The 144,179-nt window shown below is 37.1% G+C and overlaps 1 protein-coding gene across 1 annotated transcript; it reads left to right on the top strand.

The window, feature by feature from the left end:
* Positions 1 to 35,898: 35,898 nt before the first annotated feature.
* On the top strand, positions 35,899 to 102,562 carry TFEC (transcription factor EC; the record flags this gene model as incomplete). The annotated part of the gene is given in 10 exon segments (XM_082279577.1): positions 35,899 to 35,925; positions 35,927 to 35,954; positions 35,957 to 35,991; positions 67,055 to 67,306; positions 69,475 to 69,570; positions 87,652 to 87,766; positions 88,644 to 88,700; positions 92,881 to 92,956; positions 101,124 to 101,271; positions 102,182 to 102,562. Coding segments are annotated over 10 exon segments (1,215 nt in total).
* Positions 102,563 to 144,179: the final 41,617 nt, after the last annotated feature.

Below are 144,179 nucleotides of genomic sequence, written 5' to 3'. Positions count from 1 at the left end.
AAATTGACAACAGTTTTTACTCCTGGTAAACGATTGCTCCTGTGAAAGAAATAGGTATTAAAATCATGATTTCTAACCCTCTGTTTCAAAGGTTTCTAACAGCAACAATGAGTACAAATGTATGTAAAATAATGTTCATGAATCTGTACTATGGTTAATAATTTGGCTAAAATTTGACTTACCTATTCATTAAAACAGAAAATGCTGTGTAACAGGCCTTTCTATTTTTAGACTGATTGGTATGATGATATTATGAGTAATAAAATTTCATTTGGAAAAGCATCAGCAACAGTGATATAAAGCTAGTGTAGATGGTATTGCATGTGCCACAGAAATTTTATTTTCATCCTTTTGTTGTATGTCCTTTTAAATTTATAGTCACTATGTCAAGAGAATTAAGGGTAACATAAACCATAATGTACAACACCTCTCTTTTCTTTTTCCACTAAATAAAGAGGGAAAACAAATTTGGTAGCTGTCTTCTGTAATCAGAAAGGAAATTTCTATCATAACAATTTCTCTCAGTTTTTTCCAGAGCACTAGTAAATGTCCACCTAATGAGGCATGTAATTCTAACCTGGAGATTGAAAGTCTACAAAAATCCCATATATCTGTTAGTTAACAAACCATTCAAAAATACATTCTAGTGATAAATATTTATTTTTATGCCAATAATCTTACAGCTTCAAATATTAATTATTGCCTGTTCATTGCAATCTGCAACATTGTCACATGAATCAGTTTACTTAAGCATTGATTTTATATTCTGTGGTATTGTTTTCTTCTCCTTCATGTGGGGTACTAAATAGGCAGTTGGAAATATTTTAGTTGTCTGTTTCATATCTAAAAAAATTCCTGATGCAAATTTTTTCCCCAAAGGCTAAAAAGTTTGTTGGTTTTCAGTTTAAACCTTTAATCCTATTTGAATGGATTGATGTCTTTTTCCTTGATTTACCAGATTCTTCTGTCAGTGATTAGGGCCTGGGAGTTTGGGCTAATCTGAGATTTTGCCTCTTTTTTTATGGTCATTCTAGTGCCCATTATTCTTGTCTTTCTTTTTCCCTTTCCAAGAATACCACTGTATTCTATTCAATAACCACTGCTCACTGAAAGAAGATGCCTTAGATAGCCAATTAGCTGTTATGCATAGAGATTTTAACCAGCATGGTAGCAGTATTTGTTACAGGACTGTAAGCAAAGCATTGAAAAATAAATGTTTAAAAAGAGAGGGGAGGAAAAGGTGATTCTGAAATTCTGAATTTTGCTTTCAATTATCCCAAACTACATCTAGAGCAGTAATGACAAGTGTAAGTTTTGCGAATCAACATGATAGGAGAAAAGACTCTTTGATTCAGTGAATAAGCTGTGATGTAGAAATCCTGGAGCAGTTTGACTAGTAAGTATGCTTTTATAATTAGAGTATCAATGATTCTCTGACTAAAGCAAAAGTGTTGTAGGGTTCTTTGATAGCAAATGTGGGCAGCTCTTGGAAACTTTCATATAACTGTCATAAAACAAGACTACTGAATGTTTCTGAACTGAATGCCATTAAATCCAATTATTAACTTCTTTGACTGCAGCCGATGTCTAACTTCTTCTTGAGACATAAAGATGTAAGTTTTGAAAAAGCCCCCTACATTTAGAGACAGTTATAAAATAAAGGGGTATAATCTAGGAAAAATGGTATATATCTGTTTTTTGTAATCAGAGCTTAAACTACCAGTTTTCTGTTAAAATGGATTTTTGGTAAAGAAAACAAACAAAATACACAACAACAAACAAAACACACGACAATGTGCAAAACAAGTATTTTAGGTTTTTTTTGTTTACATAAAGTGATGTTCTTCATTGAATGGCAAATAAGTATCTTCAAAATGAAATGATCCATAAACTAAAATATCTGTAAGATTATAGAAGCATCATGGTATATGTGTATAACATTATGTGACATTAGTTGAGTATCTATTTGTATTGCCATTAGTGACTCTTAATAGGTTTATGGTTTTCATGCCTATATTTTATCTTTGTAATCAAAATGTATGAAAAGTAGTTTGATTTGAGCATCTTCAAAAATATTTGATTTGCTTACATAAACATATTGCTTAAAAGTTTTAGAAATATTTTGTAAAATTTATATATTTCTATAACTCTTCTGAAATTTTATCAAATATCAATTGTACAGAAAATAATGATCATATCAAAATTATTTTTGCAACTTTAATATAGTTTTGGTTCTCAGTGTGAACTTTTTTTTGTAAACAAAAGTCTGCAATATTTTTGAAGCAGACTTATGTGCTATTTTGGGCAAGGTATTACAGCAGATATTGAAAAGAGGTCAATCCCTATAACACAGAAAAGGTTTCTCAGGACTTTTCTATTATAGAACATGATGTTTTAACACAGAATTTTCTATTTAGAAGCTATTCTAAATGTCTATTGGTACTAAAGGAAATATCTGTTGGTACTGAAGTAGCTGCACGTGTTTTAATATTGCTGGGTTAAACCCAGTACATCTTGTTGGATTTTTCCTTAAAATGTTAACTCAGTGATAACAGAACATTCCAGTGAGCTACACCTGATGGGTTCTTGGCAAGAAGATGTATACATCTGTATATCGTTGTGCACTGCATTAGTATGCTGTGCATGCTTTATGATCTTGTCAGGACTTAAGAAGGTTATTTAATGAGTGTGAGACATACAGAGGGACAGTCTAGGTGCTGTACACCACTGTGGAAATATTTGAATCAAATAATTAGCTGATTATGTAATAAAGTACCACTGTTGCCATAGGGAACTGTGGGATGTTTTACATTGCTGAGTTATTCTTTGAATGAAACGAACCCTAACGTTGGGTTTCGTTGCAATCATCACAGATTCCATGGCAGTTTTAGCAGGAATGCTGAACTATGTCCTAACCAAATTCTAGATGCATTTGTTAGCTTGAACACATCCATGGGGTTTCTCACTTCATAACCCATTGCACAGTGCTTTTTTTATCTTTTAAAAAGGTGCTATGTGTCATCGGTTCCAACCTTCTTAGAAGGAAATTCTTTCAAGGAAAACTTAAATGGGAGAGGTCACTTATAAATGTGTTTACATGAAAAGCACATTAGTAATGGGTATCTTGAGACAGGTGAACAGGAAGGATCCTAAATCATAGGATTCTGAAAAAGGTAGCAGCTGTAATTAATATAGAATAATTCTCAAGAACTCAGTAACTGGTATTTTTTCCAGCAGTGTGCTTATATATATATATGAAACCAGATGTTTATTTATATGACAACAGTGTATATGTAATCAATCACTTAATCAGGCCCAAGGTTTCTAGAGTGCCAGGACAGGAGCACTGATCTCTGCTTCTGTCAGCAGAGAACGGTTGGGATGGCGTTTAGTGTTCCCTTGAGAGTAATTCTTCTTGTCCTCAGGCCTCTCTGTGCATTCCTTCCATGCAGCCCTGCAGGTTCATGCTCAAAGACTGAAAGGTGAAAGAGAAGACGAGAAAATCTTTCAGAAATCTCACAGAAGCAACCTAATAGACAGTCACAGTGTAGTGAGGCAAGGGCAGCACATTGCTTGAAGGGGCCCTGATATGTGAAGGTAAATGGCCTTATCATTAAGATCCAGTAATTTAGGAGGCCAAACCTCCATTTTGTGGCAGTCATGAGAAAAAAAAACTGTATCCCAGAAGAAGAACAAGAAGGGAACTGCCTGAGTAAAAAGTATTGGCCTGTTATCCCTGCAGGTCCAGCACAGAAAAATATTACTCAGGGAGGAGAAGTGAGAAGAGACAGACCCGAAGGAAGGGCAAATAGTGAGACATAAAGAATGCACAAGATTCTTATAACTGATATTATTAGCCTGATGCTGCCAATTTCATACTCAAACCGGTAGCTTAAATGTAGTAACTATACATCTGTAGTGGCATTTATTAAAGATTAATCAAGGAGATTTAAAATCCTAATTTTAGGACTCAGGACTTATATCAATATTATAACTATGGGTAGGCAGAAGCTTTGATCCTTTTCTCTAGCACTTTAAGTCTCACTTCATGATTGCTGATGAGTTTAGAGAAGTTCTACCTGGTGCCATGCACATACCACATCAAGAACCCAGTACAAGAAGTTAGGTGATTTTTTGCTTATATTTCTTTCCAATCTGCAAGATATTTTTCCTACTTACACTAGAAAAAAAAGGTTTCAGACATTATTCTGTTTCACTTCCTCTCAGACATGCAGACACATACTCTGGTTTTAAATTGGGATGCATGTAAAACCTTGTTGTGAATACGAATAATAAGAAACTATGTATGGTATCCCCAATCCCTAAGTCTTTTCAGCTCCAAGGAGATATGCATTTCTATTCATATGCCATGAGTCTTCTAGAATTGAGAAGGTGAAAATAAAGCATGTGAAACAGGAAAAAGGCAAAACTACCGGGTTTTTCTCCTTCTAAAGCAGTTTTCTGTAGTTACAGAATGGTATTTTACAATCATGTCCAGGTTAAAGTTTGACAGTTTTGCAGGTATTATAACTATCTAGCAAGGAAACTACACAATTGCATATATAATTTTTACAGCATCATAGTTTGAAAGAGAATTATGAGAGACCAGTTGTCCTGAGAAGTGAGCTCTGAATGCAGGAAGTATATATCAGCATTTACTTGATAACAACTCAGAACTGAGACTATCCATCCATGTCCTTCACCATACCAGCACCTACGATGAGGGAAAGCAGATCTGGAGCAAGCAAGCAAGACATGACAAGTAAATATATTTGTGAGTACAGGGCACCCTTAAAGAGTGATGCTCAAGGACTGAAGTTATTAATTAGAATAAAAATTATCCTGAAACCTACAGGAGGGACTACTTGGGCTGCATTAAAAGATTTTTAAAAATATCTGTGAACCTGACATAAAAATATTCTGGTGAACATTACAGAAGTATCTGTTGTTTAGACTGTCTAAACTTGTTAACCATATGATTGTTTCTGAACTATTTTTGTTGAAAAGTTCTCATTCCTGGACATGGCCCCAGGCAAATTTCTGTGTGCATGCTTCTGTATAGAAAGCATCTCTGAGAGCAAGTCTTATCAATGTAAAACATGATGATAATAATAGACATCATCATCATATCATATTATTATATTCAATAGTTGTAGATTACATGTAATTTCTTGGGATTACTTAAACTATAGCAACAAATCTCTTGTATCATTTTGAGCATTGCTGCAGCATATATTTTCAGAGATTGAGAAAAAATTTTTGCACAGCTGATCTTTTGCCTGCCAAAGGTCAAAAAAGGAAGATCAAAGAGATGCTTCATCTCCATTTCCAGGACTCCCCCTTGGTACAGAGACAGGGAGATGGAGAAGAACACAAAAGCAGGAAAGTCTCCTATTGAAAAGCTGAGAAATATCAGGAACTTAAAACTGGCCAGCAGGTATTCACACTATCTGTGAATACTTGCGTCTTCAGGCTGTGGAGGAATTTTTGTGCTCTTCATCTGATTTAATATGTAGCAACTGTGCTTCTGGTAACAAGTCTGCTGCACGAAATGAATGCATGAAATTAATGGTTTCATAACACAATTTTAAATCTATTTTGCATAAGGAGAGACTGTCAAACTTATCTGATCTGAATTTGCATTTCGTATAGGATACAATGTATTTTCATTGGAGGGTCCATGGAAATTGAATTTGTTCTTCATTCGTCTGAAAGACGAATATTCTATCAAAGGTCATGGAGAACCTTGCATTGCACTGCCTAGGAGGTACAAAGGCTCTTACTGAGGGGACTGCAGAAGGCCCAGTTTGGGTCAGGAAGTAGCCTGAGGCAGGTGCTGAAGTTTCTGGGTGGAAGTGGGAAGGAGTGTACCAGAGTTGTGCCTTTTGACCGTAATGAGATGCCTCTGTGCTTGTGTCACTGTGCTTGCAGTACACCTAGTTTTGATCAGGATGCCTTCAGACTGTCAGCAGAGGGGTCTACCTTGTGAGTTGAGCTCTGGGAATGAAGATGGAGAGGGCTGTATGGAATCTTCCTCAACATCTCTAGTCTCTATACAGTCCCAGGCATTTGATTTGAACTAATCCTGCTGCTTCACTGAGACAGGAGCTTCATGATGTGGTGGCACAAATGTAGTGTGACAAAGAGAGGTTAGTTCTTCCATCTGTTTGGGCTGGACAGGATTCTCATGTCTTGGTAGTATCAAGTGTACCAATCAAAGGACTTTGTGTTTATTTCTTTATTGTTGGTGGTGAAAAGTAGTAATTTCTTTTATGGAGTTACACAGTTCTTCAAGCATGTATCCTTATAGGGTGTATTATAAATGTTTGTGCTTTTATCTTTTTGAACACAATTTGTTGTATTGATTAGTGAGTTATCTAAATGGAATGAAACAACCCCACCTAAGTGACAAAATTACATTGTTCATCTTGACTCCAGCTTCCTGATGAAATTTGATTCCTTCATATCCGTAAGGAGCCTCTTCCCCAGGGCTGAACTGCCCAGCACAGTGGGATCATCTGCTCCCAGAAGCCCTCATATAGAAGACTTGCCTTTGTACTGGTAATTACCAGATCTGGTTTTGGCTCTATGAGCTGGAAACCTATATATCAGCATATAAACAAAGTTGTCCCAAGCTGAAAAGGAACTTTTCAAATCAAATTACACATTCTGTGTCAACATCCAGACTGATCATTCACAGCTGATGTATTATTTTTGAAAAGATGCCTATACATAATATTCATAGTCCCTAATGTTTTCATTAACAAAATTGACAGTACTAATCAGCATTTGAATATACTAATTGGCCATGTGCTGTTCTAATTTCCACTTTGAGTGCTGTAAGGCAATGTATTGTAGTTATGAACTGTGGATTGTTGCTAATTTGTAGGATACGAGGAGTGATTAATCAAATTATTGCAAAAACACCATATATGCAGATATACTATTGAAAAAAAATAGAGAAAGTAATATTTTTTTAAAAAAAGAAAATATTGACAATTTAGTATGTTTTCCAGGATAAGAAATTATCTTTCTTTGATTTAAAAAACCAGAAACTTCCTTTTTTTGGCAGTCTGGTGAATGGATTTATGTTAAGGACCCTAGGACAAACACGGTAAGGAACACCCTCCAGACAGGAAAGCACTGTGACAGCTGAGGGCTTCTAGAGTTGGTGATTCAAGGTTCTCTGTTAATTGTATTATAGTCTCTGGTGTCTTTTATTGTGTTAAAATATTAATTTAATGAATTATTGGGATTTTATGTCCTGTATTCCTGAATCTGCCTTTGATGCTGAAGGCAGGAAGATGCACTGAAGCGGAATTTTCAAACCCCCTTGCTAACTGAAGAGCACATGCCCTTCCAAAAGGCCATGGGACCTCTGTTACATAAACACTCTCCTTAGAATTGCACCACAAGAATATATTAACCAATAAATTTAGATTGTAAACTAATGGCAGCTCTTAGGCATTTTAGTTTGGGTAGAAGATTTGGGTATTTAACTGAGTGAGCATGTACACGTTCAAAAAGCACAGCAGAAGTAAAAAACAGTATCATAAAATACAAGTGGGTAGAGGCTATTTCTCATTAAGATAATGCTAAAAACCTGACAGTATCTAGTTGTTATACATTGGAAAAAAAGAAAAAATAGCTGCTACCTTGCAGAAGACTATTACTTTATCCTGTGTACTCTTTTCCTTGTTTTTTCTCCAGAGATGCACTTCTCTGTTTCCTCATATGAGTGTAATAATTGACCTCAGGTGAAGCTGACAGCAAATCATAGGGCTTTCTCTTCAGATTCAGGAGGCAAAATAGGATGCTACATGCACAGACACCCCCACTTCTGTAGGTCATTAGCTGGAGACTTACTGATGCTGCCCTTTCTGTCTTTTGGCACCTGGGCATTACGCTGGACACTTGTGCAGAAGGTCAGCACGACACACAACCTTAATGGAGGTGTAAGCAGTAACATTTAGCTGTCCCATTCACACGCTGTAAGCCTGACCCCCAACACAGTTGAACACACTTCTGACCTAGAGTGGAGGTAGGAACTCCAGGGATGATGGTCAGACTGTGTTTGCAACAGACCCAGGCCACAACGGATCTTAATAACCAGCGGTTACTGTTGTGTGCCAACACCTCCTGCTTTCATTGCAAGAAACCCTAATTGTCACCAGGGTCACCACGTTTTTCCTGAACATCGTCAAATGAAATAACTTTCTTTGGTTCTAGGTTATTTCTCAAACATCACTTTCTAATACTTTTGATTGCTAAAGAAAGACTGGAAATATCATAGGCAGCAATACAACTCTTGGTAGGAGCTTTTCTTCACAAACTTGTTTCTGTGGGAATGTTAATCAGGAAAAAAATTTGTGCATGAAATCCTGCTACTGCCTTACCTTTGAGACTTGCATTTTCAAAAAGTTGATGGCAGGGGCCTGCACGTTTTCTTTTGCTGCTACTCCAGCCTGGTCCCTCTGCAGTAGTGACCTCTACACTTATTTTGCTTTTCAATGTCTTAAAATTTAGTTTTCTGTGCAGTCATTCACATTGAACCCTGAAAAGAAGATACATATATATTTATAACAATAAAAGAGAAAGAATTTCTTGACTTTTATGGGCTTCTGATATTTTATTAGCCAGTCTACCTTCACCCTCACCCTTACTGGTCTCCCTGTGGTAGCTCTAGCTTTGCTGATCTTGTAGACAAATGATGGAAGCATCTGACTTAGAGCCTTTTAGAATCAAAGAAGATTGAGAGGGAAAAGACCTGCTAGGTCATTTTGTCCATCCCCTGCCAATACAGGATCATGACCTACTGTACAATAACTTCACTAATGTTTTGCCAAGTCTCAATTTAAACAAATCAAGTGGCGGGGATTATATCACTTTTTTTTGCGGGGGGGGAACAATATATCCCCATTTTTTTCAGATTTTCTATGAAGAATTGTTGTGATATTCTACTTAATACTCTTTATATCACCATAATTACAAGGATAACTTATTTTCTTCTTGTCATAGTTGTTGCTCTCTTGACATGCTTGTTTTTAATATATATTTTGTCAGAAGCACTGTATTTATCATGTAATTCTTTCCAGCTTTCTTCATAGCTCAGATCCTAAATCCCTTATTAATGTTTACTGTTTACTTTCATTTAATTTCCTTCCACTTTATTAATCTGTCTGGTATAGGCTGCTCAAAAAGATATGTATTGCTCATTATATTATCCTAGGTGTGATTCTCAGGTGTTAGTGTTCTACAGCAGGGCTTTTGTCTGAGTCATAATGTGATGCGTCTGGATGCTTATTTCCAAATCTCCTTAGTGTCCCGCTTTATAACTTAATGCAGCTGTCTGACCAGTTCTCATTCCTGTCTTTTATTGCACCAATTTATCTTTTCCACACTGCGGAAATTCTATTTTAGTGAATTATCTTTTCAGTTCTCAAGTAAGCCAGTTTGTTTATTATCTTCATCTTCATTAATATTTGAACTCATCCTACTTATGCCTATGCACTTTTGTAGAGTGTAAAATTTTTCTTTTTCAGAATTTCCCTATCTTATATTTAATTCAAACTGGAAATTAAAAAAGAAAAAAGCAGCCAGAATTTGCATTACGTAAAGTGTGTTTATCTTTTAAACATCAATTTTATTTTTACTGGAGTGGCAAGGACTAAACTGCTACCAACAGAAATATATGTTTATTGCTTGCCATTGCTACAGATCAGAGTTAACGGATTATATTTGAATATTTTCAAAACAGTATATATTTACCTTTCACTTGAAACTAACCTTCATGCAAAATTCTTATGATATTTTTTACTTTGAAATAACATATGCATTGTTTTAATAGAACTTTCAAAATTTTTTGTTTCCATTGGCATTCTTTGACTTGATGGTATGACAAGAAAATTTTGAAAGCCCAAAAATTATAAAGAATAAAAGAAAAAGATACTTCATGATTTTTAAAGAATTTGCTGATACTACTTGAACACTTCTGAAGAAAGTAAATTGTATTTCAAATTACTGTAGAAATTAATAGGATTTACTTTGGCTATTTGTAAGATATTGTGCAAACCATGTACGTTAAGTTGGATTTCAGTTTCAGAACATGGATTTAACTTACTTTTTATTTTTTAATTGCAAAATTGCTCAGATAAATGAATGTTTTATAAATGGAAGTATGTTTGAAGTTTCTATATGTCTTTTATACTTAACATTTATGTATGTAACTGTCCTCCTTTTCCCCCAATAATATAACTAAAAGATCATAAGTATGTATTCCTTAATAAACACATGTTCCTTCACTGTCAAAAGCAGCTCCAGGCAAAATGTTGTCAAGTAAAGAGTTAACGAAAAGGTCAATGAAATGTGAAGACATTTGGTCCTCAATGTGTACAAAAATAATATTTGTGGTTTTTAGATTTCTTTTATGTTTCTATCGTGCAAAAATAGATTTTTTTTGATTGAACATTTTCAGCCTTCCATTGACTGAAAAAGATGACTGCCTTAGGGCATTTTTGAAAGGGAAAACTAAAAGGAAAATGACTAAATTCTTTTGTTCAGAACTGCTGCTCTGCATATCCAGAAAATTTTTTAATACAAAGACATATCAGTCAATGGGGAGTTTAGTTTGCAAAAAGACTGCAGGATTAGGTTTTTAGTATGCAAGTGTGACCACCAAACAGGCATGATAAGACTGCGGTGACCAGGAAGGGGCAGGTACAGCCACCTTCTCATTTTTCATATTTCAGGACTTTACAGGTTTTCACATCGAAGTAGTCTGTCCTAATGAATGAGGGCCAGGGAGGCAAAGAAGAGAAACCATTTACACTGCAGTACAGCTGGGAAGCAACACCAGCTAGTCCCATGGTTAAGGCAGCCTGATGCTCAGGCACAAGAGCAAAGAGACCTTCTGGGCAGATGGGAAGATTTCAGTTTTTGCTGAGCTTTAGTCTGGTGCTGACTGTGCACATTTACCTGTAGAGCAGGTAAATAATGCAGGCACAATGGATCAAAGCCTGTGTACAAAAGAACTCTCTGTGGCTAAGGAACAACATCAGCAGTTAGGAGATACAGCACTTTATTTCATTTTATTTTTGAATCAGCACAGGTGTGTTAGCTAGACTGTTCCTCAGCTTTCCCTCTTACTTGTATCTATTAGAAGAGGCTTCTGTGAGAAGCAGTGCTGTAGTTTTTGTAATGTATGTAACATCAGAGCCTTAACTGAAGGTGCTCTGAAAGAAAAAAGCCAGATCCTTGTCCTGACATTTATTCTAGGCTCTCAAGCAGTGCTTTATGGGGTCAAATTTCAGGGGTCAAAATTACTGTAATAAGCTTCAGAGCTGATGTTTATTTTGTGAACAAAAAGAAGATGGAATGTTAGAGTGTTAAAACTTGCATTTTTATGCTATTACAGTTATCCCCTCTTTAGCTCATATTATCTGTTAAGAAATACATTGACAAAACCTTGGTCAAAAGGAAAAATATCGCAAGACTTTCTTCTTTTTCTTCATTGCTGTTGCTGGCACAACTAATAATGTTTTAAATTTTTTTTATTTTCTTGGACATCTTAATGCATGACAGTTTTTTAATGGTTGTTGTAGTTTAACAGGTCCATAAAATTTTTGAAAAGACCCTAAGCAGGCATTTGCATAAGTGGGGAAGGAATTCTATGCATCAGAAACATAATGCACATTTTAAAAGGTCTTGTTGATATACACTGAAACATTGGCTATATTAATAAAGTCTATTTGAATAGAAAAGAATAGTTCAGTTGGAAGGGATCTACAATGATCATCTAGTCCAACTGCAGGGCCACTTCAGACCTGAAAGCAGTGGGCATTTTTATTTTTGTCATTGACTCTGAAGAAGGTCATGAATTTTTTCTACAGATAGATCAACAGCGAAATGAAGACTAAAGAAATAGAAAAATCATGCACAATCAAGCTGATAGGTTTCTATAGTGAGATGATGAGCTGGTACCTTGACTTTCATAAAGCTTTTGAAGCTGTCTCCTACAGCATCATAGACAAACTGACAAATTTTTAACTAGACAGTAAATGGTGAAGTAAATTGAAAACTGGCTGAACTGCTGAGCTTAAAGTGCTGTGATCAGCATTGCAAAGGCTGCCTGGAGACCAGTAACTAGTGGTGCTCCTCAGGGCTCAGTACTGAGTCCAATATTACTTAAAATCTACATTCATAAGCTAGATGGTCTGACAGAGTTCAATTTTGCAGACAACAGAGAATCAGGAGGACTGGTTGCTATAACAGATGACTGTGCTGCTCTTCAGAGAGACTATCTAGAGAAATGGGGTGACAGAAATCTCAAGAAATTCAATAAAATTAAATGTCAAATTGTGCTCCTGGGGAGGAATAACTGCATGAACTAGTGCAGGCTGGGCTGGCTATCTGGGAAGCAGCTATGCAGGGAAGGCCCTGGAGACTGGTGGACTATGAGCCCACAGCACACCCTTTCAACAAGAAAGTGCAACAGCCTCTCCTTGGGTACATGAGAAACCACACCACATAACTGCATTGAGGGTGATCCTTTTCCTCTCCTCAGCACTGGAGAGGCTGCAGCTGGAGTGCTGGGTCTGGTTCTGAACTGCCTAACATGAAAGGGACCTGGATGTACTGGAGTCAGTCCAGCAAGGGGCCACAAAGACGCTGAAGGGCTGGGAATTTGTGAGTTATGAGAGGGTGAGAGAGCTACCACTGTTCAGCCTGGAGAACAGAAGGCTCAGGATGACCTTCATGTGTAGAAACACCTACTGGATGGGGAGGAAAAAAGGTGAAGCTGGCATCTGAGTAGTGCCTAATGGTAGCCCAAGAGGCAATAGGCACAAACTGAAATGGGAGAAATTTTAATTCCTCATAAGAAAATTATTTTTTTAGTGTATGCATGATCAAACACTGGAATAGTTTGCTTGGGGAGGTTGTGTAATCTCTGTCCTTGATGATATTTAAAAATCAAAATGGCCCTGAGCAACATAGCTGATCCTGCTTTGAGCTGGGCAGTTGGACTAGATGATCCCCAGAGGTCTTTCCAAACTCACCCATGAAGGAGTTCTGTGGTTCACCATAATAAACTCTGCTGCAGTCATTAGAGATTTTAGAATACTTCTTTACTTCTTTTTTTTCTTTTTCTTTTCAACTCCAGGGTAAATCATGTCATCAATAAACAAAAGACTGCTCACACTGTGGTGTACCACTTCCCTCATTTTGCTTTCTGTTTATCTAATAGTGCTTTCTGTCAGGGCTTGGGCCAAGGAACAGGAGATCTAATATCTCGTGCTGTTCATATTACATAAAATGTTCACACTGCAGGGAATCAGTGATTGTGTTCAGGACTCTTGTTTCCTGGGGGCAAAGGCAATATACACGACTATAAATGTGCTTTTATTTTAAAGGGTTGGAGGTTGATCCTACAAACACTTTCTAGTGTGAGCAATTCTGATATAAGGTTTTCTTCTCCAGAGCTACTCACTTTTGAAAGGGTGACTCTTTGCAGGAACCAGCCCTTGTGTTGTATGTGGCAGTTCAGAAACTGGACTGTGAAAATATTTCTTCTTCTAAACACACAACAATAATGTCGATGGTTGTTAGCAACACAATTCCTCCAGCAAATGGGAATGGTTACTGCATACAAAATCAGTTTTGCTTTCATTACTTTTCAAGCAATTACTTATATATATATAGATATAGCATCTGCTATAGAGCAAGTAGGAAACAGAATGGAGAAAAATGAAGGCTTCTCATTTCAATTGTGGTCCTTTTTTTAACTGGCAGTTGTTCCTGTTTTCAAGTGTTTGTTTCTACTTTAATGAGGATACCAACTTTCATCCAGTGAGATGTGTGGGTCACTTTGTTAGCGCACTTGCACACACCAAGGCAACACACCAGCTGGAAATTTTGACTTTTAGCTGAATTATTTTTCCCCAGCAAATGGCTTTCCTTTTGACATATTTTAATGTACTTGCACACTGAGAGGAAGAGTGGGTGAACAGAAAACAGACTGTTTTATTAACCCAGCAGTCACCTTTGAGATTCATACGTGTCCACTTTTTTCTTGCCTTTGTACCTAATCCCAAGAGCCTGGTACCTGGCTTCCCTTGGAATAACAAAGTCAGTCACAAACCTCCAAACATGATTGTTAACTGAATGCCAACTGTTTCTTCTCATCTTTTTTTTTTTTTTCTTGGTACTATGTTAGGGATTGTGTCCTTATGGGTGCCCTATAACCATAATATTAATTTGGATTTATACTGAAGTTTTGTTTTGTTTTTTTTAATGGTAGAGGTACATTGTTCAAGAAATTAAATTGCTGCTTCTATTTTGTGTGTGTGTTTTATAGTGATTCTTTCAGCTCTGCGAATAGTGGGAAGGGAAGAAATAAAGCAATGCTGCAGGCACTTACTGGACTACAGTTTCAGCTCAGAGGAAAGCTACAGGATCAAAAGTGGCCAGACAAGCACCCTCGAGAAGAAGCCCATGCACATTATTCACAGTGTCATATGCCAGTTTCACAGTATCCTGCGTTCAATGGATTTTTTCCAATGGGATCACAGTTTTCATCAGACAAAGCTCCAGCAATCTCAGAGGTACGAATATTACCAACAGATATTTACAAAGCAGATTTCAGAATGCTGTGTTTTCTGCTGAAAAATACTCTTAATTGTAACACAGTTAGCTCATTTGGGAGTGCAGCTAAATGAAATCAAGAGAGAGGTGAGGATGAAGCTGCTGGAACTAACACGTTCTAAAAAATAAATAGGGCTCAAGCAAGCAAATACCAAGGTATTAAACTAACTAGGTCTAGTCCCTGTGCTGCCTCAAAACATGTTCTTTGAATCATTAATCTTTGGATCAACTCTCTAATGGTCCAGGGCTGACAATTCACACTCTATCTTCCTTTTGGATAGAGGGATATCTCTGGAGTTTTCTTTCCACAACAAAATGTATTTCCAGGAAGCAGCCAGCCTAAGGTCCAGCCAGAGGGCAGTGAGTACAGGGCTCAGCAGCTCTGTGTTTGCTTTCTTGCCCTGTGTCAGAGCAGGCAGCCTCTTATGACAGGGGGAGAGAGGATGCTGCAACCTGGTAAATCTGTGCCTGGCAGAAAAGGTTTTGGCACCAGCTATTTGGGAATACACTTTTTTATGCACTGTTTTTGACAGCCTGGGGCAGTTCTGGACTGTGGTCTGGTCCCCCATCTCCAAGGATGAATGATGGGCAAGTGGTTTGTCAGGTGGCTGTGGTGTCCAGGACAGTTTTGCAGAGGCTATCTACTCGTTGGCCTTAGCAGAGTGTATGCAGAGGTGCAGAGTTGCCCCTCAGCCACATCACCTCTTATGAGCTGTGAGTTACCAAGTGGATGCTTAAAACTCGTCACTGAACAGGTGAGATGATGCCACCATATTTCTTTCTATTTGGAAGTAACTGTGGTATTTCAAATACCACATGGTGGCAGCTGTTGATAAAGGCTGGTACTAGTTTGTTTTTCATTTTTAAAACTGAGGGATGATAAATTTCAATAAGTGGAGCAGCCAGATTTCAGACATTTCAAACATATTACATCAGGAATGTTCTGATAACTTGGTATCTGATGCACTGAACCTTTCTTTCCTATTTAACAGTGGAACCAAAAAAAATTATAAATAGAGATTCAGCTACTATCCAAACTCTGAATCCAACAATGAATATTTTAAACCTTTCTTTGACTGCTAATAAACTTTCCCTCCAGTTCTCACCACTCCCTTTCTCTTCTGGGCTCTCTCCACTCTCCTGTTCCTCCAGTATTCCTCACTGTAGCCTGGGGAAAAGAAGTTTTAGAAAAATAATAAAGTTTTTATTTATTCCTTACAGATTTTCTGCCCCTGTGGGCATTTGCCTGCCTGTCTGGCTAATGTGCTGTAATGAATCTGCTCTCTGCCATACACACACGTATCATCCTATCAATCAGGGAGAGGAAATGCTGAGTATGGTGTGCACTAACAAGCACTCGGAGGGGTCAGTACACCAGTGCACTAGAGTGGCATGCTACTTACCCTACAGGCTGCTTTAATTGGGGGAACATGAATGAGGCATCATGTGCCTGGCACCATGTCTTCTTGCCAGTCTCTCTGCTTTGGCAAACTGACCCTCTCTGTTTCCCCTTTCAGGGCAGTGCTAACCCTCTGGCTCCTGCTGCAAGGCAAGTCCCTCTCAACCTCTTTGGAGTCTCTGGGTCAACTGGAGCAGGTGGAACTTCTGGAGGAGCTTGCTTGCAGAGGCTAGAGGGTGATCAAAGGGTGATGAAGAGCCTGTGGGGATAGCACTTCTTTGCAGGTTGGAAATCACAATGCAAACAGAAGTGGGAAAAGGTGGAGAAAAGGGGGCTGAAGAAAGTTAAAGCAAGGGAGAATAGAAGAGAGAAATGGTGAAAGACATAGGAGGTAGAAACTGGAAGGGCTGAGAAAAAGTGGTGAGAAAACAAATAAGATGAGAGAAAGAGATAAGGAAATAAAAGTAAAGAAGATCTGGAAAGTCATATATTACTGAAGAGAAAGACTAGAAGAAAAAAAAAGAGAAATCCAAAATTATTCCTGTGCCTAAATTGCGGGCGAAAAGGAAGCAATATCTCCAGAAGATCTCAAAGATCAGGAGACTGGCGGAATTTTTTATGGCAGGTTTAAGGATTTAGACAAGAAATTGTGCTCAATCCATAATTAAGTAGAAGTGTTTCAGGTTATATACCTATAGATAGGTTGACTTCTAGACATGATTCCTTTTCACCTTTGTGGGGTGCCAGTATGCCGTTAAGGATGCAGCGTCATCACCCTATAGCAAGATTTACTATTGAGTAAATTTTCTGCTGGAGGTTTCTCAGAAAAGCCTTTGCTGGCTGTCTGGAAGGAGAAGAAAGATTTGTTGAGAAGAATGGAGGAATTATAAATCTCTGAGGGGCAAAAACATGTAAAGTGACATGTTGGGGTTAACAGCAGGTAAGGATGGAGTCTTATATCTTTCAGCAAGTCTCAAATTTTCTTGGCACAGGAGTTCTGGTGTTCCCAGATGTAGCATGTTTGCATGGCAGTCAAGTGATAAAAACATCTTAAAGTTGTTTTTCATTTCCCAGAGTGAGTACTAACGGGGAATCCATCTTGAGTGAATGGTGTTACCACAGAATGCCATTGAGAACACTGAGATCAAGGATTTGGGAAGTAGCAAGAAAGGTTAGTTTGATACTTTAGAAAAAAAACACCCGAACAAAACTGCAGCAAAGGCCCAACAAAGAGTTTGAAGTCTGAGACCTCTTTTTGAGACACAAAATCTTAATTCAGATTAATTTCTGTGCTGATCAAGGGAAGTTACCTATGCTCTCCAGGAAGGCAGGTTAGCCTGTGGAAATATCCAAGGCAGTAAAAGAGCTACCAGATTTTCCCATGCAGTATTTGTAAGCTCTATAAAGTAAGAAGCTTGGGCTTTAGCAAACATCCTGATTGAAGATTTTGAAAGAAAACCCAGATGAAAGTAGGATGCCATTTGTAACTCGAAAAGTGTGACTTCAGCTCTTGAACAAATGACTGATAAGGTGAAGGGCAACATGTTATGAGGAATGCCATCCATCAGTCACTGGGCAAAGGCCAGGTTCCTCTTCTCTCTGTTTACACCCTGCTGCCCTTTTCTCAGGAGTGTTCCAGTATATTAGTGAAAGTTCAGCTTAAATACTGACTAGAAACACTCTTTGAAGGAAAATTTATTTTCTCTAGGGGTGGTTTTTGTCAAATATTAGTTTTGGTGGAAATTTTAGTATCTTTTATTCTTGAAGCAATCAGTTAAAACAAACGAACAAGATAGAATAAAATGGAACATAATAGAACAGTTTAGGTTGGAAAAGACCTTAAAGAACATCAACTCCACAGGGAACCTAACGCTGCCAAGTCCACCACTAAACCCTGCACCTAAGTGCTACATCTACATCCTTTTTAGACACCTCCAGGAATGGTGACTGCCCCTTCCCTGGGCAGTCTGTTGCAGTGCTTGAGAACACTTTCTGCAAACAAATTTGTCCTGATACCCAATCTAAATCTCCCCTGGAGCAACTTGAGGACATTTCCTCTTTTCTTCTTGTGACTCTTTATGATGGAAACCTGTAAGTTTGTCAAAGACATGAGTCAGAGACCTTGATCAATTGGAAGAGAGAAAAATCACAGCAAAATAATAAATCAAATTTCTATATTGAAAATGCATATAAATAAATAAATAATCATCGAGGAGGACTAGGGATACTGATTTAGCTGTGTATTTGGGGCTGGTCTGACCATTGTGTCCTTTCATACCACCACAGATCCAGTAGGAAACTGGTGGGAAGGTGAGGACTAACCAGAGAGCAGTAAATCATTAAAGTATAAATAAGATCTAAATTACCATGAAAGATTTGGGGAGCATTAGCTATTTAACTAGTGCAAAATGAAATTTAAAGGCAACCTGAAGAAAAATTCCTCAACAGCTAAGAGACACCAAAACACTGAGAAGGTGTTCTCCAACAAACACAGCGAAGGATTGCTGTGGGCAGTTAGTGGAAGCTGATTTCAGGCGCCTGAGTAACGAGTAGTTACATAAGAGTAATGCATGACTCCATATCCTGGGAAATGCTCTGCTTAAGAGCTTCCTGTTAACCACTTTAAAATCCCCACTCTACTATGATTTTCTGTATGAGTGGCTAGGAAGAATGATATTGTTGCAGCAACCTGGGACACTAAGGAAGCTTGAAGATAAGCTTCTCACAAACATGTCTGTCTATAAATGGCTATATTTCTTTTGGAAATAATTTGTTTTATGCTGCTGGGACTTAATTTTAATACTTTCTCTTTTGAAATCTTTCTGTGGGCAAATTTTTATTTAAAGACAGAACAGGTTCTGTACAGACATTGCTAGGAGGGAAGTCATGGCTTTTTAAAATCATTCTGAAAATTACAAATACCTGTAATGTCCTGGGCTGCCTGCCTTATATCTCCCAAAAAGGGAGTCTCATTTACGCAGTGTCTGCTACACTGGCATCTTTCCAGTTTCTTTTTTAGATGTCCTTTGTTGATTGCAGCAACTCCCAAGCTTCCTACAACAATGCAAACACTTTCTTAAGCTGATATGTTTTTTGGTGGATTGGCAAATAATTTGATGGATTTTTGACAGATTAGGAGACAGTGTGAAAGGGTAAACAGAATGGCAGTGTCTTAGTGCTGCTGCAAAAACATATCGTTTAAAAGCACGAAAATGCACTCTCTGTCCAAGAAGAACCCTTTCAGCACCACGTATATATTCCATCTGCCTCTATAGGCTCTCTAATACCATTAAAGGGCTTTGCTCCAGAACACAACTGCTGTGTAAATGACATAGCAGCAGCACACAGAAACACAAGAATACTTAAGCTAGAATAGATCAGCTGTCCATAAAGCTTAATAATATGTTTCATAATACCTTCACTGGGCTCTCCCCTATCTCTGAAACAGGTGTCTGCATCTGAACTAGATGCCTTAGCAATTTTTGTAGCCAATGGGGCAAGCAGATCCATTTAAGATCCAATTTACCTGGCTTATCCTGGGCATGTACTTTAAGTAAGATGGATTTCACCCTCAAAGTGATATTTTTCTCCCTGTTGACTGTAAAAAAAAGTCTAGATAATTAGCTTGGATGTAGGCATCTGCATTTTGACATAAAAACACTCAAATAAATTCCACCTCTATGTTTTTTGCTTCACAGAAAGTATAGGATTCTCAAAGCTTCTTGATTCTGCTTCAAATTAGCTTATGAGATGATGCTTGAGAGTTAAAATTTAATTTTATGTTAAATTACCATATGTAAAGTAGTTGAGGTTATGCTTTAAGTCTTCCTATGCTGTTTGCTGAAGCAGGTTGTAGCAGCAGGGCTGCCTGTATCTGCAGATTGTTTCATGGCAGTCACTTAAAATACTTTACTTTTTAGTTGTATGCACTATAATATTTTTATTTTTTAACATAATACTTATTAATATTAAGAAAATACTTGGATTTTGTATTAGTATTACTATCATGAGAAGAAGTATATAGAAAAGAGGAACGGTGGAAAATTACGTGAAGGGGTTCATAAATAAGAGGGAAAAGGGAAGTGGGAAAGAGAGCAAAATACATTTTGGAATATCTGGAAAGACAAGGAGCAGAATGGAGACCAAAAGATATGAGTACCTGGGAAATAAATAGAGAGAGATTTGTGTAAGATCCTCAGGCTCACTCATTATTTTGTAGACTTTTATATATCTTCTTTTCTTCTCTTTTCCAGACTTAACAGACTTCATCTTTTTAAACTTACAGTGTCTTAAGTCCACAGTCTCTATTCTTTTCCCATACATCTCATCTTTTTTTTTTTTTCATTTTTTTAGGCATTTTTATTTTTGCTATGTCTATTCTTGCACAAACCTCTACACATCAGAGCACAGCTGTTGACCTACTTCTGTGTGATAATTCCCATGGTATGGAAAACACTGATGTCACTGCTACTCAAGGAGTAAGCTCAGCAGGTCCATGGCCTTCAGTAGTTGAAGAGAGCATTGATGCTGAATCAAAATTTGATTTTTGTCTCAAAATTAGAATCACAGCTAACGATCTTTTAAAGACTTGAAGCTGTCTGCTGTAAGGGTGGTTCATTTTAAAGTCTACTGTGATTCTTGATATGAAGGAGGCAAACTGTGGAAGAAGAAAACCAGTCTCTATGATGGTTTAATCATAGGATGTCCTGATTTCTTCCCATGTATTCTCAGCTCAGAACTCTGAGCAGTAGTGAGCTGTTTATCCACACTTGTACATTTAACTTTGTCTAGGACATATCCAGGCAGTCATACTGTTAGGACAGTTCCTGGCAGTGTTTTAGCCTATGCCTATGAGTGCTGTCCCTCACTGAGGCTTGGAAGTTACAGGGTTCTGGGACAATTCATAATCAGCATTTTGCAAACAGCTGCATTCCTCTAGTTGTTGAAGGCTTCAATGATGAAAACGTGAACTCTTCCACGACATCTGGGCTCAGTGTCCAACACCATTCCTAAGCATATCAATTTTATGAACAAAATTATAGCTTGAGAGGGTCCTGTAAAACTTGTCTTTTTACAACCATGTGCTGCTCAATGCGTATTTCAAAATGGGTGGTGCAAATGGGGGAGGAACCCGTTAGCAAGAGATAAGTTTTTTTTTCCCATGAAGAATATGAACAGCTCCCAAACAGAATTAACAAAGACTTTACAGTTGTAGAGAACAATAGTGCAAGGACTGCTGTCTCTACCTTGAGGGTGTTCAGGCTTTTCCAGTGCTAATGAAAGGAGACTCTCTTTCTTGTCTCCAGCAGCAGAGAGAAGCTCCACAGACTTGCAAAGAAGATCAGCATTTTTTAAAATGCTGGTCCTGGATTAAAAGCATAACAGGATTCCCAGCTTCCTACTGACTTCAGTGGAAAGGTGAGGACCATGATGGGAGTTAGGATTCCAGTATAAATCTACACTTGACTTGACAGTCATACTATTCCTGAACTGACAAATGGCAGCCAAAGAAGAAGTAGTCATGGTAAAGGGTCACCAGGGAAAAAAGGAGCTTTGAAAGAGCAGTTCTAGTCTCTATGACAAGTGCTATAGTAATTGAATTTTGAAGAGACCTGACTGTTGAGATATTAAGTATTATACACTACGTTAGTAATTACATAACAGATAATGTTAATGATTCTTATACAAGTGTTTGTTAAATCAGTAATTCAGATTTAATGAATAACCAATGGCCTTTTTTATAAGAGGGAATCCCATGCTTAATTTCTGAGATTAATCTTATTTAAAGCAAAAAATTCTCTCTCTGAATAGCTGGTAGTATTCAGTTTAAATTATCATCTGCTGAAGTGAGCAGTTGAGCTTCATCTGACATTTATTAGGACAAATGCATAAAGGCTGTGCTGTGGCAATACTATTTAATTTTCAAGGCAATTAGTTGCCACTTTGGATATCAGAATTGTCACAGAGTTAAAAAATAAGGGAAGAAGACATGGCAGAAATAGTTTCCTTTTTAAATGGAAATTGCGTCTGAATTTTATATTAGTCATAGAAGTGAGAATCTGATGGCATAGATCAGACCTGGACATAACAGGGGAAAAGTTATAATTTTAAAAACAGTTGATCTACTTGTGGCTTCAAACCAACTCTGAATTTTATAAAAAATTATGTAAATCATTGGATGCTAGGCTAAAATTCCCTGTAATGTTTATGGTTCCCTTACCTCCCTAGAAAAATCAGGATTATTTGTTTTGTTTTCAGCAATATGAAGATACTAAAAATGAAAAAACCCCTCATGCACTATTCTGTGACCTTTACTTCATTTGCTCTGAAATGTGTGTAGATCTTCTTAAGCAAATCATATGTGCATGAGTCTTATCTTTTACTATCAGTTTTCTTAGTTTGAAAAGGATTCATGTAGTTATATTCTTTCAATATACAAGTAAAATGGCCACTGCATGTGAGAGTCCTCTTCAACTCTGCTCATTATTCTTTTTGTTCTCAAATGTTTTCTAGAGAAATTTGAAATCAGTTTTGCATTTCTGCCATGTAATGTTAACTGAGTAAAGCCAGAAAAATACAGTGTAGAAATGGGAGTTCATTTTGCTCAAGGCTCTGATGAAAAGTGCAGTGTCTGGAAGCCCACACCCTGGCAGCTTGTACAACGGCTGGCCTTTGGATTAATATAGGAATGCAAAGTTACAAGTCCTTAATCTTCATAAAGAATGACAACCATCTCTAAATGACTAGAGCCTGTGCGTTCATCCCATCTTTCTCTGCTCCTCACCAAAGTGCAATTTACTGGTTTCAATTCTGTCCAGCTCAACTTCTACAGTCCATATTTTTCATGTGTTGGCCATTTCTGTATCTGGACAGATCAGAAAAGGATATTAGGTGATTCTCTGCTTTATAAAGAGGAAATTAGGGACATTTTAAATCAAACTCTAAGAAGAATTTAGTGAGATTTTTATTTTGGGTATGCTGGAGACCTCTGGGCTATGTTGTGATCCATCTGTGTAGAGGGAGAATTTTGCTAATCTCAGCTGCCATTTACTAGCCCTGCAATGGTCCCAGTGCATCTCATGCATTTTTTCAAGACCGTTCCCAGCCATCTCCCAAAGTTCACTGTATTTTTACCATGAGGCAGATGATCCTATTTTCTGAGCAGTACCAAACAAGATTAGGTTAATTAATAACTATACTCTAAGCGAATTAGCTTCTATACATTATTTCTTTCTGAGTGCTGGTGGAGACCAGCACTTCAAAACTTGAGAAAGTAATATTTTTTCAGAGGCAAGACATTAAAAATTTGAGCTACAAGTTAAATATTGAATCCTTAAAATGTGTAGATCAGTTGATTTTGGGTTAAGTTCTTCTGTTGGAGTGAGAGGCAAACGTATTGAAGTGAAGGGAAGCTCCATATAGCAGGTTTTTGAAATTAAACCGAAATATGATTGTAATAGTGTCAAGATGTCACGATTTATCTGTGATAGATCCTGCAAGTCCAGTAAAACAAGAGAGGCTGACACCAATAGGTTTTAAGAGATCTCACACTTTTTCCATCATGGTGCTTCTGCTTCTTTCACTGTCAGACTTCTTCTAAACACTTGGTAATCTCTGTTGTGATCTTGACTACACTGTCTTTCCTCATAATGAAGCAATGCCTCTATATCCACTCCCAGGAAAATTTTTTCTTAGTGAACTTAAATATAAAGCAAACCTCCTTTGTGATCAGCTTTACGCAAGAAGGTACTACTCTTCCTTTTCTTTTTTTGTTATCAGTCATAATATTAGGGCCAGATTTTTGAAATGTGCAAAAACTGATGCTAATTTCCAGATCTCTGTGGCATCTTCCTCTACTATTTTGAGAAAGGGCCCTTAGTCATTCTCTGATATTTGCTGAAGTGCATTTTTCCAGAAATGAAGCACATTGTCAACAGAAGTTATTGTCAACAGAAACCTGTGGTCAACTTTGGTCTTGATTTCTCCACTAGCTGGAAGGAAATAAAAAACTAAACTTGTCACTTCCATCTGTACTGACTCACAGCTGGTTCTGTATTGGTTTAGTTACACTTCAGATGTTCTGCTATATGAGCTTTGATCAGTAAAACATGATTAAGTATCTCATATTTTCCTCTGAGAAAAGAATACAAACAGCTCTTTATAACTGATGTCAGCATTTTTTGATTTGACAAGGAACTTTAGGATATTACAATTTTTTTTTCAGAAGTCAAAGGTACACCTTAAAACAGAGTCATCCTCAGTTTGGGCCATTGTATCATACAATGTAGAGGCAGTTACTCAAAATGCAGGGAAAATGAAGTCATTCATTGCTCATCAAATGCAAATACGAAATAAACCACAAACAACTCAGCATGAGTAAAGAGACACAAGAATTATCTTCCACAAATTCAGTTGCATGCTCTTCACTTCTGTAGTATAGAAACACTTTGGTCCACCTAGCACTTTTTACCTAATATTTTATCCTTTCTCAGGAGACAGCTATTTGAATGCAATAATTTGCATCTGTGAGATTGCTTAAAACTCACAAAGCTGAGAACCATAGAAATTGGTAATGGAGAAAAGTGTGATAAACAGAATAGCTTTGGTGCTCTACAAAGGAGACTACCTGTTCTGAATGGCAGCAACTTTCTAGGGTCCATAAACATTAGGACTAAAAGGTACTCTTATTCTACAGCCATGATAGTTTTCAAAGAAATGCTACCTGCAGAGGTTGTCAAGGGAGCAGAAAAAACACAATAACCCCCACATCTCTAGCATTCCACATTCCACTTATTTCACCCAAGGCTGCATATTTATTTTGAGATTAATTTGGTACATGTGTACATTTGCCAAGTTTTTTTTTTTTTTGCTATTTAAATCTTCAATTCCAAAGCTATGTATTAATCCTATTACTGCTAATTGAGAGAAGTCTGCAGTCTTTTTGAGTTAGGTGAAGTTCAAGTTGTAATTGGTATCAAAGAAAGGCACAGTGCAAGAACTGAATATTAATATTTAACTCTTGCCATTTTATTATTTCCACTTGAAAATCACAGCTGTGGTTAAAAGACCTTTTCATGAGTTCATGAGGGTACTGAATTGGAGACTATGGGATGAGATTTTTCATTCATGCAGCAAGATTGACAAAAATTGCTTTGTAGAAACACAAATGAAATATTATACTGGGGCCCAGTAGTACTGGTTATAGCTACAGGTCTCTCAGTATTCCCATTATGAAATTTTCCTTGTAGGTTAAGTACCTGCACTGTAAAATTTTGCTCAAGGCTAATACAGCATACAAGATTCTAACCCAGGAGCTATTTTGTTCCAAATCTTCCATTTAGCCTTTTGCAGATAACTGCAATTTTAGATGATGTTTTCAATTTGAGTACTTTTTAAATTGCTGTGCTTTTAAAGCAGAATATCTCATAAGATATGCACACAATGATGGACTAATTGCTTATGACGGAAAATAAGGGCAAAGACCACCCAGGACAAAGACCACCCCTTTGATATCAGATCCCTAATCAAGTACATTTACTTGTACATTTGTTCAAAGACACAAAAGGTAAATTTTTTTCAAAGGTCAAAGAAATTAAAAGAAAAATGGCCACTGACTTGGTGGCTTTGGAAATAATTTTTACCCCTGACTAAAAAGTGTGTGGAATACCAGTTAATGGAGAATTTCTCCAAGTTTTATTTTGTCTATTTTTCTGAGTTTCATGCATTGGGAATTAGAGGCTCTGGCTTTAATCACACCCATAGAGTATGTTCACTATTATACCCTTGGAACTGCTATAATCAGTCATTTGAGATCAAACTGGGTGGAGACCAGAACGCAGGAATAATTTCAGAACTGTACCTTGTTGAAATATCACAAAAACCATGGAAAAAAGGTGCTTGAGAGGAAGAAAAATGATGAGGTAATGTAGGAAGTCAGAGTAAACAAGCAAAGAGATCAAAACATAGAAAGAAAGCAAAGAAGTGATGAAAAATTAGGGAGAAAAACACTGAAAGCATCAGAGCAAAGCAGACGCATCTTGAAATACAGCATTTCCACCACTCACTTTACGTTAGAGGTGACAAAATATGATAACAATTGATTATTTTTTCTATTGAAAGGGTTTTTCATCATATGAATATTGAAGATAGTCTAAACAGGCCATTTGGCCAAAATGTATAACTAGCAATGGTAGCAAAATCTGGTTCCAAAGTGAGATATTTGATTCTAAACACTTGCTCTGTATGCTATGATTTCAGACAAATGCACAGATTATCAAATCTTTATTTATTTGCAAATTTTTCCCTTAATGTTTTATATTAATTTTCTTCAGAGTTTGTTGCATTCAAAAGCCTTGAAAGTTCAGAACAAAAGTGGATCCATGAAGGCCTGGTAACTTTGTGAGGCTCATTGACACAATTGTAGTTGTAGCCAATTTATGCAGAAGAAAACTCAATTGCTTTCTGAAGAAAACAAAAGGGTTCTTTTTTTTTTTTTTTTTTTTTTTTTTTTTTTTTTTTTTTTTCCCCAAAAGATTATTAAACTAATACTGGGTTGGAACTACATGATAAATATAAGCTTATAACTTTTATTAGTGCTGTTACAAATCATAGATGTACTTCTAAAGAGCAACTTCCACATTTTGTTCATATCTGGACCATAAAAAATTGAACTGTGTCCTGCCTGTTTAGTATTGAAAGAGGCAGACTACAGTTACAGAATAAAGGGTGTGAATAATTAAAAAGTAGATTGCATTAGGTCTGGAGATAAGCTATGGTATCTAACACTTAGAGGATGAAAAAAACCTGTTGCTACTACAACCTCCAACTGGCTTAGAGAAAATTTTGCCTTGAAAAATTCAATGGAACTGAAAACAGATAAGCAATGTCATCCACTTTGTACTACTAAAAAATGTGATTTTTCACTTAAGTGATAATATTGATAATTAAAATATATTTCGTACTTAGTACTTGAAGTATCATCTAGTTCATTCAAACTCCAAGATTACTTCCCTCTCTAGACTTTTTTCTTTAGTTAGTAAAGATGCCAACAAGATTTGAATACAAGCATTCAGTTCATGCATTTTGGGGGTTGGTGGTCATTGATTCCAGGATCCTCTTCTATATATTTATGTTAAGCAATTTTCTGGCCTCCACTGACATTTTGATGTTATCATATAAATTTTAACGTTTCACCCCCCACAGTCCCACTGTGAGGAAGGGTGTCACATGTTGCAGGTAAAAATTTAACATGCAGACACACAATTTCCTCATAGTATAAGGTTTAGCTTCCATAAATGCCTGCATGGATCCAACTTTTTAGTCATGTAAATAATAGGCATCTAATTAAAGTTAGTTGCCCATGTCTCCTTCTGTGGTGAACCATAAAAGAGGAGCACGTCCAGAGGAATGAAAAGAATAAGAAAAAAAAGTCCTGCTTTTGTATGAAGTCTCTCAGGGGTATCTGAAAGTGATTCCCTTTCTGGAGGTTCTTTCTCTTGCTATTGTCCAAAAGACAGACTTTTTCATAATGTAGACTAGAAAATTACCTCTTAGAGATGAATGTCGCTTGTGATGAATGCTCAAAATTATCCAGGGACTCAAGTTCAGGTAGGAAATTGCACCTGAGTCTTTAATGTCTTTGTGTAACAGGTAACCACTGAGCTATTCTTCTTGCAATCCAGATGATCTTCCTCTAGAGACTGAGTCCACTTCTCTTATAGCCAAGTGAAGCATGAAGTCTTTTCTCCCCTTCAAGTCAGTAATGTGCATTTGATCCTTTCACAGCAGGATCAGCACCTATTACAACATATACTGCTCTGACTGTGAGATGCCAAAGCTTATTTTAGGATAGTGATATAGACAACTTTATGACCTGCCTGAATTTGTGCTTGCCTTACAGCCTTCTGCTCCTCTCACGCTGACCACTGGTAGGACAAGATGAACTGTTAATGTGATGTCTCCTGATATCTAACACAAAATATTTCATGTTAGATGTTGTGTGTTAACTGTCTGGAATATCCACAATGTAAACATTTTCTACAGTAGTTGTGCAGTAAAACAAGTATCACTTCCCTGCAGGCTGGTTAAGGATTGCCACCTGCAAGTCTAAAGAGCTGGGACCAATTTCAAAGCCCACTGATGGCTGTTTGACTTTATTGAGCTTTACTTTCAGTCTACAAAAACAGCATTTTAAGGGTTACATGAAGAATCATTCTATGTTCAAATAGAAAAATAGCTGTGAAAACATTTTGAAAGCATTCCAGCTAGTGATACTTTCAAGAGACTTGGTCTGACCAGACACTCCACTGATTTTTACTTAAAACATTATTAAAAAAACATGCTATGAAAGGTATTATTTTAGACCAGATGCAAGAAAACTTAAGGACAATCCAGCTCTTTTGAGCCCTGTCTTTGTGAATAAAATTGAACACACATAAAGGGAAAAACCCCCCCAAAAATACACAAACATTTTCTGTGCTCTTATTTGAAATCTTTATATCAAGTCAGGCTTTATATCAAGTGTACAGGGCTATTTTAAGCACAGTTTCTACCGAAAGAACTGCTGATGACATTTCAGAAGTGATTCCCTCACTGCTGTGCTCTGGTAAATGGGCTACTCTTGTGATAGCAGCAGTGTTGCTTCTGAAAATGTGATGATCTGCCACAGATTGAAAGATCTTTTTCTGCATTATGCCCATTGATTCAAAAAAACAATGCTAAAAACCATATCTATGGAACATAGACTTGGAGGAAATGAGGACTTTATTCTCAAAAATAGCAATAAGAGAATTCACTAGAAGGCGTAGGCTCCTTTTAACCCTTTTTTTCCCTGATAATTTGGTATACTTTATGTATAAATATATGTATGACTCCCTGCAAGCATAGGTATACCTGCTTAAAAGACATTCTACATGTATGTTGGAAGTGTACATAAAGGTCAAAAGCTGTGAGGAGTGGTCCACTGTCACTCCATTGAATACAACACCATAAATATGCATATGAGCAGTGTACTTGTGGTCCCAAATGCCTACTACCTAAGAGTCCAATCTCTTGTTATTCACAATGGATCAACAGTTTCATTACAGAAATAAGCATCAAGCAGACAAGCAGCGTATGATTGCTGTTGAGGTAGTTGTGATACATTGTTTACTACATTTGCACTGTTACTTAAAAAAAGAAAGCTAGTGACTATAATTGACCCACTGGTGACAGTTTTAGAAAACAGACACTAAAAATTAAGCTCTTAGATAAGATGTGCTTAGATCAGGTGCTTAGATGAGGCACATTAAGCCCATATTCCCAAAAACCCCTTCATGACTAGGAAATGCAGCCTCCATTATTTCAGTTAATTAGTGAGTGCCTAATTATATAGCAAACAGGTGAATATATAATTTCTATTTTTCATCAGTAATACCTAAACTCTCCAAAGTGAGAGACACAATATTCATCTACTTAATCTGAAGTACACTACCAATTATTTTTTCTACAATTACTTTTTTCACAGTTGGAAGATGAATGTGGATTTTCTTTATAGCTCCATGGTGTTCCTCCAAATATAAGCATATTCTGTCTTTTATGCAGCTGCCTTGCTGCCAGTGTTGGCTGTATGCAGTGATTCAGTTCACTGGATTACTCTGTGGCTCTTAAGTTCATAATGTGTGTTAGTTCTTTCAGAAAGTATTTCTAAAATACTCACTGAAAAAGGAATATTTCCAGGTGAAATATTAAATGGTGCTCTTCAAGGCTTCAACAAACATAATATACATTTTTAATTCAATCTCTTTCAGTATGCAAGTCACTGTAATTTCAGTTATTAGATGTTAGTCAGCAACTAGATCATACAAGACACTGATGGTATAATTTGAGAAAATCCTAAGACTTCAGAAACTTAAAAGAAAGATTGGAGCTCCTGTTCACCTGCTTGAAATCTGCTTTAGTGTAGACTGATTCAGGTCTGATTTTCAAAAGGTTTTAAATTTTTTCCCCCCTCCAGTATTTTTCATATCAGTTTTACTGTATCAGATTTTTTCTCTTGTACATGCCCTTGCCTAAATCCTTTTCTACCTTCAGTGTGTGCTATTTACTACATAGTAAACCCAATGAAATTATATTCCCTATCATATCTTTTTTTACCTTTCAGTCAATATTAAAATTGGAGAGTTGTTTCACAAGAGTTCTTCACATTATGAGAAAGTATAATATTTTTTTAAAATAATATTTGCTGAAAGAGCAGGAGCATTATTCCTTCTGTATTGTCTCATCTTCATATTGTTGTAGATGCGAGGTCTTGTAGCTTTTCCGGGATTCAAAGGATACCATTGTGACTTTGTAACTTCTCTGAAATCAGTTGAGAGTTCTGGATTTTGGGTAAAACCTCCTAAAATTCCTGTAAACTCAGATTCAATAACTGTATTTGATTTTTGTTTTAATAAGGAGGTATACTATGGAAATCCAGATTTTCTTGTTGTCTCCCATAGGGTGAGTGCTTCTTTAGGTTGTTCCGTATTCAATAAATAAAAACCTTTTGAATATGCCTCAGAGTGAAGCAGTGTTCCAGGAGGTTCACAGTGACATCCATTGCTTCCCCAAAGCAGCAATATTTGATCATTTTTAGCATAACTTCCTAAAGAAATGTGGCATGCTTTGATAGCAGTTGCCATCTGTTTGCTCCTCATAAACCTTTCTTTCCTTCCATCTCAATGTTTTTGATCCTGCAGGCCAGTTTCAACAGAACTGCCTTGAGGTGTCCTGGAAATCCACGAGCAGATAGGGAAAAAAACGTAAACTGTGCAATGGGAAAGCTCTTAATGAGTCTGCTGGGTAATGAGCAAGGGCAGCAGATGAGCGGCGATGCTCAGGTTCATGTGGGCTCAGGAGCCCGTGTGCTGAAACGTCCCTTCCCTGGCAGGAGAAGTGATCATCTCTTGGAAGGTACAGTTCAGTGATCATGAAAAACAATCCAAAATGGGGTAACTTGAAGTCTTGGGAGAAAGAGCTTCAAGGGAAATTTAACAGAAATCTACAGGAAACAGTGTATTGGTTTCACTATTCATAGAAGAGCTTGCTCCTATGAACATTCAAATTATATTGTGTATATGTAAAATCTCATGACAGGAGACACTACTGCTATATTTTATTTATCATATTTCTTCAGCTCACACTCATTTCAAGGCTGATCCTCTGTGTCTATCTTCGTACCACAGGTTTTTAAGGTAGTGTAACAAATCAATGCTTTTGACTGGTGTGTTGAATTTTGAACCAGGTTTTGTATTTTGTAGCTATGCTTACAATGTTCCACATCTGAAAATAGATACCCTTTTCCTCTGAACACTTGAGGTCCCTTATCTACTTCATTGAAGTCCTGTGCAGTGCAGAAAGTTCATGGAAAATGTATCATATTAATGATGATGATGATGATAACGATGATTATCATCATCATTCCTGTACTTATTATTCAGGCAAAGTTCCTAATTAATACCAATAATTTAAAATGAGAACAATAGGCTGCTTCTACTCTTTAAATAAGATATCCTGCTTACTAGAAAAGAGAGAGGATCTAAAAGAAGATGCAATTCCCAAGGGAAAAGCTCAATTTTTGAATTGTATTACTGAAACTAGAAAGATGAATTAATATGACAAATTTAAGAATCAATATTGCGGTATTTAACACACAGCTGACTTTGGACTGCAGCATTTTAAATGAAATTAAGAAGTAGTTTGATAGAACCCTTTATGTATTTTATTTATCATATTGCTGACAAGGGATCTAACTTGTTTCCACTTCGAAAAAACAGGTGTTTTTCAGCTTAATGATGTTCAGTTCTTACAGGGTTCAGATGCTCAGGTTTAAGTCTGCCAGGGCAATATATTTCACATAGAGTTAGGAATTTAGCTGAGAATAACTAATTTTTCTCTGAGCAGTTTTGTTGCTGTTTGTACTCTTTTTCAAGCTCAAATCAATTTTTCTTGTAGGCAATCAACCCCTATTTTTGTTCCCTGCTGTATTCCACATCTAGTTCAAGTTCAGCTTATGTCATGGTTCTTGGTGGCCTTTTATTATCGTGTTCTGATGTAGGAGTTGAATATTAATCTGTAAGCTGTAATAATATGAGTTCCTGTTCCTCCTGATACTCAGGAAGAAAATAATTTACATTTCATACTGTTTTATAAATAGAGAAAGGAATCTGGAAGACTTCCAAACTTAGCTACCACACATGAGTTGAGACTTCTGACAGACCTTTGCACAGGACTGCTCCTGTGGATATTTTAAGGAATTTATATTGACCTCAGCAACAGAACATTTTCAGAAGCCTCTACTGTGACTGAAACAGGTTGTAGTCAGAAGTTATTGGATAATATTGGTTTGTTCAACCAGATCAGTACCCCAGTGTGCAAAACATTATACAGACATAGCGAACCACTTCCTTAAGGACCTTACAGCTTTAAAGGACTTTATTGACAGAAAGCACATCTTAAACTTTAAAAGTTTCAATGTCAAATCCAGCAATATAGAAAAAAGTAGAAAATATAGCAGTAACCATTCAATGCAGATAATGAAGTTGTATGTTTGTTTAAATACTGTTGCTCATATTTTACTTTTCTGCATTAAAAAAAATAGTTGGAGCTACATCTGAAAACAGAAAGTTGTCTGTTCTCTGAAATAAAGAGCCAGTCTTGGCTCTGGGGATCACTTAAATGAGTGGGGCTGGGGGTTCTGGAAAGTCCTGAAATATTCCTGTAAAAATGAAATCTACCTTAAAGATTAGGACTGTGTACAAAATAAATTTTATTGGCTTCTTCACTGTGGAAAAGCAATACTTAGAATTTAGAATACTGACACACAGAAATTGTCTGGTGCACCAAAACTGCAAATTCTCCACTATCTTGCCTAGAATGGGTTATTCCATCTCTAGTTTAAATGCTGTAATGGGTTCCTGGAGAGTGAGGTGTCAACTTGTGTGGTCAGATGCCCCTGCAAATATTGCCTCAGTTTAACAGCATTGTAAGCAATAATGCCGGCTGCATTCTTCAAGTGAGAGAGGAGAAGCTAGTGGGAGAGAGCAGTCACATGCTGGAATGTGTCTAGTCTTCTGTGAGCAACATTCTGAGGTAAGATCCCAGAGGACCAGAGGTCTTCCTACCTTCCTCTGCCGGGTGAAAGCGCTCCTCAGCACAGCTCCTGGTAACACAATATATGGTGACTCCCCCATTTATGTGATATTTTCGGCATTATCAAGGGATTCAGAATTTGGAGGCTGGATTTTACACCACCAATTTTGGTAGTCTATGGATTTAGCACAAACGTCTCTTTTAAGGAATGATTATTTGGGAATGTTTTAGCCTGTCGAATTTTTGACTATAGTATTACAAGCCCAACTTTGCGGCACTGATGTAAAGTACTCATATGCTTTAGGTTAACATTCTCCTATTTGTACAAACAATCTTAATTTTCAGATGTTAAAAAATTATGATTTTTTGAAGAGAAATTAAGTGATACCTGGTTTACCTGAATTTCATATTAATGAGACAAAACCTTATGTTCAGGCTATATTTAATGAGAAAAAAGTCAAGTCATGGACTGTGAATGTTCCATATATTCTGCATGGACACAACTATGAAAAATAAATTACTTTACAGCCTCTCTGGTTTTTAGTTTTGTTGCTAACAGAGCTAATGAAAACCAAGTTTAAACTGAAGGCTTAATAAATATGAATTCATGGATGATGAGTTTTGCATTAGTCCAGTCAACAGGTCAGTCTATGATGCCTGGTCAGAGATTGTATTTTGTTTAGACTAACAGAAATATTTTGTGCACCGTTCTCCTGAAGATGGAGCTTGAGGGGTTCTGAATATATATGCAAAGTATAACTTGTGTCACAGAACTGTGTTTAATTACTTTCTCTTTGGACTTTGTAGAGGGGAAGAGTCACCATCTTAAGCTTATTTAGATTCTTGTGGTAGAAAAATGAAATCTATAAACAAACTTTCTTTCTTTAATCTTCCTAAACTACCCTATGCTCCTGGGTGTTTTACAGATTCTAATGTAAGACTCCTGTAATTATTGAACTGTTCTTTTGACCTGGTTGCTTGAAGGATATTGGATTTCTCTTATCTGCAAATGGAGATTAGTGATCAGATCACCTGAAGTGCTGAAACACTGTTAATTTTTTTAAAACAGAATTATTACAAAACCTTATTTTTTCTCTATACCTTGGACTTCAGCTTTCATATTTAACTCATTGTATTATCTGTTCAGGGTAATTTGAGGATGACATTCCTGGGATGAATTTTTAGTAAGCACTATAAGGTCTCCAGTACAATGTTATAGGCTAACTGGTATCTCTGAAAAAGAATAATTACATAGTTGGATAATTAGGTACTGCTAATAATAATTGAAAATAATTAGAGCATGTTCTCCATGGCTGCTGTTTTCTGGTTATTTCGCTGACTGCTTTTTTAAAGGACCTCTTGCCTGTGCATACTTCATCTCACAGTACTCTCTCAGGACCTAGTTTTACCTCTTTTCTTTACATTCCAACTTTTCAGGTAAAGTCATTGATTACACAGTTCCCAGACATATGGAAGTGTCTTTGAGGACCTAAAATTGCCTACAGTGTAACTACATAAAAAATAGGGTATATCTAATTGGTCCTAACCCTGCCCCTTCTGATTTGTGCCCCCAAACTATAGTCCCAGCTTACCAATTTTCTAGGGTTGTAGGAGCAGGAATGCAGGTATCTGTAGCAGCAGAACAACAAACATATAATGAGTGGCAAAACCCAGAAAATGGGCATAATCTTTCCCATTTTGGGTGAAAACAAAGAGTCCTAAGTGTGCATTTTCTGGAATTTGTAGCCTATCAACAGTTCTGAGTTTGTGAACGGGAGCCTGGGCTTTTGACCTCACAGAACAGAAGCTTTTATTTCCCTGTTTTGTATTCTCATTATTAAAATTCATTCCTTCTTTGTTACAAAATTTTGTACATGGAAATATTCCTAGCACTAATATCAACAATGAAATGAGGTATTTTCCTTTTGTTAATTAGAAGACTATTCTCCTAGAAACAGTCTCTTATCACTTGTTTAAAATGATATCTACTTCTCAATTCAACAAAGATCGGTTCTGATAAAAGTGAAGAGTGGGTAAGGGCAGGGAAAAAACGAAAATGAAAATGAAATATTGTAAAATAAGTCTCATTTCTACAAATGCAAAAGGAGTACTAGACACCATGCCTGTAAATAAAGCAACAGGCATATGGGGAGGAAAACAGGGTCACTAGGGCCAGCGATCTCCGTAAAGAATGAAGAAGACAGTGGCAAAATATTATCTGTCTAGTTCACAAGCCTTCTTCAGTCTCTGTTTACAAGCCTGAGAAAAACATATTAAAGCAAAGCTTTAAAAGAACCTGGAGGACTGTACAAAAATGCCAAGAATTGGATTAATTGGCATAATGCAAGGTGGCTGGGCACAGCTGGGGAAAGTGTCAGTGTAGGGAGAATCCCCACCAAGTAAGACTGTCTGTGCAATTAGCTATCTGAACTCTAACCCTTCCAGAATAATTAATGAATAACAGAGGGGATCAAGACAAAGACACAAAGTGATTTGGTGGGTGCTAGCAAGTAATACATCAAAGAATGCTGGTAATTGGCCCTGTGGCTTTCATTCTTTGCCCTATTTCTTTCAATCCATTGACTCAAAATAATGGGTTCAGGTTCATTATCAACAGGTTTTAGCTGCAAGAGCACAACACTTCAACAAAGCTATGATTGTAGCAGTGCTGGTGGCTAAGCAAAAGTTGTAGAGTGTATCACACTCCCTTGAAAGGGAAAGTAGCAGCGCATTCACAGGCTGTGTCTTACATGAAACAGTTTGTATTCACGAATTTGCTCTGAGTTTTCTAAGACTTGGTGTTCACTGAGGTTACAATGCTGGAATACAGTTGGTATGGGCAGGTATGTATAACTCTGCTTCAAATGCTATTAGAGTAGCAGCACATATATTCTGTTCCTTCAGCTGTAAGAAATGAAATAGAATTCCTGACATCATGTGTCACATGTACATGACATTATTTGCATACTGATGGTGACAGTTTAGAGACTTTTCTCTCCCTGTTTTGGTGGCAGTGCAGTAAAGGGAAAATTTATTATTTTGAATCCATAAAAATATCTTTCTGGTCTGCAAAATTTTACTTGAGGGTTTGAGGTTGTTTCGGTTTTTTTCTGAAATCAGAAATGGAATCTCCATTGTTCTGTTTGTTTCTAGTGTAAATGCTGTTGTAAAATGTTGGTAAAACTGATGAGGAGGTATTTAATTAATTAGAATGGCTTTTGATAAAGAAAAGAAGAAGAAGAAGAAGCAGAATATTACAACAGTCATCTTCAAAGAGTGAATGATGTGTATCTTTGCTCTACTGTCATTTTGCCATGGTCATTTCTCCCTAGTGAATGTTGTTATTTTCTAACAATCATAGTAAATACAGTTGCATTTATAGTTGAAATCTGTGACACTAGAGCTAAAGCCTGCCCTTTTAATATATTATTTGAAAAATGTGAGAAGTGGTTTAAATTTATAAGCTTGCTCGTAAGCACAAATGGATGTAAAATTATTTTTCTTCTTGGTTAAAGATGTTACTCTGAATTTGGGTTCCTAGCAAATACACAAAATGGTTTAAGTGTTTTAAATAGCAAATTGTGCTCCTTATTCTTATAGACAGCAATATTAAAACTTCCCTTTTCCTTTGACAGTCTGTGAGGAGGTAGCTGCTGGTGAAACTATTTTCTAAGTCTTGCAGATCAGCTTCTGATTTCCATTATACCACTGTTGATCTGAAAGAGCTTGAACAAACTTCATGCGGAATTTCATTTCAAGAGGACTATGTTTTATAATTGTGAAATCATACAGTAGAATAATGAGTGATAATAAAATTACATAAAAAATTTCTGATACAACTTGTGGTACTTAATTTTCATTTTAGTCATATTTCAGAGAACAGCAATTTGCTATTAAATATTCAAATACATATATGAATTACCAGTGTAAAAATACAGCTATAAATGCAAATATGTGACCATGACCAACAGCATCAACCCAGCCCTTTAAGTGCAGTCATACTGTTTGAAATAATGATGTCACTGATTTGTGCGTAGTTCTTTATTGTTGTCTTCTATGACACAGGTTCCTCCATTAGAACATGTGCCTTATCAATAGTTTTGCTTGTGCTATAGAAAAAAGTACTACAGCTTTGGAAAAGCTTTATTAGCAGATATTCTAAATTGAATAGTTGGTTTTTGATAATTCTAAGCAATGCTTCTTAGATTTAAAAAAAAAAAAAAATCTAATTTTTATATTAAAACACTGCTTAGCACTGGGACCAGTGGTCCAAGCCTAGTGTGACAAAGCTGTTAGTCAGAATGTTTGCTCTCACTCTTTGTGATTCCAAGTGGTTTTGGTAGAGATTTCTTGTGAAAATCTCAGCATGGCTTAGATGATGTATGAAACACTTTGAGAGTATTTCAGAATCGTTAAGTTCAAACTGTAGTTCTTTTGGAGGCTTTTTGTAGCACTGAGGAAGTCTTTTCCATCTCTTCACACAAGGACATGAATGCCATGAATATCTAGATATATTTTCACAATAATAACTTTTAAGGATGGCAAAGAAAGAGGCAACTGTTGTTTTTAGTCTTGCCTCTGCTATATGTTGTTAAAATAAATATGTAAAAACTACCTGCATTGTGAAGATCCATGCTACAAGTGCCTTCTGTCACACATATAGTTCAAGATCCTTAGTTGACAAAATACTGATTGATCCTATCCCAGAGGTTCTTACACTTTTTCAGAAAGTTGCTCCTCTTTTTGTATAATTTTGCCTTCAAGTGAATAACAAGACTTTGGGGGAGAAGGAAAATCATTATTAAAAATACACGGACTTGATCAAAATAACTTTGATGGCTAGAATGATAAGAGCAGTCATTCTCTTCCTTTGACAGATTTTTTTTTTTGTCTGAGATTTGAAGGCATCAATATTGATTTAGAAAGTTCTGTCGCTCAATTTTAAATGAAATGTAAAACTTTTCCATTTTCTCACCTATCAACCTCCATAAAAGAGGAGATGCTTTTGCAGGGAAAAGTGATATTCTCACTTTGGATATCATAATGTATTTATGATATGGGGCTTACCTAAACAGCTCCCCTTTATGTGACTAGGAAAGAAAGGCTATCTTTATTTGGGGTTGGAGTTTTGACTGTAGCAGCTGGATACAGTTGGGATCCTAGGCCGGACTGTGGGACCTGGACCCTCTCGAGGGCATCCTTTCCATCAGGTACCCTCTGCTTTTCTTTTCTCTGCTGGAAGTGACAACAGTAGAAGCCTATTCCCTGCTCTCCCTCTCCTGCGAGTAGCTGCACCCCAGAGAAGCAGCAGAAAGCTGCATGTGACTGTAGGCAGCAACCTGGATCTTTTCGGACCATAGAAAGCTTCCCTGAAACACACAGGGATCTCATATTTTTAACTTCTGATTATCAGAATAACTCTTATGCACTAAAAATGGATTTGGTTTGGTAGCAGAACTAAATGTAAGTGGGAAATGCAGAGGAAGAGGAGCTGAGGGACAGTTGTGACTCTCAAACATACTCAGTTCCTTTAGTGAGAACAGGAACAACTCCAGAGTTTTAAGGACGTTTAGCAGATGAGAATTAAAATATAACTCATTGCATTGCTTTCTAATAGAAAGTGCAAAAAGCCTGCAAAAGAGAAGGGAGTCTTGGTTGCTGAAGGTCAGTTCATGTTTCAAAGGCTGACCTCCTTTGAAAAGGGTCTCTCTGCCTGGTGCTCCCCTAGGAAGGGACCTAGGGGCTGGATTCATGCTGGCCTGCAGTCAGGGAAGTGCTGAGCTTCCGTTCAAATCACTGTTCCCTGAAAAAGCATTTCAGCATACCCTTAGGTGTCTGTGACTAAGAAGCGGATGCTTTCTGAAGCAGGGTCTTCATTTGGCTCATATTATGTGCTTGAAAATCTCAAAGGCTGTAAACTTCTCAAAATCTGGATTCTCCTTTGCTGTAAAATTTTTATCTTAACTTGGTATGGCTTCACTTGGCCTGATATCCGCTGCACAATGCCTTACAGGAACTGTTAGCAAAATATGGGCTGAATCGATCCTGGAGAGAAAATAGTATTTTTTTTCTCAAATTTTTAGGTGCTATAAAGGGAAAAGCATAGGATGGCAGTAATTAGACGCAGGGACTACAATATATTTCTAAGCTTTATTTCTAAAATTTCATATACCAAATTTATTATCAAGTCTTCCAAAGATAACAATATTCACCATGACAAAGCCGCCTGAGATTATTAGGCAAAAGGTTTATATAGCAGGAAAATATTACAATAATGGCATTTAAATTTAATTATTTCTCTAACAGTGATTAAAGGAAATGTTCATAGCTTTGGAAGGGAGTTGTCCTCTGTACTCAATAATGTTTGTACTTTCTTGCAAAGTGTGTTGCTTATACAAATAAATAAGAAATCATGTCTGGATCTCAGGGAAAAGGGTGGCAGGAAGTGGAAGGGCGCAAGGATGGCAAAAAAAAGAATCCTGACCAGCCACTTCTCATGGAAATTACTGAGGTGGAAGACAGAAACAGGGAAAATTTGAGGACAATGTTTTAGATATTATATCTGCTAATGTGTCTTGCCCAACTATGAGGAGTGTGACTAGCCCATGTCTCCTCTCTTCCATAGGGCCAGGCCTTCAATTTTTTGTGCCTTTTGCCTCCTGGTCTCTTCCATGACAGTTTTTATATCACTTGCCAGGATTTTTTCTGGCTGGAGGATCAAATGAGTTTTCTCATGAAAAAAAAATAAACTTCTGTGAATGTTGTCTTGTTTTTAGACCTGTGAATCCATCTAAGATTTTCAAGGGCCCCTGGGGAGCTAGGCTATCCCTGTCAAGAGTAGAGCTCTGGGGAAGGCAAGTGCATGTCCTATTATCTCTTTTTAAGTTCTGCAATGCTGTGAGGATAGCAATGTCATCTTCAGCACTTAAGATAGCAGCTCTGTTTCAGTGTCCGAGTGTTTTATCTGGCTGAAGTTTTTGTCCATGAACAACTTTTGGTACATTGGATCTTTTCCTTGCTTGTTGACATCAGAAGCGCTATAGACTTCTCCCAGTGTTGCTAAAAGTTGTGAGCTGCTGTTTGAACCTCAGCCTCCTTGAATTTGGTTTTGTGCAATACAGTAAAAACTTGTTTGTGAGAACTTTCAAAGTACTTTTGTAGCTTTCAAGTAAAGAACAGTTAAACCAGGAAAATGCCATGCTAATTGTAGCTCATTTGTCATTACTGGTCCTCCAATATTTGCCTCTCATGAAGGGTTAGATAAATCATTTAATATTACACAGAGAATCATACAGTGTGAGAGAAAGTGCATGTTCCCTGAACAGGACTTGTGGATGTAACTCCCACGTTTAAAAGTATTTGAATGTGAAAATTCAAATATGCCCATAACACTTATAGCAGTATTAAAAACTAGGCTTTAAAGAGGCAAAATTGCCTCCCAGAAGGCTCTAGTATGTAAGTGCTACTGTAAGAATAAAAAAAAGCTTAGCGGTCTTAGCATGATTTCTCGTTATTCTTAATTTGGAGGAAATAATTGGATTATATGATTCTATCCTGATCACAGAATTTTTTAATCTCAATCCAAGGTAAACATGTCTTCAACATCTCATAGACCTGAGTTGTCCTATTAAATACAGAAAGCCTTGATCCTTATTCAAGTTCTTTTCTTGAGTCTCCCTGCTGTGATGAAAGTGTCATCTCATCTAGTATTAATTTAGTCTCAATATGTATATATTATGAATATTATTATGCTATAGTTTTTGGGGAAGGTTTTCTCATATATTTTTGAGAATTTTAAACTATTAAAATAGTTCAAAAAACCGTGTTTGTTTGTGAGAAGAAGGTGGTGTTATGCAAACTTTGCACTGTCTATGAGAGACATTGAAAGTCAAATACAGAAGACAATTTAGTAGTTCCTTAAAAAGCAAACTTTGTCCCCACCCTTCATGGGAAGGGAAACAGAAGCTGTGAAACCCCTGTGCTTGCTTCTCTTGGCATTACTGACCTCCAGCTGCATGGTCATGTCTGCCACTTGTGGTATGCCTGAGGAACTAGGGTGAGTACCGGGACCGGCAACTACCTGCTTCTAGGGATTATTCTGCTTCTTGGTAGTGGGAACAACCAGCTGGCAGGAACTAAGCTGGGTTCCAGGACTGCAGGAGAGAATGCAGGACCTTGCAGTGGTGGTGGCAGCTCTGGCAAGAGCCCAAGAACCCCTCCAAGGCTGGCAGGCAGCGCCCACCTCTCGAGTGAGTGTGTGTGAGAGCAGCAACTGCACAACTGGGCTCTTGTGTAGCTATTAAGAATCGATTTTAATGCTTGTATCTTAACTGCCATTGAGGTTGCAGTGTATTTTTGTGGGAGGAACTGGTTGATTAAAAAGATGTTTTCAATGCCTTCTGGATTTAGACCACATTACAATTAAACTATTGTACTTGTATAGCCATAGCATTGCACCATAGCTAATGGGGTTTAAGTTAGACCATTAACTTAACAAACTGCTTTCTGAGGAGACAAGAAGATTTAATTTCACTGTTCTATAAAATTAAATTTTTTGTGCTACAAAAAAGAGTACATGCTTTTTACTGCTTATTTATATGGAGCTTCTGTGGAGTTCGGTGGAAGTTTTGCTGATGAATTCAGAGCAAGCCTCTATTCAAATAATATTGACATGACAGTACACTTTTTCATTGTGTAGTTTACTGCTTTCACTGATCCATTTAATATTTTATTATTAAATAATTTTTAGAACTATAGTGACTTTACTGATCATGTATGTACAGATGTTAAGTCCATGTAGATGTATAGACAGCTATACTCATTCACAACTAAACTCTCCACCATAAAAGCTTGATTTTAAATATAGGCAATTTTTTCCCAAGGGAAAGGAAAATAAAACCCACTGATCTAAAAAAAAAAAAAAAAAAAACCTAAAAAGACCCCTCTGTCCCCCAAACCTGTAAGTACAATTTGGTATCTAAAGAATTTAATGACACTTGGTCTTTTTGCCTCCACAGCCATGGATAAATTACTCAAATTTGGATGTCCAAAATGTAAATGAATATTCAAAGCCTGAAGGTGATTTAAGATCATGGTCTACAATAAGACCAGTGGAGACTGGCATTCTTTAGTCACTTTTGTGGCTCTCACAAGAATATCCTGAATGTATACTTTCACATCTAAATCAATATGCTCCCTGCAATGCTGAGCAGATCAATTGGCTTTTGGAGAGCTATACATACAGGTATTCTGGCGCTACTGTGGCAACTGACAGGACTGAGCACTAATTTAGATGCCTAATTTAAAATCAAGATTAATTTTAAAAATCCACAGTTTTTTATCCCAAATAATATAATAAAGCTGCTTCTAGTTAGCTCATCTTATCTGTGTCGTTCTAAAAGTTTGACATGTGGGCTGAGACAGTCATTGTGGAGAAGCAAGATCTAACACAGAGCAATTCACCTGCCTCTTTTAGATATAATCAGGGCACAACTCTGTAATTTATTTTAAGATCCAAAACTTGCATTTGGAACTGACATGAATTTGTATGAAAGAAACACAGCAAAAAAAAAAGGAAATTTAAAAAAATGGTAACAATGTCATATTTGAAACCATTCTTTTCTCTTCATGTTGACCTGCTACACGTTCCCCAAGGTCAGGAGCACCCAAACGTGGGAAATGACAAATGTGACCAGGAGCTGTGAGGAATAACACCTTCTTACTAGAAACACACTCCATAATCTCTCCAGGGTAGCTGGTCATGTTGGAGGAATGCAGGTGTGAGGGTGTACATAGCTGTAAATATAATGCGTTTAAGAAAACAAAGGTGCAAATTAGAAGTTTCTAAACTAGGTTGGTAAAAGGCAAAATTTGCCTTGAGCTGTGTGTTGTCCTGGTGTGCTCTGTTTTAATCCACCACTCTAAGCTGCTTCTGATAGAGTTGTATTGCCAGTGGACAAGACTGTGAGCTTTCCCAAACAGTTGTTTTCCCTGCACCAAAAGCTACAGGAATGCTGTGAGGATCCTTCGGCAAAAAGGCATAGGAGGGTCGTGCTGTGAAGATACCTTGAAGCAGTGAGGAACGAGTGAGCAGGGGACCAGGCTTTGTTTCACAGTCATTCTTTTACCTTGGGAGGCTTCCTGGAACCAGTGTGTTGCCCATCTAGATGATTGGTGAGAAGGGCTGGTCAATACTGTGGTTACATCTGCCTGAAACTGGCCTTCTTCCAATGGGACAGACTCTGCTGAGCTATGAAAGCACAGGGCTGCAGGCTGTTGTCAGCACAAGGCTGGGAACTGAACAAACTCTTTTCTGCAAGCGATAATTATACCACGGTTCAGTAAAGGAGCACTTGCAAACCCCAGCAGAGTGAAGCACAAAATAACCTTGCTGATCAAGCAGCCATACCCATTGGGATCTATTAACTTTTCATCTTGGCAGAGACTATATAGGTATGTTCAAAACCTGTTGGTTTGATGTTTATTTCAGGAAAAATTAAGTTAGGATAGGGGAATCTGCTTCTCAAGTCTCAGGCGAGCCATCTTGTAGGCAGTACTTATAGTTTTCCTCAGTTTCACATGATGTTTCAAAGCCTCCCTTCTTCAGAGGCTGCTCAATCTGGCTGCCTGCCTTTGCATAAGTGGGATCCCCCTCTTCAACTCTCTGCAATGGCTGGATGTGCTACAAAAGCTTTAGGGGATGAAGTGATATATAGCAGTGCAAAATAATTTCCCCCTTTTTTGGGTGTTTAATGAATTGTGACTTTGAAATGAAGAGTAATTCTGATCAATTAAAATAAGTGCAACCAAGCTCAGATAAAACGTTACTTTGAGATTTATTAAGTCTAAATGGCTACCAAACTGTGTTAGAGGTACTTCATCTGCCAGAAGGATCCAGTCCCTCAGTCGTTGCAAGGGAATACACCCTTGCTGTCCTGAGATAAAATTCTTCACCATACATCTTGGATCAATTTTAATCGAGTGTGTGGTATTGATTTTGTCATACTCCTCTGAACTTCCTTGTTAAGTCAGAGTCTTAAGCAACAGCTGAAAGTTTGGGGTGGGGAAGGGGAAAACAAAGCATGAGAGACTTGTCAGGCTTTTCGGCATATTCTGGAAAAGGAAGTGCTGGAGGTTTTGCAAGATAATCAGGCCCTCAAAAAATAAAAAGTTCAGTGTGTTTCACAACCAGTTTCAGAGACAGTTTAAGGCATGCAGTGAGCCAAAACCAATTCCACTGCAAACCAGTTCAGCAACAGATTTTACTACATATGCTCTAAGTTGTACTGATTTGAAAATGGACAAATAAACAAGAAAATTTGGGTTTTTCTGATTATTATATGAACTGATCATGACAGTGCTGTAAGTGGAAATTCACAATCTATACCACATAATTTATGAACTGGAAATATGGAAATACCTTTCAGATAACTTTGCTTCTTCTCTTCACAACTTCCATTCTGTTGACGACATAACTTCCATTTCTCTTCACAAATTCTGTAAATGTAATCAGTATGTCTGAGAACCATTCTTCTATCATTTCTGCTGTTTTTTGCAGAAATGCAATTGCTTTAGTTGCATCATATATGATATGCAAAGGTAAATCCAAGCCATCAGTGGACTATACTGACAGTATTCAACATGAGATATGTTTCACGCTGGGGGAGAAAAGGAGGGAATGTAGAAATAACATGAGAATAGTTTGAAAACCAGGCAGTTCACCACCCTACAGAAACGTGGATGAGATGGCAGACTTAAAAGATGAGAACTAGGAATGATGCGGTGAATGAAATAAAAAACAAAGATCTTAATAAAATTCAAAAACTTCTATAGTCCAGACGTTTACTTACACCAAATTTAACCTGTGGATCAAGTAAATGTTTCCTCCCTGTTCTAAGGTGAATCTTCTAATAAAAAAAAGTCAATCTTCTTTTTCATCTCAGTGTTCCTAAGTCTTCAGTCTCTGGGCTTCACATCTACTTAAAAAAAAGGACTAAAAATAGAAAAGTGAAGTGTAATGACTTTGAGCAATAATGGCATGACTCAGATTACTTTTTCTTAGAGTCCACTGTTAACTCAAACTAAAGATGGCCTCTGTTCAGTTTTAATTTTAATACTAGGCTATTTTTCTTGCAGAACTTCAGTAAAGACAGCTCAAATTTTTGTTGTATAAATTATGATGCCATAGAAACTTCAACTACTATATCTCATTATTTAATGAAATTACTAAAATAAGTCATATCAGACAGTGTGACCAACACACAAAATAAGGATGGTCATTTACCTTTCTCATATGAGATAACTACAGAACGATATCATTGACAGCACCTGTAGCTCATCAGCATTAATATATTTAATTATGATAAAACAAAACCTTTCTACTGCAGTGTGAGAAATTTTCAGGTTCTGTTTACAGAAATGTTTTGGGGTAACATAATTCCTGCTGCTGGTATCTGGCTGCTTAAGACCCCACTCAAGTAGTAATGTCTTGAGGTGGATGAAGCTGGTACATAGTGAGAGTTTCCTGTTCTCTTTAGAGAGCTACAAGCAACTGAGATTGACTCTGCCACATGCCTGTCTAATGTCTCTGGGGTGCTTTCTGCTCCCCCTCAGAGTGGATGGTCGGGTTGCTGCTCAGGGCACCCATGAACTGTTTAACTGCTGGAAAAAAAGTTACTCTTTCTGAAAATAAGCCCTGAGAAAACACAGAACCAAAATAATCTCCTTCTCCTTCCTGGAGCAAATAATTCTGAGAGAGCCTGTGCTCCCAGAGGTAAAAGGAGTGTATGTGTTACCTCAGTGCCTGCAGATGCTTGATCAGGTCTGCAGCTTCTCTTCCTTTATAGTGAAGTCTTTGAAAAAAGATATCCAGCCAGTTATAAATACCAACAAGAATGTAGTTTATCTTTATAGTGACTAACATGATAGCAAGTTGAAATACTGCTACTTTTAAGCCAAACTGAATTAATCAAATTTATCTTTTTTTTTTTTGATGCACATGAATCCTGTTCATTCTGCAAAATGCTCAAAGGGTAAAATTAAAGATGAAATAGAACACAGACACATGCAGGAGAACCTCCCCCTCCTTCAAATCATATTTAAATGATAAAAAGCCTTTCTACAGGGTTAAAGTCAAACTGTAGATTTCCTGTTATATTTAATAATGTAGCTTCATACATAATGATAAAATTTTATTCTTATAAATTCAATTTTTTGGAATTAGCATAATTACTTATGTCAGAAAGTAATTGAAAAAATTTATTTTCTGTTTGTTTGAATATCATTTAAGCTGACTATTTTTAATGCACAAACATTTTTCTATCAGTTTTTTCCAAAGGACTTTATGTTTAAAGGTCTTCTTTCAAGTTAATTCCATTGGTTCATTATTTTTCTCCACATTGCTATTTCTGAATTCATACCATTTCAGTTAGGTTTTATTTTAAGCTATGTTGCATTTGTATATTAGTGAACTGTGCCAGAAACTGCCAAAAAAACTGTCAGTGAGGACAATCATGATGTCATATCTGTAAAATGTCAACAAATTTATGAAATGAAATTTAATAAGATAGATTCAAAGATATACATTTTTAGCAGCTACTGAAAATCTGGGTGCACCATTGTTTTGCTCTTTTTTGTCAAACAGTACAAGGAAAAGCACCAAGAAATTAAAAATATAGTATAAATATTGTTATTCAAGGGTTTTGCGCATAACTTAATATGCCTACAGATGTGCAGAATTTGTGCAAGTGAGGAATATTCATAAGTGAATGTTATGGAACATTAAAGTAAAATGAGTTCAGAGAACTCTTATTTAGAACTTCCTATTTTACCACTACTAACTTTCGGTTAGAATAAAAAATTTAAATGAAATATTTGAATGCTCTAAATGTCTGTCTGTCTTTGCTCTGTGCTCAGGGACAGAGCTCTCATTTGGAAGGGAGGATGGTGAGGGAAAGGAGTAACAGATGTCTTCAGGTTAGGCACTGCCTGATCAGCTGCAAGACAAGTACATCCATTTATGTATACAAATTCAGAGTTCCCTCATCTGAAAGTGAAAATCACTACTTGCAGGGAAAGTAGGATTGCTAGAGACAGATTTTTTTTCATAAACAGCAACTTATCCACTCTGTTTTTTCTAGAAGAGAGGGAGCCACACTTAAGTAGCAGTCCTTATGTTTGTATGTTTACCATACCTCTTAGATACATTTAGAAATCGTAAGCCTGTTGATTCCCTGTTTTGGGAATGCAAAACTTTACATAAAATTTTGAATTTGAACTAGGCCATAAATGGACAACGTAAGTTTTTTTGGTCACAACCTTATTGAGTTCTATTGTTTCAACATTCCTGCATTGAAAGATGCAGGTCTACAAACGTGCTGTAGTTTTGAAAAATTATCTACCTATGTTAATCATTATCCACTTAATCCTGCTGTGCAAAGCTGCATAAGGTTGTGGGGATTGCAGAGGTCAGCCCCGGTAATTGAATAACTGGTGTTCCAGGTGGTGGAGCCTCAGGTGGGATGCAAGTGTTGTGGTGTCTGCCTGACTTCTTCCTATATCTGTTTCACTTTCATGAGCAAAACAATTTGCACACAGTTATTTTTTTCTGTTAGGAAAGTTGAACAGTTGGTGCAAGCCTTCATACTAACTGGCTATTATAATGCCTTCTTTTTTTTCATTAACAAAAGCTCTCTGAATATTCTAAAAAATTTGACATTATTTCATTAGCTGTTGCAGGTCAATGAGTAAGCCTACTGACAAGAATATCATGTTCTCTGTTGGATGTCTCCATGAATGTTTCTAAAACATGACTTCCCACAAGCACGAAGAACCATGTAGCAAGGCAATTAATAGGCAAAGAATGTGTATTCCTAGTCTGTTTCTGTTCTCTTGTTAGTTCAGAGTTGCATTTATTATTGCATCTTTTGTAAATGTGTAAGGCCCCAATCAAGCACTCCAAAAGACAGAAATGGGTGTTTGTTAAATTTGTCATCCCTTTTGAGTTCCTCAGTTTTAACAAAGAGGCCTTCACATATTGGATTTTTACCAGCATTACAGAAACAAGTTTCAGGATTTATTCCAAAATCAGAATTTCACTATAGGAGCCCCAAAAATTCCAGTGTATTCAAAAAGCAGGAAATCTTACACATTGTATTACCACCACACAGTGGTTATAACTATTGGCTGATTATGCCTCCTGAGCAACCTGCGACGTGGGACAGAGCCTGAAATTCTCTCCCAAGTTTGCAAAATGTATAGTGTGAAGGGTTTCTGACATCACAGGATTTTAGGAGTAACATGGCTACTGAGGACTGCAGCTATATGGATCAAGGAGGTGGCAGGTACTGGACTGCCAAGATGGCCAAAAGTAGGTAAAAGTGGTGTGATGGGTTGGTACCCCATTTCATTCCTTTCATGTGCTCCACTACTGTTTTGTGCTGCTATAAGGCAATACATAAATAATAATGAGCTCTGATGGACAGATTTGGCCTGCTGATATTTTGAAGTAGTATAAATGGGTAGAGAACTTATGATGAGCTAGGACGTGCAAAAAATAATCTTGTATTGGGCTAAAATACGGCCTAACTGTGTCACATCCTATAATGAAAAAGAGTGCCCATATTAAAAGCAAAGAAAAATGACACAGTGAAGATGAATCATTAGATTTTTTTTTTAAATTCTGTACTTTGCAGTCAAACTGCAGCAGTTGAGGTTTGTGATTTCCAAGTCCCTATGCTAATTTTTATCCACTGCTTTTCACCTCCACGTGGACTAGCATCTGCCTGTGAACTTTCAGCCTATAGATCTGTAGAATATGCTGTAAGAGCTGCAAATCAATAGAAATCAGCTGCTTAGCTGTAGGGTACCTACAGCACCCTACCCAGAGCAACACACTCATGGCACATCAGTTGGGGGTCAAGCAGGCATGCAGAGGGAATATAGTGATGGTGAACATTTGTTAGCTATTCCTGGTTCTTCTTGGCCAGGGTTCATGGATCCTAGAAAACATAACTGCAGTAATAATGACCCAGCAGGAAAAATTTGCAACAACTAGACCTAGAGCATTTTTTTACATGGACATAAGCTAAATGGACAAGTTTCTTATTAAGGAAATTATTTGTTCTCATGCCTCCCTGTATATTGTCTTGCTGCTATGAAGGTCAGGCTTACTCCTAAATTCTTGGTATGACACTGTGACTAAGATTAGGCTTTTAAAAAATATATATGAATACATACATACATATATATATGTATGTATGTATACACAAATGCACACACATATATCAGAACTAGGCTTTAATCTCAGCTGTATCTGAACTAGCTGTGTAGGAACTCTTAGGTATTTTGGTTGTAAAACTTGTGAATGTTTATTATCCATCAGTGCACTAAGCATTTTTGTATAGGAATGGCAGCATGAGTGAGATATTAGGAGCAGTTGAAGGACTTGCTGGGACCAAAAGTTGTGGTGTTGGGTTCTGGGCTTTTCTGCGACTTGAAGCTGACTACTACTGCAGGGACTGGGAGCAGAGCCATGTCTTCCTGGGGTAGATTCATAAGCTGTATTTTTTCCTACAGCAGGCTGCAAAACACATGAATTTGAAAACAACAGGCATCTGTGCTCCACACAGAGGTTAGGGGTCAAGGTGAGACTGTAATTTAGTTGTGGAGTTTATCATGTGGTGGTGCTTCTTGCATAAACAAAGCTTCTAAATTTAAGTTTTAGGGTAAAATAGGAAAAAAGGAACAACATTTCCTTAATAAGTGAAGCCAACTTGGAGACTCCTGAAACCTTTTTGGGAAACAATTGACAGAAAGGTAGTTTGTGGACATGCTCCACCATTTCATAACAGACTTGTTCTGAGCTACTAGAACTACCTGCACTTATTCATTAGGCCAAGTCCCAGAACTTTTTTATGCAGCTCTCATATAGGTACAAAAGGGAAAGGGAATAAAAAGCCCAAAATACATTTTGTGTGTGTGTTGAAGGCAGTGGGTTTGAAAAATATAAAAGTGTAACTTGTCATCGAGTGTAAGTGGGCTTGGCTGCCTGTGGCTTCACTGTAGCTGCATTAAATGACATAACCTAGAGACCCACGTAAAAATATTTTTTTTCTCTCATAGTTTTTAAAGCAAAACCACTGATCAACTCTTTCTTTTAAAACAAAGAATGCATGTAAATATGTCCTCTATATTCGTCAGACATACTGTTGAATTTGATAGACCTATCATTTGTACGCTATCTATATTGTTGCTTTAATGCATTCCCTCACTACTTTGATAAAAGCCTTAAGATGTTGCCACTAGTCCTTTGATGTTTCCTTCTGATGTTACAGTACCTCTTTTTTTCTTCTTTTCCAAAAAATCTGTTTTGCATAAACATGAGCAGACAAGACATTTCTAGTTAAGGATAGAAACATCAAGTTCTATCAATAAAAGGACAAAACGAGAAACCATATCCAGAGTGTTATATACTCTTTTGAAGCCCTTATAGATGAAAATATTGTAAATATTTTAGAGAAAATATGATAATGTTTCATTAGTTAAAAAAGAAAAAATAATCTTGGCTGATGTGAATTTTCTTGTGACCCAACAATTAATTTTCTAATAAACTGGAAGAATAAATCTTACAAGGGCAAGAAAATATTTGCATGTCTGTTCTTGTCTATAAACTAACAATTTCTTAACAGGGATTTATAGGTTATCATACAAGAGAAAAGACTGAATTATTTTATTTAGTCTCAAAGCCTTATGTTGTATTTCGAAAAATAAACTTTCTTAATCTGTTCTTTTTTTACTGCAAATAAGTAAGGTATTATTATTATTATTGGTAGTGGTGGTAGTAGTAGTAATAGTAGTAGAAGAAGAAAAAGATGTTTCCACTCAAGATCCCAGTGAAGAGGTGGTGACCTTGTCCCAAGGGGACTGGAATAATCCCTGCCCTCAGAATCTTCCCAAATGAAAAAGATATACTAATAGTCATAAATAGATACTGTTATTGAAATTTATCAAGGAAAATAGGTTAAAAGTTTTGCTCAAGGTTGTATAGGGAAAATGTAGCAAGGGCAGGGAATACACAGCACTCCTGAGTGCCAATCCACCGTAATTTAAATTACTGGCAACTGTTGTGGAAAGAGTGATTTTCCTGTGAATGGCATGACTGTTTTGCTGCATTCAAGAAGAACCTAGTGTAGTGGAGCCACATCATGGTCTGGTGATTAAAAAATGCTAACTTAAGCCAAGAAATACCAGTTTGTCTTCTTACTTCTCCCAAGACATGCATATCCTTTGGCTATTCAAAGTTTTATGATCAATTCTCAGCAGTGTAAAGAGGCATAGAATATTACTTCTTTTTCACACAGCTGAAATGTGGTACAGTTCTTAAAGGCTTTTTTCATAGCTCACTAATGCAGGATGCACTTGACAATTACTGATTAAAGCTCCAGTCATACAAACAATTGTCCATGTGACTATTTCCCTGAAATTAGTGAAAGCTCTTCACAGGATACAATGGAAAACTCTAGGTAGTTGCAGGATCAGGGCCTAGAAAGGTATTAGCAAGGATAAGAATATCTAGCACCTATAAGCAATGATAAAACAGAAACCAATGCTTTTACCATCCCACCTCCAATGAGATGGATGGAAGTGGAGGTAAAGTAAGCTGCTACTAAATGGGGAATTTGGGAATTGGAAATAAGTAGGTAAAACCCCTCCTATTTATCTGTGGAATAAAAAAATATGCAATTATAAAAAGTTCCAGAGGAACAGAAAAACAGAAGGAATTATTGAGAATTAATATTTATTAAATGCATTTATTTCTTACCCTTCTTCAAATCACATACTGCTTTTGTGTCCACCTTCTGTGTTTACTGTGTTGCTAAAGCTATTGAGTTAAGACTTAGGAGGATGGAGACATGGCTTGTGGCCTTCAACATCTACTGATCACTAGTAGAGATCCCCTAATCCCCCCCAGTTTTCTTCTGCAATACTCTATACACTCTATTTTAATACTGGTTGATTTTATTGTTGAGCTATAAAAATGTTAACTGTGGAATTTTCTTTGACTCTTAATGAGTCCTCAGCCAAAAAATATGTTCCCAGGTCCCTTACTGGTCAGTATTTGAAGAATGGTTAGTAAATTAGTTGCTGCCCAGGACTTCTCTTCCATGAGACACTATTCCCCTCCCAGCCACAGCAGTTTTTACACAATGGACACCTTTCACACTTTGACATAAAATCTCTTTCAAATAAGTTTCTGTGTGCATCCTCTTAACAGTGAAACCATGCTGCTGGTAGTGTCTTCTTGTTTGTGAGGAAGAGAGGCTGAAATTTGCTTTAATGAAGCAATAAAAGTTTTAAATTATTTGCCTGCCTATCCTTTGTCTGTCCAAAATTTACCACCTTGAAGAAAACCTTAGCAATAAAACAACCACATATTGTTTGGATCCATAAGATGATCAAAACCCCTGCTGGGAGTATGACTGTTTCTTGTTTTGCTGGTAGTCTTTTGTATGATTCCCAGCTCATGCTGGCAAAGAACTTTCTGGCTGATGTACTCCTGTGGTGCCTTGAGCTTCATGTCCAACATCAGGGCCCTTTGTTCTGTACAAATACACAGAAGTCTTCTCTTCTCCAGTTTTCCTTTTATTCTGTTAAGGCTGTTTAGTTTTCATTGTGATGACAGACTAATCTTTCTTTTCCTTTGCAGTTGGTGTGGTTTAACCTCAGCAGGCAATGAAATACCATGCAACTGTTTGCTCACTTCCCCTTCCCCTGCCACCCAGTGATGGGAAGGGAAGGAAAATCAGGAAAGGAAAGAAAACACAAATCATGGGTTGAGTTAAAGAAAGTTTAATAATTGAAAGAAATAAAAGATAATAACCACAACAAGAACAACAAGAATAACAACACTACTTCTAATAATTGTAGTAGAAAAGAGAGGGAGAGAGGGAAATAAAACCCAAGACAAGTGATGCACAATACAGTTGCTCACCACCTGCTGAATGATGCTAAGCCTGTCTGAGCCACAACTGGCTCTCCTCTGCAGGTAAATCTCCCCAGTTTATATACTGGGCATGGTGTTTAGTGGTGTGGAATATTCTTTTGGCCATTTCATGTCAGCTGTCCTTGCTATGCTCCCTCCCAGCTTCTTGTGCAGCTCCTCACTGGCAGAGCACGAGTCACCGAATAGTCCCTGACTCAGAGTAGATACTACTTAGCAACATCTAGAACATCCTTGTATGATCAACATTAATCTCATTCTTAATCCAAAACACAGCTACTGAGAAGAAAATTATCTCAGCTGCAGCCAGGACATTAGTTATATTTCACTTATTTTCTTTTCAAGGTCTTTATTTTTGCTTTCAAGTATTATGGTTAGGTATAGAGGGAGACCCCAAATACCTTCTAAGTAAAAAGTGATAATGTTTTTTTCTATTGCTTTGTATTCTGATAGCTTTTTTGACAAAAAGCCTATTTTTTTCAACTTACATCATCTGCTAAATCTAGATGGTTGATGTAAATCTTGCTTTTTTAATTAGTCATAGTGTTCTCCTCTTTTGTAATTGTATTAAACCCAGTTCTTGTTTTGAGTCTACTCATCCTGAGTCAGCGTATCCTGCTCATCCAGCTACTCTGAACATTGCCTCAAAGCATTCCAGTAAATAGCAGGATAATGCCATCTGCAAATCTCAGGTGACTTGAGTATTCTTCATTGATACTGCTATGCTTAGTTTCTTATTCAAGGTTTACATGACCTTACAGGAGAAAAGAGTGTTGCTCACATAATTGAAAAGGACCTTTTCATTTACCTTGTTAAATGTAAATTTCCACTGAACTGCACTATAAATGTTTTTGGAGAGAGAAAATCTACAATAATGTAAAATGTATTTTTGGATGTGAATATGAAATTTTAGTAGTCTACATGAAAATCTTGCTTCAAGAATTGAAAATGCGAGTTAAATTAGCTGGGCTGGAGACTCATGGATTAATGTGACAAGCTAAATTCTTCTGCTGGAAATCCAGCCGTGAGGAGGGACAGCCGCAATTTTACACTTCAAGTAGTTTCATAATCTTTAGATAAGGATACTCCTGCCTAATAAAGAGATCATCCTGACTGTAACTGTGGGCTGTGCAGTCATGCATGTGTGGTCAAAGAAGAAGTAAAAATGAAAAAAATCTCAGAGACCAGAACAGCTACAGTCTGAGGCCATGTTTACCTATGCTGTATTTTGTGTCAGCTTTCTGTAAGAAAGCCTTCCTCACTCTGACAAGCACTTATCCATCTGTTAATTCAGTGGGTTGCTCCTGAGGCCCACTAATGTAAGGATAAAATCTGGACTTGAGTGAGAAAAATAAAAGTATTACCAAAATTTAACTGTCTTACATATATGCTCTGCATCCAGCTAAGAAAAATGTGATGAACCCGAGTAAATCTCCGTGAATTGTATTAAACTACTTTGAGATAATGCTGAACAAACCGTGATTGTGAATTGGGTTGAGAATAACCCTAGTGTTAGATGTTGAAGATAATTATCTCATTCCAGATTTCAATAATAAAAAAAGACTACAATAGGAAGAGTTCTGTGTCACAAAGCATTTAGGCTTTGTGGGCTTTTGAATGGCAACAGTGATAACATAATGACAAAAATGATTGATGGAAACTGCTACCACAGCCATACTGTTATGCTATTGACTTCTTCCAGCATATATTCTACAGTAAATAATTAATTTAAGATACAGATAGGAAGTTTCTTACCTTAAAAGTTCTGTATCATTTCTCCTTTAACTGAAATTCCAGCCAGAGTTAAGGAAATGCCCTTATGAACCATTTCTCCTTTCTTTCCCTCAAACTGACTGGATATACACAGACATACATTATTCATGGCCAGATTTCTACTAGTCTTTTCTCGTTTGCCGTTCTGTGTTTGGGTACCCAGGCTCTGGGGCGATGCTGTTGTGGAGAGGTGATAAAACTGATAGAAGTCCCAGGCTCTGCAGATAGGTAATGATGCTGGCAAATCAATGTGTCTGTACTTTTAGCTTTCTGATGAAAATCAGGGTAATTGATTCATACTTTATTTTGTGTGTGTGATGGAATCACAGTTTTATCTGCCAGCCTCTTAGCCAGACCAAAGAGAGTAGCATTTGCCTTCTCTCTGTAACATGGCCTACTGGTTATGCTGCAAAATGCTAATTAACTGCCTTGAATATTAAATAAATTTTTTAATACTAATAAACTCACTTACTAAATCTTAGCATTAACATTCACAGCACACTACTTTGTTGCAGTGCAAACACTGTGACGTTTTCCTGCTGAAATTTCTGTGGCAAAATAGTAAGGACTCTTTAAAACAGCTATCATTATTAAATATTCTTACTTTCAAGTAAAAATATTTCACACAGATACATAAATATCACAATAATTTTTCTAGGCAACTCTAACAACTTCTTTTTAAGTTGTACATTCCTTTCAACATTAGGATCATTTAATTTGAAAGACTTATTCTGTACAATACAGCTTATAAATAATGCTCTTAATAATGGCTTACCAGTACTAAGCTTTAATTCCATATTCACACAGAATTCTCATTTAACTAAGTGGGAGTTTCTCTCGATTAATCCCAGTAAAATCAATCATCTTTTGTTAATTAACGATTTTATTTAGTGGCTATTAGTTGGAAACTGTTAAGTAGTATGAGCTTAGCCCAATATCACTCTTCCAGCTCCAATTCTATAGGGTCTACTAAGTGCACAAAGGTTTGTTGTACCTAAATTGAAATGGAAATGCTATAGGGTACAACTCAAACACTGAAGTATGTGTAAACTATGTGTTTCTGCTAGGCGACTTTTGATTCTATTTATGGTGTTTTTACAGCAGTTCTTGTTCTAAGATTTTTTAAAGGCTGATTTCAGAACATAAAGGCACTGATTTTGGATCTGTTGTATATTATAAACGGTATTAACATTTTATCTTTTGTTTTTTTTTGTTTTTTTTTTTTTTTGCTAATTGAGCTAGTGTTGAATGGAACATATTGTGATCTAAGATTAGTTTAAACACACATCAAAAGGCAAGACTGCCTTCTCAGTTCAGTACTGAAAGTACCAATTATGCTATTTTTGTGAGATTTCCTGTCAACTGCAGAGTACAGCAAAACTTAAGTGTTTGGAGCTTTGCATGCTGTAAGTGTTCCTTGAATAAATTTTTGATTCCCTCGTATTCAGCAGATGCTCTTCAGTGTTAGTCTGAAATGCATGTTTTCCAACTCAAACATACAAAATTATAGTTCAGAAAATATTCCTCAAAATAAAATTTTTTAAGCAAACATTTATATTCATGATCATTTCTGGTAATATTAGGTGTTTATTCACTTACAGCTAGGCTCTTTATTTAACTCTTTTTTTTAAGAATAGTGACAAGCACAAATTTTTTGAAGTTATTAAAATATTTCAAGGGCCACATGCTTAATGCATTGTAAATCCACTGCTACTACTCTCAGTCCATAAGTGGAAGTGTATTGCCAAAAGAGTACACAGATTTCTGGCTGATGTTCAGGTAATGAATGTAATATTTGCTAACCCCATGAACAGCATGACAGCAGCATCCTTAGGGCATGAACACACATTCAGGCTCATTGCTGCTTACAGCCATAAAACATATTTGGACACAAAATTGGCCAGGTAGATTTTTTAAAAATGCTTTTACCAGCTGATATGAGATTTTTTTTTTTTTTTTTTTTTTTTTTTTTTTTTTTTTTTACTTTTTTCTCCTATAGCTATCCTTGAAGCACCATTCCTGTTTTTGACAGAAGCATCACCTACTGCTGTCAGCTAACCCAGTCCGCTCGCTTTGTATGAAAGCACACTCTGTGGCCAGATCCTAAGCTGGCTCAAAATGATGTTGCTGCCTTGACTTCACAAAAATCGTGTTGTGAAGCTGAACCTAAGATGCCTACTTTGAAAGCTTCCTCCCTTGCCCTCTTTATCATTCTGAGACAGAGGAAATAGAAAGCACATTTCTCAGACTGAAGCTAGTTTTGTCTGTGCCTTTACAGAATCTATAACCCTTCACAGGCTTAAAATATCTTGTCCAATAGATCAGCCTCCCTGATGCAACTGTCTCACCAAACCACCTTATGGCACTGGCTTTATTTCCTCTATTCTTGCAGTGCATGGGCTGGGGGGTGCATACCTCTTTACAGTCTGTTTTCAAAATGAGGGAGGACTGAAACACAAAAACAAGGGGTAGTAACAAGCGGTGCTGTCATCTGGTGGTGAAATTGTTACCATTTTTAACAAACTGACCATGCTTTTTAACCAATAGGTTTCTTTTTTTTTTGAGGTTGTTGCTGTAGTCCCCTTGGCATACATTCATAAATCTTTCATATTAGAAACAGGCAAACCCAGTGATTTTATTCAAAATCACTAAACTTTTTAAACTTCGTTTTTGTGGCAGAATAGTACACCAGAGGTAGGTTTACTGTGCTCAGGCTTGGAAGTTTTCTTCAGCTTGTGCTGCCAAAACATGACAATGTTATTGCAGTGTGAATTATAAATGTTATTCTTTGTGTGCCAACAACAATGGAGTAGAACACTAATGGTCCAAAGGAATGGAGAAGTAAGGACAAAAGCACTTATCCTTCCCTCAGATATATACTCAAATGTGAAAATACTATTTCCTACTCTTACTGTTTTATCATCAGTACTTTTCTGCCGCATTATAATTGATGTCCCTATCTTTACCTACCAGGAAAATACACCTTTTAGATCTAGCTTCAAGGACTGTTTTGCTGTTTGTAACTGACCAACAGGGATATTACTGCCATCATTTAATCTCAAATGATGCAGTGTCTGCTCACCTGGGGAGCCAGAGAAAGTGTACAGCAAAAAATGTATAAATTGTTACTTCATGAAGCCTTTTCATACTTTTTAAGGCTGACTTCTTTCTGAGTTTTCTTAACCTTTAAAGTGAGACAAAATTGAAAGAAATTATAGTTTCCACATGAAAAGAATTAGAAGTCAAAGAACAAACCAAAGTATTTTGAAACTATTCTTACTTACACATAGATGTAGTACACATACCAACTGGTTTTCTGCAATGTCAGACCTATATTACAAACTTTACAGATGGATAACAAAATAGACCATATGGGTGTTCATAATACAGTAATCTTTTTTCTTCTCTGAGGGTTTTCATTGGAAGTTAAATGGTTAAAAATGCTGAAATTAAAATATAAACTTTTGTGTCTGCAAGAATTTTCCTTATTGTCTATTAGCCTGTGTTATATGAGTCATATATTTTGGAGTAGATTTCTTTTAGATGTATGCCACTTGCCAGAAAATCTGGAACTGCTGAATAAAAAATATCTGGTTATGGATTTCCTATGCATCTATAACTGTAATTTCTATGGGTCTGTGCTAGTCATTGCAGTTGACAAACACAGAACTTTTAATGTTCCTAATTTGTTTCTCCTGCAAGGACTGAACATCCCACACTGATGGAAATTCACTAACATTTTTAACTCAAAAGGAGTTGATTGTGCTTTCTATATTCAAAACTGATTTTCCTTGAATCTGTTTGTGATACGGTCTTCTACATTTAATAGAAACTTATTAGCTGACCCAATTTGAATGACATCTGGAGGCAGGGACAAGTAATTAAATAAAGGTATCAGGACCTAGCTCTTTAAATGTAGCTATCCATAGGAAAAGTTTTTTTACATTCTTGAAATGCGATAGTGAATACACTGTCCTGTAATAACACCAACAATAAAGATGAACTGGAACAGTAAAGATTTTTTATATTCACAGATTTCATGAATCAGTGAGAGCATGGACAGGGTCACTGTGCAGAGTCAAAGTAAGGATATTAGCTGGGGTTTCTTAATTTGATTGTGAACCATTGTTATGCTTGTGTGGCCTGTAGTGGTTAACTGTAGTGGTTGGTTTTATTCACAGTTTAGATTTTCAGCTTAAATTCCAAGTTAAATCAAAGGGATGGTTTTGTAAAAATACTTCCTGTAGTTTGCTTTGCTTAACTTTATAAGCTGTTTTTATAGTGCAATGTTAAAAACTTGATTCTTTTCTGCCAGTGAAGACCACAAAGTCATCGAGACTCATAGTTATTTTAAAACATGACAAGCTGGCCTTAAGACCTTAGGGATCCTTTCTTCAGAAGTCAAGCTGGTGATGGATAAGGAGCCATCAGAGCTGTGTGTATCTTAACTGCAGGAGTTCAATTAAGAAGCCAAGAGTGTCTCAGGTACACCGGTGCAAATGGAAGTGCTTACTTTGATAATGTCTCTGTAGTTGCTCAGTGCAGGTAGTTGGCTTCCCCCAACTCATTTCTGATTGCACAAGGAGGTTAGCACAGAGGAATACCTGAAAGGACTGAGCTCCATCAACGTTCACTGAGTGTTAGAGAATACCACAATGGGAAATGCTATCAAAATCCCAGTGCCTGCACGGGGATTTGTCAGGAAATGGTTAGCTGTAAGATCTAGCTTCTATTAGCTACAGCCCTGAGAGCTCTGCTGCCTTTCTCCTCCTGAGAGAAACACAGTTCTGCCGCCTATGCTGTGCAAAGAAAGTTTTCTTACCCAGCATTGGTTTCTGCAAAGTCTGCTCTGCAGTTGTTTTGCTCCCACATTCCTCTTGCTTTTCATAGTACTTGGAAGTGTGATGGAGAATTTCCAATTGCTTCCACCCTAACCCGCATTTATCAGCTACTTTTAGACAATGAGATACTAAAATATACAAGCAGTAGTCATTGTTGAAGACATGGTCTTTGTCAATGAACTTTTAAATGTTTCTTCTTCAGTCCCTCCACCCTTGGAGTAATATTCACAAGTTCCTGATGAATATGGTGTCAAAGGTTAAATAAGATGAAAAATAGTGCATTAGAGTCACATGAGAATCTTTTCTTAACTTGAAAGCTACTGTAAGTCATCAACTAAACACAGCTGTAAATTTCCAGACTAGATGTCTTTTGTATTCTTTCTTCATGCATATTAATGTGAAGGTCTCATAAACTCAGATCAAAGTTCCTATAGGAAAAATATTCACATTTAAAAATTAATTACTGTGTTTAGCTTAAGTAATTAATTGGCATAATCAAACATGCTTTTATAAACTAAACATTAAAGTGAATAGTTACAGTATTTGGTGATAGTCTTTAGGATAGATGAGAAGTGTGTAATTCCTAAGTTAAATTGAATTTTCATTTTATTATGAAATAATTTTACAAATAGTCTCCTCAAAAAGTTTAATAAAGAGAGCAGGAGAAACAAACAACTGATTTTCATTTGTAATAGATGTTAAAAAGGATTATTTCATAACTAAAAATGCTTTTTTTTTCTACCCCTTAAAATACATTTGAAAGTCCTCAGATATGGAGAAAAAATAGTCTGTGTTGTGACTGTGTTTCTTATCTTAAAATGGAATTAAAATTTCTGGGTACTTACAGAACATTTTAATAATTAAGAGTGGATAATTAAATGCTTATTTTTTAGTACAGTGGCTGAAAAGAACATGAAGTCCCATCACTCATTTGCAGAGAGGTGTTTTGTTCAGGATTGATAATAAATTATGCAATCCTATCAGGGGGAGAACTTTTTTTTCAAAAACTATTAAAAAACTGAAACAAATTAATATCCAGTATAAATGGCAAACTTTAGTGAAGTCTGCTGATTTCTGTCCAGTACACTATGATTATCTTTAAGCATACTATTTTGTAGCAGAAATTTAAACATTTATAAAATTTAGAGTGACTTTTCATCAAAGAAAAGGTTGCTATTAAAATAGCCAGGTCTCAGGTCCAAAATCCCATAAAATCTAAACACAGCAAGGGTTTTTAGGCCCCTCATTCTAATTCCTCTAAAACCACGGGCTTTTGTATTACATTCAGTTATTACCCTACTACACAGCTTTGAGTCCAAGAATATTTTTGATAAAAGTGCATCTTGGATTTGGCTACTCTATCATTCCCAGAAAGTCATCAATTCTTTGTTTGAAGAAAACACTATTTAGAGGACTTCCTTTTGAGTACTTCACTGTTTCTGCAGACAATTTCTGCTGTGCCTCATTTCAACTTTTGGCCAGTGGCTCTTACTCTGCTTTTTGTGCTAGCTTTCACATTCAGCATCTCCCACGAATTTCACAAATTTTTTTTTCACAAACTGACAACAAGAACATAGCTGAGCTTCTTTAAGCATTCATTGAAATACCCTTTTCTCAACCTTCAATTACTTCCATAGTTATTTTTTACATACTTTCTATTTTTTAACAGTGTTTCAAAAATATTTAGGGTAAAAATATTCTTAGGCTTCCATTATTGATCTCTCCTGAGTCATAAATAAAAGCAGAGTAAAGCCAGGCTCCTATTCACTACCTTCTTTATGCCATTTTTCCTTTCTTCCTATAGCATCAGTGGGACACTCCTGCTGAGTTGCTGGCTTGTTATGACCCCAAATTCTTCGCAGACTCATTGCTTGAGGTGTTTTCCTCATTGTTGAATCCTGTATTTCTTCTTCCAGTATATGCAGATTTGTATTACTCTGACTGGAAACACTACTCTAAAAAATATTTATGCTTTTTAGTTGGTTTTATTTGTCATTAGTCCCACATCACTGATGGCAAAATTGAGTAATACAATGCTTAACAGCCCCTCTTTCTGATGCCAAGCCTTTGCTGATCACTTTCTTTTGCATGTTCATTAACCAATGCTTAATCCAGTTAAAACATGCTTTATTGATACTGTGTAGTGCTATATTTTTAATTAGAATATTGAGTGATACTAAGTCAAAAGGCACACAAAAGTTGAAGTGTATTATACCTACATCGTTATCTTTGGCAACCCAACTTAAAATCTCATCAAAGAGCAGAAGTAGATTTGTTTGACAAGGCTTATTTTGCAGAGAACTATGTTGACTAATTTATTATTAATTATATTCCTATCTTTTAATAATTGATTAATTGAATCTCTTTTCAGTTTTCATATTATTTCTCTCGGGAATGATGTTGGGCTGAGCAGCCTGGGAGTACAGATAACACCTGCTTGCTCTTAGTGGAACACCAAAAAAGATGTAGCACTTCTGCTTAATGGAATATCAGTGACATTGCTCATGCCTTCTTTAGGTCTCCCAAATAGGTCTTCTTTCTTAATTTTGACATGCTAGATATTCTTTTACTAGAAGAAGAAAAATTCCATCAGCAAATTGTGAAGTGAAGCAGTTCATGTAAATAAACTGCTGAAAGTCTAGTTATGCCATTGTGCAACATATTAGAAATGAATGCAAACTTAGTGTGAATGTGGGAAAAGATGTTACACAACTGTACTGCAGTGTTACAACATGGTGACGTGCGCTCAAATTAGAAAGAGCAATTAAAGAAGTCTGAATATGCATCTGTAATTCTGAAAGACTCTTATGTTCTTGTTCCCAGAACTGGGTTGTCAGTGAGATATAAAATAGAAATAGGTACAGTCAGTTTCCTGTGCCTTGATATATTTTTTTTGGATTATAAAATCCATCTCAAAGTGTTCATTTCTGTTTCAGCTTTGTGGAACTGGTAGAATTTTAATATTTGCATTTGTGTTGGATGCTTTTGGTTCCCTTCATGCTTGATGTTTCTGGTTCGGAGATGACTTTAAATTCACTATGTTTAGGAAAGCCAGATATTAGACAAAACAGTGCCTAGGAGGGAGTGGATAATCTATTAACTGTTAGATTTTATGCTGTCCTTTTTTCCTCAAATAATCTGGAATAATTAGCATTTAAGGTAAATGGCTACAGCTGCTGCAAGAGAATGTCTGGGAGGAGAACCATTGCTTCATCAGCACAAATCCATCAGCTAGTTACACTTTGCACATGTGATATCAGGAGCACTCGGCAGGAAGGGCCAGATCAGCGACTATGCTAAGGGCTAGAGCAGATGTACCAGGAGAACAACACTAAGTCCTGGGCTGTGTCTGAGGTTTGTCTGAGTCAGGGTCTGGATCATAAGGGGGTCACTGAGCACCTATTTTTTGCTAGGGATTCCTAGAAATCAGGTATACAAACAAGGAAAGTCATCCATCTCATCAAAAAATTGGATGGCAGAGAGACATTTAATAGAAAATATTCTGCGAGAGCTAGAAGATATACTTTATCAAATCACACTGCTTAATTTTTGTCAGACATGAGAACCCAGGCCTCACAGACGTGTCAGATTATTGGATGCTCTATCCTGGAAGCCATTTCAGGGTCTTCCTTTATGCTTTTCAGCTTTAAACAAATGATTAATTATTCATTGACCCACAGAGACAAAATAAAGAAGGTAAATCTATATTCAGACTGTTGTGACAGTAAAAGGTGCATCAGCAAAAACATCTGAACCTTAAAATCCCACATAGACTCTGATAAAATTTTGTCACAGATTATGGGAATTCCTCAAAAGATGCTGAATTGGCAAATCAGTCTCAGCACTGCTGGAGGATACCATACTAGGATTATTGGGAAAAATCAAAATTCTTCTTCCCTGGAAAATCTCTTCTTTTCCCCATATTTTTTGGAAAAAGGTTATGTTTGGTGGATCTAAGAAATGCATGATTAAGATCTCTAAGCAGCGAAGTGCATGTTGATCTTGGTTATTTTACTTGTGAAATTACTTTATGTGGAACTGATATTTCAGTTCTTTTGCTTTTTGCATTAATTTCAGTGAACTTCTAACCTGTCACATCACTTTTTCACCAGACATGATAATGGTTATTCAGAGTTTCTATATGCAGATTATCAATTCAAATTTCCCCATTTTTAGATTTCTTTTGCTTCTTCATGTTCTCAGGGCCTTGTCCAGACAAGTGGTGAAAATCTCTAAGGATGGAGATTCCACAGCCTCTCTGGGCAATGTGTGCCGGTGCTTAACCACTCCTTGTGAATCATTAAAATGAAGCTCAAAATCAAGTCAAACTTTAATGTTTGAAATTTTAGCAATACTTACTTAAAATAGCTTAAATCATCTGCAATATTCAGAAAATCGAAACTGAAACTTACCTTAATACCACTAATAAAAGATAACAGAAGTCATGCAACATCCCAGTGGAGAATAAAACAGTCATACTTGGAATGGGACACTAGAGTATCTGGTTTAATAAAATTATGAGGATTTGAGTTTTTGCTCTTAGTTCACACACATTACATGGACAGTTTTAAAAGTAAGTTCTACATTTTGAGATCTTGACTTGCAATATTAGTATTCCTTTCTCACAGTATGAATTCCCCCCGCCCGCTTTTATTATACGTTAACAATATGATTATAAAAATAGTTTTCCCATTCTGCTTTGTCATTTCATTGTGGTTTGATTATTAAAAGTGCTTTACTTTAGCAGTGAGTACTAAGACTTATTTAGAATATATAAAGACGAAAATCAGGGCACAGATCCATTTTTAGCCTCAAAAGTTCTGCTTTGTAATGACTGTAACTGGCACAGTAAAAGGGTGGAGAGGTTTGCAAAACCATAGCAACATAGATCCCATCAGCAAAGCTTTAATTCTTTTTCTGCTTGTGTAAGTTCAGGACAGGATATAATCACTGAAAGCCTATCATACTAAATAAGCACCTCTGATAAACTAGTTTTTACCTAGTCAGCAGTTAGCTGATTAACTTTCACAGATCTTCCCTTTGCCCCATGGGATGGCCCCGTGGTGGTTCACTAAGAAAACAGGATGCACAGAGATTTTGGTCTGCCACTAGCAATCTGGGGCCCAGAGAAAGAAAAAAAGCAAGCCATTGACTTTTCAGCAGTTTCCGCACAACTCACTTATAAAAATTCCTTATTAAAAACAAATTTAAAACAAGGTAGTGTAGATTTTGGACACTCCAGTTTTCTTATGTTTCCCATTTAATTTGAAGGTATACGATACTCTTTGTTTTATGCTTCAGGTAGGCCCATAGAAATTCTAAGGCAGAAATTAATTGCTCATTACAAAATGTTCGTCAGCTTCATTTAAGACAAAAAATTAGTTGGGGTGAAATGCAGTAAATGCAATTGTAGCCTATGTGTTGATCCCACTCCCATTTACACCACATAAAGAATCTGTGTTTTCAAAGCTCTTGACTGCAGAGTTCTTCACTGCTGGAAAGAGATCTTCATCAGTTTAGGTACTGCAAGCCTCTGGGCAGTGGTCACTTTGCGTGGACTCAGTCTGTGAGTGCAGAGTCCAGCATAATCATGAATTGTCCATGGATGCTTCTGAAAGAGAAACAAAAAACAAAGTTACACACAGAATCCCTGCTACAGACATCCAGTGGTTGTATTGTTTTTGTTTTCCCTTAATTTATTAAATTTTTCCCAAAGATAATACTCTGGTTAAACTGGCATGCAGTAGATTTCATTGGATTATCATTTAAGAAAATGCTTGAGTATCTAATTTTCAATACGAGCTTAAGTATGAAGGAATAAATAGATGCATAAGTATCTGAATTATTTGTTGTGATTTTACATATATCCTTACACATGATAAATCAGAACTTAAACTAAGAGTGCATTATGCACTTTCTAAAACTAACACAAAGATCTAAGTTAAGACAAATAATGATTTAAATAAATCCCAAATACGGCTGTAATTTTTGCAACCTTATGTATGTAAGTATGCACACCTTCCTAACACAAACCAGGGGAAAATCCAAACAGAGTATTTAAGATTTTATATCAATATTTTAATGGAATATTATTTAATAACTTTAGGGCTTACATCAAAATAATTAATCTCATATTCATTACTGCATGGCATAGTCTTTTTTATATGAATGGAAAATTAGTTTAAAGAAACATAAAATTATTCTGTAATGATTAAAAATAAAGTAGGTACTGCAATATTGTACAAAAATATAGCTTCAAATGCAAACTGCTTTTATGGCTATTTATCTCTGCTTATGTATTTTGGGGGAATCAAAAAGTAGTTTGCTTAAATGACTAAATTTTTTTTGAGAAAAAGTCTACAAAACAAGTCTTTCTATTAATAACAAATAATAACAAATATTAATCATGCTTACTACACAGAAGCCACTTGAGAAAAATTTATTACAAGACATTTGTGACCAGTCGTGCCATAGGAAGCAGAGAGAGCCACAGGGCTGAAATGACAGTAAGGTTTATGTATGCAGTGCTCCTCTGGTAGTTAAATTGCAGGAATGTGACATTGATCTGAAATGGGAGCTGTTTGAAGTAGCAACTGTCAATCTCTGTAATCAAAGGATGGCCCAAAGTCTTACTCAATCAGCCATTTTGGCATGACCACTCAGTTTATAAAGCCCTATCCACTAAAAAAGTGATCTGTCCTCAAGAGGCCCTTCAAGAAGTCTGTGCAGTTTGTGGATAGTGAACAGTCATTCAGAACTATGGCTTGGACTCTATTGCAAAAGTACAGCAGTGCTTCATTAAAGTGACTGTACTTATTACAAGGTGAGACAAATGTGGATTGAGGTGTGAATGAATGTCTGCTGTTGTTGATGTTATTTAAAGTTGGTTGGATTATATTTCTCTTTTTGCACTTATTTACTCTATCATGTACAAAAGAGTCAATATTAATTTTAGAGTACTATGCATGTAGATTCGATTGCAGTGATCTCAAGAGAGATCACTTCTAAATGAGAGAAATGTGTAGTATATTTCTGGTCTTTTCTCAGGATCATGGTTACCTTTCCTAATTTTGTTTTTTTTTATAATTTTTCAGTGTTTGTTCAGATGTGTAAGGGAAAATGGTAAATAAAAAATGTGTAAGGGTGTAAAACTGGAAAAAAAAAAAGGTAAACAATTCTATCCAAGTGTTATTAAAGCTGAATAATTGTTTTGAAGTATTTTTTAGTGAGCATATGGATAAATACCAATACAAGCAACTTGAAACTTCAGCAATTATTTCCATTCCTTCCCAGGTACAAACACACTTGGAAAACCAGTCTAGATACCACATACAGCAGAGCCAGAGGCACCAGGTGAAACAATACCTGACCCTTGATACCAAGCTGTCCAGCCAGACGCTCTCCCTGTCCCACTCTCACACAATCCAGCCTGCGGGAGTGACCTCCATTCTAAGAAACGGACACATGCCACCAGTGAGCAGCACTGGCGCTCCGGAAAGCCCTGTCGCCAAGCTGCTGGCCCTTGGAGGAGAACACGAAAATGCGGTAGGGCAGCGCTGGGTGAAGGAAAGGGGAGCTGGGCTTTGTCTACTTCTACAAAAAACTTACATGACCCACCTTGTACTAGAAGTGGGCAAGAGATTACTTTCTCTGCTTTCAAGGAGCCTCTGGTGACAGCAGTTGCTTTCTGCATCGTTTTGAATTATGTGGGTCATTCCCTTGTATGCCTGTGAATAGCTTACTGCAGGATCAAGCTTTTAGACTGCTGCCAGATAAAATGTACTGTTGCATCTTTTTCTATATAAATCATATGTTGCTGTATGTTTGCTGAATATGCACTTTGCAAAGCAAAACTTTTTCGTTCAGATGGGAGTTGTTTCTGTGTAAAGGTATTAACCTAGCTGCATAAAAAAAGTTAAATACTGATTACCTTCAAGATATAACTGAAAAACCCACTCATTCATTTTTCAGTTAGCTGGTATATTTTTATATGGGTTATCTTGGGTAAATTGGCAAAGATATGCTAACTTTAATGTCACCATCGATTTTAATAGAGGTGCAGCTATAATACAATGTCAGATTCTTAGTCAGTGTGAGATGTAGGTCATTATGGCTTTTAATACTTCAATAAATTTCAAAAGAGACTGTTTATTAGGTAAAAGGGGAATTCCTACAGAAATGAGAAATGGAGATGCTGTATCATGTCTTGGACTTTAATAGAACAGAAGAATCTTACAAATACACAGTGACTCATTTGAGCATTTGGATGTTACGTAGCAAAGCATGAGGGAGCCCATAAAGCTTCCTGGAGAGTTCATCTGGGGCCTCTCTATTCCTCCTGCATTAGCAACTGACATTTTAAGTCAGGTTTATGGATTACTGGAGCTACTTTAACATGCTATTTTAAACGGCCTTTGTGGACATCTATGTGACCACCTCCATGCTGTCAAAGTGCAGTGTGCCGGAACAGTTCTCAGGCATTTTGGGTCTGATCAGGAGCCTGCCCTTGTACCACTCTCTGTCGCTTCTGGTGAGAAGAAGACTGCTTGTAAACCTCTCTCAAGACTGCCTGGTGAGGACTGGGAGGATGATGGTCGGCACTGGCCAAGATACTGGCATCTTTGCAATGATTTGAATAATCTTATCTCAGGGGGATGACTGGCACAGTGTAATTTCCTAGTGTGGGTGTGCCCTGTGGTTGAGAGTAGGGTATAATTATATCAGTAAGTAATATAGACCCAACACCCAGTAAACTGCACTCCTTCATGTTGTCTAAGTTCCAGCATTTCTTGGTACCCTTTTGACCCTGGTGGTGCTTTCCTAGATAAGTCTGGGCACAACTCCTGGCACAACACTTCTCTGGTTTTAGAGAGGAGGAGAAATGCATGTATGAGCTGTGCTGGGCCATGTGGCCTAAAAGTCTGTGTTGAAAGGTCTGTGTTGAAATGTCTGTGTGATACTTTCGTTGCATAGGACCATCTACACTTCCTTCAGCAACCAAGAGCTAAAGATAGTAGAGTTAAAAGTGACATGCTCACCATGGGATCTACCCCAAAAATATTTTGTGAATGGAACCAGACCGAAATTATAATTGAAAACTCATGTTGCACTTTGTCCAAATCTATCTATATATATCTCTATAGGCCTGCAAAGTATTCATTGTTTCATCCCAAGTAATTAATGAGCTATTCCATCTGCCTCAATAGTTTATGGCTCAGATTAGATCAAAAGTGGGACCAGAAGGCTGTCTGGAAAAGTATCCACTGTACTGCTAAACAAAAAAACCCTACCTGCTGAAGAGGGCAGCATGTAACACCAAACCTTGAGTGACCCATACAGCTGCAGAACCAGAGGTTCCTTTCAGTCTTCCTGCACCAATGCAGCAATATGACACATTTGATCAACATGACAGGTCACAGTTACAACTTAACCATGCCCTCCTGTCATCTGATCGTGGTGTTGCAATAAGGGGTTAAAATAGGGGCATGGGCTGATGTTTAAGAGGAAAGATGTATCTTGCTAAACCACAACTGGTTTCACAAGAAGTAAAAAATGTGAAGATTGTATAGAAGTGTTTGAATTTTAAGATATGAGCTTCTGAAATTCAGTTTTATTGCTGTAATAGATACTCAAGATTAATTCCTCTGTATTTTTAAAATAACTTTTTTCCATTATTATCTGTAGTGATTTGTCTTAAAATATTATTTTTTCAGATGGAAGAGGTGATTGAAGACATAATCAATATGGAATCAAATTTTAATGATGAAGGGATAGGTTGTTCTGAAACTCCTTTACTAATGCAAAGAACTGTAAGTATTTTGTTGAATTTCATCTTGCTTTTTATACTAGAAAAACTTCTTTGAGTGATTCAAGCGTATCAGAGTTCAGAGACTAAGGAATAGTACCAGTGGACTATTCTCCTTTCCCTTCAGTTGATTGCCTTTTTGTCAATAAATAGTACAGAAAAGGACACAAATGTGGTGAGACAGTTCTTTTAAGTAGTCTGAATAATATTTGTGGTCCTAGATCAGAAAAATGTCTGGTGCATAACCTACTAATTCCTGTTCAGTGCTAAAAATAATAAGGATAAAAAGTGTCTGAATCCTAGAAGGCCTTTTATAGCCTTTCTTAAAGATCCTTCTACCTCAACTAAAAAAAATGTTAAAGTTTCCCCATGTGATAGTTTCTATGGTATGGTGGTTTCTCCAGTGTCTTACGCTGAAGCAAGGCTCTAGTTCTAGATTTTCATGTAGACAAGTGGCATTTAGTTGAGTAATTTGTCAAGGAAAAACAAGAGAAATGTGATTTCTTCACGGGAATTAATGTAACAAACTTCAATTTTATGATGTGTCTGCGAAGAAATGTGAGAGGACTAACAAAGGCTATTTATGTTTCCATATATGTTACATATTTGAAGAGGAGGGATGGCTCTTTTCTGGACACAACAACATATAGAGCATTATTATTTATGAAAGTAATACCTATCAATAACTGTAATGCACTTTACAGAAGGATGTATGTTGTCCTCTCTACCCTAGCTTATGTAGGGAACTGTTTGTCCTCAGGGCTTTAAACTGTACACCAGTAAAGGGGAATTTCACCCTGATGAAGGCAGAAAGATTTTCACAGGCTTTGACAATCTACCAAGTTCACTTCGGAATACAGTCAGGTGCTTGCTCTTAATCGCCCTCTGGAGGAACATCTTTTTCTGACTTGCAGAACTTCACTGGCTACAAAAATACCTTAGGAGACAAAATCTCTACTCTTCTATGTTGCCCACTATAGAGTCCAGCATTAATGCCAATTAACATTTCCATGAACACCTGAAGTTTGCATGCCAACTACAAAACTGATGCAGCTGGACTGATTTATGCATATCTCAGTAGAGAACATAGCAAAGGAGTGGTCCCCAGGGAGTGAATTAATATTTTGGCTCAAATTAAAGTAAGGCAGGGGAGGATTCTGTCAGGTATGATACTGTGGGATGGTGATGAGTGGCATGAATTCTGGGTTTGGGTTGAAGTCATACTCCCTCAAAACCTTTTAAAACTGGATGATGTTAATCTATGCTAATTCCAGGTTCATTAGCCTTTATCTTCAGCCATGAAGGACATTTCTCTCTAAAATTTATTGAATACCCTACTCTTGATGAGGAAGACAATATGCAGTGTCTTTTAGGCCTTGCTGGTATTGTACTTGCAAAGTTTTGGGACTCCTGAAGTGCCTCTGGGACAAGTAATAGTATTTGGATTTTCATTTGTGCTGAGGAAATCAGCAGACTGCTAGGTAAGCCTGGGAGTAGCATGCATTTTCCAATCTCTCTGTTCAATACTATGGCAAAATAAAGCCTGTCTTCAACAAGGCTTGCAAACTGCATCAGTATGAGGAAATTGAGCAGTGCCTTTGCTTCTTTTATCTCTCTTTTAGCATCGTGTCCTCTAAAAATATACAAAAGAATTAGGCATATGGAGACGATGTCATGCATTTAGCTCACGCCACTTGGTTTTATGCCATCTTTCAGGCAACATCCTAAATCTGGCAGCAAAATTTTGGTCATAAGCTGTTCAATAGAGAAAGATAGAGAGACAGGTAGAAATAATATTTTTATATCCAGCTTTTCATTATCACAATAAGAATAATGAAATTTTGTTATCTGGGCTAAAAATGTATGCATTAAAAGAGTACTGGGCTAGGAGACACGATCCAGCAATGGGAGAATATCTAATTTGCCTGAGAAGATGTGCTGGGTTTGTGCTGTACTTCAGCAAGGACCCATTGTAGCTCTGATGTACTTCTGCACAAGATGCCTTAATGTGGTGGCTGACATGATCATGGAGTAAGTGAGATTTCAGGGGAGACTGAGTTGCCTCTGTATCTGGCTGATTTGGCATTTGCTTTTTCGTTAAATTTCTCCAGCATAATGCTTAAGTATTTCTAGAATTTCTTCTTAGAATTTCCTTACTTGGGATTGTCTTGATTTTGCAAACTGGGCAGAGTAGTTTCTCTGAAATTCAGAAATGGGCTGACTTAGTTTTCAGAATGTGGTAAAAGGCTCGGGTGTTTTTTCAGCAAAATCTTTTCTTGAAAAAAAACAAATTCATGATGCCACTTTCCTGTCTCAGTGTTCTCAATGGATAGTGACTGAGTAATTTTTCCACTTTTTACAGTGTAACCTGTTGTGTGATGCATTAGTTTGCATTAGTCAAATGCACCCATGTACCACTTTAATGGCACATTAAATGAAGACATTGAATTCTGTGAGACCACTCGTGAATAATTGCTCAAAGGCTCATTATCTCACCCTGAATTACTGAATTACAGTTATGTATTAGTAGAATCAGGGAAGTGAAAATAAGAACATTCCTCCATCTCTCATTTAAATAATTACAGCTTCTGAAGAGTGGATTATCTGGCTTTTACTGTGTTTCGATCCAAATTTATAATTTCATGAAACTGTCTGGGTTTGGGTGGTCACTTAAGAATTGCTCAAAGTAGGGAATTTTCTGACTGTGTTTCTATTGCTCTTCAGAGTACCCTACTGGCAGAAACCTACATTTTACAACAATTTTTTTTAAAGTTCAGTTAAAATGTAAGACTAGGTTCTCCCTACATGCAAAAGGTCTTGATTCTTCGGAAAGTATTTCCAAACCAAATAATATCTTTGTTCATAAAATATAGCTGAAATAAAACCATAACTACTCTTATGAACTATCATTTAATGACAACTGTTTGTTCATCATGGAGAAGGTAAGATTTAATTTAAAAAGACCCTTGAAGATGACACCAATTTAAAGTAATTTTTTCTTGTTGTAATAATTTAGTTTTATGAAAATCTTAGTAACAGACAGCAGTGTATTTATTTATTATAAGAAATTTTTTTTTTTCTCTGACTATCATATTAGGAGCAACAGGTTTGTTCCTGACCATACAGAAATCATTAAAAAAATAAACAAATAATATGAGTGAGTTTTAGAAGTGAACTACTGTCATGTAGGTCAGATATGTTGGAAGGCATTTGAAAAGTAAATACTTTTAATCAAAAGTTCATTCTTAATCAAAATCCTTACAGTCTATTTAACATTCTGTAGTGAATTTAAAGTATATTAATATTTCCAAATGTTCAGAACACAGGAAGTGTAGATGTTTACATCTGTTAATACAAAGCAAATATTGCACCATCATTAAAAGTTTAGGGCAGGTAGTAGAATCTGTGCTCTACCTTGCTTTTAATATCTGAAAAAGAGAAATTTAAGGAACGCTGTATTAAAACAGATGTGGAGGGCATTAGTCACAGTGAAGAGACACAGGAAAAAGCAGAGTTAAAAAATAGGATCTCTGTGCTTTTCGGGGTGGGATTTAACAGTGTGTGATCTTGTGAACCACTTCTTAATATTAAATGTTTTGTTTTGTTATTATACATATACAGCTCTAAGACTCACCAGTAAACCCAGTAATCGAGCAATCACAGTGGAGATCTGTATGAAAGCAGCTGGCAATTTACCAGTACCTTCATTCAGAAATAACTGTTGCAGTCCAGATGATCACTGTACAACTGTGATAATGTTCTCTACTTGATATGCAGTCCACTAAAACTTATGTCAAAAGCATTAGGAGATTGACTGGCTTGGAATGAGAATGAAGTGAGAGGAAATTAATGTCCTGCAATGGCATGGGCCTCTCTTGCACAGACCTGGGTGGGACCAGCAAGAAAAATAATTTAATCCTGTGAGCATTTTCAAGGATTCTAAGTTGTCTTTTTTTTCTGGTGCACAAGAAAACATGAGCTTTCAGCACTATTATTGAAGAAGCCTGGGGACAGAGGCTCTGTAGCAGTTAGATGGCTGGCAATGAGAGCTAAGAAGTAGTTGCAGAGAAGTGCTTCAGGCAGAGCACTACCATGAAATTGGATTTCAAAAAGTCACCAGGAGAGGCCCAACTGCTTGTATGTTGGATCAGTTCAGCTCCATGTTGCTGGAGTAGTCAATACTGAATGACTAAACTAAATGGAGCAGTTCCTTTCAGATTGCTTGGAAGAAAATTGAAACCTTCTTCATGGAAAGCCTTTTTCCATGTCCAGTAGCAAATAAAACCAAGAAAAAAAGGTTTCCATGTTCATGTAGGAAGAAATTCTTTGCTGTGAGGGTGGTGAGACACTGGCTCAGGTTGCCCAGGGAGGTTGTGAATGCCCCAACCCCAGCATTGTTCAAGGCCAGGCTGATTAAGGCCTTGAGCAATCTGATCTAGTGAGAGGTGTCCCTGCCTATGGCAGGGAGGGTTGGGACTACATGGTCTTTAAGGGCCATACTCACCTCTCAACATTCTATGAGACTATGATTTATTTGTAATATTTAGGAAATGTTTTCTTTAATTATCCCCTTGAATTAGCTTAGCAGCAAGAAGTTGGGAAAAGAAGATTTAAACCACTAACAGAGAAGGGAAGCAAAAGCACCTGGGCATGCTGAAAGTCAGGGGTTGTGCCAGCTGTGAGCTGGGGGAACAGCTGGACAGGGGAAAGGTGGCAATACTCTGCAAAGGTGATGCCTTGCAATGGCACCTCTTGGGGGATCTTCCGAGGCTTCACTTCTTTCCTTTCATGACTTCATTTCATGTATTCATATTTCATTATTTCACTAAGATTGGGAGCTACTGTCTATATCCAGTCTGCTTGGGAGTCAGGTCAGTGGGATTGCTTCACTTCTGCCACTCTTGCAGGAAAAGAGCTTGTGGAGAAAATCCTCAGTTGCTGCATGGCTCGCTTGTATTTGTTTTGCTCCTTTGGCATTTGAAAAAAATCTTGTATGGAGTATGGAGAGGTATGGAGTAGAAGTTAGATCAGGACAGGACAGATAGATGTTTTCCTTCTTTAATTTTTATGATTCTATTAACTACAGCTGGTATAAAGTTCTGATTAAATCTGTTAACTCTGCATTTGATTTTATGGAGACACTATTTATTGGTAAAAGCATAGTTCACTCTGTCTGCAAAATCTCTCTCCTATTACAAGGTCTTTGAGGTCACAGTTTCTCATCATGACATTAATAATTCGTATTTGTATTAATTATTTGTTAAATATTGATGGTGACCATCTGGATGGATTACAAAACCTGCTGTCTGTCCCATTCTCAGAAATCATACAGAAGGAAGAAATTCAAGTAGATATACTCCAAAATATTTTATTCAATAATTGCTGCAGTTATTCAATCATGAAGTAAACCCGGCTTTCCATTAGAGGTGAATATAGCATTGCTGATCTAGGCAGCCCCCTACTGCATAATCATGAGTATTTTTTATTTAGTGAATACTGATGTAATTTGGCAACCCTTGTAAGCTGATAAAATCTGCTAAAGTTCAAAACCATTTTAGAGAAAGGGCCAGAGTAAACATTAACAACCTCATTTGCTTAGGTTGGCTAACTTGAAAAGGCTGCATAACATCAATGAAAATGCTTTGTCAATCACATTCTACACTAGATTAGTCTTAAAGTCCAAGGAAGAATCAAAGTTCATCTAAGTATATAAACTTCTGTCTAGAGCTCTCTAGTATCATTTACAAGTTTAACAAGAAAAATGAAGGAGAAGGAACAGTCGGTAGCTATTGAGGAAATAATAGACACCTCAAAAATGAAACTGGTGAGAAAATATTTTCTTTGTCTTTTTTCAATACTATAAAAGTGTTAGGTAGGAAATTGTGTTTCTCAGTTGCTTCAGTTGCAAAAACTAACTATGAAAAGCACAAATGCAGAACTCCTCAGGCCTGTTTCCTGCGGCTGGAAGTATCTTTTGTTATTACTGCCACTGCTGTTTTGAATGTCATACAAATGTCAGATGAAGGTTTTCTTTTGGTATTTCACGCAATTTAGAAGTTTGAGGTGGAAATGGGCAGTGTACAGCTTTCTTGCCTGCACAATTTACCTCATGCTGTAGCAAAGGTCTTCATAGAATAGAGCATACATTACTTTGGGTAAGGAGAAGAACTGTGGTCTGTTTTTACTTAGCTGCAGCATTCAAAAGCTGTGCAAAATGACCAACAATTTCAGCTCTGTCTCTAGCATGCTAACAGACAAGTGTTTACTAATCCTTCTCTATTTTGGGGGCAGAACTCTCTGGCTTAAAGGGAATGAAAAGATTCAACCTTCATGCAACTGTAGTAAAGTTTCCATAACTCTGAAATTAAGAGAAAATTTTTTTTTTTCTCTTTGGTTTTCTCTTTCTAAAAGGTAAATAGACATAAATGAAAGTATTGTTCTAAAATATACAGTTGTTTGTATCCAAGTACCTTTTAAAAACCTGGTCTTTATCTCAGACCTTAACATTTGTTTAACAGAAGTAAGAGAAAAGGACAGTTAAAACAAACTTCTAATTGTCTTAATGTTCATTCCTTATTAATTCCAAACCCATGTGCAGCAGGATCTGCCAGCAAACTCCTGCTGTTTGGGGACACCAAGAAGATTCTATTGTATCCCAAAGCCTCTGCTGCGTCTTGTGTTGTTGTCTGTATACAGCAATGCAAGGCTTGAAGTCCTTAGGACATGACAGGTCATAAAGAAGATTATGCTAAACTCACTGCTGTCTGCAGCATATAGGTTATGATCCCTTCTTGAGAGAAACTTTATGAATTTCCATCAAAGGCATTTACATAGGTTGAATAAAAGACTTGTGAACTTGGAGGTGACAACAGTGGCCACTTTGTTCTGCAGGAGCAGTCAAGCTTTTTATTGCAAGACAAAACTAGCTTGTGAAAAACACAAAGATTTCTTGAAGTCCATTTTGAGAAATAAACTTCTGAAAGTACAACTGATTCTCTTAGCACTTCCTTCTCCATCAGCTTAGGCCTTCCATGACCTTTAATATATGTGTAAAGTAGTTTATGAAGTAGCTATTTACACTATATTTACATTTATATATATACATATTTATATTCACACTAGAAATAAACATTTGTGAATATATCTGAAACCAAACACTACAGGAAGAATTTTCAACCAAAATTAAATTCTGCATGGTACATCCATGTGAACACACTAGAACACAGAAGCCTTACTGTAATATGTTCAGAGATTTAGGTGTTAGATGAAATCTAAGAGGACATGATATAAAGCATATAATATATAGAGTATATGACATAAATAAATGTAGTTTTCACTTCTTCCTCAGGCTCAATTTTTTACTTTTTTTTGTGCTGACATTTGGTCATTGTTTTCAGAGGAAGAATTTGAATGATTTGATATATGTATTGACATGCGCTATCTAACAAAATTGAATAAGGCAGAACCAGGCATTAGTACATTAACTGGTGTTACTAGTGAAATAATAGTAAAATAGCTAACAGGTATGTCATTTAATTGGCATCTTTGGGTTTCAGAACCTGGGGTTTAGTGGGCAGTACCCCCATGACTTGATTTCTGGCTCCAAGTTGGATGATGACATTATCAGAGCATTGTTCCACTTCTGGACTGCGTCTGTTATGTTAATTTTGTGACCAGAAAAGACAAGAATAGCTAAAAATATACAATTAAAAGATGGTAATTGAAAGAGTGTATACCTCTTGCAAAAGGTTGATTCTCCAGAAAATTCCTTTGCTTGGTCATATTTGATCAGACATTTATCTAGACAATGGACTTCTATGTATATGATCAGGGCAGAAATGTACTATGACTAGAATATGAAGAGAGTTCATTTTTCTCTGATGAATAATGAACCAGCTTGATGATCATTATTGGAAGATAAAAAATGAACCAGTTTTCATGCATAATATATAATATGTAATATAAGACATCTGAACATTAGGTCCCTGGTTGAGGATTGTGTAATTATGAAACATGTTAAAGATAAATATAGAAGGAGATACAATTTGCTCAGATGAAAACAAAACTGAGAAGGATAGTATTTTCTGCTAGTCTCTACACAATAAAAAGATAAACTGGAACATTTTTGAATTGTTATTGCTGACCTTATGTACTCAAATACAAGTATTTTGTATTGCAATTTAAAAAGGACCAAGAAAATTTAGCTGTAAATGGGATCTTGTAGATTCTGAAAACAGTACACTACAACTACTTTGGCAATTGATAGTGCAAACACATCTTTACAAATAAAAGGGTAACACAGCTTATGTTCAACTTTCTTCAAGCAGGACAGCAACTGAAAAAGAAAGCTGAGGCCTAGTCTTTCAGCACAGTGCTTGTATTGACAAGATTGTGCATCCTGTCTGCAAGAAATTTGAACAGATGAAAAGTCAAAATTTATTGAAACACACATTGAAGATACGAGAATTGGCCCAGTTTTCCCCTTGTCAAAACCTGGAAACACCCATTATACCAGGCATTGTTATTTAGCAAAAGGATTTGTTAATTATGTGTTAATATGCATTTATTGATCAACTCATTATTTGGCCAAATTCAGTACACATTTTGATGTCAATCTGTGAACGTAAAGGATTGAGAAAAAGTCAACCTGTCATGAATAAATTGTAAAGGCACGACAAGCAATTAACTATGTTTTCAACTAGGTTGTGTACCCCAGTAACACAAATATAAACTCTTACTTGATAAGCAAAATGAACTGTGGACACAATTCCATAATGAGATTGTTATATTTGGGATGCATATACGGGATGACAACTTAAAAATTTTGCAAAATTCCTAATTTTCTTTTTTTATTTTTTCTTTTTTTCTTTTTTTCTTTTTCTTTTTCTTTTTCTTTTTCTTTTTCTTTTTCTTTTTCTTTTTCTTTTTCTTTTTCTTTTTCTTTTTCTTTTTCTTTTTCTTTTTCTTTTTCTTTTTCTTTCTCTTTTTTTCTTTCTCTTTTTTTCTTTCTCTTTTTCTTTTTAATTAAAATGAATAAGCAAGAACCACCTTGAAATAGATGGGTTCTAAAACTTTTTCGCGGCTAAGAAGGAGAAGTAACCTCATTTTACAAAACTGTTTTCTGAAGTGATGCTATCAATTAAGCTCGTGAAAACATGATTTAAGCGGGATACATTTAGGGGTGGGAAATGATAAAATATTGCACAAATCTTTTGTCTTAGATGTTGTCTGAGCAAGTACCAATTTTTAACAAGCACCAAAAGAAATTTTCTCTTGCAGATGCAGTACCCAACCTTTCAGGTTAGGCAGCTACACAGTCTCTCTCTTCTTGTGACAAGTAAAGCCACAAGTGTTGTGGCTCCCTGTTAAGTTTTCCAAGGCTGCAGGTGCAGTACAGGCAACCTGACCATGTGTAATAGGGTCAGCGATCCTCAGAATGGTCCGTACTGCACAGCAGCTGCTGTGGAAGCGTGCCATACGCTGTTACTGCAGGAAACAGGCACACTTGGTTGGGTTGTATATCTGCAGTTATTAACCTTGGAAAAGAGGGTAGGGAAGGAAGTTTCTTCTAGCAGGACTATTCCTGCAACTTGCTTCCCACTTGCCTCTTTTCATGAGCACTTCTGATCTGGGCAGAATGAAGATGTCTGGTGGAGGAAGTCTGGTCCTGACTTTCGTCTTTTCTGGGGACATCTTGACCCTTCTAATCACACACTTGGGCTTGTCAATGTAACTGTAAGGAAGTAAGTCCCTGGGAGAAATGGTAGCTGGCTTACAGGACAGTCTTTCCTGTTGTCTGTTTGCAGGTTCTTCAAGGGAAAGCAGCGTAGCTGATGAACTTTTTTGGCCTATCAGGACAGACCATATAACTCTGATGAAGAGCTCTTGATATCCTAGGGTTTAGCCATTTTAGACAACTAGAACATGTCAGGTGTCTGCTCTTCAAGGATATACACACACTCTCCATCATCCTTGAGTAGTGACATCCTTTGGATGTATGAAGAGCTGTTTACAACCTTGTGTATGAACACCTAGTAGTAAAATGCAATACAGGTTATCTAGAAAGTAACAGAACAGAGTTCCTTTCAGCCTAAGGAGCAAGCTAAAGAGACTATAAAATTTAGGTTTTTTAAAATAAAAGATGTTAATGAAGTGCACCAATAACCAATCCTTGATCTCAGTTTACTTAATATTTTCATTAGTGATCTTGCTACAAAAAATACATTTATGCTGATGAAATTTACTGAGGTAGCAGAAGTAAAAAGTATTGCCAGTACAAAGAAGGATGAGGATATCATAGAGGAAGAATTATATGACTGTGATGACAGAATAGTCTAAATGGAAGGAATGTAATAGTACTGAGAAGAAGGCCATTCATTTAAATACTAATAACAGGAATGTCTGCTGTAAGCTGGGAGATCATTAAATGGAGATGACAGAAAAAGATCTGGTTACATTAGTTGTTCAGAGGATAACTATAAGCCATCAAAATGATGGGACTGCATAAAGGAGATAAATATGGTCTTAGTATCCATCATGAGACTGGTTTCCAAGAGACATGAGGAAATATCCAGCATGGGATTGACTGGGTGCAGAACTCCTTGAATGCTGTAGGCAAAAAAAGGTGTCCTCCCTTCAGGAAAGCTAAACCAAAGCAGGGAAGGTACAGAGGGGCTTGTTAGAACTTATCATAGCATGGGAAGTCTGTCTAAAGAAGCATGGCCCGTTCAATTTAGCAAAGCAAAGTCTTAAGGGAGCTAGATTCACTCCCAGTAGTCACCTGGGGAAGTTGAACAATAAACTATATGCGTTAAAGGAACACAAAGCAAAATAAAATTTGTCTACAAATGGAAATTAAAGATATGCTTGTTTGACAATAATTTGCAATCATTCAGCTTTTTTAGCATACTCCAAATAAAAATCTTGGAGATGTGAAACCTAACTGATTTTAGACAGAGCATTACTGGCTTATGAACCAGATTATGTAATGATATGTTAAATGAACTTGATGTCCAGGAAATGCTTTCTAGTCCAGACTGGGCCTTATCATATTCATCAGGATTCTTAAATTAAGAAAATTCTAGCTGACTTTTGAAAAGGTTTTGGCTGTTATTTTCTAACTGTGCAACACTGATTGTGATACAACCATGATCCTTACAGACTGTTGCTGTAGGGCAAACACATCATGCAAAGATTAGCCAAAATGGAAAAATACTTAAATAGAATGTGATCATGCAAATGAACTCTGTTGTGACATAGAACTACAAGTGAACAGGCATGGACAATCTGTATTCATATATTTTATTACTGCATTCAGAGTCCTTCTCTTGGAGGATATGGAAATGCTATTGGTTTAAGTCTCCCTTAAAATTACATGGTATTTACCAATAACTGTCATGCTATAGGATTTGGAATACCACATAATCTACTTTCATAAGACAATGTCTTTCATATAATGTTTTCCTTTAAAAAAACCCCAAACTTGTTATTAGAGACTGCAAATTGTGATCACAGCTGTCCATTGTTAGTCATCCATGCTGTTAACAAACCCTTAGTGTTTGCTACACAGTCCTGCCTGCATAGCAGTTCAGACCCAAGCATCGAATGTAAAAATCTTTTCCAGATGAGACCTCCATAGTACTTCCCTTGGACACTGTCAGCAAGCACAAGGTCACAGGCTCTTGTGAGGTGTATTCACTCAGGTAGTACAGCTGAAGTTTGCTTTTATAATTGGTCTAAGCTTCAAAGTTGAGTATCTTTCAGGACTGAGCCCCATGAATGGAAATTCTCATGTTCCAGTCTTTGCACACAGGCATTGAAGATCCCATGACACTTTATACAAAAGGAAGAATGTTAACCCCAGTGTCCTTGCCAAATGCTAACTTTGTTAATTACAGTCTGCTTTCTTTAATGCTCCTTGCAGTTTTAATTAGATATTGTATTATTCTCTTCCTGTACCACATTGTCACTGGTTATTCCCAATTAACCATTTGCTGTGCTAAAGGTTGTTGATAGTTTGTCCAAAGCTGTCTGTATTTCAGAAGTAGGAAAGATGGTGTATTATATTCTGCTACTTTTAATATTTGTGTTCTCATTCCTGATGAGCTGCTTACATCCAAATTCTCAGATACATATATGTAAATATAAGTATCATGAATATAAGGTTTGGAAATTATGTGATTTACCAGAACTTCTCAGAACAACACAGGTGTGAACCAATATAGCTCATGATACCTGCAGGACAAATGATTTCCTGATGCCTGGGAATTTTCATATCCAAATATCTCTGTTTCCACATCTAAACTGAAAGCAGGAACATGCTTTTCATATGGTGGAATCAGCTGGAATTTTAAAGTGCTTTGAGATTCATCAGGTTTCACAGTGTTATAGAATTGTAAGATCATCATTGCAAGCATATTGTATAGTTGTGCCACTTTAAATGATTTGTACATTTAGTAACATTGCATTGAATTTTTGTGGAATTATGTGTGTGTGTGTATATATATATATGTATATATATATATATATATATATATATATATCCTTTTATGTAAGACTGGAAGCTATTTGAAGCCTCAGTACTGCAAAAACTTTCCCTGCTTAAATGGCACTATAAACAATAAATCGCATTATGATGTATGGAGTTTTGGTACACATCCAAACAGCTACATGTATTTTTACTCACAATTCCTATAATATATTGTGCTACATATTTTGATTTTATAATTTGAAAATTAGTTACTTACATATGTCTACATTTCTAAAATAACTTCCTTCTTTGTCAGACAAAAATAGTATGTTTCTTCATGTTGTATCAAAATCGGCCAATTTCTACTCTAAGACGGCTCTTAGTGTTCAGCAACGTTAGCAAGGAAATTCCTTGGGATTTTCTATGCTTGATATCAATGCAGATCAAATTCAGGTAGAGAGTTTCAACAAAATACTTTGATATATTTTTGACTGTATTTTTAAAAACTCCCTGGTAATCAGAAATATGATTAATTTTAAAGGAAGTCCTTCTTACATGATTTTTAAAATAAGAGTTTATTTGAAAATTTTCACATGAGGAGCCCAGTGAGGTTTCCTGAGAAGGTACACATGGGAGGCCTGCAACATTCACCCCAAACTTTCTACAGAGTCAAGAGTAAGAAACAGAGATTATTCAGTTCATTCTAAGTGTCCAAAAGAGGTCAGATTAATCACCCTCTATTTCTTCTCCTGATCCTGAATCCTGACACTGAAAATTATTCCTTGCACACTAATTCATAGCAGATTTTTTATGCCGACTAACTGGGAAAGAAGACAGTGTGTCAAACGGAGATCACCAGTGGCCGTATCCACAAAGACACTTATCTGTCATAGTGGCCATTGACATATAACTGAGATTTGTATTAAATTTACAGAAGAAAGAGACAGTTGATAGTGCAATTGGCACTAACTTTCTGTAACATTTCTTGTCAAGGGGTCAAGATGACAGGCCTGCAGTTCCTCCATCCTCTTTCTGGCCCATCTTGTAGACAGGCATCACATTTGCTCCAGTCAATTGTGACCCTCTCAGTTAGTCAGGACTTCTGGTAAATGACTAAAGGTGGCTCAGTGAGCTCTTCTGCCAGCTCCCTCAGGGCCCTCAGGTGCATCCCATCTGGCCTCATGAACCTGTGTGTGTCTGAGTGGTATAGCAGGCCACTGACCATTTCCCTTGTGAGGTCTTCATTCTGCTCTGTCTCCCTTGGTAGGTGGCTGGGTACCCAAAGAACAGGTAGATTACTATTAAAGACTGAGATAAAGAGGGCATTATATACTTAAGCCTTTTCCTCATCCTTTGTCACTGTGTTTTCTCCCACATCCACTACAAACATGGAGATGCTCCTTATCCCTCCTTTTGTTGCTGATTTATTTATAGAAACACTTTTCATTGTCTTTTACAGCAGCGGCTAGATAAAGTTCTAATTATGTTTTGGCCCTTCTAATTTTCTCCCTGGACAATCTCACAGCATCATTGGTGTCCTCTTAAGTTGCCTGGCTCTACTTCTACCATCCTTTTTTCCCTTAGTTCCAGCCAAAGCTCTCTGTTCAGCCAGGCCAGTCTTCCTCACCGGCTCATCTTTTCGCACAGCAGTTGCAAGATTTCTCTCAGCTGCTTATAGGATATTTCAGTTGCCTCTTCATCCTAGTTGGGTGGTCTATAAAAATTCCTACTAGGAAAACTACCTCGCTGGCCTTCCCCCTTATTCTTACCCATAAACACTCAACCTTTTCATCACTAACACTAAGCTCTAGACAATCAAAACACTTTCTAAAATACAGAGCTACCACACTGTCTCTTCTTTCCTGCCCATCTCTTCTGGAATAATGTTTATGTGAATCCTTCTAATCAGTGAGATGATAGGATTGTAGTCATCAGTAGTTAAATGACTTGGGTTTGGGCTTGATTTTCATCATCTCCATATGATGAACAGGTGATTATGTTTTCCAAATGGCTGATAAAAAATGTGAAATGACAAGGGGAAGAATGCTGGAGAGCATCTGCAAGAAACAAAGATGATATGGGACATTTAACAGAGAGGCTCTGCAAAGAGAATTAGACAATTTAGAGGGCTGGACAGTCACTTTGTTAAACTGAATGAAGTTTAACAAAGACAAGTCTTGGATTCTTCACCTGGATGGGGCAGTCGTGAATGTACAGACCGACTGTGAATGAGATGCTGGAAAGCAGCACCGCAGAAAGGGACCCTGGGGTCCTGGTCGATGGCAAGTTAAATATGAATCATCAGTGCCCTGGCAGCCAGGAGGGCCACCCCTGTCCTGGGGGATTGGCCCAGCATCACCAGCCAGGCAAGGGAGGGGATTGTTCTGCTCTGCTTTGCATTGGGGTGGCCTCACCGTGAATATTCTGGTCAGGTTTGGGAAGATATAAAGCTACAAGAGAGTGTCCAAAGGAGGGCCCCAGAGATGGTGAAGACTCCAGAAGGGAAGCCATATGAGTAGTGACTGAGGTCACTTAGTCAGTTCAGACTGGAGGTGGGGGGGAGGCTCATCACAGTCTACAATTCCCTTATGAGGGGAAGAGGGGCACACACTGATCTCTTCTCTGTGGTGACCAGTGGCAAGACCCAAGGGAATGGCCTGAAGTTGTCAGGGGAGGTTCAGTTTGGATATCAGGAAATGATTCTTCACCCAGAGGGTGGTTGGTCACTGGAACAGGCTCCCAGGGAAGTGGTCACAGCATCAAGCCTGCCAGAGTTCAAGAAGCGTTTGGAAAATGCTCTTGGGCACATGGTGTGATTCTTGGGGTTGTCCTGTGCAGGGCCAGGAGTTGGACTTTGATGATCCATGTCTGACCCTTCCAACTCAGGGTATTCTATGATTCTGTGATATTTCATACCTTTTGCTGCTTGATGAAAGTATTAACGTAGTCAGATATAGATCACGGACAGATGCTTGCAGCCACTGCCCCAGTGGTTCTAGTGATGGAAAGAAGTATATGAAGTCTTATCACTCTGGACAATGGCAGCAGTTACATGGAATTGCCTTCACCAACTGTGTTATTGGATTCAACTGAAATGTCTACCTGTGGTTTTAAGTTGAATTTACTCATTCTCTTTTGAACCATCACATGATTTTGAACTGTGAGGTGTGTTGGTATTATGTTTTCCTTGCCAACTAAATTGGCCATTGATGAACTTTTCTCTTGGATTTGGACACTGCCATTTAAATTCACACCTTTGTGAATAAGCTATAGAAATTTAACTACCTTGCAAGGATAAATGTGAGTTTCTGCTTGAAATTTAGAAGTAATCAATTAAGTATCTCATGTTTGTGTCAAACTGTGGTTTACAAGCCTGTTTTTTTCATTAATGGCATTGATAATCTGCTAAATTGAAGATTGCCACCAGTTTCATGAAAGTTATTGAACTTATGTACAAAGCTGTGTGAAATATGTAAAGTATGCCAGATATGTATTTCTCATTTATTAGATTATTTATAAGATCATATAATTTTTAGTCGTTACTATCTCCTAGCATTTCACAAAAACAGTAGCCTAAATTATATAACAGCCTTACCAAAGCCCACTGGAACTTGGACATGTAGGCGTGTAGGAGTCACATTGACTCTCATTTTTTATGTCATTCTGTTTTCATATAGTTTCAATGAGCCAAATTCATTTACATGAATGTAGGAAGTAATTAAATATGACTAGAGCTAATTTGAGTTCACTCTTGTAATGTAGTTATCCTATCACTGGAACAAAGAAAATGCAAAAGTAAAACTGCAGTGAATTCTGTAGTACTTGTCAGTTTACCCCTCGAATGAAACAAAGGTACTTAACGTGAGAATGCTCTTAGCATTCAAATCCTGCATATTAAACATGGCTTGTTCTGAGTAATACTCATTTGAATTCCAAACATTCTTTTAAAAAGTATTTTCATTGAGAGATCAAATGTGTAAGCAGATTTTCAAAACTGACTTGGTGTTGTGATTTCTAATGGTATTCAAGAATTGTCAGTTTTCCTAAGTAATAAAGCTCTACTTTAAAGATGAGCATGTTATTTACGTGTGTTCGAAAAGAATTCCGATTGTTTCATTTCACTGTATGCAATAGAACTGGGAGAACTTAACTCAAAATAGTTTCTCAGATGATCTAGTGAAGTTATTAGTTATTTTAATAAAATCATTATTTAAAAATAAAACCAATTTAAAACTTTCAGGTTTAACATAAAATATAGGAAGCACTGCCATGGAACAATTTCACACTAAGCAAGTAATTGGGAAAGTTGTCTCCATTCAAAGTAACTTGTGGTGAAGCTCACAGTCTCTACAAAAAGAGAAATTACAAGAGCCTGAAAAAAGCTGGTTCCCAGCAGACCAACAGTTGGTGTCTTGGTGACCTGCCTGGAAAATTCTGAGTTGTTTCAGGACCCATAGGTGCAGGGCAAATCTGTAGAAACACATTTTCTTGTCCATGAAAAACAATTTTCTTAAATAACTCCTAATTTCCCTTCATGCTTTTTCTGTCTCAGGTCAGGGGTTTTATCCACATTTTTTCACCCACTTTTAAATCCTTTTGGGGTTTTTGGTGTTTTTCTTTTGTTTTCTTTTTTTTTTTTTTTTTTTCCTGTTATTTTGGCCATGTGGACCCAAACTCAGTTTATGAGTCCTTGTGTGTTGGCCACAAAAAAACCCCAAAGATGTTAGTACAAATTTTATATGCATGATAAAATAAAACAAGTTTTTCTCTTACTGCAAAGGATCAATGCTGAAAGGCTGATCTTAGGGTCATAGAAACTGAGCAAAGCCTGAAGTGTTCTTCAGTAAACTTTTACTTGAATGTAAAGTTATTCAAGTAAAGGTAATATTTGTGCAATTACCTGAAATCCACATACCTTAGCCTTACTTTTCTTTGGGTGCGTTCTATGGGTTTATTTAAATAATAGTATATGGTATTTTTTAAGGTAATAAGGATACTGATATACATGGTTATACGTTATACATGTTAAATCCTTCAGGTTATCTGGTCTATCCTGACAACAATACAGTTCCTTTCCTCAAAGCATTTTCTCTGATATTCTGTCCACTCTAATTTTAACTGTTACATGTAACTAGGTCCCTGAATCTTTATACTGCTAAACCAGGCCCCATATGAAGTACCAATTCAGAGCTTAGAGTTGTGGTTAAAAAACGTACTGGTGAGTACGGTCAAAATCAGCGAGGTTATTTCGGCTTTCAACCTAATGAATATTTGAAGTGCAGTCATGGCAACCCTGGATTTAGAAAATATGCTGTAGAAGCAATTGGAAAATAGAAACTGGGGCCCATATTTTGCCATCACTGTAGATCTGAAACCCACACAAACGGCACCTGTGGAAAAATGGCAGACACTGACCCTTCGCTTTCAATTTTACTTAATATTGTGTAACAGTAAACTTTCCCTTTATATGTACGTGTACTCCTCCTAAAGAACACCAGACTCATATCCAAAGATGTTTGCTCCTTGCATGCATGTTGTTTTGCTTTTTTGATCTTTTAAGTCTTTAACTTATTTTAATTTTTTTTCTTATTCTTCTTTCCTTCCCTACCCCTCAAGCTATCTAGCAGCATTTTGGATATATATAACAGTGACCAGGGAATGGCACCAGCTAATATGGGTCTCACAAATGCTTCTTGCCCAGCTAATCTACCAGTAAAAAGGGAGCTAACAGGTAAAAAAACTCTGAGATTTTGGCATATAACTGCATAAGTGATGGTGGGTCTCTTAAAAGTTGAATAAATCTTATCCATGAAAAAGATGTCCATAATTAAATTCTGAGAATTTTCAGTTTGTAGTTTCATTTAAGGAAAAGAACAAAGATCAAGGAGAAATATTTTCTTTCTGTACTTCTCTTTAGCAATTCAGAAACCATGTTTGCCCCCTGTTTTTATGAACATCATGTTTCTAAAAAACCTTATATTTTAGAAAACAGTATATTATTCAACATTATTCAAAATGTTGGCTCCTGACCAACAGTATAAATAAATTATCATCCATTAAATTTGTTCCAGGTTAGAACAAATAGTTCTTTTAAAACTTAACAATAAGCCTATTCAACGTAAAGCTATATTAGTGGATTAAGAACTTTAAAAGTTACATTCAATTAATCCAAAGAATGCTAAAAATCATGTACAGTTTATTAGTGTTGCTCAGAGGAAACAGTGAGTTTATTCAATATCTTACAAATCTGATTAACTCTTGCATTATGGGACATAAAAAATCCATATTCACCTTAGTGTATTGTAAGTTTTATCCTGATGTAAAATACAGGAAATTGGAGAAAAAAATACCCCTCCACAGCCTTTCTACATTCTTAAATTTAAAAAAAAAGTGCAATAAAAAAAATCTTAAGCAACCTGCCAGACTTGGTCAAAATTTAGTACTGGTAGAATATAGATTTGCCTATGATCTGCTTTAATAATAAAAATAGTAATGTAGTAAAAGTACTGGAAGTCTGGTCTTTGGGACACGAGGCCATTTTCAAAAGATGAAAGAAGTATGGGAATTGCATTTTAAGGACTATTTTAATAAATGTTACTTTCTGTCAGAAGCAGATACAAGAGCAATGGCAAAGGAGAGACAAAAAAAGGATAACCACAATCTCAGTAAGTATATGTTCATCTTCCATCTCATTAAATGGAATGTATGGAGAATGCAAAACCATCATACATTAGCTACCACATCTCTGCTCTTCTTCTAGATCAGCATGTTAGCAGGCTAATCAAATTGAACTCAGACTGCAAACGCAGCCAACCACAAAGCTTTCTTTCTTGAAGTCAACTTCTGTCGCTGACTTTTGTCTTTCAAAATACTTTGCATATTGCAATTAATTTATTTCCATATCATCTCCTGCTATTTTTTTTTACAGTAGCACACTTTACTTGATGTTTTCTCTAAGAATTACAGTGCAAAGCAGACAAGAAAGGAGGCAGATTATGAGGAAAAACAACAGTGAAAATCCAGTCTTCACACCGTATTTATTGAAGCACCCAAGCAAGAGGCTGTACTTCTTTATGGGTGATGGGGAAGGAAAAAAGAATGCATATGCTATCAGACAATTTCTAAGTGGTTGTTTAGCTCTTAAAGTTATGGAAATTGTATCTCACCAAAGGAGATCAGTGCAGGACTCTGCCACACAAGTCCTGTAACCTCTGTCACCTGATATACAGTTCTGTTTCCATTATGGACAGCAGTGCAGCTATGTACAGATGGCATGTTGGTTCTAGAGGAATAGTCTTGGAACATAAATAGTCTTGGAACATAGTGAAATTCATAGTTCAGTGTCTAAGTATTAGACTTATAAAAATAAAAAAAACATTTTGGTTTATATAGAATAGAAAAAAAATCTGTTTCATTACTGGAAGAAGATTGCCTATAAAATTACACAATTTTTCCCTCTAAAGCATAATTTGAAACAAAAAGCCTGAAGATTCTTTTTGGAAAGTGTTGAATACAGCAGGTACACTTCCAAGTTCTCCTTTCCAGTTCTTCCAACAGAAATAGTATGGGAGTTGGATTCAATGATTCTTACGAATCACTTACAACTTGAGATACTCTATGATTCTATGAATTTAAAACTAAATTGGTAATTAGTTAATAGCCACTATTTTGTATCTTTATTCTCTTATTTATGTCTTGCTTCTCTGGCTATTCCAGTATTCCATAGAGGGGTTTATGGCTTTCTTTGCATGAAATTACACACCCAAAAGTATACATCCACTGGCACAATGTGCTAGCAATGACTGCGGACAATCTTCTGCTACTCAGAATTTCCAGAAGTCATCCTTATGTTCGTCTGTGATTTTTTTGTGGATTACAGACAGACCATGAAGATTCTTAGACATGTTGCTAGCACATAATCTCTGAAATGCCAATGCAGCTGCTGTCTGTCTTGTTAGGGCAGAAATTGGGAGTTTTGCTGGATGGGAAAGGGGGTGGGTAGGAGTTATCTGGAGCTACAAGGAGAAAGAGAGGCTCATATGTACATCAGGAATGCCAGGCCTTACTACTGCCTCCATTGTTTGCTTTGGCTTATCAGAGTCCTTCCTGATCACAGAAGAAATGTCTGAGAATTTTCCCTCACCACTGGCGACTAAACTGAAGACCATAAACATCCCACTGCAGACAGGCAGCATCTGTTTTGGCTTAGCCCCAGGTGTTTACTACAGAGCTCAAAGTCTCTCTGGAGACAGCTCTACTATCTAAAGGCTTGGTCATAATAATGCATTGCCTATAAAGGCTTTATCTGTGTGATTTACTCTTTTATGAGGATCAGGTTTCTTAGTGATGGTCTGAAAAATCAGTTTTTGGAAGTTGATTGGAATCATACAAAAATTCAATTTGCAGGTCAAATTAAGGTCTAAATTTTACAGAAATGTTCTTGTACATTCTCATAACAAGACGGAATGAAAGTACTGAAAAAGTTCCTTTTGAAAGGTTGTATATTGAATGAAACCATGAAAAGGGATTTAGATTTAAGAATGGAACCCCTTCATGTAGCAGAGTTTAAAGCACTATTTAATTTTTTTTTACTTTGGGGTTTTTTTCTTCATCCTGGGGTTATGTCATCATCCTGTCCACGCAGTTTGAAAAATCATTTTCTGATTTGTCTTATGTATAATTTGATGCTTGAAATATTACTGATAACTCAGGATATCTCTGGAAAGGTTACAGACATACATCAGGAAAGTTCTGTTGAAACATGTTTCCAAGCTTAAAAATATTCCCCCTAACTCATTAATACAACCAACGGAAGTTTTTTTTCAGGAAAAAGAAAAATACAAAGAAAAAAGAATTCTGTAAGCATCCACATAATTTTTTCTTTGTCTTCATAGCTAATGCTTAGTTGACTGCTTTTTGATGAATGTCTTACAGAGTTTTCCACAATATAAATATTGATTAAACAACAGCTATTATGCTGTAGGACAGTACAGTTAAAGCACATTCTTCAATTTTTTTTGCCATGCCATAATTTTGCCAACACAACTGAAATATATCTTTTAAATTTTTCAGTTGCTAAGTGTTTTTGTACACTGTGCTCTCCTACAAGATCCTACACATTCATTCCAATGGGATGTGGGGGCTCACTAAGCGGTACACTTAGGAGGATTATAACCCCATCTTCTGAATACGTGAATCATGATGAAAAAAATCTGATATGTTTTAATTTGTTGAGTGAAATTCCTGTTTCTATAGAAAGCAAGACAAGATAATACATCCCACCAAGGTAGAGTACTTAATCAGAGTAAATGAAAACACTCAGGTTGTTCCCAGAGCTTGAATCTGCTAGGGAAGAAGTAACTGACTGCTGCATAAACCTAGGAGCCTACACAGACTGGAAGAAAACACTTTTATACACAGGAAGAAGAAGACTAAAAGTGATCCAGGTGGTGGGGCTGAGACTGAAAGCAACATGCTCATATGACTGAGAATATTTAAGTCAGCCTTGGAAGACCCACCAGGATGCCCTTGGCTGAACAATTATAACTTAGCTCTACCAACCTTTTTGTATTAACATTCAAAATTAGGACATTAGACTTAAAGTGAACATCTCTAAACTTGGAACATGTATCCATTCTGCCCGTGTTCTAGGCTGGCCAGGGCTGGTCTGACAGAGAACAGTGGCCTTAGCATATTGAGCCCAAGGTAAGGTCTTCCAAGACGTGAAGGCCAAGAGAAACAGCTCAGTGTGATGTTAGTGATGGACCAAAGCTAACTCCTGCTTATTCAGCAAGATTTGGATTGAGTTAAAGTGGAGGGAGTGGACAAAAGCATGAGTTCACACCAGTAGAACACCAGTCTCTGATAGCCAGCAGTACCCCAGTGGGACTACATTCTCACTAAAAACACTTTCTGTGTCAAAATTATATACCATTAATGCCCCAAACCAATGAGATGTCCTCTGCACCTATCCACTAAGAAAATGTAAAGTTTCTGAAGGATCACATACACCAGACTGGATACCAGTACAATGCTGGTAAAGTGAACTGAGAGCACAGAGAGGGGGTACTAATTTGAAGACATTTATTTTCTCTTTTTTCCTTCTAACTAAACCACAAAGTAAACAAAGATAACCTACATAGCTTGTCTTAGGAGAAGCATAAATTTAAATCCAGAAAATAGATTTCATTGTTTAAACCATGGGATTTTTTTTAGTTTTCTCTCTGCTTTAAAAATTATCGTAAATATGTTTGTGCTGTCTGTCACCAAAGGAAACAGACGTACTGGGGACAAAGTGTTACTGGGACATAATCTTGCTCTGTTTCCATGACAGGATATGGTTGTAATCATGTGCTCTCTGTGGTTTTAAATGCTAGTAATTATAAATAAGGGATTATAAAGCTGTTACCTGTGTTCTGTAACAGCAGTTCTGCCAAAATATCAACTGCTGAATGAATTGTCTTGTATCCCTGTTGAAGTCACCAGCAAAACTCCACTAAGCTGAAATCTCTGTTCTGTGGGAGCATGGTAGAGAAAGAATATATTAACATCAGTAAAAAAGAAGTGTTAACTCACATTTAGACAATATGTGACTATTTATTCTCTGGAAATCTAATTTTAAATTGTGGAAAAACCTAGAGGCAAGGTAAGATACAGAGGGTACTAATCATGGAGTTTGTCTGGAGAGTAAGTCAGAGACAGAGTAGGAGCTCATGTTGGGACTGCTATTTGAGGAAGACATTTTCTGTATATTGACTAACTTGTTTTTAACTAATTAAAACGTTTTATGTTGAATTTCTCCAAAAATATTTCACCATAAAAATAGTAACCGTTTCTTTTTAACAGTTGAGAGAAGAAGAAGGTATAATATTAATTACCGAATCAAGGAGCTTGGCACACTCATCCCCAAGTCTAATGACCCGTGAGTTCAACTGTCTTTCCTATAATAATATTTACAGTATAAATACAGGAGAAAAGAGACAGTTGCATATACTGGCTATAAGATTAAGTAATGGGATACAAAATTCTTCTATGACAGGTCACTGGCTCAGATCAGGCTGTTGAAGTAGCAAACCTTTGACAGATTTTTAGTGCCTTGGAAAAACTTATGTGAAAACATAATAATATGAAAGCAATTTCAGGGTGTTTAAGAGAGACTACCACTTCAAGGGAAAACAAACAAACAAAGTAAACCCAAACAAAAGGAAAAAGAAGAAAAAAGGAAAAGATAAGCCAAACAACAGAAAGTCCATCTCTGTCCCTGAGCACAATTGCGTGGTGTCTCTGGAGAAGGAGGTAGTGATGCTTTCAGCTCTTGCCATGGCCCTCTAGTGGGATAACACAAAATTTACATTGTCACTGTCTGCCCTTTGACTAAAGAAAAAAAAAAAAAACATTTAAGAGTCTGTAGACTGAGCATTTTTCAGAAGTCCTCAACTCAGTGCAGGGAAAGCACAAGTCCTAAAATGCAAGGATAAAAGTAATAATTGCTATAATTGCTATAATAATATCATTTTATACTAATGCATATACTTAAAGAAACACAAAATGCATATTGCTTGAACTATGCGCGCATTCCCTTAAAGCTTACATTTGTCATCAACAGGAAGAAAACTGCCTTGTAGAAAAGCCCATTGCAGGATTAGTAATAACAATTCAGAGTGATTTTTAATGCTGAACTTTAGGCTTAGATTTCTCTTGTCACTCAGGGAAAACTTAGGACAATATACCAGTATGATTGTCCCTTGTATAAAGTTGATTATACAGATTTTGTCTTTATCATTTGCATCATTTGCATACAAACTTGCATGATACTTCAAATGAAAACACCTATTGATATTTCAGCTTTTTTTACCTTAGGATTAAGAAAATTTGCTTACATTAAGGATTTCTGCAACAATATAAAACTGTGTGAGACTTACATAAGTACAAGGTTGGCTTTACTTGGAGTGAAGTCACCAGAGAGAAAGTTAACATACTGCATCCATTTAGAGAATTCACAAACTCAGCTCCTTCTATAAGCATTCACAAAATATTGGGTAAATGGGCATGTTTTTATTATTAATATGGAATTAGGTGTTACAGCTGAGTTAAAATAAAAAGCACTTTAAATACCTAAATAAAGTTTTGGCCATGTGATTTGTTGCAAGCAGAAAGTGATACAAGTGTTTTAATTTCGCTGGTGCATGTTTCAGTATCCAATACTATTTGGGTAAGTAATTGAAAGATTTCTCAGAAAAACAGTGGATGGCACTGTTGGTTTGCAGCTATAAAGCAAAAATAGAAATAGGTTACACTGCAATTAGAGATGGGCATGGGGTACAAATTCCAGTTGCATTTTTTGATTGCCTATATAGGTGTTTCACTTGTATGTTTTGGTCTGGATTCAGGCTTACGTTGTGAATTTAATCAAAACTGTAATATCTAGAGCAATCATTTAAGCTATTCCTAAAATTATTTACCTGGACCTGCAGTTTTGCTCCAGTAAGCGGATGGTGGACTTTATCCTCAGATCTTGGTGTTGCTGCCTGATGAAAAAGTTTCAGGTATAGATTTTGAAGTCATTGCCTTTACTTGTTTTAGTTTGCAAACCTATGACTGAGTTCAGCAGTGTGACCAGACCCAGAGTGGTTTATGTTTACAAAAGCACAAGGTGAACTTAAGTATCTCACATTCTGAAGACTGCTGTCTTCAAAAGGCTGATAATCAGTACTCCTTTGGAAAACAGGTCTACTGAAAAGCTTTTAAATTGGTGTTAAGAAAAAAAGGCACCAGAATGTGCAGGGCTTTTGAAAAAACAGATTGCAAGATGATTTTGCTATAGCTTAGTGCAAGGATAAATTTATTCAAAGAAGTGTAAGCACCTTTTTTTTTTGTATTTGTATTTTTAGGTGGAAATAGACTAATTTGAACATGTTTTGTTGGCTTAGTAGATCAAAATTATTATTACTTTTTGGTATGGTCTTGTTTTGCCAAATCATAACTCAGTATCTTTATTCTATCTTGCAGTTCTTGCTTTTTACTTCATAACACCTTACTGTGCCCCCAATCTGCCCCCTCTCCTTTGAAAGAAAGAGATTTATCATGGCTTACAATACTTCATCTGTAATATTTTATCACACATAGCATTTTTGCCTCATATTGATTTTAGAAGATTCTTCTTATAGTGGAAACTTAGCTGTAAAAGGAGAAAGCTTACTGATACTTAGACTAAGGATGGTGAAGAAAATCAGCCTCTGCATTGAAGAGCAAATACTACTATAACTAAGCCATTGTGGTTAGCATGCCTGTCCCAGATGGCTTGCTTCAAGAAGATTACATTCAGAATCAGAAATAGAAAAGGACATTTTTTGTGCCACTTGGAAACCTTTTGTGATTTATATTTCTTAGAAGTGCTGTGTGGGGTTTTTATTTCACTTTTGTTTTGTTAGTTATGTAGTGAACTTGTTTGGCTCCTGCAGAGCTTCCACAGGGAGTTTCTTTTGACTGGATTAAACCCCTATTCTTTCCATGTATTTTTTTTTTTTCTAATTTAATGATGAAAAGTGTGGATTACATTACATAAATGAATGGGTGTTCTAAGTTCACTTCATCAGCATTAGAAAATGAAGATAAGTATAAGTTACAAAGAACTATGACTCTTTTGTTTAATCTTCAATGCTTAGATATCCAAGTGCTAGATGATTCAGAAATGCAAATCAGTTTTACAGAATAATTCAAAAATAGAATTTTAAAAATGCCAGAAATACTCTGTCATATTTTGCTGAAAATCTCATAACCTGCTCCTTTAATTATACCCACCTTTCCACTTGTATTCAACCTTTCTGAATCCACCTTTTACATGGTTAACAGGATTTCTTATTGTGATGGAGCCTGGGAATGCCTACACAAGAACAGTTTAATGTAGTTGGACTTGAATTGCCAGGAAGCCAAACAAGAAAAAGCCCCTTCCTTCAGGAATTCTAGTCATATTACAGAAATGGGATGTTGAGAGAACTGCTGAGAATTTCGGCAGAAGCAGCGGCTTGTTCTCACTCTCTCCTTTCTTGCTCTCTGCATCTACCTGTGCCTGACCTCTCTAGTGTCTGTGCTCAGACCCTCTAGCAGCCAGCACAGACACATTTCTTGCAAAGGAAAACCTTGTGTACACTCGTGCTATTATAAAGTGGAAACTTGCTGCCTCTTTCAGAATAATACAATTCAAAATTGTGCAAGTCCTCAAAACAAGTACAAAGTCCTTCTAACTATTTCTTTGAGCAAATTTCTTTAATTTCTAAGAAACAGGGAAAGAGGTGGTCTGCAAACACAGTTTCAGCTTTGCAAATGCATTTGTTATTAGTAACTGACCTGTCTCTGGCAAACTCTGTAACTATCACACTCTCTCAAACACTGCTTTTGTTAATTAGATCTAATCTTAGATGACCAGATGCTCTTATCCTTCCTACAGGAGTTCAACTTCCATAAACTAGTAAAGATCCTTTGACTTCAATAAAGTTAAATTAATGGAAATGAGATGAAGATCAGTCTCTTTTCTATGTTTCGTTTCTCCAAAATGGGAAACTTAACTTGATGAGAGTTATATGTTTTGTTCTGGGCATTTAAGTTTTGTAGAGAAATTCAGGTGTTAAAGTTAGGAGGAGACAGGATGCAGAGACTAATAAAACATGTTTTTCACTTATTTTTTTTTAATTTGTATGTGAATCTTGTTATTTTTGGTAGACCTCTGTTAATTAAACTCACTAACACATCGGTAGTTGCTAAAAAGTTCAAATTACTTTACCATATGGACACACAGGAACAAAGAAGTAATTCTTTGCAGAGGCCATTTCTGATGACCAGACCTGCAAAATGTCTTACTGCTCTCAAATGACTTGGTTTGGATGTAGAATTTCCCATGTATTTCAGTATTTACAGGATGGTGCCATACATGCATTTAATAAAAATCAAGACTAAGGAAAACAAAAGCCAAACCAAAAAAAAAAAAAAAAAAAAAAAGGCCAAACAAGAAGCAAATTAATAGAACAGAAAGATCAAAGTGAAGAAAAGAATTCCTGCCATATCTGAAGATCAGTAGATCTATATCTAAGTTTGTAGGATCAAAACAGTTAAAAATGCAAGTATTTTGTCTGTTTTTATAAAGAAGTTTCCAATTATATGAGTAACAACTGCCAGCGATTCCTGAATTTTTAAGGTTTCTCAAATGGGTTTGTAGGCCTTTTCATTGTAATTTTTATCTCTATTATATATAAGCACAATCTATATATCTCTAAAAAGCAAAAACTACAAGTTCCTAGTGACATTTTTATAACTTCTGAGATAGTTTTATTTACAACCAATTTAGAAACCATTGTTTTCAGAGAAACAACAGAAACCCAATAACTTATTGGAGAATTTCTGAGTTCTTCTTATGCACTTGTCGTGCTTTGAGTTAATGCATTTTCAAATGCTGAGGTTTTTTCTTCCCATCATAGACGAATCTTCTTGCCTGCCTGATATGCAGAGCTAGATGCACTTCATACTATTGCTATGCAGGAATCTCACCTTTACCAGCCCAAATTTGCCTGCATCCTCACCAGTTGCATTGCTGCTCTGCACATCTTCATAGAGCCTCTGTTGCTCCACAGCACTGTCCTGTGACTGCTGTGTGGTGCTCTGGGCTAGAATGAATGAAGAATGCCTGTGATGCATAATCAGCACAGACACCTTCAGTATTTTCTTTACATCCTTGTAAAGAGGCACACAAAGTGAAATACACATTGACTTCTAAGGTCATCAGCTGTTCCTTTGCTGTGTTGCCTTCAGACACTGGAAGGTTTAACTTCAATATTCCTCATTTAATAAGACACTAACCAGTATATGTACATATGAGAAGAGATGTAGAAGCAACATGGGCGCCACACACATAAGCACAGACACACACACACACACACGTGTACACTCCTTAAAGGACAGTCTCTTGGATAATAATAGTAACCACTGCATTTTTATCCCAGTTCTTCATTACAGTTTTGCCTCTCAGATCTGTAAATATTGCCACGAGAGATATCTATCCCTATGTATCTCATGCAGAAGCTGACCAGGTCCATCTCTCTTGCAGTTTGAATCCAGCAATTAATCTTCCAGTGAAGATTTATTTAAAACAATGAAAAAAAATCATTACCATAAAATAAAAACTAAAACTATCAAGGAAATAGGAACTAAAAGTAAGCCATATCACAAGGTGATATAAAGTGTAACAATTAAGTGCAACATGAATTAATTTCATCAAAAAATATTCCAAATACAGTTATGAATGTATGACTTTTATGTCAATCAGAAAAATCAACCAAAAATAATTTTTTCTGATTTTGAATTCATAAAATTTCATAACTGACATGAAATTTTTTGTGAAAACACTATGAAATGTTTTCTAAATATGTGATACATTCAAATTTTCCTGCTGTTGTTACATTTCTTCAATTATTTCAGTTTTTCCAGCTATGGATTTGTTTCTAATTTCATAGTGCTATATCTTTAGGTTCTGACCATCAGCTCAAACCTGTCTTAGTTTTGTGTTTAGTACTTATTAGAGACTAACCTCCTTGTTGAGCAGGATTGTGTTTCTCCATATAGCATATATAGCTCATATCCAAGATGGGAGTGGAGAATCCCAGTTAAAAAAGTTTCTGTCCTTCTAACTTTATTTATTTTATTTAGCTTATTTATTCATGAGTGCTGTAGCATAGACAGACAGACACTTTACTGCCTTTCAAACTCCACTGCAATTTAGTCATAAATAGGGACCTCTCAGTATTTTACCTAACTTTCCAAAGAGGTCTGAAGAAAATGAAACTGCTACATGGTGATGGCAGTCAAAGATTTGCCCAGAAACAATGCATTCTGCATACAGAAATCTTCCTTAACCTTTACAGTTTGAACGTAGGTAAAGCACTTGAGAGGAGAAAGTCCTCTCCTAGGAGGGAGCCTATGGGATGCTGGCAGGAAACTGTTCTGTCCTCCCACCTGGTCAAGAAGTACAGGGACGGGAAGGAGAAGGCAGAGGAGCTTCCAAGAGATGATTCAGCCATGATGAGGGAGATGTATTCTTCTCTTGGCTCCCAGTCCCACCTCTGCTCTGGCTTTTTTAGCCAGCCAATGTCTAAATCAGAATACATACCCAATTAGGTTTTGGCTTTGTAGACAGTAGGGTTGTAGACAACAATTATTTTCTCTCTGACCTCCTCACTTTCTAATCCCAAAAGCTCTGCATTCCTGGCCCACAGCATAGAGAGGAGGGAAGCTCCACAGTTTGTGTGCTGCCCAGAGAGAACAGACATTTGCATTTGAGCACTCTTGGATCAAAAAAATGTTACCCTCAAATCTCTAGCAAATTTTCTGAATTCTACAGTATGGTTAAACACTGTGATGCTTTATCACAAATAATTTTATGTATTCTTCTTAGTGTCTTAAAGTTATCAGCTCCATAAGGTTTTATGCCTAGTAAAGCATCAGGAAAAGCTGGGTGGTCTAGGCCCCTAAATCCTGTACCTGCCTGGTTTTTTCACTATACATTCAGAAGAAAAATAACTGCAGAAATATCTGATGGTGCTTAGCCTCATGAGGGGAACTGAAGGGGCAGGGACCAATCTCTTCACTCGTGTGACCAGTGGCAGGACTCAAGGAAATGACATGAGACTGAGTTGGGGGAGGTTCAGGTTGGATATCAGGAAAAGGTTTTCACCCAGTGGGTAGTTGAGCCCTGGAAACAGGCTCTCTAGGGAAGTGGTCACAGCACCAAGGCTGACAGAGTTCAAGAAGTGTTTGGACAATACTCTCAGGCACATGGTGTGATTCTTGAGGCGTCCTGTGCAGAGCCAGGAGTTGGACTCACTAATCCTGATGGGTGCTTTCCAACTCGGCATATTCTATGATTCTGTGAATCTTAGTGATGAATTTTATGGAGATATGGACAAAGTGATAATAGCCTGGAGTATAATTTATATTTCTTTTGGCTCCAAAAATGGCAGTATGCAAATATATGTTTTTGGAATAGGTATTGAAAAGATGTTTGTCCCTCCCAACATCAGATTCTTACTCGTTTAAATAGCTTTTCTTTCTCAGGGTTGTGTTATGGGACCAGAAGCTCTGCCAACCTTCTGCTCAGCCTAAGCAATCTTACAGTGAAGTGAATAGTTTGGATAAAGCCAAATATTGGTATATTTAATGCAGTGAACCCATCCTGTATCATAAAATACTGAAATTTATTAGAAATTAAACATTTGAAACAAAATTCATTCTTGTTCCAAGACCTTACTTAAAGGAATACATGGAAAGTAGATAAATGGGTACATGAAAGTCTTTGGACAGATTCATTTGAACAAGTGTTTTGTTGCTAGTAAGGCAGCTTGTAAGCTGGAAGTCAAACCATGATTTCCTGAATGATGGGCAGATTTAATCTGATTTTTTTTGCAAAGCTTTTATTTTGACTTGGGGTCTGCATGTAGATGTACATTTTAACTTGGTTTTTATATTGTTTCAAGATTTTTGAACATGATTTTTGTCATTCCCTAGTCATGATGGTTATGAAAGTGTGATTTTTCTGATCTGTCATCACTGAGGAGTGGCATTCAGCACAGATCATTTTTTTCTCTACAAGTATAAAAGCAACCTCATTAGTAAGTCAGGTAAAAGGAGTAGTATATTCAAAATGATCTTTAAAAATTTAGGCTTAAGTCCTCAGTAATGTATGTTTCCTAGTTCATTAATGCAGAAATACTGCACATAGATTTTAATCTTAGAGTTAATAATAAAAGCAATTTTCACTAAAAATATAAAAACTGTAATGGTAGAATCATGATATTGCATTTAGCTCTCCCACAAAAAGTCACTTTATTACTTTCTTTTGACACTTATTTTCATTCTGGGATTAATTTTACTATATAAGGGCTTCTTAACTATTCTATTAAAATTTCCATTCAGAAGCAATAATATCTAAGAGTGAATAATAGTCATGTAAATCATTATTTCATATTAATGTAAAGGATTTTGTAAGTTCTTATGAATTCTGCTGACATGCACAATTGTGAAAAGGTTATCTCTACATTCTGCAGTGATATGCGCTGGAACAAAGGAACTATTTTAAAAGCATCGGTGGAGTACATCAAGTGGCTACAAAAAGAACAACAGAGAGCCAGAGAATTAGAACACAGGCAGAAGAAATTAGAGCACGCTAACAGAAGACTTCTACTCCGAATTCAGGTTTGTATAAATGTTGCCACGAACTACAAAGCTTTCTCGGAACTTATCCCTCATCAAATTTTGTTAATCTATATAATTTTTTCTCAAATGACATTTATTAAAAATAAATTTACTTTTCCTATTTATTTCTGTGTATATTGGGGAGGGGGTATTCTTTAGATTTCTAGGAAATTTCTTTGATAATTATAGCTTACATAAAGTAATTTGTGGAAAAGTAAGAAGTATTTGTACAAACAGTTTCATTATGCATGTGTTAGAAACAAAGAAAGACAAAACAAAAGGAAATAAGTATATTCCTGCAGCCAAAAATCAATACTGGCCACAAAGTTCCCTCAGTATTTTAATTTTCCCTTTCAAGCTGTTTAATGCATTACACTCCCTGGTATTATGTTATATCTACTTTTGACATGAAGAGGCAGAATATAGCCCTTCATGGCTTGATAAGCAATATTCTAATATAGGCACACACCTATGGAAATGGGATGGATAAATAGCTGGATAGACATAAAATCGATCATCTTATGTATGTTGATTTACTCATATATCTGTATAACATAAGCATTATCAAGTAAAGAATCTTCTGTTTCTCTGGATAACAGTTTTATAATGAACTATCAAGTTGCAACATTTTTCTGCTGCCTTCATTGGATTCAGTATGCAGTGGTTTTAGAGAGGCTGTCCTATCTCTTCTGTTCCTGTAGAATAGTTGCTTAATGACAGAAGGGGATGTAAAAACACTTGAGTGGCTAATTTTCTTAGATTAAAAAAAATAATATTTTAAAATTTAATCTCACAACTGGGCAGCAGGTATAATAAATTTTCATGCATGATTTGTATATTTTCTGCAATTGTTTTGAAGAGACTGTTTTCTCTTTTAAAATTGTTTAATTAATTTTGTTTGAAATGCTAGGAACTGGAGATCCAGGCACGTGCACATGGTCTTCCAATCATGTCTTCACTCACTGCTGTCGATTCAGCTGCACAGGTCATCAAGCAACAGTCTTATCCAGAGGAGAACTCTGTAGACTACTCTCAACAAATGCCTCTGGTACATGGACAAAATTCTGATGTCTGCGATGGATCTACAGGCTTTTCTGATCCACTTTCGCACTTCACAGATTTGTCCTTCAGCGCAGCTCTAAAAGAAGAACAATGTCTAGAGGAAATTTTATTGGATGACACAGTGTCACCATTTGGAACAGACCCACTCTTGTCCTCCACATCCCCAGCTGCCTCAAAGGAGAGCAGCAGGAGAAGCAGCTTTAGCACAGATGATGGAGATGATTTATAAAAGCAGAAAGGGTCTCATACTTCTCTAAACCACTTGTTAAAAGACTGAGTTGAACGTAAGCATGGTGTTTATTCTTATTTTAGATACTTATAAGGAAAGACACTGTGAAAATCAATTACATGACAAGGTTTTCAATGAGCCCTTACTTCACAGGAAAATAAATGGACATGAACTCATACCACTCTGCCCCATATTCACCGTCTGTTCACAGCTGGCATTTGCACAAATCTCTCTTCACTGGGAATATTTTTACTATCATTCCGTGACTTTTTACAGTACTAAGAAAACTGTTACCACAAAAGGAATACCCATGTTGCAAAACTGTATTCAAACTCTTTTCAATCTCCTTACACTTTTCTCTGCTGCAAATATGAGTTTTAGTAATTTGCTAATTTTTTAAATTTTTTTATAACAAAAAATTCTACAAAATGTGAAGCAAGAGAGAACTGTTTAAGCTTGGAACTGCAGAGATGTTACAGTTTTTAAAATCTTAAAACACCAGAATGGTAATGCTTTCACACAAGTAAGCATGAAGTGTAGGTTTCTCTTTAAAAAGAGAAAATCCATTAAGCTTTCCATGGAATGTCATTAGTTTTTAAAATTTCATTTGTAGAAAAAGAACACTCTTTTTAATATATATTTTAATGACACGGAAGAAAAATGGAAACTAACATAGCAACAGTGACTCAAATGAACTCAGATAGAAAAAGATACAGCATTGCAGCAGAAAGACTGTGTGGATATACAAGACAGCACAGACACTCCATGTTACAATTAGCAAAATTTAGAACAAGCAGTACTTGGAACAGTACTATGTCAGGTGCTTATTCCAAGAATATTGAAACTGTGTCCTTTCTTATGTGGACGAAATTGGAACTCAGAGATACAACACCGGGCTGTTGGATGACACTTTCAGCATCCTTTGACAGCAGAGTGAGGTTTTTCCAAAGGGACTCTGTCCATACATGTGCTTTTGATCTATTTGAAAGCAGAGGGAAATGATAAGATTCTCATTGCATACACTCTAAACAATGAGGATTTAATTTCAAATTTGACTTTGGACTCACTACAGAAAAGCTGGAAAGGAAGACTAGTCAAACCGAAGGGGATGTTCAGAAACATTGATGTGATGCACTAGCTCTCATAGCTAGCTCGCTAGGAGGGGGCATTTGGAAAACTCGCTTGTATACATAGTGAAATTCTGGAGAGTGATGTATGTCCCTGAAGAACATTAAGTGCAATCATTCTAATTGCAATATTAAAACACGGCAAAATAAACTGGAACAGGTTCTTCATAGGTCTTCGTCAATCAAAGCCAAAAGATCACATTAGGGAGCCACTGTGGTTTAACCCCAGGCAGCCACCAAGTCTCACATAGCCTCTTGGTCACTGCCTGGCCAGAGAGGTTGGGGAAAGAATTGGAAGAGTAAAACCTGGAAGACTCATGGGTTCAGATAAGGACAGTTTAACAGGGAAAGCAAAAGCTGTGCACACAAGCAAAGCAAAAACAAGGAATTAAGTCACTGGTTCCCATGGGCAGGCAAGTGTTCAGCCATCTCCAGGAGAGCAGAGCCGCATCACATGGTGGTGACTTGGGAAATCAAACACCAACACTCCAAATGTTGCTTCTTCCTCCTTCTTCCCTCCACTTTATATACAGAGCATATGGAATGTCTGGAATGTCCCCTGGGTCAGTTTGGGTCACCTGTCCCAGCTGTGTCTCCTCCCAGCCTCCCATGTATCCCCAACTTCCTTGCCAGTGTGGCAGCATGAAAAGCAGAAAAGGCCTTGTTTCTGTGTAAGCCCTGCTCAGCAACAACAAAAACAGCTATTATCAACACTGTGTTCAGCACAAATCCAAAACACAGCCCCATACTAGTCACTGTGAAGAAAATTAATTCTACCCCAGCTGAAACCACTACAGGAGTTCTGTAATGATTCAAAATATGTTTCAAAAGTGTGTATTAATTTTGCTATCACTGAGCCTGCCTCACACTAGAAGTGTCACAGGTTTGGAAATAGTAAGAAGAGATTAAAGTGGATTACTGTTTGCAAGCATATTTTAATTTTTAAAAAACTTATTATCTAAAACCAGAGCAATTGTTTCTTACTATTGCCTCTTCTGTTATTGGTACCTGGGCCCTCCTAACAGTCTTTGTGAGGTTTGTATTCCTCCCAGGCCACAGCACATGCCTGACCAACCCCAACAGTGTCACGATAGTTTCACAACTGGAAAATTAGCAGCTGGATAATAAATCACACCCAGATAGCTATGAAAGATGATGGTGTGTCCTATTTCACAAGAATATTTATGCTTTTAGATGGCTATGAAAGCCATGGCTATGAAAAGATGGCTATGAAAGATGATGGTGTGTCCTATTTCACAAGAATATTTATGCTTTTAGGAATATCAAGGTTTTCTATGAGTCTGTGCAAACTACTTGGATGTAAACTGACCTGTAAGAGCAGACCATTAGAAGGGGCTTTGATACACTCCCACTTCATGGATAAAAATAACAACAACAGACAGGGTTCTGGTATTTTGTTTTGTTTTGGTGTTTCTGTTTGTCTTTTTATTTGTTTGGCTTTTTGGTTTAGCTTTTCAATTTTATTTTTTGTTTGGTTTGGTTTTTTTTGTTTTCGTAACACATCAGAAAGACAAACAAGTATTAACCAAAGAGAACTGGATATAGAACTGACTGCCATTTTAATTGGATTAATTAAAAGAGCAGCAACTTTTTCCTAGTTTTGCCGAAGACAATTGCTAATACTGACACCTGAATACAAAACATAATGAATTAAAAGTAGCATTTATGCCCATATTATGTCTAGCATAGCATGAGTATTGTCCATTTCAGCTGATGAAAGGAAGGGTTATTTGGTTGATATCAAATGCCATTTGTCCTTGTACTGCAGTTTCTACTGCATTAGTTTTAAATACACCAGTGTGGATTGCTCATAATGGAGAAAAAGAAATTAAATATGAATCTATTACATGATTTTCCCATTGAACTTTTACATGTGAGTTAGATTATACTTCTGAACTATACTGACTTTAAATAACATCCTGAATTTCATCACTTTTATAAGCACTGTTCTAAAAAAACATTATAGTGCATCCATTAAATTTTTTAAAGTTGATTTTCATTCTTTTGACAATTGCTTCAGTCTAAAGCACCAGAATTTTTCTCTCTCTTCTTGCATGAGAAACTTAACATAAGATAGTCAAGGCTCTTTTTGCAAGGCACTGTATTAAAAATATTCAAGCTCTCTTCCTTCACACAAAACCCCCAGCCTCCTTGCCCAAAACACTAAATGCATCAATATTCCTAAGTGTTTTTAATGGCAGTGGTATTTCACCAACACTTTTTCTAGTAGGAAGTCATCATAATTAGTATTTCATCTAATAATTATAACCTGGATTACAGCTTCATCCTTGAAATTAAATGGTGGTACAGACTGCAAAACCAGTCTAGGACATTCAGGGGATTAATAGGTGCTACTGAAGGTATTTAGGAGATGTGTGTGCTGGTAGTCACAACCCAGACTTTCTGGAGTAAACACTCCCTCACCCACTCCAGGCTTGGAGACACTGCTGTGAAGCTGAGAGGACTTCTAGGGCAGAGTCAAGTCCAGTCCTATCAGGTTCTGCAGAGGAAAGGGATTTCATGACTACAGGGACAAATCCTGACATCTTCTGTGAGGTAGAATTTCTTTGCTGTTTTGTTGGGCTGAAATGTGGTGCAAGCAAAATACACTTTTTAGCTATTTCCAGCAGAAATCTGTTTAGTGAAATCTCATGAAAAAGATGCACAATGTGCTCTAGGCCTAGAGACGATTTTAAAGTCTTACAGATCTTGACCTCAAGCAGGGCAGGGGGTAGGAGAACTGACTATTTTTGTCAAGATGTATTTTTGTCAAGATGTTTTCAGTAGCAGCCGTTCAAAGCTGGTGGACATAGTCCTACAGAGTCCACAAAATAGCAGACTGATAATTACACAAAAGGAAAGGGAGTTGAAATATTAACATCCTGTTTAATTCATGACATGGATATAGATGCTATACTAAGAACAGAAAACTAAATTATTTCATTGTGCATAGTGTGGATAGTGTGAAAAACTACAGAAAAGCAAACAGTTTTAACAAACAGGAACACAGTTGCTTTATATAATAAAATAACTAAATATAATTCAGTTGCATAATCTTAATAAGAACATTGATATTATAATACTTTCTGAATTTAATAGAGTTGTATATATGAATGGAGGATGTAAAATTATTGTAATTTAAAATTATGTTGAGTCTCTTAGATGAGTAAAGGCATTTATATTGCTATTATGAGACTGTAGAATATTTTTATAATAATTGTTATTTTTCATTGTTAATCATACAGTATCTTTTTTTCTAAGTCATTGTATGCAGACAGAATGTACTTTATTGCACACCATACATGCAATCTTTTTACAGTTACATTTTATATTTGCTAGCATTTTATGTTTATTACATGAATATAATTAAAGGACTGAAATGAAAACATCTTTTTATATGTCCCTTGTGCAACTTCACTGTCCAGACCCTCAAAAATGCCACCAAAAGGCAATATAGTAACAACCAGTAAGAACATCTGAGGTACCTAACAGACAAAACACTTCACAACTGCTAAACATTTAGGCCATTATGATACATCATGATCCAGTAGCATCCCATTAATAAAAATAATTGATACATTCTTTAATATGGTCTCCTGCCATCTGCTTATTCCTGCTGCTAAGGCTTTGATTTATGGAAAGTGTTTTCAGAATGTTGCAAAATTGCTAGCAGGCATGATGATATCAGTTAAATCACTAAGAAGCTCTACAAAAACCTTTTAATGTACTAGATGTTCCCCAGACAATCTAGGATAAACAGAATACTGTATTTTAAGATGTAAAACATTTTTTAAAGCTGATAATTAGGTAGCATTTGGCACTAAAAGATACTCACTTAAGGAAGTAAGTAAGGATTCAGATTTCATTTTGAATTCCTAATATCAAAAGTGCTGCTTTCTTTAGAAGATATTTGGTGCTTTCTGTGCATGAAATGATGTAAAAGTTGTTGAGTAGTAATATAAATTTCAACTACAGTTTTGTAATAGTTCATCATTTCATGGAAAATATTCTCATTTTTTGTATACATCAGATAAATATTTTATTTGTAATAAAGATTTCTTCAGTCTCTATTTTGTCAAATTGCTAAGACACCCCTATCAGTATTAAAATGGAATATTATTACAAATATTTTTTAAAGTTCAGTGATTATCTATGGAAAGAAGCTTTGCTTTTTTACATATTTATTATGTACTTAGGATTTGACCATAAAAGGTACTCAGCTCCTTTGTGAAAGGACTGAGAGCCCCCACTTTGCTTTGTAGAAAGCCAATGCTTATCCTGTTTCAGACACTTAATGATTAAATAAACAACATCAGAAAATAAAATCAGAAGTTATTTCAGAGATTAGGAAAGCCCTATGTGATATACTGCTTGATTAAAAGTAGTGAGGTTTGCAATTGACAGGCAAACAGATTTAATGTCAGCATCATTTGTGATGACAACCAGTGGAAGATTAGAGGAAAATGTATGAAGTTGTGATAATAATCAGATCAAAAGTCCTATTGTAAAGGAGACTACAGCAGTGAAGTATGCTAAGGCTTATTGGTTAAATCACTGGTACCCATCAAGTTAAATATATATCAGTTTCATTAATTGGCAACCACAAGACAAGTGTTCTATATTCAGGGTGGTGATGATTTTGATATAATCCACCACATTGTGGTTAAGTATATGATTCATGTAATAAGAAGAAGGTGCCTCCAGGCTATTGTTCCTACTATGGATTAAAATTTACATATTGCTTCTCCTTTTGTCAAAACATCTGGTGCCTGCAAATGCTAACATTTCGTTAAAAAGTTTCACAAGATAGGAAAAGTGGATTGGAAACATTGCATGTGAATCATTTAAGCATTATAATGGAACAAGAATCTGAGTTATGAACAGGCAGATTGAACAGTAGTATAGTCAAAGAGATTCATATGCTTATGAGTTCGAGACAACACTTTGTATAAGAAGGGGAAATATCCCAAATGGTAGAAATAACCAGTGAGTTTTTTTCAAATGTCACTGAGATAGACAATCTTGGTCTTTCCAAACTGCATTTTCCTGCCCAAATAAGATCCCTGTATCTAAGCATATGTACTAAAGTGCTAAGATTGTGTTTAATACATTCATTTAATTCATGCACTTTAAGATGTCATCCTTACCTGCCACGTAGTTTCCTCAGAAAATTTCGTGACTCTTATATTTACTTTCCTATTTTACAGCAGTATATATCAGGGTATAGTAAATGGAATCTCAAAAGATTTCAATGGCAAATCATCTTAATTATCTTACCTTCTTGGAAAACCTATCAGTCCTTGCATTAGCACCTAAACCTAGACTTGATACATTTTTCCCTTTGATTTCCGGGTGAGACTTAACATGTTAATTTTCAATTGTTGAAACTTTGTGAGGATTTTTGATGCTAGGTTGTCAAGAAAGCTACAAATCACAGATTGCTGTCATTAGCAGATACATTACTGTTGGAAATTTTCCCTGTGAAAGGAGGCAATAAACAATGTTTTCTGTGAAGGGCCTTGATTCAAGTGATATCCTATCAATTTTCTGGAATCAATGCATAAATATTTCTAGATGGATGTTTTGCTTGCAAAAGAGGGACCATTCAAAAAGTAGTGGCTGCCCAAAGGTTTTACATTTTTAAAACATACTCCTTGGGTTAGAAATTTACTTCCTCTTTTAGGCCTCTGGAATTCTAGAACATAACATTTATGTGGCCTAAGTCACCACCCAGTGATACCTCAGGGACATCCCAGGACCACATGTCTGCTGTACAACTGAGGCAGCAGTGACACCATTCCCTCCGTTCTGCAGCCAGTCCCACTGCCAGCAGATTCAAACGAACAAAGCCTCTGGTGGTGAGCCCCATGGTCCCATCTCTCCAGGGATGGACACCTCTTCCCAGTCTCACTTTCCACCTGGATTTCTTCTTCAGAGCTGGCACAGGGTTCCTTATCATCCTGCCTCAGATCCAGAGCTGGGTCACTTTTCAACCCTGCTGACATCCAACAGGTTCAAAATCTGTAAGTATAATACTGATATTACACAATCTGGTATTGGCCCATGATACCAAGCCACAATTTGACAACATACTTGAGCTCTTCTGCAGACCTCCCAGACTTCTGAGCCCTGAGGGGATTTGAGTAAGAGAGCAGCCAAAGTGTCAGACCAAAAGAGCTTCCTCCTACAAACCCACTGCGAACATTAATTTTGTTAATGGTGGTTAACAGGAGTTTTGGTTGGTTTTTATTTTTAAACATTTTACTGAAAACCACATTTGTATGTTGTATTTACTTGTAAAGGATTTGTCTTCAGTTACAAAGGAATCCAAATTGTTTAATACTCAGAATTTGACAAAAATCTGTTAGCTAAAGTATTTTACATACTCTTGCAGGAGTAGGTTGAGTTAAAGGAAATATTTCTTTTTAAAACCTAACGTGACAACCTTAAAAATGCTTAATATAAGTTTTTTTATCAATGAGCTTTTCTGTGACATGCACCTCCTGCCATCATTCTGGGGAGGAACCTCAACAAACAAAAAAATCTTGTATTTTTACAGAGCCACTTGGAAAGTAAGGGGAATAACAAAAGTAATTGCAGAAATAACGTTCCATCATTTCCTCTGGAAAATAATTTCTACTGTAGAACACTTAATATACACAGCTGGCTTGCTATAAAAACAAACTGACACAAAGCAATTTAATCTCACTGCAAAGTAAAGTAAGCATGGTCAATTTTAAGCATGGACCAGAGAACTGACTTCTGCAATAAACACCCAGGGGGCATTGTCTCCACTTGGAAATTTACACTCCAAATTACATTAAATTTGACTTGCTCTTTTGCAGTGGGCAGAGAATCCTTTGGGCAAGTGAAAGCAAAACATGATACAACTGAAGTTAAGGAGCATGGAAAACAAAAGAAGGTACATTCTTGATCCCAAAATGTCACAAATGGGATTTGTTACACCCAAAGGAAGACCTCTGCTCAAGGGCAAATATATGCCTGGGAAGCAGGCAGAGAAATACTGGGGCTCTGTCAGAGCCTGTCCCTTCCCAAAGAAAAAGAAAGGAGCTTATTTCAGGGTATTTGAAGCTTCCAGTAGCGTAAGTTATGAGTACCGCTTCTTGCCCACCTCTCACATTATTCTCTCCTTTTCAAACTGTGCCTAATTCTGAAAGATAAAAAAATCTCTCCCCTCCCTTCTTCACTGCTCTTCCTCCCTAAGAGGCTGGTGGAAGTGTGAGGAGCATCAGCTCTCCCTGCTTCTCAGGGACCAGCTGCAGCCCCAAGTGAATCTGCCAGACCAGTCCATGGTTTAACAGGTTGGTAACTGTGAAACAGTGCTAATACATTACTGGTGTCAAGTATTTATGTGATTATTTAAAAGGCCAGAATGGGTTTTTATGTATCTTGATCTTAGAAGTTACCAAGCATGGGAATAAAATAAACATATTTGCCCATTACTCCTTTTTGTTTCAGAAAAGCTAATTTAGTTTGGATGCTCAGTGTATTGAAATCCAGTAAGACATAGATATTTGGTTCCCTCAGTCCCCTGAAGTCCCAAATTGGATGGTTGTTGGCTTCAGGCACTCTTAGTGTTGCTAGGTGGTGCACATGGCTTGTTCTTAATAACATTGCTGGTGGGACCAGATTTTGCATCAAGAGCACATTGGCTTAACTGAGAATTTCCTTCTAAATAAGGGTTTTTGCTTGCACTTTCAAAATTATTTTTGGATAGTTAAGAAAAATATGGTTATTACTGCAGCCATCAGCCTCATGTCCCGTTTTGAACAGTGAAGTAATGCAGAGAATTAAGTAAATTTCATGCTAAAATATTTGCAAAAATATGACTATTTGGACTTTCCCCTTCAAAGCCCATTTTGTGAAGCAGATGTCTGAAGTTTGAGTACAGGCTATGGATTACTTTGTTTTGGGGAACTAAGTTCTTAAGCGAACAGAGAGCAAGTGATTTGGGACTATTCATAGACTGTTTCAGCGAGAAAGTAGCTTTCTTATTTTCTTTCTCTCTTTGCTTAACTGTATTGTTAAAGCGCTTGTGCTAGATACCAGCAGCAGCCAGAGGATTTAAAAGTAGGAACAGAGACAGTGATGCGATTTACAGCCAAATCAGACTTCTGTATATACTCTGAAATATGGACACAGATTTTGTGTACAGAAATAATTAAGGTCCTAAGTGTCCTCTTCAAATTCAGTCTGCTGGTATGTGGAGCAAAGGTGTTATTCAGAGAGTGGAACAAGGAACTGATGTTATAGAAAGCATTGTGCCAGTATCATACTTTTGAAGAATTGTTTCTTTCCTCCTTTATGAAGTAACTTCATAAACATCACTTTTCTATTCCATTGTTAGAGCACATCTGCTATCAAGAAGGCTGTGAAAGCCCTGTTCACATTTAGGGCAAGATCCTACATTATCTCCCATGTCTATAAAAGGCAAGGATACTTAGATCGGTATTATAAATAATAATACATGTATGCAATGCATGATTCTAATGATGTAGTTCAGTTTCAGGTTTTTACTGCCATTCATAAACTGCTTCAGCAGACTTCTTGTAATTTATGATATCAATAGAGCCCCTTAAATTACATCCTAGATTCTGCCATGTATTGCCCTATGAAAGAAAATGGCTTTGTATCCAATATCACTGTAAGAGGAGTGCTAAAGGGAGAATGAACCAAAAGTCAAGTGCCCTTTATTGAGAGAGAAAATTGCCTTCATGGTGCGCAGTATGTGAGAATTGAACACTTGAAAACAATGGCTGTAATCCTCAACTTAACTGTTTGCTCTGTAACTATGTGGAGCTCCCTAACACTGGTTTGCCATAAGCTTGTCAGAGTCACAGGAAGGGTGAGGGCATCTTTCACCGTGCTGTACTTTTTGGACCCACAGCTTTTAACTCTGAGAATGTTAGGGTCAAAATACCTGCTGAACATTCTTGAATTGTCCAGTCTGATTCAGGATCTTCTACGTCTTGCAGGAACTGTCTGCTATGCCATGACCTCCTGGGGGGAAGCAGAGCGCCCAGGCTGAAAATATTAATCCTGAAGTCCATGTTGCCCAGAGCAGTGATAGCACTGGTAAAAGAGCCAGATATTCTTGGCTGTAGCATGAATCTGCAATGACAGTTTTGAGTCTTTCCTGTTTTGACCCACGTACAAGTTGTCTTGTCTGCCTTTCTTAGGCAAGGGGATAAATCCCAATGCACCCATTAGAAGATGGATCACAGCATGGTAGGCTACTGCCTCTACAGTTTCTTTTTTCCTTTATTCGTCTTCCTCCTGTAAAACCCTCTAAGGAGGTCAAGAACTGCAGGTGGTGAGGGGACTCTTCAAAACTAGCAGAGAGAACTAGCCAATTTAGCACTGAGTTATTTTAATTCAGGTGCTTTCTTCTCTGCAATGTGTAAACCTTCCTTGAGCAGAGGACTCCTGGGGGTTGTGGCTGGAGGGGATCCATTACTGTCTTGGCTCCATCAAAGCCCTTCTGGGGACAGGGAGGTGACGTGGAGGCACTGAACCTTGCTGGGGGACAGCTCATGTGGCTCCCCACCACATGAATGCTTTTATTCCTGTCTAAGGAATTATATTCCACTGCTAAAAATCAACAGAAAATGAAGTTTTACAGAAGCTGCACTTACAGAACCATACAAGTTTCTGATTTCAGAACAGCAAGCACATTCAATTGTTTGTGTTTCAAAAACAAAAGCCATTTGTGTAAGATATTAAAGCTGGATTAAGAAGAAACACTATAACCAGGATACTGGCCAAAATATTTGAAAAGTTAATAGGATTTTTAGTGGGTTGTTTTTACTATTTGAGTGTACTTCTAATTTTTCAAAATGTTTAAATGGAGTTTCACCTTGATTGTTACCTCTGAGAAAAGGCAAGTTTAGAGCAGTTCTCTTGCACAAGGTTCAAAACACAACTTTAGCAGATTCTATATATGGAGGGAAAATCTTGTGGTTATCAAGGCTGTTCAACTGTTATTAGAGGGGAATAATCAGATTTATTTTGTCTAAACAACAAAGGAGGCATGAAGAAAGGACTTATTCTGAACATCCCACATAAGTTTGAAAATGCTTTGTCTTGGACTGAACTTTGAGTATTAAATACACTGACATCTTGAGATAGAAATGCAGTGGAGGCAAACAAGACACGGCATGTGAAAATTTCTTGGCTTTTTAGATAGTCCTCTAATCTTATTGTACCTAACAATTTATATAGCAGAACATATCAACTCATAGGAATGTTATCTAGACTACTTTTTATTGCTTTTACTGTTTTATTTCTTTTTTTTTTTCCCCAATGCAATTTAATTCTAGTGGCACTGTGTAATTTTCATCAACAAAAGAAATTAAATGTATATAGTAGAAAATGGATCCTGTTTTAAAATGCTCCGATCTGTCAGATGTCCATTAATCTATATATATTCCATGTAGGAAGTAGAAAGCAATATGAGTTTTCACATTCTTTGTATTTAATATTTACCTGTGGGCATGTATAAAAAAATTCTAATAAATCCACAGCTACTTACAATTTACAGAATGGGACTAATGCTGGTAGTTGATCCTAAACTGACACAAACCAGATATTCTCTTAATGTTACTCCAAGGAATTTTAAACTGACTCTGTTAAAGCCAAGGTTATTTGCCTTGGGGATGCCTAATGGAAGGGTTATAATAACACTGTCCACAAATAGGTGTCTTGAGAGAGCCAGGGCCATAATACTTCATTGACAGCTAATAGATTGTGCTATTGCTGTATCATAGTCATCTTTGAGGCCAAAGGTCACACCTCTTCCTTAATATTTAAATAAAGATACTTGACTGGAGCAGAAAACAGCTTATTGCTAGTGATGGCTGCTGCTCAATTTACAAGAACCTTTACAAAGTCATGCTAATTCCTGGCCTCCTTAGAATGCGTGATAACCTTTCATAAATCCATCTTTTCCAGATGTCCTTGGAAATGACAGTTATAAAACTACAAATGATTTGTAATGCAAAATGGGACTGACAGACTTGGAGATTAGTTCTCAATATACTAAAATGGCTAAAGACTATAGCTAACAGAAGACTTAAACTGCATCAATAAGTATCTGCCAAACCAGCTCATGAGTGTCTTCAACATGTTCAGTTACAGCTGGAAAATAAGGAATATTCATGATTATAATACGACAAGTGGCAAATTTCCTTCTAAGGGTCTCAGAGCAGAACTTTGTTTCTGTGGGTCAGTCTGGAAGGCAGATTTTGAATTGCTCATGCTTCCAATTTAGTATTTTATTTGTCTGTATCTTCTCATTCATGAACAGGACTGTTCATGGACAAAACACAGTTTTTTATGAGATGAAATTCTATTTACATTTACACACATCACAGTTCAAATTGATTATAGAGTGTATTTAAATTTAGAAAGTGCTATTGAAAATACATTTTATTAAAAAAGAAATACTCATTCCACCTTTAGGGAGAATATCCTCTTCAAGGTTTTGAAAGTAAATATAACTAAGGCTTCCGAGTTTCACTAAAAATACACTGTAATTTATATTTTAAAATAATTTTGTTTTCTTTTAATAAAGAGGATTCTTTATAATACAGAAAAAAATTTAAATATACCTGTATAAAGATCTATAAATTTTTCAATAATTCCGGAAGTCTATAAAAATCAACAGAAATAACAGCTGTTGTCAGGATTGCCTAGAAATGCAGTCTTCTAGCTAAGGCAAAAAAGACTTTCTAATACTAAAAAAAATTAGGAGGAGCCAAACCCAAGTCAGATAAAGTATTAGGGCGACAGCAACAGCTCATGGAATGGGCTGTAGGAGAGCAACCTGCATTATGGCTGGTATTCATGACCCTTGTCTTTGATTTCTCTCTTAGTTTCAATGCACTTGCTCACTTTTGTTCTCAAATCCTTTGTCTAAAAGACTTTAACTCTGGAAAGTGTTATTTTTGGAACTTGGAAGCATTCACTGAGTTAATGAAGTATTAGATGAAGTAAATAAGAAATGTTATCCATCAAGTTAAGGATGTATGTTATTATGAAAGTAATTTTGTTCATCTTTTCATATTGTAAATCTACCTGGGAAAATAATAACATATATTAGAACAAATCACATAGATTAATTGGTCACAGATGTGTTCCTAGATTTTGCTCATTTGGAAATTAGTTCACTGTCCTGGTTTCTACAGTGGTATTTGTAATTCCCAAAGTTTTCTATGGATTATCAAAACATATTTGAGCCAACTGTCTGTTCCCACACATTTAACGTCACCTGTACAGTTTTTCTTTCATGCTAATGATCATTCACCAAGACATAATGATTCCTGCTCCCAGACTGAATTAGTGAAAGTTATTAAACAATCACTCTGTAGTTTATGAAGAAAAACCTATTCATATAGATATTAAGGAATGGCATTAATAAAGAAATCTATTTGAAAAATAACTCTTCAGCTTTCAATCTATTGTTTGTGAGCTGTGATCTTATTTTTCTCCTAGCTCTATTTTGTTTAATTTAATAAAAAAAGCCTGATTTTGCATTGTGAAGCTCAGAAACCTGCTCTGCGATGTCATTTGATATGATGAGTCATGCAGGTAAGGGAATAAAGCCTGTGCAGTAGTGTCTTTGCCCCCATCTTTTCTTTTTATGGCTTGTGGTGTGACTCTTGGGCATGTCGTATGCAGGGCCATGAGTTGGATTCGATGATCATTGCTCTGTGATTCTGTTGATCCAACTGGGAAATCTTTTCTCAGCTGTCACTATTTGTTCATTCTCACTTCATGTCCTTTCTCCCCTTTCTCTGGGACCTTCCAACTTGCCTCCCCACATAATTTATTGCAAACCATAGCTAAACCAACGATGCCAAGAGGAGGACGACATTTTTTTGACAAGATCCGATGCTCTGAGTTTCTGAGGACCACTCTGAATTTGGTAGGTATGTGCATGTTCATGAAAGGAAACTGTGCATTGGCATAACCTTGTTTGCAAAATAGCTACAGGAATTTAAGATGAAGCCACACTTCAGATGTTGGTAGGGACTCTTCAGGTTTCTTAGCAGGAAATCCAATAGTGGACTCGGGTGCAAGGAAGAACAGGTTCACTTGAGTGAAGCTCTGTAGTGTCTGTAGTGAAGGTGAACAGCAATAGCCTCAGAAACAGCTACATACACCTTGCAAGCAAATGTCTCACAACTATGGTGCAAGCATGTGAACCACGTACAGACCAGGGAGACAGAGGAGCAGAGGTTTGCGAATGCCACAAAATGTTGCCCAGATGTTTAAAGATATTTTAAGGTGTGCAATAACACTAATATAAATCTATTGATTACTGAGGCATTCTTTCATATTTACACTAGAATATTTGTGTCAGGTGGTTTTTAATAGTGATAAGAACGATAAAATATATTCTAGGTGTTTTTCCTGACAATTCAAGTAATGATGATGTACATGGTTAACCTATTTCCCCAAAAAGTATACTCCCTCGCATATTCCTCTCATTTGATGGACATAAGAACAACAGTGTCTGCATTTATAGACATTTAAGAAAAATGTACTCAAAAAGTAAGAAAAATAATTCTCTGATATTTTAAGTTTACAAAGTTCTGTCTGTTTGTATTACCAGAAAATGAAAAATAAAAAGTGTGAAATAATACCACAGTGAGAGAATCCTTTGGCTTGGGATTCCTTAATTCCAGAAAACAATCTCTGAACTTGCCACATGTACTTGGAGATTAAAAAGAAAGGGAGGGAGTATTGGATGGCTACGTATGAAATGGTTTTACTCTGCCAACCTGTTCTAAACCAATAATTCAATTTCAGCAAGAAAATTGAAACCATGTGCTTCTTTGTTGGAATGATTGGTAAATTACATTTGGTTAACCATTTTCTTCCTGCTCGTCCCCAATATGGTATGTTTCCTCAATTTTTTAACCTTTTTGCAGGACTAGCAATGAATCTTTTCATGTTTAAAAGATCAGCACATATTTTATGCACAAAGATTGCAGTGCCAAATAAATTTCTGCAGTAGACCACCTCCAGCAATACTCTAAATAATATTTAGAGAGGAGTCCACCTACAGGGGAAAAGTAGCTCAGACACCTATCTGATCAGAGATGCTGAGGCAAAGATGATGAAGTTATTCACTAAAGTAGACTCTGTAGTTCTTCTGCCATAAGCAATATATTCAAGGAACTGATTGATAAGACTTGTTTTCATGCAATAAACATTTGAAGGATGAAAAATGAAAATTGAAGACACACCATATGAGAGTAAATGTGATCAGAACACAAAAATAGGTGGCTGAGAGGAGATAATACAGCATATGAACTACACTGTTAACTTGTCTTTTGTCTTCCAAAAGGAAAGAGAAAACAGAAAGTAAAAAAAAAAAATAAATGAGGTTTTTCCTCCCTTTTTAGTGTCCTTGCAAACCCAAATCATTATGCACTTATTTGTTTTCCCAGTGATGTACTATTGTCACCTAGAAAACAAAGCTATATGAATAAACTTTATACTATTAAAATGGAATCTACTGAAAAAGATAAATGTTCTCATTGCAAATTCCAAAGCACCAGTTGTGCAATTCATGGGCTTGCTGAAATACTTACACACAAGTAACAAGTGTGTTATCTCAGCAAATTGCTGAGAACTGTTGGTAAAATTCCTGAAAGAACTGTGAATAACCTGTGTGATGAATGGGGTCGAGAAATCTTGTCATCTTCATATATCTGAGGACAGCTTAATTAATTCAAATAAAGAAATTAAAGGTGTACGAAGGCAATTAAGGCAAAAGCTGAAAATAAAAATAGATCTGCAAAATTTTAGATCTCTCCTAGCCTTAAAAGAGATCAATTAAATCTTTACAAGAGAAAAGGCACTGAAGAGGTCTTCTGTGGGGCCAGCAAAAATCTAAAGTGTAATATTTTGGAAATACCATAAATTAAGGAGAATACAGTGTGTTATTTTTATATGCTGCAGAACCCCACAGCTCCACCTCCTTTTCCTGTTAAAAATGCTACCCAACTAGCTTAATACTCAAAACTCTTTGACACAGTGTCCTGGATTTTAACACTTTCTGCCTATTGTATTTTCCAGGTCTGCAGCATTTCCAGAAATCAGTCCCTCCAGTGTTATTATTCTCCATAAATCAGAAAGGACTGATTGATTCCTTTATAAATTATGTGTACCACACGGCAGACTGGCTGGTAAACATTGTGATAGTACACAGGCCTTCTCTTTATACCTGTATTTTTGAGAACCCTGCACAAAGAGTTTAAATTTCTGATGAACTGCTTGCTCCTTCCCTAATTAGCATTAACACTAAAAACACTATTCACTATTCATATTTGCTCATCTCCTTATCTTAGATTAACCACTGTTTAATATGTGGTTAAAATTATTCTGCACATCATCAACTGATCTATGTGAAACAGCACAGAGAACAAAAGAAGCTTAATCTTCCATGAAGCTTCAGTCAAGTGAAACTGTACATAATCCAGAGACAAGTTTCTTTTTGATAACCTGCACTTAATACACACTGCATGTCCCCTCTCTCTCTGCCGTTGCATTATTTTGAATCTGCCTATTAAAACAAAAAATAGCTCTGATTATTATTATTAGCATTTTGCTAGATTTCACACACTTTGGGCCTAATTGTGCCAACTCTTTGCGTTGGGCATGATGGTTGAGCTGTCCCATGGACGCGACACTGTGCTAACAGACGTGACAGCAGCAGGACTAGTACATCCAGGAAGAAAGAAGACTTTTTGAGATGAGATTTTCAATAGTGACTGTAGTTGCAAATGCTTTGAGAAAAAATAGTTGTCATTTGGGCTGCTAAGACGAAATAGAAATTTAAAAAATAAACAAGATACTTCCCGTAAACAAGTAAAGCAACAGGATATAAGTATATGGAACTATTACGGTGTGCCAGCACCTTATTGGTAAGAACCTAAGTTGCATCACTAAGTCCTGTATTCTTCCAAATTCCTCACTTAAGTAAGTCAGGGATCTCAACAAACAGGAGCAGTAAAAAAACCCCAAATTGTATGTAATTTTAAATATTTTATATTTAAAAAAATTCACATGGGATTTATAGCAACTTTAATTTCTGACGTCATGTCCTGCAGTGCGCTGCTGCATACGCGGTAAATTAAAGCCTGTAACAGAGAGAAAGGCACTTTTGTCCCTTGCCGAACTGCCTGTGGCAGGAGCGGCATGCCGGCGGGCATTGCCGCAAAGGACCGCGGCCCCTTGCCCCGCAGCCTGCCCGGCGCACGGGGGAGCTCCGGGGGTGCGGCAGGCGCGGTGCGGTGCGCGGAGCCAGGCGGTTCGGGGCGGGGCAGTGATTTGCGCGGGGTGTTGCGGAGTGCGGGGCAGTGCGGAGTGCTGTGGTGCGGTGTGGGGTAGTGCAGTGCGGTACGGTGTGGTGCGGAGCGGTGCGGGGCGGTGTGGAGCGATGCGTGCGGAGCGGTGCGGTGCAGAGCGGTGGGAGCGGTGCGGGGCGGCGTGGAGCGATGCGTGCGGAGCGGTGGGAGCGGTGGGAGCGGTGCGGAGAGGTGCGGAGCGGTGCGGTGCGGTGCGGAGCGGTGGGAGCGGTGGGAGCGGTGCGGAGCGGTGCGGAGCGGTGCGGTGCAGAGCGGTGGGAGCGGGGGGAGCGGTGCGGAGCGGTGCGGTGCGGTGCGGTGCAGAGCGGTGGGAGCGGGGGGAGCGGTGCGGAGCGGTGCGGAGCGGGGGGAGCGGTGCGGAGCGGTGCGGAGCGGTGCAGAGCGGTGCGGTGCAGAGCGGTGGGAGCGGGGGGAGCGGTGCGGTGCAGAGCGGTGGGGGCGGAGTGGGGCGTGCGGAGCGGGGCGTGCGGAGCGGTGCGGAGCGGTGGGGGCGGTGTGGAGCGGGGCGGAGCGGTGTGCAGAGGTGGGAGCGGTGTGGAGCGGGGCGGAGCGGGGCGGTGGGAAGCGGGGCGGTGGGAGCGGTGGGAGCGGAGCGTGCGGGGCTGTGCGGGACAGGAGGAGCCGGCCCGGAGCGGCGCTCCCGCCGCTAGAGGTCTCTCTCGTTACAGCTTTGCCGCTCGTGCGCCCGTTAATTATTTTACTCAAAGGAACAATTCTGCCTTTTCGATTGGAATGCCTCACTTTAAGTGGTGTGCTAGAGAAAGATATAATGCCTCCTTAGCTTGTTCTCCTGCTGATGAGTAGATGTTGGGTTGACTGAATGAATCATCCCGGATATTTTAATACACAATGGATATACTTTAGCAGAGAAGTTTGAGCTTTCACCTTGGCTTCCCAAAGGTTGCAAATTTGACCAGATGAAACAATATGCCCTGGTAAAAAGGGCCTTACTTTTGAGAGAAAGGCAGCATGATACTTCAAACTCTCATGAGGACACCTAGGATCTGGTATATACTTAGATCCCATAATTGCAAATGCGAACCCTTTTACAGTCATTTCTGTTCATTATTTTGGGGGGAAAAAAATAAAGGCATATTTTTCCCTATAAGTTGACAGTAAAGTTCTAATGAATAACTACTTCCACTTTCTCATGCATTTGTCTTTTATCAAAAAGTGAGATATTAACTTTGGTAGTCATCTTTTTTATTGTAGCCTTATTATGAAAAAAAGCTCTATCAAACGTCTTTGTTTACCATGTTCTTACTGTTTTCAGTGTTTGTATGAAGTTGCTTCCTTATCCTTCCTATACAGATAAGGCAAAACATTATCTGAATCACATAATGTTATGTTAATAAAAGCAACGGCCACGAACTAAACTGAACAAAATGCAAACACAACCCCATCCCCATGATGAAGGCAAATCATATTTGAAGAAAGAAGAGCAAAGCAAATTGATGTCAGCTATAAGGGAATATACAGATACATAGGATAGAAAGAATTTTCTGATTTCCAAGGACAGTGGGGAAGACAAGTGGAGAGAATCTTTCTAGCACAGAGTGGGGAATGTGGGTGGTAAAGAAGAACATACTGCAACAAATCATTGACAGTAACCTGCTGAAGGAAGTCAGAATAAAGGAGGAGATTCCTCTGTTAAACAGAGAAGGAGACACTGTGCAATGGTGGGGGGAAACAAAAATCGGTTTGAATTAGCAGTAGTAAGATGATGCAACCTGGCCAAAATTGGGAGATGAAAAGAAACCAGAACACTGTATCAAAAAATACTGTGAACTGAGCAAGAAAGCACTGTAAAGAAACGTTATGGGGCCATAATCATACCATTCAGGCTATGCAGAAAGAATTCAAGGTGAGGCCTATTTCCTACTAACAAACTGATAAGTGGAGTTACAGTGTAAATACATACTCCCTGCAATATCTTATTGGGATTGTTAAAACATTAGTGTAGGTCTGGATTCTGATTTCACTTCCACTACTTTCACTGTAGTGCAGCTGGAAATCTCACTGGAGTTACTACTTATTTACAGTCCTGTGAGATCACACTCAGGATTTTAAAAAGCAAAGACATTCTCAGTATTCCTTTTATGATTCCAAATTGCTTGTTCAGTCACAAAAAAAAATATTTCAAAGATTTTAAAGGGCCTTATTTTCAATTTCCAGCTCCATCTCCCTCACTGTTCCCACATTTCCAGAGTGAGTGTAGAATGCTCTCTGCCCAATTTTGCCTCATGGCATCCTGTTTGTTTAAGCACATAAAACTGTGCAGGTGGTAAGCAATAGAAAATCAAGCACTCATAATTCTTAGTATACCTGTGGTGTTCAAATGTTTAATAGAGCAAAATCTGGACCGTGATACTCCTACTGCAAGGCTTTTGCAGAGCCAGACACCCTGACTAGGCTCTGGTAGGCTGATAAATATTGTGAGACTGTTGGCCTGCTTTAATGAAGCTGCTGGCACCTGGTGAGACACTGTTGTTTTAGCACTGCAGAGGGGAACTGAATTATGCAGCTGCCAACTTGTGTGTTTAAATTTTGGTGTTCAAGTGAAGAAAGAAGTAGATTTTTGAAATCAGAGAAAACAGTGCTGAGAGTAAAACCACTAGCTTGTAGGAGAGCATGATCACTAAACTTGGAGCTTTCCTGTAGTGAGCATCTTCTTGACTCAGTGTGGAGAGGTAAATCCCTCCTTCCCTGACTAATGGAAATCCTGTGAGGCTGAGAAGTTTCCATAGTTCTCTGAGCCTAGTGGCTGCAAGTGTCTTTCCATTATATAGGAGGAAGGCAGCGTTAAGAAACCTTCTTCATCTTCTACATGAGGAGGTCATTTTTGTTTTGAAATCCTGGTAGACATTCAATGCGGTTAATTTCACCATCATTTACAGTAGTTCCACATGGATCATTGTAGCCTGAGGGCTATCATTACTGCTAGGGCTTACAGAAAGGGAAAGAAAGACCAGATTCATTATTCATTTGTACTGAAGGGAGAGGGAATGAATCCAGAGAGACAGAGTGGTCATACACAGAATCCAGTTTTCCCCATTCACAGTGTATTCACTGGGCTGTGCTGCCTTTGGCATGCATCAGGGGTAAGAAATACATTAAGTACAAGTGTCTGCCCAATAGGCTGTGTAGCTCCTGCCCATCTCCTGGGGCAGAGTAGACCCACTGCTGCTTTTGAGTAGGGACTACAAAGTGATGGCAGAGGCTGAGAGCCCGATCCTTTCCTGTCTGGGGAATCATCCCAGCCTAGTAAGTGATGGGGAAGGGCTGCCGTGTCTTTAGCTGGAGCTGGACACAGCTGCCATGCTGACACATAGAGAGCAGCATTTTCTTCAGCTCATGACCCAGAGTATGTGCCCCTTATTTGTCTCATAAATCCATTGCTGTTAACTGCTGCATTAAATAGACCCATGACCCCAATATTTTTAGTTCATCTTTTCCTGGACTCTGGCTTGGCTATTACTATAAATTAAGAAAATAAGAAAGGATCATATTATCTCTGGAAGTGTCCTTGTTCTGCAGACCCCTCACCTGCTATGAGTAGGAGCTACAGCTTTCAATTAGCCTGATTCTGTGATTTGCAAGGTTTTGGGTTTGGGTTTGGATTTTTTTTACATTCACATAGGGCAAAACATACTTGGTCAGCATGGCAGATTTATAGGTGACGTTCTTTAACAGCCCTGCTGACCAAACTGTTATCCTATGTTACTTCTTTGGGAAGATATTTTTCTACATGTTGGTCCCCACAAGGGCTTCTATGTTGCTTCTTCAGGAGGATGTTTCTAGAAATATTAGACCACACAATGGCTTTGGTGGAGATTTCTGGGAAAGACTGTAACTGTCAGAAAATCCAATGTCCAAGGACAGCTTCTGAGGAGAAGGCCCTCATGTACTACAATAAGTTCACTTTACCCAGAGTAGAAGGGAAGTCTCCTCTCAATTTGCTGTGGTGAACATGTGTGGTCTGGAGACTGGTTTGCATGTTGTAAAATAAAGAAGGAGAGAGAAGTTTGCAAATTAAAAATCTCAGATGAGAATGGTACTGGGTAGGGAAAAACATACTTGTATTTTGATGCAGAGGAATCAGTTCCAGAAGCTTAAAGCTGCTCTTTAGTAGAGCTTGGTGCTTTCGGATCCAAGTTGGTGGCCTACTCACTGCTGTATGGACTGGTAGAATTGCTTCTCTTTACATTGGTTCGGCAGGATCAGGTCAGGTATTCATCAGTGACATTCTTATTGAAATATGGGTTAAGCTTTACAATTACCAGCCTAGAAAAGGGAAAAGTCTATGTGTACAGAAACTTCTTTGCCTGGGAAACACTAGATGTAATAGGTCATGTGTAACCACCAAAGGTCTAGGATCCGATACCTATGGAGAGCTTGAGACAGAGTCCATTTTCATCCCATTTGCTGGAAGTATTACAAATTTTGTCAGATTTTGTCATTGACATTCATTGTTAGTGAAAGCTACCCATTCTGCTTCTGCAAAGTAGAATTTTGCCTACTGGTCACACAGCTAATATTTTGCAGCAGATTATAAGGATTTTGAACTTTGTAACTCTGCTTCAGCAGGGTGTCAACAACAACTATCAGTCAGTTTATGTATAGATATGAATAGGTAGTAAGAGAATAATATTACAGCTGAGATCCACTGTGAATATAAGGAAACAAAATTCTCATGATAATATTAATTCTGACTTAAAGGAAAAATTTGGAGATGGCTTGTTTCCTTGTATGAATTGTACTGTGGAGACTCCTTACCCATCACATTTGTATTGTTTTCATGTTTTGGGATATTACCAATCTGTTGGGTTGGCATTAAACTTATTTTTAAAGACAAATTTAAGGAGGAAAGAGAATCAGACAAAATGAACTGCTGAATTGCTATAGAAACATCTCTCTAAAGTTTAATTTCAATCCAAAAATGTATAAAGAATGCCAGAATACTTATTTAAACTGTGGCTATATGTCTGCACATTTGTTGGGACTGAGCTTTCAAAAAACTCTTTGTCAGTAGCCATCTGATACATAAAGGGCTTTGTTTACAGCAAAATGCTGGCATAAATAAATAGGAATATTGAACCAGAACAATTGCCTTTAGCAGCCAGTGCTGTAAATCATACACAAGCTGTCATCATGAGTTGAAACATGTCTGCATACTTAGTACCATGTTTAGCTTGCTTAATCAAAACAATATGTAAACCGTTAGTGCATGAGAGCTTGCCAAGACAAAAATTATTTGCAAGTTGCATTTTGTGTTTCTGGAAATTTTCAACAAAAAGAGAGGAGAGGAGAGGAGAGGAGAGGAGAGGAGAGGAGAGGAGAGGAGAGGAGAGGAGAGGAGAGGAGAGGAGAGGAGAGGAGAGGAGAGGAGAGGAGAGGAGAGGAGAGGAGAGGAGAGGAGAGGAGAGGAGAGGAGAGGAGAGGAGAGGAGAGGAGAGGAGAGGAGAGGAGAGGAGAGGAGAGGAGAGGAGAGGAGAGGAGAGGAGAGGAGAGGAGAGGAGAGGAGAAGAATTTGTTTTGATATTATAAAAAATACATTGGGTATCATAGTCAAGCAAACACAGAATGTTTTCCTTGACAATGCAATAGTGTGGACCAGATCCCCAGTTGATGTAAATTAGAAGAGTCAGTGAAGCTGTACAGATTTATACCAGCTATAATTCTGCCAGTTAAGTTTTTACTTTCCATTAAATTCAGAGGAATATAAACAAATAGTTAAAAGCCACATGTATTTTTCAGCTTGATTCCATTCATCAGACTATGGTGCCTTAATGATATATATTCTGACCCTAACAGTCCGTTAACCTGTGGTTTGGTATAGCCTTTAAATAATATGTACACTAGAGCAGATTCTCAACTGTGTAGACTGGATGTTTGACTTGAATTGCTGTTACTTTAGGTTGTATTCCCAAGTCTCTGTTTACAAGAAACACAAAAAACCTTTTATGCAACCGAGAGTAATAGGAAGCATGGGCAGCCCATGTTAATCTCTGTACAGCCCTCTGATGTCACCTTAAACACTGTTCCTGATTAGGCATTAGGAGCACATGGATTTACTGGGAGACCCTTGTGTTGCTGTTGATGAGAACAATTTTATAGGGAAATATCTCCAGTGACATAAGATTGTGTCTTTAGCATTGCTGGGAGATGGTGATAAGGACTAGGTGTGCTTTAGCAGCAATGCATGAGACAAAGTGTGTCTAGAGAAGTTTCTGATGGCCCTTCAGAGTCTGTATTAAAGGCTTAATTTGCTGCCAGAATAATATGGCCCTTGTTTCAGGCAGGGGCTGTTCTCCCGAGAGATGCAGCAATGCTGCAGCCAGCCTAGGGAGCAGGCCTGCCACTGGTAGAGCTGTGCAGGTAAAAATGGGCAAGAGACATCCATTGTGCATGTTCTGGTTGTGAATCAGCTGCTGAAGAGGGAGAGCTAGGATCATAAAATCTAGGGACGACAGGGTCAATGATATGTCCTAGTTCAGCCTTTGGAGAAGCAACATGTATTCCTCTGCACAGCCATCCACGTCAACCAGAGGAAAGAAACTTTTAGGCTACAGATCGGTTTGCCCAGTGTTGGAGCTTGGAGAGAAGCAGGAGGAAATGAGATGAAACTTTCCTGCTGTCATCAGCTGGCACAAGGACACTCATCACTAGACAAAATACTATGATGAAGAATACATTTCCATTTTCCAAATTCCAATAACCACTCTCATTTTCATATGATAATTCTTCATCTATTTTTATGAACTATAAAGAGACAGAACTTAAACACAGATTCCTGCCTTGAGTATTTGCTGTTTACAAATCAGATTTTCTTTTGTTTCTGAGCATGTTGTTCCAGAAGAGAATCCTTTGTAAATGTCTAATTGCTCTGTAGGCCACACACTATCTGATCCTGGTGGTCTATGAAGAACAATAAAAGTAGACTTACAATAGCCTTCTTTAAATAATGCTTGGCACTTGACCATGAACATGCATGCATTCTGAGGTTTCAATTTATTAAAAATCTAGCAGGTTTTATTGAGAAAATTAATGGTTCAAAATCACAATGAAATACCACTATTACAGCTGATCCTACCTAGAAAAATATGGCACTAAACCTAATGAAAATGAACTGTTCTCTCTCCATTTTGCATACACTGCTGACATCCATATGTGGTGTTACAAAAACTGTCTTTGGCCTTTTTAGAAAAATCTTAATGTGTATTTAAATGAAAACATAAGTGGGTTACAATCCTCTGAAGTACTTTATTCAGTTAACTCTTTTTTTCTTTCCTCAGTAGAAAAATTTGAATTATTTTATATTGTTTTGCTCCCTGAAAATATCTAGTGTGATTACTATGATGATGCCATTTGTGCTACTCTGGGTACGTTTATGTCGTATTTTTCATTTATAACTCCTTGTTTCAGATTTTTATGATTAAACCATTAGGAGTTCAGTACTGTAAAAAAGACTTAGACCCAAGTACTGAAAAAAACCAAACATATACATGTGCTTAACTTGAGTGCTCAGAGTAGTTCTTATAGCAAAGTTAAGCATGGCTATGAATGCAATACTGTGATTTTACTTGTTTCATTAGACTGGTTAACTGCAATGGGACAACTCACTTCATGGAATTAAGGTTGAGCATATTGTATAGGTCCAAAGCTGGAGTTTTCTCTGGGATGAAGCTATAGGATCTTAAGTTCAAATGCAGCTGATCTAAAGAAAAAAAAGGAAACAAATTGTTTCAGTTGTTATGGTGTTGCATAAATGAAAGATATGGGAATGGTGTGATATTAGATGCCTTTTTTAGCTTATGAAACAAAAAAAATATTTTAAAATTACATTTTGCAGGTCATTCATCTTTTAAAGGCAGAGAAGTGTTAAGAGCTATTGTGAAAATGCCAGATAACTAATTTTTTTTTCAAATGGTCATTTATACACAGATACACCCACAACCTAATTTTAAAAATAATATATTTCATAACTGCTCACAGATTGTTCTGTATGTGCAGCAGCCAAATAGACATGAAATTCTGAAACTGATTTAATGGAGCAGTTGTAGTCTATTGGGGTTAAAAATCTCCTGTCTACAGGAATTTAAATATGCATTTAAATAATAGCCCATAGTAATTCAAAGAACTCCTATGCTGTACAGAAGAAATAGAATAGTTGCTAATAGGAAGTCAGCTAAGTTATCATAAAGATATTTGAAAAGCCCCATGACACGTGGGTTCATAGGTCGGGGAACAATGCCATGGACAGCCAAGGCTCACTCCTACCTGGGCTGTCCACTTGGCTTGCAAAGAGGAGATTCAATAACCAGATTTTTAGCCTCCTGCTCACATTCCTCTGTGATTATTCATTCACACAATGAGTCCTATTAAAACCAAAGGGACTCCTTGGGAGAATAGCATTACTTGCCTGTGGGTAATGGGTTCTTGATTTGACTCCAAGAAAGTAAGATTTAGCAACCTTGTGCTGCCCAGCTGTGGTAGAGTGTTTTGGCAAATTGAATTATAGTCTTGGAAAATGAGACATGCTGAAAGGCATTTACACTGCTTCCAAATTAGCACATGCTTGATCATCTCTGTTTACTAATGAGACTGTCTTCAGTGGGGCAAATACACCAAACAGAAGGTTATAGTCTTTGACAGCATTTGGGAATGCAGTTTTTGTAGATTAATATTCAATTTTCTCCTATTTTCTCGTTCATGATGTATTACATAATTCAATGGTATCTCTGAGCTTCTGTGTACTTTGTGTTCTAATCCATTGAAGTCCTGAGCTTGCTAATAAACAGTCACACAAACATCTTATTGATTACAAAGTCACTAGTCACAACAGTAAAGTTATTTATAAATTTAAACCTGTGAAGAACTGTGCTTGTAGGATTAGTTCCTTAATTTAATTTTTTTGTTGTTTGTTTAATATTTAAAATTGATTTAAGTAGTTTTTGTCATTATGATTGAACACAGGTGAAGAGAACCATTTTTGGATACTTATCTTCCTTTCATCTTTATTAAAGTTTTTCTTTTATTGGACTGGAAAAATATTAAACTTTTCACCTTAGACAGCAGGTTGAAGTATGACATTGCAATTGTAATCCAGATGGGAAACACAAGAAGATGGTTAAAAGAAAATGAGCTGCAAAGGAACTCAAGCCAACAAGGTTGACAATGCTGTAATAGTACCTTCAACTAAGTTTCAAGCTGTTTGTTTTTGCAAAGAACACAAGTTTCCATTGTAGCATTTTTCTGTATGAAAAACGATGGCAATACTTTGGTTTCCATGGTGATGTTTTTCTTTCTAGTACATATTTATCCTCAAAAAGCCCACCCCTTTGTCTCTCTTTCAGCTCTTAATAATTGAAGTCAAAGCTGATTTATTTTTTATGTCAGGGTGTCTTAAACACATTCCTCTATCAGTGAAAACTCCTGCAGTATTACAGTCATTTACTGTAAGTAGTTTATTCCAAACATTACTGCAGGAAAAAAATTCCAGGTTTTAAAACTTGAGAGTGCCCTGCCTTTCCTTCCACAGATTCAATTGACTCCAGGAGGTATCAGGGCTAAACTTTCAAACTATTTCAGGGCACACTGCCCTGCACACAAAGCTTTTGGCTTCATTAAGATGATATGTAAGAGATGCAGTATTTTTGTTTCTTGCCAGTGACCACAGAATACTTGGAAGAGCAAAATGTCTTATGAAATTAAGCTTTTTGAAAACAGAAATAATCTATCTTCACCTGGCTTGCAACATTTTGCATTTACATAGCAGCAGTGGTATTTTTGACTCCTCCTCAACAGAGCTGAAAATAGTAAGTAAACTAGGATGGCCACTGTGTCAGTTTTTCTATTCTTCAAATCCATCCTTCACCTGGTAATTTGCTAACATTTCTCAAGTGAAAAAAGTTAGAAACTCAATCCAAAACAATTTTTCCATTCCCAGGTTCCCAAGCTGATGCATTTTATTAGCAGAGCTTTTTATGTTAGAGGAAAGATACCCTGGTGAAATATGTTGTCTAATTAGTTTTGAATCTAAAAGCACCAAGGATATGTGACATAATTAAATGTACAAATGCTACTTGAACCTAAACAGTTCTTACAGAAATTGACATCAGAATGATACCTTCAGAAATGTATTAAGTGGCAATGAACAAGGTCTGGATGCTGTATATAGCATCTGGAGTGCGTGAGTCCCCCTTAGATGCTTTAGCATGTCCCTACTATTTACAGTATTCTGCATGATTCCCCGTGCTTCCCAGCAAAACTGAAGAAAGGATCCTCTAAATCCGTGACAAACTGGTGCCATAAACCAATGCTGAGATGATTGGCCAAACTGGTAGAAAAGACTGTTACTTGGGACATTTTCACATGCGGTTATGGTGATGAGTACCGTATACAAATGCAGGCATTTTTTAACTTAGTGGCTGTGAGTCATTACAGCATTACTCAAAATCCAATGGCCTTTGTAAGTGTAATGCAACTGGAGATAACTATCAGGAAAATGAGAATTAAAAAGGCCTTAGGAAGAGTTGTCACACATGAAAAATCGTGGGTACTTCTGTCACTGTTCTCTTTCTGGCCAGCAGAGCTGAGCTGAGTAATGGCCACGCCACCCCCAGCATAAGGGCTGCAGTGCTGTGTACTGTGAGGGCTCCTCACTGTGATGGGAAGGGCATGGCTAGCACAGCAGGTTCTCTGGCCAAGGGCCTGTTTCACTACCTCTTTTCAACCCCTCCAGACCTCTGGAGATGGGACTTACCTGTGGATGAGAAGAAAGCAGCAATGCAATGCTGACATCTGCGCTGCACTGATGGAACTGTGCTGCCTGCACAGAGGTGAAGTGGGATGAGACACCTTTGCTTTTCTCCTCAAATATCTCCTTCCAGGTGTAGGATGCTGAGGAGAACTCCTGAGGGGCCTCTCTGAGGACTCTCCCTCTTTATGGTGCAGCTCCACCAAAGGACTGGTTTTCTCCTTCTTTGGGGGATCAAATATTCAAATATTTTGTTTGCTTGTGATTTTTTGGGAGCAGAATTTGTATACTGCTATGGCTTTAGGAGTAAAGAAATAAAATCTATTGAAAACAGATCAATCATCAGATTTATACCAAAGTAAAAAGACAGCTAGACAGATGCACATACATGTATACACAATTCCCACCCTCATAGGTAGCAATGTATTGGTGGGCATTGAAGAAGTATGGAATACCATTAAATGTTGGACAGACCAAACACAGGATTAAACATACATATACACATCTATATATAAAAACTGTAGAATATGTGCATGTGAAGTGAACAGCTGAGGTTCTGGAAAACAGTATCTAGGTTAAATTTTATAAATCTTTTTGAGCTATTCAATATTCTCAGTTTAACTCTCTCCATTCTTTGTTTTCACATAACCTAATAAAGACAATATTTTTGCTTTCTGGTAACATGTTTACTAATGATACATACAAGTGGTTCAGTCTAAGCCTTGGGCATTTCTTCTGGATTTATTTATCTTCCATTATAGAGCAGTGGTGGTCTTTCATATATGCACTAATAATGTTTACATTTCTAAAATGGAATGCAGACTTTCACTTGAGGTAAAAGATCACAAGGTCAAGGAAACTCAGAGATTAGATCTTCTGCCTAAGTAGGCTTCAACCCAGTAATGCTTTGGAGATCTTGATAGGTAATGTTAATACCCTCCCAGAGAGCCAGAGGCCAAGGCCTTTTGAGGGCCAGCATTTTTCTTAAAACTGCCTTCTAAAATTTCTTTCAATAATCCACTCACACCAGTGAAACCACAACTCGCGTAACTAGCAATTGGGAGCGTGACCATATTTCAGGTTCATGCTACAGCCTCAGCCTGATCCAGACCCCGCAGAGAGGGATGACATTCCACCAGCTGCCCACTCACACCGCCTGCCCAGTGCTAGTGGAAATGAATTGGTGGCCATGAAAGAAGAAATGTTATTAAACTCACTAGTAGTATAGGCAGGTCAACCATGTGATGGGTGATTTTTAGTAGAACAAAAGCACCTATCAATAGCTTGGAAGTGAAGAAAGTGAAAGTCAACACCTTTGAGACTGGGCTGTTTGGGTAGTAATGTCCCTAAACAATTAACTCTGACAAGCTGCAGAATACCTCTAGGTTAATTCATGAGTTTTGGATCAGTTGGTGGTTACATCTAATTCATTCAGGTATGATGAGACAAAATTAGTAAAAATACTGGGACTAATGTCCAATATTTTCCTAGGAAGAGTTTTTACAGTGGATAAACATTGAGCACCATCTCCATAATGTGCATGTCATTTCCAAAGGAGTCCAAGTATACCTTGTTTTCCTCTCAGCTTCCATAGTGTGCTTTGGTATTGAAACTTGTACGCCCTGTTCAGCCTAGCTTATTTTTGCGCCTGTGCCTAAGTAAAGAACTTGAGTTTAACCTTCTTTGTTGGACTGTAGTGTCTGTAATAGTTTAAGACTATAAGAGAGGCAAAGTAAATGGAGGAAGTTGCATCTGTTATCAGAGAATCAAAGATAGCTGAAAGACATAGAAGATGGAGAATTCTGCTACTTTTACTTTATTTCTTTCAATACAAACAAACAAAAAAGAGCAACCACCAATGAAGAAATATAATTAAAAAATGAGCAGGAAAAGATTTGCCTAAATTACCAGCTTTTTGACTGAAGTATTTAGACTTTTTTTACCTGAAATAGTACTTCTAGCTTGTCAGCTGGAAACAGATGCTTGTTTTGTTCTGAGCAATATCGATCTGCTTCATATATTGAGAGCCTCATGGAAATGATAGTTCTTAGACTCTTACACCCTCCTTCTTCCCATGCTTATGGTTTACAGTTAGACCACTTGTCTCATGGTCAGCAGTGGCCACTCCCCAGTAATGAATTATTACAATACTCTAGAGAGAATTTGTAATTTCCCCAACTGGCAAAATGCCCCTGTTGATGGGCTTTGTGTAGGAATTTTTCTTTTTGCAGTGCTGAGAAAGGAAAACATTTCCTTTCCTGTGGTAAGTCTGCAAAACTACTTGCTCATTCCCCTGAACTTCCCTGTCTCTCCTTGCAGAAAGATCCTTCTTTGTCTTGCAAGGTGCTGTGTATTTTGTGCAGTCCCCTGGTATCCCTGAAATCTAAAATCACCTTTCTTTTGTACTGAAGGACATGTAAGGGATACTGTGTGTGGATGTTTCAGCTGTATAACTCTATACAGATCAAAGAGGTGTCATCCAAATCTGCAGCCATTTATTGGCTAAACAGGAGAAAATGGCTCCCATAAATAGTGAATGAAATGGAGACTATTAAACTTCCTGGAGCCAAGTCCATGGCTACAGAATGTGCGCAGTCTGATGGAGATGAGAAAGACAGAAAGGATGCCTGAGCAAAATCAGAGGCATTTATTCAGTTGCAGTCATAATGAAAATGGAGCCAAAATCAGTCACTGCAAACCCAGACAACTTCAGACTTGAGTTCTGATTCCAGCCAATTTCTAAAAATAACATGAAAGCTGTAGTGAAAACTGATAAAAGCTTGGAAATACCAAACTACAGCTGGTCACCGGGCTTGATTCACTGCTATATTAAAGCCCCTTTAAACATCTTTGGCAGGGCAAAGGGGCTTTAAAGTGAGTGTGAATTATATGGTTAAATACTTGCAGGTGATTTATCATCGCTTGTATTGCTGTATAGGGTTATGAAATATATATTTGCTAGTTCTGTTTTCCTGAGTTGTGCAGGTCTAAGGAACTCATGTGTTTGCAGGATAGCTGCAGCTGGAACACACAGAATGAAGCATGCTGTGGGGGACTCAATCTTAAAACAAAAGTTCAAACTTCTCGCTACAAAAGGTTGCAATATACCAAATTATATTGATATTTATGTGGAATTGTTTCCATTAAGTACAAATTAAAAATGTTAGTAAGGAATTTAGACCTCATTCTATGCAAGTTTCTAAATCTGGCAACAGTAATTGTACATATATACGTACAATTCAAGATATATACTCTTCACAGAGCTCTTTTTTAAAGTTGGTAAAAGCCTAAATTTCACTGTATAAATGCCATCCAATTAAATGATTTCACCTTAGTTTTAACCTGATTAGGTAAATTGCCCAGGCAATATTTTTCTCTGAGTTCCACCTAATCCAACTGAATCTGTTTTAAATGGCTATAATTGGTGATTTTCTAGATCAAGGGTTGTACTCAGATCAATGACAGTTACTTGTGTATATTGATTACTAACCATGCCTATGAAAATATCATTTGTTACTTCAGCAATGATAGTAGAAGGAACAAGCTAACTCCAAACTGAAAGGAGATCAATGTGTTGCATGTAGATAAAAAGAAGCATGTTACCTGGGAGAGCATCAATTTTTCATGAACTGTGGACAAAACATGAAAGAAAAAGGAATTCTGCAGGTCACACACTTAATTACTGAGGTCTTGTATTATTTTCTTCCAGCATAAGAGTGAACTAAGTTCATTCTTTTCAGTCACAGGGAAGGAGGAAATTCTCTAAGTCATGCTGGAATACATGAGGGCATATCCATTAAAAGTGAAGATACGTGCAGTGATATTACAATCATATGCAGTGGCGTAGAAACAGAGACTAGTGTATCATGCTATAATAAGTACTCCTTGGCAGACATGCTAAACCAGCCAGGGATGCACACCTTATGCACATAAACATCCCAGTTGCGTCCAGGCCTCCAGGAGAATCTCACCTCTTCCTTTTTCCTCAGACAAATGAAGTTAGAAGTAAAGTATTCATATTTTAAAAGCAAACCTAATTAAAAAAGTGTAACATATTGGAATAATAATCACAAACATGCTTTCTTGCAAGCACATATTTCAGACTATTTCTTCCCCTACTCTGAGCTTAACACTGAGGTGGATTGGCAGATCAAAGCAGATTAGTTTTTTTGCTGTAAATGTGCAATAGAAGAAGGATTTAGTCCATGTGTCAGCAGCATTTTCAACAGTTTAAGGATGAGATGTTCTACAAGTGAAGTGGAGGTGAAGGGCAAAGTACATGTACTGCAGAGCTGCTCTGCTGAAGTGCAGAGCAAGGCAGGGGCAGGGAAAATGAGTTTGCCAAGCAGAGGAGCTGCAGGTGTCCTAGAGCCACGATGGAGGACCCTCAATTTCTGCAGACAGGTCCATGCTGCCAGGTGGCTCTGGGCAGTCACACAGAAAGCCCACTGCTTGCTCTGTAGTGAAGGGGAGAGAATGAAGGAGTGATCTCATGTACCTGGAGGGTGATCTGATGTAAACTTACCAAAGGCAAATTTCGTAGTCTTTTGGGACTATGACTTTTTGTCCATCTTAGATGTCCTTTCTGGTACACAGGTGGCAAACTCCCACGTGTTAGGCTGTGTTACTAGACCAGGAGATGGTAATTCTTCCTTCTTTTGTGACACTAATAAAGGTACTAGTCTACAGAAACTTAGTTCATCCCTGATAATCATAACTTCCTGATGAACTCCAGGACGACCCAGTAGGATCTGTAGGAAGTCACTCCAGTCTAAAATAACACAATTTTTATGTGGTGCTCTAATCTTGAGGGAAAAAATGCAGGTATTATAATCAGTGAAGAAGTCATGAACTGAGTCTAAATTCTTAGCCTGTTTTTAATTTCTTTTCTATCTGATCCTATGACATTTCTGTAGCATTTCTTTCACATTGTGTTGTTGTGAAATATATGGAATACAGTGGCAAAAGATTTGTTTTCTTACTTTTGCATAAGTATTCAGTTATGTTTTCCCCTCCAAACAGAAAAGGGGAAGGGAAGGGAAGGGAAGGGAAGGGAAGGGAAGGGAAGGGAAGGGAAGGGAAGGGAAGGGAAGGGAAGGGAAGGGAAGGGAAGGGAAGGGAAGGGAAGGGAAGGGAAGGGAAGGGAAGGGAAGGGAAGGGAAGGGAAGGGAAGGGAAGGGAAGGGAAGGGAAGGGAGCAGAAAACTTTCCAGAGTGAATTTGGAAATATTGCCTGTTGTCTGAGCCTAAGGTACAAGATAAAAAAATAAAATATTTTATTGATACCACATGATTATTTTCTCCTGTAATTCTGTAGCCCCACTTGTGGTATTTTAGTTAATTTGGAGATTTGGCAATGATAAGTGAAATTCTAGGTGCTATTAAAATCAGGATAAATTGCATCTTTTTCAGTCATATAGCGTGAAGGATTTCCACTCTACAAGATGACATAATCCTAAACAGCCTGTACCTCTTCTCAGATTTGCTTTTGACAGTGACAAAATAAATACAGAACAAAAATAAATATAGGTTTTCTATTTTATTAATGAAGACAATCATGTAGACAGAGAGTTTCCAGTTTATTCATTGCCACTTCAAATAATCTTCCACAGTGTTACTTCCCTAAAATATTTTTGGATGGATGTAACAAGTCAACTGCACTTATCCACTGATAAAAAAATCTTGAGAAGTTGAAAACTTGAATACTACTACAGCTCAGAGAACTTCTAGCTAAAAGTAAACAAGCTAACTCCAACGTTAATCTTTTATTTGTTTTTAAAAATTGAAGAAAGTCATAAAAACAGCTCACAAAGAGGAATTTGGCATCTGGGAAAAGTGAAGGAGTGAGATCCTTGTCAGAAAAGAAAGAAGTGATGATATTAGCCAGGTAAACTGGATTCATGCTGATTTTTCTTTCTGCTGCTGTTGTTTTTCCTTTGCTTCCAAGCATCAGACAAATGCTATTTTTCTGTTTTGTTTCAAGCAAGATGATTAAATGTAGACACTAGCTAGCTTGCTAAAGGAAAGATGTCTCAGACAATTAGCACCCTTATTATATGGTTCAGATTTTAAATCAAAATTAGAAATAAGACTGTCACGCTATGTATATGAACCACAGGGCAATTTTTACATGTACAAACACTGATTAGCATTTCACTTCAATTTGTTAATTTAATTAGGTTTTTTCAGATATTTTAAATATTGTTTGAGCAGAAGTCATATATTTAAAGCTTTCATGTGAAGGTCATATGGGCAAATCATGTTTTGCCAGGTGGACTGTCTACAGTGCTCAGAGTCTTGATAAAAAACAGCTGCGATGGCCTGGTACTGGTTGAGACTCAAAAGTCAGACTGTGCAAACAAATATATCTTGGCCCTAGGTGCTTGACACATCTGCCAACAATTAGTTATATATCAGGACTAGAAAAGGGCACAGAATAAACAAGATCTGATTTCAGAATAAGCAAATAAACAAGGAGCTCTGCATCATTATTCATCTAGTGGATGTGGAATAACATATAAGCTGCAGGCTTGGGTTCACAGCTGTCAGTCCTTGAGGTTTAGCTACAAGTATTAGGTAACAGAATATCTGATTGACAAATACTTTGCAGATACTCTGGAGCACATTGTCTCACCTGCTTCTGACTCCAGAGTGCCACCCAAACACTCAGCCAGGGTAGTCCTGGGAGACAGATGCTAGGGGCCAACTGGCTGTGGCAGGAGAAAGAGCCACTCCTAAAGAGCTTCTTATCATGATTGTTAGGGATTCTACAAATGGTGGTGACATTATGCCAGTAGATCTGTCTGTTCAGAATTGGATGAGAATCTAAAACAAATGAATACTAATATTTTGAAGCCTGAAGGATTTTTTTAAACCAAGTGTCTTATGAGGGTTGAAGGAGGGAAGGGAACTGAAATTCAGTGAAAATACTGAGGTTTCCTGGCTTGCAAAGTTAAGTTTCTATGTAAAGAAACCATGAATCCTGATTCTCATCTTGTTGGAAAAATATTCCAAGTTTTGAAGATATTCCAAAATATTTTGATCAGTTGCTTGAGAGCATGAACATGAAAAGATGTTGATTTTATGTAACAAAGAAGCACTTAATGACAATAAAAATGACAATAGGCTATGTTTACTATTTAGACAAAGCAAGGCTTTCTGACATAGTGTTTCACTTAAAACACTGTGCTCAATTAAAATCAAAGCAGGAAAGGAATTTTATTACCTGCATGTAATGTGGGATATGATATAATGACCTTCATTCAAACTGCAAATCATTAAAATTCTCTAACTAGTGGCCAGGGAGGACTTCAGATTCAGCAAAATATGAATAAGAGCTAGAGTTTAATTGAATCAGTGATTCTAAACCTTAATACACAAATGGCATGAGAAAATAAGGGATGTGGAAAAATAAGTTTTCACTCCAATATATTACATTTTATTTTGAATAATTCTTAAGCTCAGCTGTGCTGGAGAAAATACAGAAAGACTCTGCACACTCCCAGGTCTCTCTGATACCCCAACTTTATTCTCTCTAGTGAATCCTCTGATGGCTGGCAACAAGCAGTAACCTGCTAACAAAAAAGAGTGAGCTGCTGCTCCCTTGCACTATGCAATTCCTGTAGTGGACCAGGACCAGAAGAGTTCAATTATGCCAGAGCAAATCAAGAGTGCATATTCTTCTGATGCCTGATCTGAATGACATATGAAAAAAGGCATTTTTGTTTCTATGGAATGGAAATTAATAAGCCTGTTTCTCTCATCCCTAGGTTGACAATGGTCATATAATCACACGGTCCACTGAAATCAGCTTCAAGGTTTCAGCTGATTCTGGCCGGTTTTCAGTCAGGCTTGCAGACAGCAAACAGGCAGACGTACATAAGGGTATAACTTATTTTTTCCTAAGCTTTGGGAAAATCAATTTTTTTTCAGAGTGTCTATGAATTAGGACAAAGGCCTTAAAGTGACCTCAAAAATTATTTTCTTTCCCTTTGTATAATGTCAGAGTCACCACAGAAGTTTGTCATGACCCATTTGGGTTTTGTGGGATAACCAGGCTTAAGAGTTTCAGTCATTCTGCTTTCTCATGGATTAGAAAGAAGAACATGTCTTGACCAATAATACTGCAGTCATGTCCAAAATCAAAACTAAGAGCTTTCCTCAGAAACACAGATTTCAGATAGGAGAATAAGATACCTTTCCTCCACAACCTCAGGTAGCTGTTTTCAAATTTCAGAGCTCACAAGCAGATGAAACAGAATAAAACCTGAATTCTAATCGTACCTTATGTTGCCTTAAAAACTCGCATATATACAATGGAATATTTTGTCTGTGTTAATTAAAAACCACTCTTTTCATCTTATTAACTGTACTTAACCAAACCAGTTAAAAGTTGCTTAAAAATCTGAAATAGTAAAGGAACTCATTAAAAAGTGAATTAGCATTTCACTGATTTGAGTTTAATATGATTGTATTTATACAGTACAGAAAAATTACCACTTTATTAGAAGTCATTTGTATACTTAACTGCTGTATGAATTCACCTTTGATGTAGTAGAATATTATTTGTATTAAGTGTTAAGTATTATAAGGCAATTATTCTTGCTCTGTTCTGCTTCTAAATAGTAAGTTATTAGATGAACCTGATATGATGCAAGTCTTATGATTTGTGGCCCAAAAATCTCCATTTATCTATTGGGATATGTCTCTGTAGTGGCTTGTCCTTATTCCAGAGAAATGATTACTTTAGGAAAAATCTTACAAACCTGGTGCTGATATGAAAGGACCCTGAAGACCAGTCCAAGAATCTGGAGAATGTCTGCAAGAAATTTGGCATTATGTTTCTTCTGGATAAAGCATCGTGGCTGAGTAACAATGTGCACATAAGCTGTCCCAACACCTGAATGCTCCAGGGAAGTTCTTTTCTGAATTTAGTGTCCTAAAATAAAATTAAAGTAGGAGAATAAGAGTATAAATATATTTTTCATATATCTAGAGGATATGTGATCAGCTTTGTGTTCTAGTCCTTCCTGATTCTTGAAAATGTAGAAAAATATTTCTAAACCACATTTCAAAGTCAACTCCTGTTCAGGACTTCAAGTGGTGGTGTCAGAGCAAAGTGCACCAGACTGATGTAAATGTGCCTTTTAAAATGAAGCCAGAATTCTCCCTTGAGTCCTACCATATTTCATTTCAAGGCCACAGCATCTTTCTTTACATTCAAAGCAAAGAAGGAAGGAAGGAAGGAATTCGGAAGGAATTCGGAAGGAAGGAAGGAAGGAAGGAAGGAAGGAAGGAAGGAAGGAAGGAAGGAAGGAAGGAAGGAAGGAAGGAAGGAAGGAAGGAAGGAATAGAAAAGAGATACGAAAAGAGGGAGGGAGAGTGAAGAGGAACAGGGAAGGAGGGAAAGAAAAAGAACATTTCACAATAGTTCTGCTCTTTGAACTACTTGAGAAAGGTTGAATAGATTCAGCTGATTCTCTTCTGGCATTGTCTGTCTAAAAATTCATATTATTATCAATGACCAAGTGCTCATTCAGAGATGTTGTATACTTTTCTCTTTGAACAGTACTGCAGTCTCTTAAAAGGATATTCCCTTCATGTCCATGGTTAAGGACTTTGGAAGGTGCTCTACAGTGACTGTTGATTTTAAGTGAAGTTCATACAGAAAAGCATGCTTCCTATATAATTATCCAAATGTCTGTTTTATTATTAATTTACAAGGGATTGAAATACTAGAAGGTGATCTCCATGTTCATTGACTTTTGTTTCCCTCAGAATTCAATCTAAATTTTGCCAGGTTTCATTTGCACCATATTAATTTTACCATATGCCTACTTTATAAGGAAAAGTGATAGGTAATCATAACTTATTCCCGCAAGTCATTCAAAAAATTGAATTTTTAAAAACTTTCAATCCTTAGCAATGTTTAGCCAGTTTCAGAAAGACAATTTATGAGGGAAAATCCCCAACTGTTACTTTTAATATCAGCCAACATTTTTTTTTAATATCTAAGACCTATATTTTAAAAATGTAGAAGCATGATCAGTTGCAACCGCCATCATATTCTGTATTTCAACGAAGTTTGGTGTTGTTTTAAATAGTGTTTTTGTCCCAATCCTGCAAGAAAAAAAGAAAGCATTAGGAATATTATACAACACGTATAGACAACAGGTCTATTGGTCTATCTAAGTGCACATGGCTCATATGTCTCCAAGGATCCCTTTTAGCTTTTTAAAAGGAGATAAAAATCCCAAATTTCTGTTATCCTTTGTTCTTAGTCTTGAAGCAGTTGATAGGTTTGTGTATGTCTGTGTACATTACTCAGTTATGGACGCATACTTGTATAAAAAATGGGTTCATTATTTCAGTGTTCAATTCACAGCTGAATTTAAAGGTATGCACACTTCATTTTTAAAACCCCCTTTTGTTTATGTGATTGTTGTGAATGAATTTATGAATCTTTTATGATCCATAAGACCTCAGTTTCCAGGGTTTACAAACCTTTGCTTGTAGAATGAGACATTTATTTCTGAAGGGAAAAGCAGAATCTCTCAGATAACTTGCAAGATTCCTGGAGGAGACTGTGAGTATCAGGATGCACTTTTATCTTTGAATTATGTCTTAGGATGGAGAGCACCAGCATGCAAAGTAGATCACTAGTTGTATTCACAGGGAACTGTGTTGTCTAAAACATGACCTGCTGCCTTTTGCCATAAGAGACCCCTGATGGAGAGAAGCTGTCATCTTTTTCCTGGCTCTTACAGAATCACAAAGTCTGTGGAGTTACTGTACTTTCCATTTTGTGGCAAGTTCAGACATGAGGTTTAACATGAGGCACAAATTTCTGGTAATAAGAAATGGGATGCATATATATATATATATAGATATGTATATATTGGACTCTAAAAATTTTGATAGCCATCAGTGGTGAGTATTCTGAGGATGAAGATTAATTTAGTCAAAGGCAGATTCCCTCTGTAGTGAGATATGCTGCAGAAACAGCAAATGCTCGTGTCTTTATATGAGTTTCTCTCTTGGCACACTATCAAGCACAATGAGAAGGAAAACTCTGTGGAAAGAATGAAAAGCTTGCAGACCACCCCCCCAGCCTTTCTTCACTGCCCAAATAATTTTTTACTATTTAAATATGGAAAAAAAAAATCTGAATATATTATAAAAGAAGGTGTTGAAAGAAGATTAAAAAAATGTGTGTCATCTTTTGCATTCATGGCTTCTATTACAGAGGGATCTGCAAAGACTGTAGTGCACACTTCTGTCATCTTTTCCCTAGACATAAAATCGTAAGGAAGGCATAGATTAGAACCAAACATGTTTTGATTCTTGTCACTCGCATACAAATGTATGTTGATGACGTAGCCCTGCTTAGAGTGAATCTGTTACAGAATTAACTTTCCTGCTTGTTACTGGTTTAGTAATAATAGATGTGTGTTAAACAGAAACAAGTCCAGGTCATGGTTTTGGAGCATCATTCCAATTCATCAGACTGAGTCCATCTTCCAATATCATCTTTGCTTTGTACTAAAACTTTTCTTTTTCAGAGGACTTCTGTGAGAATTCTTATAGTGTTGCAGCAGTATACTCCAGTATGATATTCAGAACCCCTAAACAGGGAAATTATAGTACCTGTCAAATTGATGTTCAAACACCACTGTGCTTCTGTGGGATAGTTTTCATTTACTTTATTAATTTTTGTTTTCAAACGGAAAGACTTGTTTTTATCAAGTTGAGCTAAAGATATTTATTATCTCAGTATGTTAAGTAAAACAGCCATAGTGTATAAAGACGGATTATTGGCTGAATATTTTGCAATCAATTTACATTCTCAGAATGAAATTTTTTCTCTTTTCAATTCTTTCTAAAGCCATGTGTAATAACCTTGTTTTCTGAAAAGCAAATGCCGACAATTGCTAGTGTGATAATGTATTATTAATGTAACTAAGCTCAAAACCAGGCACATATTTAATTCTTTCTTCCGTTATAGGCTGCTTTGTCTAGAACATGGATGGGGGCCGACTGCTGCATCTATGAACAACCAGCTCTCTGAAACTGCCCCCTTGTCCTTGGAAGCCTCATGGTTCATTCATCTTAGCTAGGCTGGAGGTAAAAATCTTTGTGGGTTGGTGCTTGGGCAGGGAATGACTGTATTTCACCAAAGTGTGTTGAATAAACAGTAATAGTGGATTTTTTAAGTCCATTGCTTACTCTCCTGGTTCTGAATCTGCTTTGCTTGATCTGGACCTGTCAACTCCTCCATTTTGGAATTGAGACGCAGGAGGTTTGATATGGCTCTTCAATCACATTAGCACAAGTATGGAGTCGTGATAGACATGGAGCTTTACTTTATAGACAGAGGTTATTTAATTCTGTTTAATTCTTTCATTCTTCTAAACGACATCAATAAGACTTCATATTTGAAAATGACTCAAAATTAAAAGATATTGCAAGTAAATATAAGGACAGAAAAATAATATAGGGTCTGCGAAATTTGGTAAAATGAACTAAAAATAAGTTTGCATCAGTGTGAGTCAAAGCAGAAAAATACAAATTAGCACATTATGAGATGAAGAGAATATGAGATGGAGGTATTCACCAGGAAGATAATACTAGAAAAGTGAATGGGTCACACGAACCTGTTCCAAGATATTACAGCATACTTGTTGAACTTACAAAATGGTACAATGGAAAAAAAATCCAAAGACTAGTTGTTTCAGTGAAACTGATTTTGATAGCAGAAAATCCTTTTTGCCCTTTTGCACCTCGAGAATATCTTAAGACAAAGTCACTTTCTCTTTTAAGTATTTTATTCTATCCCAATTAAAACCTCAGATTTTCCACAAAAGAGGAACTTTTAGGAACTCTTTCTCTATAAGGAAAGGAATAAAACATGTATAATTCTTCTTCCTGCCAGCTTGTACAGCTAATGCTCTTTTGAGAATTTTTAACTGCTTTGTTTGCTTACGTAATAAAGGTTTTATCAAGGATTGCCTGAAGATAAAAGTGGTAGTTTATCACTTTCTAAATTCCAACCTGAATCAGAATTAACCAGACTGTTTTAACCTTATTATCTTGGTGTTCTGAATGTAACATGCAATATACAGCTGGCCCAGTATGACTCATTTATAGTCTCCGTATAGTATCCAGCAAACCTTGGAGATGACCTTATGGTATGGATTTACCTATTTTATTCTTTTTTTTTCAATCCTAACAGGTAAAATGGTCTTGCCAACTGATTTTATTTTGCCAGATCTGATCTCATTTACAGCTGCAATGAGATGAGATTTTTCCTGA

This window comes from Coloeus monedula (genome assembly GCF_965178545.1).
Source record: "Coloeus monedula genome assembly, chromosome: 4".
NCBI classification, from domain to species: Eukaryota; Metazoa; Chordata; class Aves; order Passeriformes; family Corvidae; genus Coloeus; species Coloeus monedula.
This window is presented reverse-complemented; position numbering and strand designations above follow the sequence as displayed.